Source organism: Strigops habroptila, chromosome 11, assembly GCF_004027225.2.
Source record: "Strigops habroptila isolate Jane chromosome 11, bStrHab1.2.pri, whole genome shotgun sequence".
Taxonomy (NCBI): domain Eukaryota; kingdom Metazoa; phylum Chordata; class Aves; order Psittaciformes; family Psittacidae; genus Strigops; species Strigops habroptila.
In genome coordinates, this window is record NC_046360.1 from 37,880,715 (window position 1) to 38,024,030 (window position 143,316).

Here is a 143,316-nt window from a genome sequence, read left to right on the forward strand (position 1 = left end):
GGTCCCACAGGCTTGCAGGGTCAGGATGGAAGCACATGCTAAAACCATGGCCACCCATGGCTGTGATAGCAGCGATGTCTCCTCCCTCCCGGGCTCGGTCCCTGCCCCAGCGCTCTCAAAGGTATGAGCAGCTTCACTAAAATCCTGGGTTTGGATGGATCAGGGGCTCCTACAGCACTGGGCACTGCAGCAAACCCACTCCCAGCCCTCTCTGCAGTCACAGCTGGGGGAAAAAGGTAGGATTTAACTGGCTGCTGCTCTTGGGCATCATGCAGATGCTTCTTGTTTGAGCTGGGGACACTTCAGGACCAGCATCACATTCAATGGGCTTATAAAAGCATGGGAACCAGGTCTCAATGCAGGCTGAGCTCGCCTGGTGCTCCAGGCTCCAGCTCTGACTCCTGTTCGGTGGGGGAAGCACTTGGGCCAGGGAATGGGGTTTTGTTTCCTCTTCTATTTGTTTTGAAAGTTAGCTATATAATTATATATATAATCAGCTATAACTAATGTGTTTTTAAAGTCAGCTATAATTTAAAAAAGCAAAGCAAGCCTCTGTTCAGAAAACATAACTTTATTATTAGTTGCAATATACATTGTATTCCTTTAAGAATCCTAAACTTGTATATGTTTTTTTTTCCCATTGAAAATACATGTGTATGTATATATGTTTTTATATATGTATATATATATAAATGTAATTTATTGAACTGGAACACGATGGGACAAGAGAGACAAGCTCAGAAATCACTTGGCAAAGTAAATGCCATCTCCGTGGGTCTGTGCTGGCAGTGTGCTAAGGTGAGTGGTATAAAAAGAACAGGCTAAATAGAAAGAGTGATGGGTTTGGGCAGTGGGGAAGGGTCCCAGTGCTACAGAGGTGATATGTACAGTAGTTGCTATTGCTCAGTCGTGTGTGCCACCTCTTCTCAAAGGCAGGCGGGGCTCTGCACAGCATCATTCATAAGGCCGGCTGTGCTCCCTGCAGATGGTCCCTGCCCTTGAGAACAGTGAGCACAGTTCCCTTGGCAGCAGCTCTGCTCTGTACTAATCTGGTCAGAGAAGGAAGAATCCCTCCGGGACATGGGGAAACCAAAGAGGGTCAATATAAAGTGGCTTATAGGCAGGGGAAGGGGTCAGCAACAGCAGTGAGAGCTACCTCTGGGTAGGTTTCCCTGTGCTAACGTCCTCAGAAGATAACCCTTAGCTGAGGGTGGCAATAGCCGCTGCTGTGCCACGGCTTGGGGCTTATTTGGACTTTTCCTTGCTGTTCTTTCAGCTTTTTGCTTGTTAGCCCAGTTTCCAAACGGCTTCCCCCGGCCACACGCCACAGCTGAGCTCAGCTGGACAGAGGGACAAGTCTTCCCCACATCAATCTAATCAGTTTCCTTCTATTTCTCTTTTATGTCTCTGAGCTGCGGATGTTTCTTGGGTGAAAGGACATGTTTTAGCAAAGGCACTGACCACCGGCTTCCCTCTGCCTGAAGCCAGGTTGGAGGGAGCACACAGGCTCTGACCTTCCTACTGGAGGGTCGCTTCCCTCCCCCCTAACAAAGTGCTTGTCAGCATGGAAGGGATGTGGAGGATGTGGGCATTGATTTACTCCTCCCGACATCCTCTGGAAAAGTGCTTTCAGGAATCCCATCCTCATCTTGCTGCTACCCCCGCAGCGTCTGTCACCGCTGGATCACACCTACTTGGTTCCCTTTCCAGCTGAAGGAGCAGGTGAGGTTTATCACCACTACAGCGTTCCTCTTCCTGCCATCTTTCCCCAGCAGCATCTGGCAAGGAGGGATCTTGCCCAGGGAAAAAAGGTGCAACAAGCCAGGCTGCTGGAGGATGCAGAGCAGGGGACCTGCATCACCTCCTGCCCGGAGCGAGTGTCACCAGTGGCTAGCAGGGGTTGGTGAGAGCAGCTGATTGCACTGGAATCATATTTGAATCAAAAGCTGGTGTTTCTGGGGGAATTACAGCTCATTTCTCTCTTTAGAGACAAGAAAATACAAGTGGGAAAGTGCCTGGATCAACCTCTATGAAGAACTTCCCTGTCGTGGTGCCCCTTAGGGCAATTCCAAGGACATAACCTGCATCCACACATTCTTCGTCCACCCACAATGCTGGGAACGAGTCCTGATTCTGGCTATTATTGCCCAGAGGTCCCTTTCCTGACTCTATACAGAACTGGTTTCAAAGGGATAAAAGGTGGGCAATGCCCTGTGACTGTTGCAGGTGGCATCCAGTCCCAGGGATGCAGCCTGGGACACGCTGATGGATCCAGGCTGCCAGGGAAGGCAATGAGGGGCTGCTTTGTCACTGGGGAGATGCCCCACTCTCATAGTGCAACACTCACAGGCATTTTCTTCTTGCAGAATTGGAGGGAGAGGCACAGGTTAAACCCCTTCCCTTTGGCTGGTGCCAAGAAGTGTATTCATAGTTAGGGCCATCACCCTGGACAAACTGACCCACATGGCCACGCTGTGATCACTGCGCAGCTTTTGCTGTATCAGTACGATGCCTCTGCTCCATAAAGAGCCTGAAGTCTTTCCTTTCACCCTGCTGTGACCACAAACCCAGGCAGCTTTAGGATTTGGCTTCTCTGCACCCCTGGACCAGTCCACAAGCTCCTTTCTGGCAGCTCATACACTGATGCCCCCAGTGCAGCAAGGCAGATGTTGGATGGATGGTTGCACCCTATGCTCTGCCTCCAGCTCCCCACCTTGCCTGAAGGGGTGAGCTCGGCCCCTCTGCTCAGCGATCTGCCCCAGAGGGGGTTGTGCTGCTCAGGAGGAGATGGGGATGAGCTTGGATGGGATCTCTGCTCCTGCTGTGGAGCTCCTGCTCAACCGGTGGACCATGAGGACACCCACTGCTAATCCCTACCCACCAGATGCTCTGCACTTCTCTCCAGCATTATTTTCAGGACATTTTCCAACTGATGAAGGAAAACAACAGATTATGACTGTAAAGTTATGGTGAAAGGATTGGATCCTGGTAGGACAACATTATTCCTTGCCAAGAGAAAGAACAATTAACTCCTTCTTTAGACTCTCCTCTCATTCCTTCCCAGCTCCCAGTTCTATATACATCATATATTATATTACTCTATTCTCTTATAACTTTGACTTTGCTCTTTCAGCTTCAGTAGCGCAAGTGATTAATTCCAAAAGAAAAGAAGGGGGGGGGGGGAATAAGGGAGAAAAAGCAGCCCCATGAAATATTTACAGAATAGTTCATTGTGCAGAGGAGACGAGGTTTGGCATGGGGGAAAGCCTGCGTTTTGAGTGTGCCAAGTGGGGTTGATCCCACATTCCTCCTCTCCCCTCTGGGATCCTGCTCTGACGATTAAAACTAAAGAGCTGTTCAATGCCTTTCCCCAGTGCAAACTCGCAGAGGACGTGCAGGGCAGTGGGGAGGCTGCCTTTGGGCTCCCCCTGGCCTGGGCTCCTGGTAAAGGCAGCATCCAAAGGGATCTAACCTTGGAAAGCAGCCTTCCACCTTTGGGGAGCCGTCAGCTCCGCCTCAGCCTCTCCTCGTGACCCAGCACCTTGGGTGCTGCTCTCCTCTCAAGGACCATGGCTTTTAAGGTACTGGATGGTGGGGATGGGGAAGGGACTGTATGCACCTGGAATCAAACCATGAAGTGGAAGATAGTGACTTCTTTAACATACCAAAAGTTATTGCAGTATAAATACACCCCTGTCACCCAGCGAAAGCAGAGAAGGGGAAGCGGTGGGGGAAGGTTGGTGGGTGAGGAGCATTTCAGTGGAGACACCGAACCTGGGAAGCTCCGAGGGCTGCTCCCACAGCATCCATTCCCCTCCAGATTAGGGCCGTGGCCATTTACATCAGCAAATGATGCCCCACCCGGTGCCTCTCCCCCCACCCTCCCTTAGCTGTGCATGATAAAACATCCCAAGAGTCCCTCCAATGTAGGTCTTCTGAAGAGAGACTTCTATTAAGGAAAGCATCTACTCCCAGAAAACCTCAGCGAGAGCTGCAAACCCAACTGCTCTTAGGCCTGGCTGGCTTCCCCAGCGGCCGAGACCTTCTGGCCAATCCATGTTAGTATTTCTGTGAAGACAGAGGTAGAGACCTCGGGCAGCTCTTTGTGGAGGGCATGGTAGGCTTCCTCATAGACCTGCAAGCAGGGAGAGAGCGGAGATTAGCACAGGCAAAAGTCATCTGCATGAACAAACCAGCCTTGGGTCCTCTCTCGTCAGCACCCACAGGTCCAACATGTCCTGCCCACACCTCGTCAGGGTTTTCTCCCAGATGGGGCAGGTTATGGAATCAAGAGATGCTGCTGGTGGTGCTGGCCCTCCACAAGCACGAAAGCATTAGCATTGCAGCTCAATATCTGTGCGTTACCCAGCACTCTGCTGCCCGTTAGCTGCATGTCCCAGCCCCATCTATTTCTTGCTGCTTATCCCACTAAGGAGGAGGAAATACTTATCGTGCCCTTGGATTTAAAGGACAATGGGGGATGTTCCCATCATGCCTTGTGCGATTTTACTCTTTTCATGTCCAGGCTGTCCAGTTATTTTTCCAATGACAAAAGCTTTCCTCTGGTCTCCCTGTCTCTCTTTCAGGCTCATTCATGTGCTAACAATTGGTTAATCAGCTGTGGCTCTCTTGAGCAGATGTGAAGTGCCTTTTGTTGTGCTGGCTTTGGAAGGGCCCCTGTACCTTTACACGCTGGAGCACAAGGTAAGGTTGCTGCTCACACAGTTGGCATTGTTCAGAAGAGCTTTTGGGGTCAGCACTTTACCTGCCTGTGAGCTTGGCTCTATTTGTACACCAAGACGCCTCATGTCCAAGGCACGCAGCCACCGCTGGGTCAGGTCTTGGGATCACAAAGCCCACAGCCTGGCTGTGGCTGGTGGAAGGTGCCCAGGAAGGGCTGCATTTGGGCTCACCAGTGCATCAGCCCTGCTTTGCCTCCAGGCTCCCTGCCCCTCACTGTCGTGAGGCTCAGGCCAACACTGGTGTGACAGTACCCTAAAAACCAAGACATCCAGCTGACCTTGAGCGTTTTGTCCTGACTTTGCACTGTTTCCATCAGGAAATAGGACCCTTTGATGTCGCAGAGCTTGTCAGAAGAGCCGTGTAGCACCAGGATGGGCAAAGTCAGCTTGGGCAGAGCTCGCTCAATTCTGGCAATGGCATTCATCAGCTGGATGACAAAGGAGACCTTCATGCCACCGTGGTAGACCAAGGGATCAGATGTGTAGGACTCCATCTGGCAGGGACAAAAAGGTAAGTCGAGGTTAGCAATATTTCATGCAGAGAAGACAAAGCCTGGCGGTGAGGAGGCTCTTCCCTGCGCTTGGAGAGGCATTTCCTGCTCTGTCAGGACATCCTGCCGCCAGAGACAAGGTTGAGGTCTTACTGTGGCTACCCAGAACTGCTCAGACAACCTTGCTTCCTCCTTGCTGCATGTTTCTCTCTTCCATCACCGGAAAATACTCAAGCCAAAGCCCATTCTACAGGCAAACAACCAGTGTCAAACACAGACTGTTCCCATGGGGCCACCTGCCATGTCCTTCTGTCACTCAAACATGACATCTTTTCTGCAGAGGGTTCTTCAGACTGTGGTACTTGATAAACTGATGTTCTCCAGGTCCTCATCCTCTCTGCTGAGGGCTCGGATGTTCTTTTACCTGCCCTCTCTGGGGACCAAGACTGTGACTGCACCTACAGACAACTGACACATCTGACTGCAAAGGACTCTTGTGCTGAGGGGTCCTCTCTGGGTACCAAGGCAGGCAGTGATGGTATGAGGCGGTGGGCAATAAAAGCAGCCCACAAGGGGCTCACCCGTCCTGCGAGGGGATGAACCGCGCAGGAGCGGGCGCTGCAGGAACAGGCAGTTCCGCCGCAGGCAGAGCCACAGTAAATATTTGTACACTGCTCGGGGCCGGCCCACACAGGCGCTGCCACCCGCGGCTGCCAGCACGCTCCGTGCGGGGCTGGCGCTGGCACAGCCTCCGCGCTCTCCCAGCCCTGGCAGATGTGTATGGAAATGCTGGTTATTTATAGGCGAGCCGGAGCCGTCTCCTCCCTCCCCGCAGCACACTGAGGCTCTCTTGCTGTGTGTGCCTGCCCCAATGGGACCATGGGAGGGAGGTGACCCATGAGGCCACCCCAGGGACATGCAGCCAGGCGTAGGCACAGACATAGACATGCACAGTGAGGCTTGTCTGGTCCCACCGAGAAGCCAGAAAGCCTTTGGTGTGGATTCTGCATCCATCTCCTTGTGAGATAAGTGTCAGGGTGGCAGAAGGACATGCAGTGACAGTGACAGGACAAGGAGGAATGGCTTTAATGACAAATACTTTTGTGTAGATGATGGGAGGGGGAAAAATAATAATTCAATGTCAACCCAGGTGGATCAGGACTGCTGGGGAGTATCCTGTTCCCAGTGGATGAACAGGAATTGTTGTCAGTATTGATGTGCACGGGGCGAGCGCAAAGCAACAGCTTGCTGGGGGAAGAAGGAACGATAGGGAATGGATTTTATATCCTGCAAGCTATGAACTGCAGTGAAGGCTCTGCAGGGGTTATCACAACAGCTTCTCTTTCTGTAATGCTAAGACAGAAGCAACCATCAGGGCTCTTGCTGCATTACATTCTCCTCCTTAGGGTCTGCATCTTCCCTTTGCATTTTGCAGAGCAATAAACTCATTATCAGGTAATTGCAGCCTGCATCCTAAGGGGTTCCCGCCCCTGTGGTGTTCTTCCTCCTTGGAATAACAGGACTGGGGTTTAAAGGTTGCTTCTTGCTCGCTTTGTGTCTCTTAATACAGCAAGCAGATCAAACAAACATCTCTATAGCATCTCATGCTTCAGTCCCTACACCCTGAGGACAGCCTGCTGGGAACAGAAATTCATCAGGAAATTCTTGGATGATGTCCCAAAAAATATTTCTAGAGAATAGAAAGTTGGTCTGGCAGGAGAATGTGTTTGACACATAAATAATGGATGTTTCCAGCACATTGTGTGCCTTGAAGCTGTGCGTCTTGAGTCCAGAAGGAGGGTGGAGTGTGTGTTGGAGGCAGCCAGAGGACCGAGACGCTGTGTTGCCCTCAGCAATACCTGGAGCCCCAAATCCTTGTGTTTGAAGGTGGTCAGGGCAGCGCTTTACATTGCAACCCAAGCTGCTGTCAGCTGTGTGTGCACTTGTAGGTGTGGAGGTAGCACAGCAGGGAGGGTTTGTTGTCTCATTTTGAAGGCTGCTCTGTTATAAGCAGACTCTAATGAAGCAGACCTATGGTTTTATCCACTGCAAAAGGCTTTCCCTTGCTGTGTGGGAAGGGCAGAGGAAAAACAATGCTCAAAGGAAGCTCTTGAGACTTGGAGCATCACAGAGCAGAGGAAGCAGCAGCAAATATTTAGGTAGGAAGACAACACAATAGCATGTATTATAAACTGTCCAGTGGTTGCTGTGGTGATTCCTAACATCACCCCAACATGTCCTAGTTCCTGGAAGAGTTGGGTTTTGCCGCTGCAGTGAGTGGCGGTGGTGCTGCAGCAGAGACAAACTTGGTTCCTATGTGCTTTAAACCACAACCATAGCGCTGGTCTCTGTCATGCCTTGTACCCAGAGCGGGTGCAAGGCAAACTGAAGGGTAGAACAGCCGAATCCCACAGCTTTCTCCTGTGTGTAGTCAGTTCCACTGACTTCAGAGATGTTTTACCTTGCTCCTTGCTGCACCAGCATAGATCTTGCTCTCATAAATTAGTAAAACACTTGTTGGTTTGGGGCGGTTTTGGACAAGATACCGACCATGCAGTGACTTTCAATGGCATTAAGGGTCTCACCTCCTTCTTGTTCCGGGAAATTGCATTTGGATCTATCGATCCCAGAGACAGGTTTGGGAGAACCAAGTTGAGCACTTTCGCTGCAAAAACCTGTGGGAGAGGAAAGCAAAGCAGTTAAAGGGCTTGTTAGAGCAAGAGAGGTAACAGAAAGGGTGAAGCCCTGGGCTGATGGGAACCTGCACAGAGGTGAAATAGCTGGGAAATGTCGACTGACGCTGGAGAAAGCTCTGCCCTATATTTAAAACATTTACCTTAAAGAGAAGGTGGTCTGAAATGCCCTCAGCCTCCATCCACATGCAACATCACAACTTGCCTTTTTCTCCTTCTCAAGTTAGCTTCTAAAAGGCCTCAGTTAAGCACTTTGATGGGAAAAAGCCATTTCCAGCTCTTGGAAGGGCTGGGGTTTGTTGTTTTACTGCCCTTTCCTTGCTGCCCCAGCTCTGATTTCAGTGCATGAGTGATGCTTGGTGTGATTTGCAGTAGTTGCCCAGGCTGCGGTCTTCTTGATAAGCATATTCACTGGGGAGCTTGTAAATAACCAACAGCAAAATGTGCCTGCATTGGCTAAGGAAATCCAGGGCTCGCTTGTCTCCTGGGAACGCAACAGAAGTGTTCAGCAGGCTGGGAACCACTGGCGGAAGAAAGGATAAGGCCTTTTGTTTCGATAGCACTACAAGCATGTTGTTACCAGGTTCTGCTCTGATCTTTGAATGCTGTCTTTAATTAAGTGATCAGCACTTAAGTCACAAAATACACCGTTAGTGTTTGTTGGTCTGTTTTATGGCCCTTCCCGTTCCCAGCTACCACTTGCAGGGAGGCTGTCACGTGTGGTCTCTGTTTCCACCGATGTGCAATCACTTCTGGAGCAGTCCCTGACATTTCAGATCACAGATGATACATGACAGAGTAATTATGATATTAGAGGAATAAAGCAAGGTTGAAGTCAAAGTCATCAGGGAGTGAAAAGCAATAAAGACTCACAGGGAGGTTTGGAAACACGTGCCCCTTGGCTGGAAGTAGAGCTTAAAGATGATTTCATGATTTTTTTGTGTTAGTTTAACTATATGGTACATTATTCACAGTGTAGACACTTCTGAATGGAGTAATCCCTGTTCCTTCCACACCTCAATGAGAAAGGGGGAAGGCAGGAAGATCTCTCTCCACTGGATTTGCAACTGGATGTTTCTATGCAGGCACAGGGCACTGATGAAATTGTGTTTCTGCAAAGAGCAGAATTTGATTTTCCTGCACATAGTCTGGGCTGGTCGGGCAGAGGGAAGGTATTTCTCAGGCAGACTGAAGGATTCAGTGTGCAATCAGGCTGCTGTTATTGTTGCCTTGAGCCCTCATTTGTTTAGGCCAAGGTAAATTCTTGCTCAGCTGGAAACTTCCCCAGCAAAGGAATGAATGCAATGGTCCTTGGGAAATGGCCCAGGGCCGAGCAGTCGTACCAGTTCCAAGGGAAAACCAGGGCCTTTGTGCCTCAGAGGAACAAATGCCAACGAAACGGGGTTTGGCTTTCAGAGGAAGAAACAGCACACAAGTGTTTTCAGCTGAGCTTTATGGGAAAATGGGGCTTACACAGGAATACTCTGCCTGTTTCATGCCTTCCTTTTGCAAATACCTTTGCAACTCCGGGACTGATTTAAACTAAATTTGACACCGCAGAGGTATTATAAAGAAGAATTAATTTTTAATCACTTTTGAGGTGCAGCAACAGATTTAAAATTGAAAGCAGCTCAGTGTGACTTGTATTACTGCGTGTGAGAGACTGTCTAGGAAAGAGACCGTACAAACACCTCAGAAATACTTCAGTTAAAGACTGGGATTTCCTACACTGACATAAAGCAACAATCTGGTGCAGATCTGCATGAAACCAGGCTACAGTAATACCAGTTCCCAGAGAACTGGTGAGTCCTTCTTTCAGAAAGGGGTTAGCATCTTCCTCTAGAAGAAGGAAAATCTTTCCCTATTTCCCTTGCCTGGACCAGAAACAGAAGGTGAACAATGTCGCTCAGATTCATATCCTGCTTTTTTGTTCTTGTTATTTATTCTTTTTCCCATTCCAACGTAAGGAATAACAGGGGCACTTATGACACCCTTATGCTGGGTCAGGTATAGCCTCCCCTGTGAAGACTCAGCTCCCAGCCTCCTAAAATCCCCCGCTGGTGCTCTGACTCCTAGTTAAATAAGTTTTCTGGGACTGGATGACTTCAGGATTCACTTTTCCCCTCTGAAAAGTAGGTGGGACTGAGGGGGAGGCACTCAGAAGGGAAGTATTGATCAGCATCCAGGTGGTGCAGATCTCATCAGGGTTTTCCATTTTAAGGCTTGGGGTCTTAACACCTTTCCTTCAGTGGAGGAGGGATGTGACTCAAAAGCACCTTTTGGTGCTTGTAATGATTTGTGAGGTCAGTCGATGGCTCTGGCTACAGCAGAAGGTGTGACAGGATTATACTGAGGCAATCTGTTTCCTTTCTCTCCAAAGGAACAAAAAAGCAGGAGAAATAGTTTAGAAGTAGATTAAAACAAGAAGAGTCTAGGGAGAAAGGATGAAGGAATTAGTCCTGTGGGAATGAGATGGTCTGGAGTCCTATGGGAATGAGATGGTCTGTCCTTCCTGCTGGCTTAGCTGGTCCTTCCCTTTGCTTCCAGCTCCTTTTATGAATGTTGTTTATCCTTTTAAAATTCCAGAAGTGAGGGGAGAGCAGAGGGTCAGCTCCCTGCAGAGCCTCCCTGGGGAAGGACAAACTGGGCAGTGCAAGTCTGCATCAGCAATAGCTCTGGGATGCAGGTGTGAATGGGAAGAGGGGAGGAAAGCCTAAATGCAAACTGAAGGAGATGGTCTGCGCAAGAAACAGCTGGGGTACCAAGCCTAATGGGATGCTGCTGGAGCAGAGACGCCTTAGCTGGAAGCCTCCTTTGAGGCTCAAGAAGGATTCCTGGGACCAAGAGCTTTAGTTTTGTTTAGAAACTGGTCATCCCCCAAACACCAAAAATAACCCTGGCCTGACTTAGCCAGCAGCCTGTGTTGCAACTGTACCAGACTCTGCATGAGTCAGGAAGAAAGCCGTAGGAGAGGAAGGGAAAGGATGGCACCGTGTGGGCTGCCGCAGGGTGTGGTGAAGAAAGCACAGGCTGCTACCACCCTCTGAGGCAGCATCCTTACCCCACTCTCTTTTAAATAAGTTGTTCTTATTTCTGTAGGGGTTCAGGATTCACTTCCCCTCTGAGAAGTAAGTGGGACTGTGGGGGAAGCGCGCTGAAGTACTGACTGGCATCCAGGAGGAGCAGATCTTTGGCATTTTAAGGCTAGAGGTCTCAATGTGTTCCCTCCAGTGAAAGAGCGAGGTGACTATGTGCAACATGGGTTTGCTCTTACCTTGATGGGAGTGGCGACTTCTGGGCTGGCTACCACTAAAGGGGAGATTAACAGCATGCCTGAAAACTCACTGGGTCTCTCGCTGGCTGTCAGGATGGAGATGGCTCCCCCCTGCAATGCAAAGTAACAGCCCACAGCTCAGCACAGGTGTCAACATCTCCTTTGTACAGTAATCCTGTTACTGGAAGGGGTTTAGTCCAAACAAGCAAATTATTTCTGCGCCAATGAGAGTGCATTGTGGTCAGTGAGGAAGGCTACAGGAGTAGAGGCACTGGAGTCTCTGGGTTTTGTGGGGAAGAAGAGACCTGGTTTCTGTTCCCACGCTGTTCCCTCCCATCACACTGAACTCAACTCTCCTTGCACTGTCTGTCAGCTCCATGGGATGCCTTGTGTCCTCCTGAGTTAAAAGGGCTAAGAAGAAATGTCTGAAGTGGTCACTCAGGTGAGACTTGAAAAATAAGTTGAGGCTCTATCAGTGTGACTGGTAGACTGGTGTTGCATTGGGATGATGCCGTGGAGCTGGGCTCACGCCGTGCTTGTGGCTCTGGTAACCTGGGCAACAGCAAAGCTACCCCAAAATCCTCATTAATTACTGTTAGTTCAATGTTCTCCTCAGCGTCTCCAGCCCCACAGCACTGTGACCAGTGAGCACCGAGCCCTGGTTCAGAGCTGAACACCGGCCAGGCTGAGCCCTCCTGCACGAGGACAGGGCTGATGGGGATGGACGGGACCTGGCTGGCTTCCTCAGGAAAGTTTGCAGAGGATTAGTTGCCAAGGGGAATATTTGGTGAACTTCCACACTGCTGGAGAACCCAGGGCTTGTTAACTGGAGTGGCAGCACGAAGCATCCCAGAGACCTCTCTGGGAAATTAGCTCCTTGTTAGAGCGGCTTTGGAGCCCAGCGAGCACCTCGGAGCATGCCGTGCCTTCTTATGCAAGAACACTTGTTTATCTGAGCATGGGCTGAATCCCAAAGTACTTATGCATTTTCTTCTCCTTTGGGAAGGCAGGGAGAGCAGATCAATGACATCAGTGGGAATACTGCTAGCTTGAATAAAGGGATTTGGCCCGTGCTGTCAGAACCAGACTTCAGATCTGTTCACCAAATCAGCGCCTTTGTTTTTGCAGCCCTAATCCCTCGTACATTTTCCTCTTAGGTTGTTGAATAGAATGAGGCTACAGGGTATTTTCGTGTTTCATCCCTTAGCTGCTCACAGAGCTTTGGAAGGCTTAACCTCCTGGTTATTGGGTAAAATGAAAGGAGAAGCCTAATGCTGCAGGGATGTGGTGGGACTTACTGTGTACCCCGTGTGAATGAAGGGTCCTATTAAAAAATAGGCCCATTGTTGCAAATGGCACTAATTAGGGCCATGATCCAAGTAGAAAAGTTAAGGATTGACTATACTGCAGATGGATCTCATGGGGTAAGGCAAGCTGGCAAAACAGGCAGTGAATGAAGCGGAAGGGAAGGTCGCTTGTGGCTTTGTTTTTCCTGCTGTGGGCTGAGTTATTTATTTCCTGCCATCCACAAGAATACCCCTGTGCTATGGCACGTGTCCTGGTGCTGCAGAAGGGGTAGGGGATGGTGCTTACCATGGAGTGCCCCAGGATGAGAATGGGCAGCTCGGGGTGCTCTTTCTTCATGAGATCAATGTGCTGTAAGCTGTCCCTGATGAAGACGTGGAAATCGGAGACAACCATACGATCGCCCTCGCTCTGCCCATGGCCAACTGTAGGGAAAAAGCAGAACATGCATCTAAGTCACTCGAAGCAGTGGTTGCAATCAGGAAAAGTTTTAACAGAAACATGCCTTTTGGACTGTTACTGTCCTTACTTGACCTTCTCCTGCAGTCATCGCTCAACAGAAAGAGTGCTGCAGGAGTACAAAGGAAGCTGCACAGAGCTGTTTAAAAAGCACCATCCTGGCCACGGTCTGATTAAAAGAAATCTTAGATTTCCATGTGTTTCTACCTGCTCTTCCAAACTAAGAGCACAGATCTAATCTCTTGCAGCCATCAGCATCAGGGTGAGGAGAGCAGAGGGGTTGTGTTGCCTCACTGTAGAGATGGTGGGTCATTGCACCCTGGGAAATAAGGTTTTTCCCAGGGATCATATCTGCTGAGCTCTGAGGACTCACTATACAGCAATAACTGCTGTGTAGAGTCTTAGCAAGACACAGGAAAATTCCAAAGACTACATATGGTGCTTATAAACTTAATGGGCCATGGACACAGCCTTTTCCAGTGCCTAGATGTGCACAGGCTTTGCTGAGTCCTGCCTTTTCTCCCAATACCCTGGAGCAGTGGGTGGGCTGGAAACCTTCCCTGCTAGGAGGTGAAGTGCTCTCAGCAGAGGACAAGAGATGGAGGTTGCAGCAGCCTCCAACAGTGGGCAAGTACCAAGTGGCACGCTCCTCCTAAACAAGTGGTAAGGCAAACTAGGCTGCACCTGGGCACTGTCAGCTCGTTCTGTATCTGGGAATTGTCTGATCTGTATCTGTTCAAAGGGAAGGGAAAGACTAAAACGGGAGCTGGTGAGTTGCTATGGGAACAGTGGCAGCCCTGGCAGAGCAGGAGCCAGCATCGCCACCAACACAGTCCCAGGCAATTTTGAGCTTGCAAAGGCTTGAAATTGATAACCACCCTGGGGAAGCAATTTGCATGTTCACCTGGCCACACACACATGTTGTTATCTAGCACAAACAGGATTCTTCCTTAAAAACAGTCTCCTTACTTGTTGCTGGTCCATGCAGGTTGTTAAGGAAAACTGAACGGGAAAACACGTCCCATCCATATGGGATAGGGCTAAGGGAGTCTCAGATTATCTCCCTGCTGCTGTGTGTCTCCCTAGGCCTTCTCCAGCGGGCATTTAGGCATACTTAAAGGCACAAAGGTACAATGACTTATTGAAGGATGTGAAGTGCCTGATAATTGTTCTCATGCTGGATGTTACCCCCCCTAGTGAGCAGCAAAGAAAAGAATCGCCCACCCAGCCTAAAAGGTACAGATCTGCTGGCAATAGTCAGAAGAAACCAGTGTCTAAACTTGATTTTCCTGTAAGCCAGCCAAAGAAAAGCACCCTGCAAATTAGGCAGAACTTCCAATAAAAAGCTGGACTAAAGACACTCCATCTAAGAAACACTGAGCCGCAGACTTGTTCTTCTTTTGTCCTCTTTTGTCCTGCCAGGTGCTCTCCAGAGCTGGGAACACTGCAATCAGCCACGCTAGCTGCCAGGTAAACCCAGAGATGTCATGCTGGTCTATTATAAATGTCATCGTACTGGTTCTGCTTTCCATGAACATGCTCCAATCCCTGCCAAAATCTGAACCAGCGAGTGGATCTGCCATGGCTCAGTGACCAGAAGCAAATCAAAGAGCCAATTCAGATGCAAACAGTCTAAGAAGTGAAGCCATGTGTGTGGCTAGTGGGTCTTAAATTTAAACTGCTTTTTATTACAGATGGAAAGCGAGCCTGCTCCAACTTTTATTCTGTCCAGTCCACCCATTTTGTGGACCTTAAATGTGTTATCTCCCTATTATTTAAATCTCAAATTTAGCAGGTTAATATGAGTTAAAGAGCCCAGAGAGAGGAACATTTCTCTTAGCAGAGCTTTGCACTTCCAATTCTTTTTCTCCAGTGCTGCTTGCACTTGCTTCTAGTCTCTCTTTCTCTCCAGTGTCTGTGTGAGACAGCTGAGCAAGCAGAAATAGCAAACCAGGTCTGCATATGGGCCATGACTCCCTGCTGTGGAGCTGTGAGGCTCTGCTCTATTTCTGGATGAGACAGAAGCAGCTCTGGGAAGCCTCCTTGGTCCTCAGCATGGAGCAAATCCCCTGCTCTTACCACATACCAATGACACTGCTCGTAACAGCCAGAGTTAGGACTGTGGAAGCCACGAAATACCTGTGCAATAGCTGTGACAAGCATCTCACTGGATTTCTGCAGGGTTTAGGGGTTTTTATTAGTAACTTAATGAACCCACCTTTTGACCCTGCTTTTAACTATTAAATCACTGTTGCCCACCCAGATGGCCCAGAGCAATGGTGGAGGAGCAGTTTGTCTGCATGTATGGTAAAGGAAGTCCCTGCATGTCTTTGCTGTGATACTATCCCAGTCCCTTGCACAAGGTTAGCTGGCTGGCACTGCTGGGTTGTGTTCTTTTATTTTACTATTTTTCTCTCTTCTCCTCCAAGAAACCGGAATTACTCCACCAGAGAATGAGTTTATTGCAAGTTTGGATCTCCCAGCTGAGAAAGCTTCAGGGTGAGGAACTAAGATGTCTTCTATTAGAGGAAAGATGTGCACAACCAAACATCAATACAGTTGAGAATATTGACATGTTTTTCTCTTTTGCCTTCAGAGGTATTAAGAATGAAAGGTCAGGTTCAGCCTTGATGTAAAGCTATTTGCTTTGGGTTTTGCTGGGAATTAATCTGATATACTGCTTCCACACTACCAGTGGTGAGACAGTGGGTTCAAGAGGAGTGGAACTGCCTGCACCCAGGAACTGGAACTAGCCACATCCAAAGGAGACAAGAGAAGTGTTGTGAGAGTCACAGCTCTATGAGTTCCTCATCACAACACTTCCCCTGGGGCCCCTGATTTCAACATGACAATGTGAGGTCATAACCATGAGATGTTCCTATGTGAAGCGCTGCGGTTGCCAGCGCACATCCACATGGCACACTTGGTTTCCTGTCTACGTGGCTTCACACCCAGCTTGCAGTTAGTTAAGGGGTGTCTCAAGGCATTATAGCTGATGCCTGTATTTATGAGATCTACTTGAACTTGTCTGAGCAAGGGCTGCTGGGTTTTTGCATCATACAGCACCCAGCACCACAGGGCATCATCACAGACCTTGATCCAAGGTCCTGCAAGCTCTAGGAGTAATAACGATCTCATCCCAGGCTGTAAGGCAGTGTAGTTTTGCAGAGGAGGTGATGGGAGAAAGCACAGAGATGCAGAATGTGGGTGAGACAATACACAAGGCACTAATAATGGGTTTATCCAGCAAATGTTGTGTGAAGCTTTGATTTTCTGCTTGGGTGTTTTTTTTAAGGTTTAATGAAAAAAAATATTAACAAACTAGTAAACACTTTGAATTGTCGTAACAGTTCACTACTGCAACAACTCTGCTTGTTTGGTAATGAGTCAAGTACACATCCTTTTCATCAAGTGAGCAAAGCTCATTAATTAAACATACTGGATTGCAAAGCTCTCAATGTTTAATTGCTTGTTTAACAAGCAGTACATCTAATCCACCATTCAGACATACAAACAACTAAAACAACAGGAAGAAGCTTCAAAACAGGACAGACAACATCTGGAAAAGTCAACAGCCTGTGCCTGCATTGTCAGTAACATGTAAAGCAAACGTTCCACTCAGAACAAATACACACAGCAAGCACCTCTGAGTTCATCCTGCAGATTCCTACTCAACAAAGCGGCTTCCTTGCCCTGAGAACAGATTTATCACAACAAGGGAGCCCGATCTGGTTTTATTTTCCCTATCTTTTTCCATTCCCAACCAAATCAAGTTTGATGCATGGAGGCGTTCAGCAGTGCCTGCCCCCCGCTATGTAAGTACTCTTTGTTTTGCATGGAGGTGGAGAGCAAAGACAAGACAGAGACACCTGAGTGAGGAGAAGCAGGACAAGCTGTCCCAGGATTTGCCATGCTGCCTCGGCTACAGTCCAGCTGCCACCCAGCTCAGCTGCTGTGCTGCAGTGTGCTTTGTAGCTAAACCCTGGAGGTGAGCTTTCCAGCGTTCATTTGAACCAGCCTTCGCTCCGCACCATCTGTCTTATCCTCCCTGACAGCTCTGGTTTCCACAAGAAGAAAAAGCAGTGCTTTGGCTGGAAGGGAGCAAGTCCATTGTCCGAACCATCAGGAGGCAGGACCATGGGGCACAGTGTGGAGTAAACCTGCTCTGCAGCATTGACAAGCTTTACACTGTCAATATTTGGTAAAAGCCAGTGAAAGAATTTGGGCTAAGGCTTTTCCAGGACTACTTCCACATCAGATTTAGGGACTAAAAGGAGAGGGTTCCCTCTCACCACTGCTTCCATCTTTATGTTCCTCAAGGATCTGAAAACACATGCTTATCCTTAGTAACTTTTGACCACTCTTCTCCACCTGGGTAGTCCTCAGTATCCCTTCCTTCACACCACCTGTAGAGATACGGGGAGTACACTGGGTTTTCCATGACAATCGGCACATTATAAAACCACTAGATATGGTACCCAATAGAAGTATATATCCACCTTTGGTGTTCTATCTATGCAGCATGTAGCTAAGAATTACAGATGGATTCTGCTTCTCTCTTACCAAAGGGGAGTCATGTCCTGAGCACACAAGTCCGTCAGCTTCCCTCTTCCTTCCCAAGCTTAGGGAAATCATTTTTCTTTTGGCATTTGCTGGATAGTTTTTATTCACTTGCCTCACACAAAGGGTGCAGCAAACTGAAAGCTGCCTCCTCCCACATCGGAGACACATTTGCAGAGCTCAGATATTTTTAGCATAGTGCACACACAGAGTTATATTGTTTGTGGTCTTGGTTAAGAAAAAAAGGAACAGGCAATTTTCTACACTAAAATTCTTTGTGCCTTCCTGCTGGGAGCAGGGAACTGGTCAGCTTGCTGAAGCCATTGGAAATCTTTTCTGTACTCCAGAGATGACAAACAAAACGACCTGGTACATGTCAGAGCAGGGGCTGAGTCTGTCCAACAAGGCAAACTGTTGCTGTCAATGTTAGCAGTCAATTCATCCCTAATGGGCACAAGCACGGTTCCTTTGGCTTTAGAAGACTCGCCCGTTCCTTATGCTGTTGCTGAATTTGGCTCTGATTTGCAGTTCCTTAAAAGTCTTCCTGGAACATCATGTTGCTCATGAAAACATGCTGAAAAACCCCATCTGAGTGTGTTGCAAAATAATTCTTCATCGGCTGCCTTTACAAACAGCAGCCACTGTGGCCAGGCTAGGAATGTAAATGTCTCCTGGGACATCATGTAATGAAAGGGGACAAAACAGTGTGAAAACCTGCACATACCACAGTCACTTCCCATGCTGCCTGTAGCTTTGCCATCCCTATCACAAACACAGCATGCTGCTGTGGCATGGCTGGTAGAAGCTAAGCCCCATGACAGAGGAATATGGAGCCCAGTTCCTTTTCCACAAAGTTCAAACACAACTGTATTCTTTTTTCCTCAGCCCCTTCTGCTGATGCCACCTTCCAAACCAGCCCTCAAGAATATTAAAGGAAAGAGAGCTGAAGGGAATGTCCTTCTCTGCCAGGCTGCTGGGATCAGGGGTTTGAAAACACTGCACAAAGCTGGCATAGATGGTTGAGAAGCTGTTGAGTTCCTCTGCAAAAGACTTTCATTTGGTGATGGGTTAAATGATTCCTATCTAATCTCTTTTCCCATGGGTTGAAAACCACAGTATAAATGTAAGATATATAATCAGTGAGGCACAACTTACAGTGCCTCTAAGGAGTCTTATGATCTGGCACTAAGTGATTTTATTTAAGGCCCTAGAATAATTTTTCACTGTTATTCTTGCAGAGTTGCGCTGAGATTTTGCCCTCTTTCACGAGGAGCAGATAATTTTGTGCAGTATCATTGAGGTGACTTCATTTAGCATCAGAGTTGGTCTTCAAAGACTTCCTCTGCCATGACACAGAACCAGCATCAGTGCTCAGATACTGCAGAAAAAGTTGCATGGACTTTGCTGGAATTAATCCAGGGTCTCCCTAGCTCACTTGACCTACACGTTGCTGATCTTTTAAGAACAGAGAAGAGCTTCTTTTCTGCTCTCCACATATAACTTAAGATACCACTAGTGGTAGCCAGAGTTTCACTGGAGGAGGAGAGCAGCCAAGGACAATCTCCCTGCTATTTTAATTTAGCATTAAAATCATATATAATTTTCTTATCTTGTTTTAGTACCATAAAATCCTCCCCAAAAAGGTGCAAACTTTATTTTTTCCGAGATGAAAACAAGGCTGAAAGTCCACATGCGTTAACTTGCTGATCCAAGTTCCAGCTTTAAAACAACTGAGGCACCAACTCGAGATGTCAGAGTTTTCCATGAAAAAGCCAGCACTGGAGCGGAACTGCACAATCCCCTTCCCTGCCCATTGATTCCAAAGCACGACTGGCATGTGGGTTGGCTCTCCAACACGCACATGCTATTAAGTCCTAAATGACAGCTTGTTTAACTAGAAAACATTTCCATTTTTTCCTTCACAAAGGCCATTCATTTTGTGCTCTTCTATTTGCTTAAAGACGGTTTCATTTGCCCTGCCTGAGAGTTTGCACAACCCGCCTGATTGTTCCCCTCCAAAGAGAGCTGCAAGTTAATGACCCACCTCTTGATCCCTGAGCAGGAGCCTTGCCCAGCACTCTGCTGCGTCGCAAGCGAGCTCCTCGCATTGCAAACTCCATACGTGTGCCTTGAGTATGTTCATGCTCGAGAAAACAATCAAATCAATTCATCTCAGGGAAGACAGTCCTAATTCTTCCCTGCTAACAGTAGATTAAGCATCAAGAAGAAAAGAAGATGAAAGCTAGCTCATGTAAGAACTCCCTCCACGCTGCTGACGAATGTCTTGGGGGACAGGCACAACTTCCTTTCAAGCTATCTTCAAAAGGTTCCCCTCCATGCAGACCACCCATTGGGAACTCACATCAATAACAAACACAAAAAAAGAATTTAGAAGACCCATTTTTCACCCAATTTATTTACATGTTAAAATAAACACAAGTTCCCGTATGGAGCAAGGGCTCCCACTGGGTTCTGTTTAGTCTGTGAGATTCTTGGCACTGGAGTACAGCATTTCTCTATTCCAAAGCAATCTTGGCACGGATTTTTTTCTGTTATATATTTTTTCAGCAACTGGCAAATGAATAACAATAATCATAATGTTTCCATAAAGAGGGAATCACGGTCTAAGGCACCGGCAAGGTGTTGGACCAATTAATCCTCTGAAAGCTCATTAGCAAACCAGAGCTCTCAAAGTCCTGCATTCAAGATCAGTTCTCCCCATGGGTTGCACTTCCAGTTCTCAATCAGCCTGTCCAAAGAGAGCTTCCCCACAGAGCTAAAGAGATTTTTGCTCTTTGCTTCCCTTCTTCACATCACCACATGGCAGTGCCACCCTCATTAGACCGGATTTGTCCCTGTTCCTGACAAGACATGAAGGAAACACAGCTCTTCAGAGCCGATAGCTTTGTATACCCACTTTGCACAAGCTCAGTGGGTGAGTGGCAGGTGGATTACTTGAAATAAGGGTAGGCTTATTTTCCTTACCTCCGCACAGAGCAGTAGCTCCCTCAAACCCTGCCAGACCTGACCAGGAGCAACATAATTAAGAAGAACTCTTCTGATTAAGCAGGTCTGGCAGGGAGCATTCCTGGGTGGAACAACCCTGCTCGGCATGCCAGAGCAGAGGCCCACGGCTGCCAGTTGGCTCATGGCTGGGTGGTATTTAGATGGTGCACGGGGAAAGTCACGGGGAAAGGAGCACGGCAGAAAATAGTTCCACTGAATTGGTCTTGCAGCAAAGCTTTGTCCTTTCTCGACAGAGATTGATTTCAGTGTTATTGTTTCAGCTGCTTTTTGGCACTTGATCCCCTTTTCGCTGTAACTCTCCTCCCTGCAACTCTGAAATCCTCGCCACATATATATCTCCCAAATGAGCCTGGATCAAACAGGCAGGTTGTTGCTTTCTGTGCTCTATTACTCACTTCAAACCATGGCTGGTTGACAGTAGACAATGAGTACTAGCTGGCAGGTCTGCACTTCAGTGAACAACACACAGGTACAAGTGTTGAGCTGTTGAAGGTTACGGACCTGTATGTTGCTTTTGGGCTATGCAAGCTACTTGACACTCAGTCAGAGAGGGCGTATTGGCAGCTCAGAGAAAGCTCTCTTCAAAATCTGGGCAGGATAAGTGCAAAGCTCATGAAAAGGCACAGGACTGTAACCAAAATAGCAGGCTGGGTCACACAGTCACATTTCAGAAAAGCCCTAAACCCCCTTTCCCTTCCACAGACCTGAGCATGAACTTGGCACCACTGTGGACCAGGCTGCCTATTCTTTAGCATCAGACAAACTGCCAGGGTCTCCTGGCATGCTTTGTCTTAGATAAATTCAGAACCAGAAAATCAGTGCAGTGTAGAGGACGTCAATGCTAAGGGATCTGGGCTGAGAGCATCAGTCTTTGTACCATCTACAATTCAGCACTTTCCTTTTTTACTTCATTTTTGAAGCTAAACAAGGATTCTCAAATTGGAGAGTACTGCCAAGCCCGGAATAAATCCCAGCATTAGAGATGCTGTGGGTATAACAGCCTTCCCCAGGAACTGAATCTGCAGACAGGATCTTCAGAGAAATTAACCCCCAAGAGCACAGGACGGGCTCTGGGGCATTGGTTATAATGCCCTGGGATATCTCACCTGTGATTAAAAGAGGTTATTCCCATTCATGGGACTACTGATGGAGGGTGGATTAAAGCACAGGCGTAGCTGGCAGAGAATAACTTTACTGCATTGTTTGTGAAATGGTCAAGTTTCCAGGTGCAATCCTGAATACAAATTCAGTCAAAGAATATGGAACTACCAAACTAGTCAACCAGCACGCAATTATGGGACATACGACTGTTTTCCATGCACGGTCCATTCCTTAGCAGTTCTGAGAGCAAATGCTTAGCATTTGGGCATAAGAAAACACTATACAGCTGCAATTTAACCCTTCTTATTTTTCTGCCCCATCCCTTGAAATACTGGTGAGATATTTTACTCTAAGCTGCTCTCTTCACTGGCTCAATCTCCCTCGCAGCCTGTGAAGAGCCATTTGCAGGAAGTTTTGCATTCTTGGAGCTCAGAGCTTCTCATCTGCAAGCTCTCTGGAAGTGGGTTGATACCACAACTGGATTTTGCCATGAGTGACCGGAGGCACAGTGAGGTGTTTTTCCAGAATGAAAAACACCTGAATGAATGAAGCTGTTGCAAAGCCAAGCAGGGATTTCCAAACACCTTCTTGCACAATCTGCTACTGCAATACAGCAAACCAGCTCCCTGACTGCCAGAATGCACAGATGACTTCAAAGTGGGCTCCACACACACCTTCAGGTAAGACTTCTTCCAGATGGCCTTAGGTTTTGTGAGATCTTTTGCAGTCCTCATTTTGTTATTATAAAGAAAGGAGATGTTCAAGGCTGAAAGGAATGTTATTGCGATGCTGGAAAATCTCATCTGGGTTGGAAAGCGAACCAGAGGCCAACCAGATGTTCTGCTTTACTAAAGGGCTTGGAAACGAAGAGGATCACACTGCCAGAGATTAATGAAGATTCATTTCTTAAAATTCTGGAATCATTTTCCCAGATCACCAGCCGTGACTCTCATAGTTCCCTGTACACCCCTTTGTCAGCTAAAATGATCCTTTCTTCTCTAAAAGAACGCTCCAAGGCATGTCAGCTTCTCACTAAAACAGGAAAAACAACCTTAACACCCATGAGTCAAATCCTGGCCCCACTGAAGTTAGTGACATTTAGCTACCACCTTCAGAGGGTGCAAGCATGTATTCTGTGTGTAGAGGCACAGAGCTCAAGTAACTGAGAGATAACACCCCAAACCACCTAAGAATCATATTATAAACATGGTTTTAAATAAAAGGCATTCTGACATTAAAGAGAAGCTGCAGTGTGCACACACTGGCACCATCCCTGAAGGAGCAAGAAGCAAATATGTCTGGCACATATAAGACCAGCCTGATGCCTCAAAGGGGAAGGAGAGGCAGAACGAGGGAAGGTCCGGGGGCTACATGGTACATAAGTGAGCAGAAATACACTGGGACAGAAAGTGAGAGGTTTCTAAGAGTCAGAGGATCAGGAGCCTGGAAGAGCCTGCTCCACCAGAACAGTGCTTGGAGCAACCAAACTGGCTTAAAACCTGAGCTTTGGCCATGTGTGAACGACGGAGGGATGCTACAGGTAGATAGATACAGATAGAAAGCCTAGATAATGCAGGGAGTGTCTTCCTGTCTGTGCTGCTAATAAGAGTATGTTTTAATAAGCAAATCAATGTCCTGTTTCGCATTCAAAATGAATGTGCAATAGGAGGAACATGATTAACTGAAAACCCCAGACACTGTAACCAAATATGTTTCTCTGCAACACTCAGACTGATTAAAGAGGGAAGAATCCAAGTATGTGAGTCAAAAAAGGATTAATTTCCCCCTCATTCATTGTTTATTTTGCTTTAAGGGCTGGTTGCTGCAATATTCAATGTCTTGTTTGCAGGGAACATTTTGGGTTTTAGAAAGTCTCTGCATCTTTTGTAGTTAAGAAAGACGTTTATTAGTTTTAGGACTTGTGAGACAGTTCATTAAAAGCCTCATGGTCTGTAACAGACAGAGCTACTCCCAGGGAAATCACCAGGGCTAGTTATTGATGGAGAAAATCCACCAGTTTGAACCAGGCATACCAGCTCTGTAACAACACACCATGCTTTATGAATGAGCAAACAAACAAACACCGAATATTAGAACTCCAAAGTATAAGAAGCAGCACACAGGCTGCTTCTGCATCCCTGGCTCCTAGCCTTAACCTGATCTGAGAGCACGGGACCCAAAAGGACCATGCTCTGTGGGGGGCTGATGCATGGCTGTCGGATGCTTGGACCCTGTACTAGCTCATGGCATTTTACACTGTGCTAACCACCACGGTGCAGTACTTCTGCCTGGGGCAGGCCCAGGGAATCTGTTCATTTCACCTTTAGTGAAAAACAGAATGAGACTGCCATGGTTTTGATCCAAACACACTAACGCGTACAGCCTAAGTGAGCTCCCCATGCCTTCAGACTCATGTTATAAGGAAAATCAATTCTCTCATTTGAAGTTTGGAAAAGTTTTGCTTCCTTTAGTGAATGATTTCTCATGATACTGCAGCCGTTAGTTCAGCAAGAACAACTTTATTCAGTAGTTTTCAATGTAGGTAGGGCACAAAGTGCAGTAAGAATGAAGATGAAATAGCAGTTTTAGGACATTTATCAACTGGTTATACATTTTACTTTGTAAAGCTGCCTGTCCTTTGCCTTTGTTCAGTGCAAATACAAGCTCACTTTAAGTACTGCCCTCCTTAGTAGGGCTGTTCCTCCAGATTACTTCTGAACTAGACACTAACCTGGGATGGACTGTGCCCCTTTGATGCCAGGTCTCAATGTAAAAAGGTCCTGAAGGAAACGAGACTATGTTTTAATTCAACTGGAGCTATATACACAAAAGTTCTGTGCTCTTCAAATGGTGTTTAGTGACTTGGAGCAGTCATTTTTAACTCAATAGAGTGACAAACTCCACATCGCTATGAAGATACATTTATAGGTGAGGAATCATCAGTAATTAGCTTCTAAAACAACCTCCTCCAAATTAGGCACATCTGAGAAGCAAACAATAGCAAAGCTCGTCACATTCATGAGGTGCTGTTGCTAAGGAAAAACTGTTCCTGTGAAGGTGAAAATAAACACGCTTCCTTTTTTTCCTTGTGCAAAGACATCAAAAAGCATTTCCCTGAAGAGGAAGCAGCTCTTAACTGTAGATACCATTAAAGTCTCCTTTTAAGAGGGTCATTTTTTCACCCATTTCAAACCTTTCTGTTCTTTAATTCTGGAAGCAACATCCCAAATACCAGCAGCTAGGATGAGCTTTAGTTCATGAAGAATAACTGAGGCTGGGAGGGACCTATGGAGATTATCTAGTTCAAGTCCCTACTCGGAGCGTTTCCCATTCAATTGGGTTGTTCAGGGCCTTGAGCTGAGCTTTAAAGATCTCCAAGGCTAGAGATTTCCCAACCTATCTGCGTCCTGCTCCAGCATTTCACTGCCCTCATGGTGACAACATTTTTCCTTGTACGTAATTGGGATTTCTCATGCTGTGACTTGTGTCATTGCCTCTCATCCCGTCACCATGCACCTCCAAGAGAGTCTGGCTTTGCTGTCTCCACACCCTCCCACTGGAGACTTGTAGACAGCAATAAGATCCCCTCTTACCCTTCTCTTCTAAGGCTAAATAAACCCAGTTTTATCAGCCTCTCCTTGTACATCTTGTTCTCCAGTACCCTAATTGTTTTGACAGCCTTCCTATGGCCTTGCTCAAGTATGTCAATGTTTTCCTTTTACTGGGGAGAAAATTGGACCCAGTGATTCAGATGTGGTCTCAGAAATGCTGAATGGAAAAGAACAATCACTTCTCCTGAGTTGCTGGCTATAATCTTTCCAGTACAGCTCAGTATGTGGTGGCTTTCTTCACCAAAAGGTCACACTGTTGACCCATGTTCAACTTGTCTGCAAGGATGGCCAGGTCCTTTTCTGCACAGCTACTTTCTGTTCATTCAGTGGCCGAGCTTTAATGCTGGATGGGGTTACTCCACCCCAACTGCAGAGCTTCACAAGTGTCTTCATTAAAACTTCATGAGGTCTCTGCCGCTCCATTTCTTCAGCCTGTCAAGGTCTCTGTGAATAGCAGCCTTCCAGCATATGCTCACTTTCCACAGCCTGGTACCCCTGTAGACTGGTTGAAAGTGCTCTCCATCCCACCAGCCACACTGCTAATTGTAAAGGTCCACTGATAGTATATGCAGCATCTGTTTATCAATTTTCCTTTGAAGAATACAGATTCTTCTGATGCTTCTTGAGGCCAAAGCCCTTGCTGATATGAGCTAATGTCCTGCCATGGAAGTCAGTGAAGGAAATGACCCCTGGAGCAAAGTTTGAAGCAAGTTTGGTGTCTGTCCAGTAGCCCCAGATAACAGATGTAGCTGGCAACATGAAATCATCTGTTCTCTCGGTCTTAGCTCTTTAACAACCATCTGGTCCTTGTCCTTTTACTCTCAACCATCTTGCATGCAGACATCTGCCCGCAGCTAGCAAAGCTGGTTGTGGGACAGCAAGTAAGCTGTTGAAAACATTACATAAGATTGCCAACCCCCTTCACTAATAGGAAACGCTGTTATGAGTTACATGCCTGAGCTTGTTTTCTGACATGGTGACAGAGTTGCCCTGGATTTACCTGAGCAGCTGTGGAAGCAGAATTGACCCTGATGTGGGGATTCATTTATATCTGTACAGACTGAGGACAGGTGACAATTGAACAGATCTTTGAGACTAAAGCAGCAAAACTATGAACAAAATGAGCTTTGTTCAGTCAAGGCTATTTCCTCTTTAGTGTCTCGTACTCACCAAAGCACTTTGTCCTGGTTATCAGGACTACTCATCCAAAATTCCTATCATTTAGTCCCAACATTTAGTGGCCCATTCCTCTTTACCACAGAGGGCATCTCTGGTCTGAGAGGCGGAGTCATGGAAGGGAAGCCAGAAGGACTCAATTCTCATAGGAAGAAGGAAGCCTTCTAAGTTCCCCAAATGAATGACATGTTTTTCCTCTGTCATGCAGTCTCTCTGTTAACAGTTAGCAGTGACAGGTTGAGGAGCACAGCCTGGAAAGTAGCCAGTGCTGACAGCTCCAGGCTCAAAGTGGCTGCGCTCAAAAGGGAGCACTCTGTTCCTCCTACCACTGTGTCCCCTCTCACTGGGGCCCGTTGTTACAGCCTCACGCCTCCTTGTGTGAAGGCCAACAGCGAGGCTTTGTTCAAGAAGCAGCTGCTGAGGAGATGTACTATCTCATGGAATGACCCACTGACATTTCTCCCTCTGCTCATTTGTAAGCAGTGAATAATTAGGAGCACCAGGGCGGGTTGCACGGACCCTTTCTTTCGGAGTAAAGAGCCAGCTCCTCAGATCCCAGTGCGCCCCAAAAGGGATTCCCTCCTCGAGTGGGCTTGCAGCAAACCAGGAGAGCTGGCTCTGCAGCACCCTCTTCTCATCACCTGGTGGAGCAAGGAAAGAGGACGGCTCATGGCAGAAGATGGATGGGGCAAGATGGGAGTAAAGGGTGTCCCAGCCCACACCTCTGCTGCACAAAGAGCAAGCTCAGCTCAGTCAGGAACTGAGCCAAATATCCTGTTTGACTGGATGATCTGTTGTTGTTTATTCAATAACCTATTGTTATAGGGTGGATCTACAGCACTGAGGAAATGGTTGAGCTGTTGCAAGGAGCAGAGGAACTGAGGGAACTGAGGAACTATAACCATTCTTTGGCAATACTTACTGCAGTCCAGCATTACCATCCAGTGATGTCCACACGCAGGGGCAGTGATGAAAGAGCATCTGAATTGCCTTCCCCCCCATCCAAACAATGCCTGCGTCCAGGATCCAGCTCTGGGTTATAGCACAGAACTGACCTGCCTGTCTTGTATCACTGATGATACCACAATTAAATCTGACTTAAAACCAAATAATTGGCCAGATAAACAAATAGATTGCTTTGAGCAGCCCGGCTTGGTTTGGCATGTTTTCATAGAATGCATTAGGTGACACTACATGTCTGATTTTAGGCATTCTTGTCTCTATGTGTCTCTGCTAAAAGTGTATCCACTCCTCACAATTTCCCACCCCCCTTACCTAAAACATAGGTACAGGACTATGTTTCCCCACTTTTGGATCAGTGTGGCTCCAGTATTACTCATGGGAAGTGCATGAAACAAAGAAGCCTTATCCCCTGAGTGGAATAGAGAGGAAATGCTTCTGAGTATCCCCTGCACCTTTCCTAATGCAAATGCTTTAAGCACAACACTCCACTGCAGCTTATGTGTGCACTGTCAGAGCCACCAGCCGTGTGTAGCCTCACTGCCTCTTTATTTTTAGTCTGCTGTGGTCTAGCTGCTTCCTGGCTCCATGGCGCTGTTTCATCTGCAAACTAAATAAAAGCCACACTTGCATTTCCAAGTCCCAGCTTGTGGCTTCCCCTAGAGCGCGAGACTCGGTAGGTATTTGCTTTTATGATTCACCTCGTGTTTTCTCGCTGTTGTGTAGCTGCTCTCCTCAAACAGAAGCAATGTTTACTGCCCTGGAAGATGCCATGTGGTGCAGGCAGAGATTTGGGACTGTGTGATCCCAGTGTGAATGGGGGGTGAGTGCTAAAGTGGCAGACTCAAAGCTGAGATGACTGAGCAGGACTGGGCTGCACAAGCCTGTAATGAGCTTCTCAAAAATAACAGTAAGAGAGTGCACACCTCTGTTTAACAAAACCCAGCACCAAGTACTTACATTTGGAGCACAGGATGCTCCCCTTGGGCTACCCTGTATCCTAGGGACATTTCAGCATCATTGTGTGGTAAGCACACAAACTGTGGCTCCTCTGGGTGATACCATCTCACAACCACCAACAGAGCCCAACTCGATACAGCAATGTGGGATGAAGCAAAGAGAAAATACACTATCCAGTTAAAAGAGTGTGTTCAAGAGCTTGTCCAATGCATGTGGAAAGTTGCATCTTCACAGTATGAATCATTTTGCCTATAATGTCAAAGAGGCTCAAGCTGAAGGACCAGTTTTCCTTAGCAAGCTGTCACTGCTGCTCTGAGGTCCTCTGCTACAAGACCAGTCGTCACTCCCAATTCTACTTGAGTTAATCTTGTTTTTTGCTCTTCACATTCATAATTCACATCTGTGTTGGGAGAAGCACATGCTGTAGCCCCACTTTACATGAGAATCCTCACAACTGGAACAGAGTTAGAAAAGGGTGGCAGAAGTAAGATTACTTATTAGCAATTTGGTTTATAGGAGGACTTTGGTCTGGGTTCTTACAGTTTTCTCACTACCTAAGGGATGACAGGGTGTACCACGGTATCTGAACTCTCACCCTGTAATTATGCACTGTGGTTTCACCTCCTGAGTGCCCTGCACATCCTGAGCATTCCTCACCGCTGCCCTGGAAGGCAGATAAGCCTGACTGTACCCATCGTTCAACATCTGGAGAGGGGAAGGCCAGGGTGAGCTAGGCTGGCTTGGGACCGCACCGAATACGGAGTCAAAACAGGGATAAATCTGCACTGGTGGTGCTCTGCAGCTAAAAGGAACCTGTAACAGATGCTTTCAAGAGAGAACATGAAAGATGGGGCAGAATAGCATGGCTCTTCTCTGGTATATCCCTCAGTTTCCGTCTCTGCCCACACACCACGCAGCCCACACCAGCGCCTGCTTTTGACATCTTCCCCTGGGCTAAAAGGGGATAATGGATGAATTCCAGACAGGGCTCATGGGTCCATACGACACTTAACATGGATCAAGGGTCAAAGAACCATTTAAGTGTTCCCTTATATTCCTGTTGGTTTTGCTCTGTCATGAGCTTTCAGTCTAGCAGTTTTTGGAGCTATATGCACAAAGATTTATGTCCATACACTTGTATCACAGTGAGACAGATTAATCATCCCTTAGCAGCTCTCTCTCCACTCCAAATGAAATATCATAACAGACTGAAAGACAGACAAGATAATGTGAAGAACAAAAGGGCTCATTTCCCCATAGGGAATGTACTTGCAAAGTTTAATCTGAAGCTCTAAAGAACTTCCTTCTGTGCTTGGCAATTCTAACGAACTATCAGTGGCAAATGCCCTCGCAGCAGTCCTCCTCTGACAAACAGGAACAGGCCAGGAGTCTGTAGGTTGGAACCGTTAGTAAAAACATTAAAAGAAGGGAAGAGTTTTCCTGACTCTTGAAGAGTGGGGTTTTGTGCAGAGGAAATACAGAGCGAGCAAGGGGAACTCAACCTGACAACAGGGTTCCTCTTGCCCCTTGCAGTCACCACTCCAGTCTGGGAACTATAACAGCATTCCTACCCCCCACAACACTAGTGTGTGGGAAACACTCTGGTTTGGCACAGCTGCAGATCTCTCTGCCTGCCAGCCATGGTACCCTGCCGCGGGAGCTCTGCCTGCAGCATGCGGTAGCTTCAGGACCTGTATATATGCATGGGGCTGGGCAGCACTTTGAATTTCTCCTGGAGAACAACTTCCATCACTTCAGAAAGAGCCCAGAAGACAATGCACCAATACAGGTACACAGCTAGTGCTGTATTCTCTTTCCTAGCCAAGGAGAGCATCTGTCTAAGGATGAGCACAGCAATAGCAGTCCGGCTACTGGTATGGCTCAGGTAGTGCAACTTTGTGCGCAAGCAAATCTCAGTTCTGTGTGGGGTTCGTCCTGCTGCGGAGGCATGAATGAGGACAGGATCCATTGGGAGAACAGTCATTTTACACTCCTGCAAATGCTAACGTGTCCATACCCGTGGTTACTTCCAGCAGTGCTATGGAAGACTCTATTTCCCAGCAATGTTCATGTATTATGCTGAAGACCAGGAGCCCTTCTCTGGCACAGAATAAATAAAACTGCTCACAACCCCTTGTAAGCCTCCTGTAAGAGGAATGCAGACAGGCAGTGCCATTCTTTCCTATGTCTCTACAGAAAAGCAGTTTAAACTTTTCCTGCTCTAGCAAGGTAGACTCAATCGGAGCAAGCAGAAAGAGAACAGATTGCTGTGGGTAAGCGGTCCCACACCCAGCCCCGCTAACAGTCACCAGCAGCTGCCCTGCAAACCAGCTCCAGACAACGCTTGCCAAGGCTTTCCTGACTCCATCCCTGGAGATGGCCCCGAAGCTTTCCTGATCACATTATCGGGGAGCAGTGCTCTCCAGGAACATTCCCTCGTGCTGGTGTGCATGAGCTGTCACTTCTCTCTCACAGCGCAACCCTATTCTTGCTCTTATTAATGCTGACATCCTTCTCAGTCATTTCCCCCCTCCCAGTTTGATCATGTTTAGTCCTTTTTAACCTTTCTGTGTAGATCAATCCTCCCCAGCGCTATGAATAAATAAAAGCCTTCTGTTCTCATCAACAAAATGGTCTTTTAACAGTTGCAAGAACAACACAGCAATCACTTGGAAAAAGACCCAAACCAAAACCAGCTAATACTTGATGCATTTGAAACATCTCTGCTCCAGCTATTTTCTGCTTTTTGGAAGTAAGCATTTTGTTAAATAGGGAAAACAGTGAGAAAATTAATAGGGAGCACAAGCAGCAGTAGGTATCTGAGAGGGACCTGCAAACCCATCAGAAATGCTCACCACACACAAAGTGGCAGCAGGGCTGAAAAAGAAAGCTGAACTTCAGTTAGAAACGTCTAAAGTGTATGAATAAGCTGTTAGAGCTGCAACCTTTCCCTCTGCTTTGATCTGAGGTTACACATAACTTGAGAGTGGGGAATTCAACGGCTTCAAAGAGGGTCAGAGAGTTGGAGGTCTCTGGGTGCCAGAACAGGTAAAGGGTTTATTCCGCCTGGAGAGAGAGGGAGGTTAGGAGGGGCTGTCCTCAAGGAAACCCAAGGGCTAGAAACTGCTGCCAGGCTAGGTATATGTATTTCACCTTCCTCATCTTCATATAAGACAGCCACATTACCCTTAGCTTCCATTTTTGTGGCACTTGCATCTCAGAAATGTTTTTGTAACTGCTATTAGTTGACATGTACTTTTGAAGGTGAAATTGTGGTTGTTCTGGGCTCTGGCCATGGAATGCAACCATAGAGAATAAGATCTCAGCAAATGAGATGTTATAGGAAGAGAGATGAGGATAGCTGGAACATCATGTGCTTTACCAACTGAAAATGCTTGGTATGAGAAAACAAAGCCACATTCTCTACTCTCATTTTCCTTGGCTCTCAGCTTTACAGATCCCTAAAAATACTGCATTATAACTAAAGGAGCTGCAATCTGCCTGCGACTGACTGAAGAATTACAATATCACTCCAGTTTGATGAATCTCCCACGGGTATTCCTTCTAAGAGGGCTTTCCTAAATTGATTGCCAATAAGCAAATGTATTTGTCTGCCTCTTTTCCCCATCATCAGAATGCTGCCATAATAAAATGATAGTAATATAGAAAGGAAATTGAAAAAGTGAGATGTCATTTCAGAATACCTAAAGCTTGCAGAAATGCACAGCAAAGTCAGCCCAGCAGCAGGAACTCTGCCTTCATGGAGCTGCATGCCAAGTAAACCCAGAAATGTTACCTGGGTACTAAAAGCATCACATAAGAGACAACAGGAAAAATGCTGTATTGCAAAGAAATACCATTTTTCTCTTTCATGGGACTGATATAAACCAAAGCAATTTAATAATATTAGATGTAAGGGCTAAGAGGTCTTCTGGAATTAAATTTTCACTACAGCAGTGGAAAATGTCTAATACATATCTAGGAGGTGCAGCGATCTGGGGATTACTATGAAATACCCCAAAGATTAAATGTACAAATCCTGATGTGCAGAGAACTGAGCCAGCGACACCTTATGTGGAGCAATATTAAGACACAAATTTGGGTGAATGCTAATTACTCTGTGAAGTGCCAACCTTTGTGCTGCAGCTTGGCATAGCAGGAAACGGTGGTGCAGAGCCCTGGGCAGGGTTTAGACACAGTGCACCTACAGACTCAGTAATATAAATGGAAATGATTTTTCCTTCTTTTGACTGAAAGATAGACACAATATAAATCAGTCTAGTCACGCATACTACAGCCCTAGTAACTTCCCAACTCATTTAGGAAATCACGCTAGCCATGCCGTGGAACTGCATTCATAATCTCCTGGATAATGTGCCTCTATTAGGAATTTTATCCATGAGAATACTAGAATCAGAACAAATGGCCAGGTCAGGAAACCTATGCCAAGCTCACAAGACTACGAGCTACTCTAAGAGATGAGGAACACAAAGCAATTATTTTGCTAACACAATCAAATAATTGATATCACCCAAAGATATCCAAAGGATGGGACGCAAAGGGGGAGCAAGAGATTTGGAATAGGGAAAATGGTGGAGGAAAGCTATAAACTTCCCAGCCTTATCTAAGCAAATTTGGCAGTGGAGATGTTTATGTCCTTAGCACTTGATGGCATCCAGCTCAGGCTGTAACTGTATTCCATCAAAGTTTATCCTCACCTCTTTAGGTGCAAAGATGATTTAACATATCTAAAATATGCTAGTTGTCTTTCTAGCTCATAGTGAATCTAGGCTCAGGTAAATTAGCTCTTTATGTAAAACAACTGTGTTTCCATTGTTCTGCTTTTGGGTTCCTCTTTACACTCTTCCCATCGCTGACAAAGAAAACCAAACTGAATTTGCAACCCAAACTAGGTTTCAGTGGGAGAAGGAAGTTGTTAACTGGCCTGAGCAACCAGATTTGTACTAAGTGAACTAATTAATCCAGCAACATCAGTCTATAGAAACATAACCATGAAACATTTATGCTTCTCTAGTCAAAAAGATATTCAAGGAAAAAGAGAGCAACAAATTGTCTCATTATACAGTACAAGACATGCCTGACAGGAACCTTCACCCCAAAGGCCCTTCTCCATCAACAGAAGAGGCATTCTCTGTATCAGATCCATGCAATAAATACAATGTTTTATCATTCCTTCTAGGTTTGTTGCTTCAAATATTGTCATTTTTACTCTACTTAAAACTTTCATCCCTCCATCCTCTAAGGGAATGAGGGACTAAGGCACAACATTAAGCATGCACAGCGAGCAACTGCATTCTCTTGGAGGCCCACGGTGGCTCTGAAAACATTGCTTGTGTGTCCTGGAGTTCAGTAACTATTTCTATATATTGTCTCTGGTCTACTAACATCATCTCCTTTCTCATGAACTTTATGCCACACAAACTTAAGTGAATTTTTCCCTATCTGGGAACTTCTCTTGCAGAAAAGATGCAGCAATTCATAGAATCCCAGACTGGTTTGTGTTGGAAGGGACCTTGAAGCTCATCCAGTCCCAACCCCCTGCCACGGGCAGGGACACCTTCCACTAGAGCAGGTTGTTCTGAGCCCCTGTGTCCAACCTGGCCTTGAACACTGCCAGGGATGGGGCAGCCACAGCTTCTCTGGGCACCCTGTGCCAGCGCCTCAGCACCCTCACAGGGAAGAGCTTCTGCCTCAGAGCTCATCTCAGTCTCCCCTCTTACCAGTTATCTTTCAGTTTCTTATCACAGCCTTGACTGCACTCAAGCTGCTTTCTTGCCAGAGCTGAGGTGTCTATAGCCAGCTCTGGTGCCAATGCTGGACTGTGGAGATGTGTCTAAAGAGAGGTCTGTCATGTCTCCACTCCTCTCTGTGTCCCAAGGGTGCAGCTGTCTGGTTGTCTCGGTGTGCATATATATATATATATATGTACATATGAAAACTATGCTGTCAGCCTCCCCTCTGGGATCATTTAGGACATCAACCATGAATCCAGCAGAAATGGCTCCTAGTCCTACTTCCACAGTGGACAACACCTCTTCACCCCTCAAGGGATAGGTGAAAGAGAAATAATCATGTATAGAGAGGTTAAAATAGCACCATCAGTAATGTCAAGGACAAGGCTGAGGAAAACTCAAGGTAAACAGGAATAGCTTTTCACAGATTCAATATCCAGCACTTTACAAAGCAACAGACAATCCCTTTCTCATTTATGCCTAGCTGTAAATATTTCATTGACTCTTCTCTCACTGCTGAGTAGCTTTAATGGCATTTACTTCAGTAAAGTCCTGGGCTGCTGTAAATCAAGGACTGTTTTAGGCTACTCACCATGGTCATGGGCAAAAACAAACAAGTTAAGTCCTGTCAGCTTCTGAGCCAAGTCATCATAGCGGCCGCAGTGCTCCCCAGCGCCATGAGCGATGAACACGAGGGCCCTAAATGGAGCATTAAGGTATAAATCATTAACTTGGCAATCAACCCACAAAGGCTTCAGAGCTGCAAGTAAAACCAGCACATTTAATCCAGCAACAGCATTTCAGACATCGGCAAACACAAGGCAAGTATATAATGGCTGAGGTGGGTTTGAACAGAGGGGGAAACGATTGACATCCTGATCTACCATCGACCTGGTCTTCACTAGGTGGTAGAAGGACAGACCACTTGGAAGCCAGCTCCTCATGGGACAGTCAGGCTTTTTCCTATTTGTCTGCCACCATGGTCTGCTGCACGCTGAAGATGCAGATGGGCATCAGCATCAGTCCTTGAGCTGGATAACTCCATCCTGGGCTTAAGGTGTCTACACTGCTCCTACAGTGTAAGGATGGCCATTGATTTATTTTGGGATTGGTATTTCTCTGTGGTTTCACATACAAATACTGTCCTTAACTTCATAACTTGCAATGATGTCTGATGTTACAGGGCACTCTAAACAATGGCATTTCAACTAAAGCAGAGAGAACTTTGGTTGGAGTTTGGAATTTAATCTTCTGACCCCAATTCTGGTGATTTTACCATTCCAGTTACTGCCCCAAAGCACTTGATTCCCTTTGATGATTAAAGTGACTCTTGCATAGCCACCGTATGACTACAGACAGGGATCACACAAACAGTCTCATAGACACTTCCTTTTGACAAACACACAAATACTTATGTTTGAGCCTTCAAAGATTCAGCTTTACCAATGATACTTTACTTTTACTGGAATGGCATAAAGTGTGAGTGACTGAAGTTGAAGGAACTTTCCCAGTGTTTTTCCTGGGCAATGTTTGTCTAGAATTAGACCAGCAGAAGTAGCAATGAAATTATAGAAGTTTGCTGAATTCCACAGGTGACTATTTAAAATCCAGCTTTAGCAACAGAAACATGATTTGTTTGTTTAAAAATACCATCTGTCACTGCAACATCAGGAGCCACAAAACAGTTTGAAGGCTACAAGTTAGACATTTTCAGTACATTAACAGTGAAATACTAAATGAACTGACAACATAAAATAATGGCAGCAGTCTACAGCTAGTGAATTCCTCAACTTTATTGTGACTGAGGTTTTGAACACCTTCTTAGACAGTGTATTCACTGCAATAAACCGCTTTGATCTTAATATATTTAAACTTAAAGAAGGTGTTGGATGATGAAGAAAGTCCTGCTCTAGCTCTTTGATTAGCACCTGCTTCAAAATATTTGCTCAGGCTAGACAACTTGAAAGAGTAGCCATCAGAACCAGAAGGATTTTACAGAGCACACTGCAAACACAAAAGCAGCCCTGCGAAGATGCTCTGGTATCTGTCTAATACTAATTAGCAAGGGTGAGGTTAGGTCATGTAGCACATTGAACTTGCTGTGCCTTACAAATGTTCTGTAGTATCACTGAGGGTTTCAAAAGAGCCAGTGTGGAACAGTCAGTTCTTCCTGTGCCATCTTCCCTCGTCGATAGATCTGTCAAGTTACCAGTGCACGTGCCAGACAGGCTGATTTTCAGAGTGCAGCACCTATTATTATAGCTCCAAATACTGAAGAAATGGAGACACTGCTCCTTCCACAGTGGAGAATATGAACTTTCTGCAGCAGAAGCATTATGGCTTGAAGTGTCCCACTTCTCTCAGATGCAGGCAGCCCTGCAGAGACACCGCAGCTGGTGCTGGAAGGGACAGCCATTATCCTATGCACACCCCTGAAAACCAGAGGCAACATCCAAGTGCTTCTGCCTTCACCTACATGTAGTTGTCTTGAACCTCAGCCCTTGTCCTGGGTCACCTAAAGAGACATCACAGGCCCCCAGTGTGGGGCTGGCAGATGTGCCAGGCATTCAGAAACACAGCAGCCAGGCTGTTAAACTAAGGCAGGAACTAAGGCAATGTGCGATAAAGCTCCTGTGCGCCCATCACGTTGATATCCAACAGACTCAGCCAGGCGCAGTCTCTCTGTCGTATAGATCCCATTACCTGGCTCTTGACAGCTTCCCTGCTCAGTGTCTTACTGAAGCCCATGGTCACTCTTCAGAGGACCCACATTTTTTTCTGCTGACTAGGCACGGAGATTAAGGTGCAGCTTGGCTGACTGAATACAGCCCTTTATTTCTCAGAGAAACATTATTTGAATGTATGCACTGAAATGCATCAAGTGAACGAAACCTAAAGGGAAGCTGGCAAAGAGATCTCTGCCAGGAAATTCTTGCTGTTATTTCATCCCCTCTGACAGCAGAGCCCTGATTTTGCTTTCTTCCCACTGCTGCAGCACCACAACTTTGCCTGACAGCATCCTGCTAGATGCTCAGACCCCTCATCTTACTGGGAAACCAGTGAGAACAGAAACAACCTCAATGCTTCAGAGGGGTAAGGTGTTCCTTCAGCCTCTCCTCTTGTCTAGCACAACAGTTGCAGGTGTCACAGAACTCAGCCTTTGGACACCACAGGGAAGAGACTTGGGTTATTATTTGCCTGCAAAGCACTTGAATAAGATTCCTGGGACTGCTTGTGCCTTAAGAGCCCCAATGTCAGTATTTGTCAAGAAGATTTAGATGCTTCTGGAAGTTTTGCCCTATCAATAGTCACAACCAAGGAGTAAAATCTCCAAACTGTTATGCTGCAACAGAAGTAGCTCGTTTTGTTGTTCAGTAAAAACATCTACACAACTCTTCAGCTCCAGCTTTCAGGTCTGAGCACAGGGGCCATGCATTAAACACAAAAGCTTGAAAAATTGAAATGAGCGTGAGTAGCATCTGAGCAAGGATTGAAGGATTCGGTTCTTTCACCTGATCTCCATTTTCAGTTACAAAACAAGTTTGGATTTGGCAAATAATACCTGAAGGCAGTATAACAAATACAGGGTTCATCAGATTCTCACTAGCAAGTTGGCACGAAAACGCAAGGAGCGATGAGATGACTGACAGCAGTTCTTCACTGTATGTAAACATATTTGCAGACATCCCCCTTCTCTCAAATGGCAGCCTGCTCCTTCCTACCACAATGGCTGGAATAGCAGAGTATCAGAGTCTGCTTTCAACGAAGTCATGTGAAATTAATCCAGAATCCTTGCAGGCTTTAGGATGCTGCAGGACTGCAGTGCCTCTGTGTGTGACCTCGGTGGGAATTTTGCTTCAACAAGGTTTGGGTATTGGCCGTGTAGCAAAAGGATCCTGGGGAGAAATTTCTTCACCTCCAGCTCTTGCAATTGCACTGGTGAAATCCTTGGAAAGGGGTCCATCTCCAGTAGAAAGCATCACACAGAGCCCTCAAAGCTTTCTGGTACAGACTGACCTGTGCTTGAATCTGAACTAACGCCAGTCTCTCCAACCACACACCGGGAAACGTGATGTATCTTTGGAAGCTTCAGCTGGCTTTAGCTGGTGGAACCGTAATTGCTGAACATCTCAATATAGCATTGCTCTGGCATCTGCTCAAGGAAGCACTTAATCACACCACAGCACGATTTCCGCACACTCGGCAGGTGTGTCTCCGCACAAAGCCAAGGTGTGAGCTGAGCATGAGTAAGCATCCATGTGCTTGCTCCCACCTAACTAGTGCAACAACAATTGCGGCTATTAAAGGAAACCAGTTTATGGACTGCTGTTTACAAAAGCAACAGGCAGTTTTCACACATCCTGCCCTTCCCATAGCCACCTCCTCCTCCTCCCTCCCCACCACAGGTTTCTGCCTCCAGGTACTGCTCAGCTTGGGAAACCAATGCTGTTACTTATTACAAGAAGACAGGGCAATATTTGTCTTTACTGTTCAAATCAACTTCTGGCTGTGTCTACTTATCTCCCATTAGGAGGTGATGGTATATAGAATCATAGAATCAGAATGGTTTGTGTTGGAACGGACCTTAAAGCTCATCCAGCTTGCCAGAAGCACAGTTCAGGACTTGGGTCCTGCTGGGCATAAGGCCCATGTTCTTGCTTTATTTTCAACAAAAATCATGCTAAAACTGACCTAGATGAGGAAGTTTGGGAGGAGGATGATATGATTTCAGCATCTTGTTGTGTGTCTTCTGGGGATCAAGCCACTTCTGTGGGACCCCACGCATGGTCTTTTATTGCCAGAAAATAAGCCAAAACACTGGGACTAGACTGAAGAACTGAAGACAACCTTCCAATGGCTGCATGTACAAAATATGCAGTCTTTTCCACCCCATTCAAAAGCAACCCTCTTCAGAAATATATTTAAGTACTTGCTTAACCTCAGGAAACTTTCTTCCACTCATGAAAGTGAGTAGGACTTACAAAGTACAAGAAGAAAGTTAAAAAAGGATTTATAAATGCTGTCCTGAGTAAGGACTGATTTAATCACACATGGAAACAATTTCCTGAATCAAGCCCTTGCAACTGAAGATAATACCATGTTATTCTATGTAAGACAACTATGCTTTTCATTTGGTGTTATGTATGTTGTTACCAGAACCAGATCAGCTCTAACAAAGAACATCTGACTTAAGCAGATTTTAATACTTGACACTAAATTCCTAAAGTAACTGGCAGCAAAGCTCCAGGATAGTGAAGTGGCCAGAAAAATGAGTGCCCCAGTGAAATTTAGTACCACATTTTGATGTGCTGTTTGAGCTGATGCATCAGTTCCTTTGTAGCCAGCATCAGCCTGAGTCTTAGAGCCACAGTGAACAATTAACCTTTATTTATCAGAAACATTTCACTGGTGCCATATTTGGACAAGCAACTGGATAGTTGCTCACAGCCCTTTTTAACTTGTTAAAAATGTCATGCCATGTATGTATATTTTGCTTTCAAAGTATATTGTAATGGAAAATCAATCAAAGATATGCATTCATGTGCCAGTTGAGTTAGTGTCCTCACTGCTGGTGATTAGTTATCTTTCACATAACAAGATTATGCATTAAGCAGCTTGTAATGTTGTTGAGCTTCAATTGTCATTCCCATTTTCTGCCCTTGGTATTTGGTTAAGGATCATATTTTTCATAAAAAATAAATTAAAGAAAAAATCCAGCTAATAATTTCCATAAAGAAGGTAAAAAAGAATGAATTGTTTTGTTCACTCCTGGTGACCATTTCTCTGGATGGCTTTTGAGCCTCTTGCTTTGGGTGTAAAACCTAAAGATTAGAAGAGGGATGTCTCCATATCTGCTTTTTGAGTCAGCTTTTGCATGTTTTTTTTTTTCCCCTGAGGTGATTTGTGACCCAAAGCCAACCGAACAAAACCTGGGCACGGGCAGGGGTTACAAACAGCTATAGCAATTTCTCTCTTGTTGTGTGTGCTCCTGACCTATGCAGTGAGCCACGAGTTCAGCCTGGTGACTCCGGTTAGACAGGAATATTTATGGTGAGTCAGGTGTGTCCCTTCGTGCCGTCCTTCTGTCTCCAGGAAACATGTTATGTCCCTCTGACCGTGCAAAAGGCAATGACTTTGCTCCCAATTCCAAGCCATGTTTCAAGGAGGCTTTGCTTGTTCTCCTGCTCAGTTTTTTTGGAGAAATGCATTCTTAGCCTCTGCTCTACCGGCCCATGGCTTAGCCATTTCGGTCCATGATCTGGCTAACTGCCTGTTTAAAAGGTCTACTGTCAGCTTAAGCAGCATCCTGCTGTCTAACACCATAAAGACTTCTGGCTCAGCCTTAGAATCTGTGCTTGCTTCTGTAAGCAACCCTCTTGCAACACGTCTGCAAGCCTGGTCCCATCATACACCTCAAAATCACACTTCCTCTTCAGCACAGAATTAGGAGGACACTTGAGAACTGCCATGGCCTCAGGAGGAGTAGCACGGGTAAGTTATTCAACAACACCAGGTAGTGTAGGCACCATAAATCAGTGGGGCAGGGACAGAACTGGTAATACAGATATATTTCAAAACAAAAAGTTCAACAGGATCTAGCTAGAGCCAGCACAAAACAATGTGGAGAAACAGCTTACGCTGATTTATTGTGGCTCTTTGGAAAGCAAGCCCTCACTGAGAATAACTCATGAGTGGTCTAATACAGGGAAAAGAGATGAAGGAAACTTCAGGTGGGGGTGGGAGGGAAGGAATTATTGGAACCTTGCAACCGCATAGCTCTGGACAAATCTCTGCAGGGTTAACAGTTGAGACCAGCTGTATTTTGTTTCAAGGAAGCTTTGAAGTAGTATTTTAGGGGACACAAGGCTGAGATCAGAGGTGAAATGCATGGTGTGTAGCTTAAAATTCATGGGCCAGATCTTCCCATCTCTTTCTAGTTTAAAACTGAGGAGGAGGGATTCTAGGGTTACACGGGCTGCCTTGGGGAGACACTCCTCCACTTTGATATAAGAGATGGGATTTTCCTTGGCAGAACTGACTGCCAGAGCTGCTGCTCTGCAAGGCAGACAAGCACTCTGGAGACACAGGCAGTTCAGGGTTTGCCGCTGTGATTTCCTCTTGCTGCTGCCCTATTACAGAGCACAGGAATCCTTGAAAGAATTGTGACTTCTGTTTCCAAAGAGGCAAGGTTAAGGCATTGCTGCACACACAGGACTGAGGAAGGGATGACTTAGAGGGAACCCAGGCAGAACTGGCTGGAAGTAAGGCTGGAACTGGACATCCAAGTCCTGTTCTCTGCTCTGCTTCAGCCCTTCCTCAGTACAAGTGCTATAAAAGATATAAACCAGAGGTCACATCTCCCAAGGGGAGCTACAAGGATGAAAGTACAAGGCATTCTTTCTAAGAAAACTGTGCAAAGCTGTCTATTTAAGCAGAAGACATCAGCTGCAAAATTCAAGTCTATCGGAAATCACAGCCAACATTTTTAGGTTAGCTTTAAGCTGTGGAAGAAGAATGCTCAGAGAAGCAATTGGGGGTGTTAGTTGATGAGAAGTTCAACATGACCCAGCAGTGCATGCTTGCAGCCCAGAAACCATCCGTGCAACCAAAGTACTGTGGTCAGGCATTATTGCCTTATGTGGGCAAATCTTCACTCGGTGGGAAAAGAGCAGTGAATAAGTAAGGAGCAAGAAAGGGGGTGACACTTTACCTGGTCTCTGAACTCAGGATAGTATGAGATTATTACTTTTTAATAAAGCACCGAGTGTGCAATTCCCAATCGTATGGCAGTGGTTTAAAACAAAACATAAAACTTCAATTCCCTGGAATACTTGGACCTGATGATAGCACTGTTTGGAACCAGGCAATTTCACCTATAATGTGGAGCTCTTGATTACTTCCTGCACTGAGTCAATTACCCCTCCTCGCTTTTACCAGCCTGAGCCAATTTTGTCTGTGTTGGCAGAGATCTTAATTGCCCATCCTTAACAAACTGAGGAACTCAAGAGAAGTTCAGATGTCACAGATAACATTAGCTGATCTTTTTCTGCGTGATTTTCCAAAAGCCAGGGTGGAATTATCCCAGAAACTCAGAGACAGAACCGCAAGGATTGATTTCTTAATCATAAAGCACTTACGTATATTTTAACATATTTGAGATTAAGCACATTAGTTTCTAATGAATAATCCTATCTTGGCACATCCCAGAGCTGCACTTCCACCCTGCCCAGCTATGAGAGGAGTCTTTGCAGCGAGAGGCTTTACTGGCTCTGTCAAAATCAATATCAGCAGCTACTCCTCTGGGAAATCAGTAATGTCACTGGCAAAGCGTTTGCCAAGGCTTTGAGCGTGTTCCAATTAATTTAATATTCCACGTTTGCTGTAGACCTGAGGTGGGAGAGAAAGTTGAATGTAAGCAGTTAAACATGAGACACAGGGATCCTGCTAAGACGGTGATGGCTGCAACATGTGCTTTAAAGGCTGAAATGTTTATTCATGTTTTGAAGCAAAGTAACTTTGAACCGAGGCTGATGTGCAATGGTTTACCTACAGGTTACTTACTTAGAAGTTAACAAATACATACAGACTTCAGCATACAGCTGCCAAATGCAGGTTTGTGTTATTTCTTGGCCACTCTGAGCTAATCTGGCTCTCCAAAGACTTCAGCTACGGCAGGAACATTCCTAAAATGTTCCTTCATTTCCAACAGCAAGGCAGCTTCACCTATGGCAGCAGGAGCTGTGACACTAATGTGAATAAGAAACTCATTGCCATGAGTTTTTACCGTTTTGCCGGTTTGCTCTCAAAAAGGATTAGATGTAATTGCTTTATACTCCAAAAGGTGAATGGGACCTGACCAACTTGGGTTGCAACTATTAAAATAAAGATGAGTGGTAACAATAAAATAAAAGAGTACTTAGTTCGATAAATTCTTGGCCGCAATCATTTTAGGTACAGGCAAAGAAAGCTAAAGGCATGTGGGATGCCTTTTCTGCAGAAAAGCTTAAAATAGAAAAGGAAATCAATACTCATTTACAGTATCTGGCAGTCACTGAACCAAAACATACATGTACACCTACAGCAGAGCAGAAATAACAACATTTATTTAAACCACAAGCTGTTATTCTGCTGCAGGAATGCTGTGTTTTATGTGGAGCACTTCACCAGAAACTGAGGAGAACCACATATTTCTGACCCTTTTTGAAGAGCCTCAGCAATATCAAGAGCAAATACTTTCAATACCACCGTTATTAACCCTGCCACTGCCAGGCAAGCTCCGACTCCTCCGACTGCAGAGCTAGAGGTGTTGTCTGAGCCAGCAGCAGGGAAGAGGTTTTGTCTTTCCTCCCAAGTTTCTCTTCTGCCAACTTACAAGACACCATTTGTTGGGTCACATGAGGGGTGCATCTGTCACAGCCTGCAACAGGAATGGGACGAGCTTCATCAGCACAACATCAGGGCCGCTCATGGCATCGGAGACACAGAGCTCCCAGATGGAGGTTGAACCATTGCATATGCCCAAGAGCTGGTGGGTGCACAAGGCAGCAGAGGTTTGACTGATGCTTGCAGAGCACCAGTCTTGAGCAGGAGCATGCTGGAAAGTGCCCTGGGCTTAGCAAAATCTAAACAAGCCTTGATGCTACATTCAGCTGTGCTGAGGGATCTGACCATCTCTCCTAATGCAACAGAACACACACAGCAGGAATCAAACCTTTGATGGTCAGAATCTTTAAATGATGCTTCAAAGGAGAGATGTGCATTTATGTGTAAGAATGAGACTATGTTTCATAGAATCCCAGCCTGGTTTGAGTTGGAAGGGATCTTAAAGCTCATCCAGTTCCAACCCCCTGCCACAGGCAGGGACACCTTCCACTAGAGCAGGTTGCTCCAAGCCCTGTCCAATCTGTTCTTGATGCTGCCAGGGATGAGGCACTGAGGTTTAGAGGAAGGTTTTGAAGAAGGAGTAGTCTTTAACAAATCAACATTTACTGAAAGTGAAATGAAAGATAAACAAAGTGCTGGTCATGTTTCTTCCCATTCCCCAGCTCTGAGAAATGTGACCAGTAAATAAACCACATAAATAACAACAGCTGGCTTTTGTACAACACCCCTCATCCACAAACCCAGAATGCTTTACAAAGGTGCATCTAGGCTTGTTGTAGAGTCACAGAACGCAGTGATGAGTGGGAGCTCAAGACGTCCTCTGATCTATTACCCTGTTGCAAGCAAGGATCAACCCTTCCTCCCACTGCCACATGAACTGAAGCAGAAGAGGTAAAACACCTTACCCATGGCCACGCAGCATGCCATAGGCAAGGATGGACACCCAGCGTGAGGCAAAACCTGATCCTACAGCACTCAGTGGGGGTTTAACAACAGTCAAATCACCACCATGTGTTCTGAGCCCCAGTCCTGTGCTGCACACATGGGGCCACAGAGAACCTGGAAAGAAAAAGCCCATTTTTAAAAAGCTTTGTGTCCTCATGACCCTGTGGGCAGCCAATAACATCAGAGAGATGATCTGTGCCTCTTCAAGGCAACTGGGTTGAGATGCTTGGTGCTTCCTCGCTAAACTCATTTGCGGAGGGCCGGAGGATGACTGAATGCTGATCACTCCAATATCCTTTTAATAAAAGGAGATTATGAATGCTGCTCAGAATACAGGTTTTAATACTCCAAATACTGTAGACAAGGGCTGCCGCGAAATTGAAAAACATGAAGAAAAAGCTCAACCATTAAGTCAGCTGGATGTTATCTCTTCAGCAATTTAATTACTTGCTGCTTCCCCATCACTCCTCATGCCTTGAGCCCAGCGAATTGTGCCACTGCAGAGTTCTGGAAGTTGACAGTTGGATTTGAAACCTCCCTGAGAGAGTTTTGAGAAATTAAAGTTAAAAAAAAAGAAGTGTTGGAGAATTATAAAAAGAAGCTCCCGTTGCCAGCTGGTGAACCAGCTAACCTGCTGCACCGCCGGCAGGCGGAACCGGCTCGCGGCTCTAAAAAAAGGGCCAAGATTTAAGCTTTATTCCCTCGCTCTGCAAGCTTCAAGCTTGATCAAGGCAGAAAGAAAACATACAGAACAAGCCCTTTTTATCACAGGTCAGAGAGACAGCTGGCAAACAGCAGTGCTCTTTCTTGCCTACCAAATCTATAGCAGTTTGTGCATTTTCTCCTTACCCATCTATACACAACACTGGAGCAAACGATTACTGTGCTGTTACCTCTGAATGTTTGGCTTTAGCCCAGTTGTCAATATTCTGTTTCCTTTTTTCCCCCTCTGTTTTCTTTCCTTTAACAGATTGCTGCTGAGACCATTCACTTGTAGCTGAACAGCAGAGAACAACTACATTTTTAGTTTAGCTTTTAGTTTCAAACATCAAGCGCTCTTCAGCCACCAAAACCTCAAGGAATAACTCACTTTCTCTGATGACTTTCATCTAGAGACTCCAGACCAGTTTATATCACTCGCCTGGACGGTTGCGCATAATTTTAGGTGAGGAAACAGAAGCACGGAGAAGTTAAAGGTCTGATTCTTTAAATCACCGGTCATTGAGTCACTGCCCAATGACTGTCTTGACCATGTGTTTTGCCTGTTCTCTGCTCCTCACTGACTTCTTTATTCTGTTTTCTGACACCACATTTTCTATGTTTAGTAAGATGGCTTTGCCATCCCTTCTTATGGGAGCATTCAGAGGCTCCCATCATTGAAACAGAAAGGAAGATATCTCCTGGCTGAAGAGCAAGTGTCTGTTATGCAGAAGGGGAGTCTCCTTCATTCTAGTGGAAGTACTCATGAAGTTTGGTGTTACTTGAGGTCTTTGGATGTTGAAAATGGCTACATGGCCGCTACCACAAAAGTAATGAATCCCTTTGGACACAAACATACTGCATCCATCTAGGAGAAACAAACACATCCCCAAGTAGAGCACACTCAAGACCCATCCCCTCTCCTGCCCAATGAGGCTGGTCAAGCACTGACATGCCTTCCTGACACCACCCCCAACTTGACCCCACCAAGGTCTGGTTGCTTTAGATGATGTTTATGGCCGGGACTAGCCCAAGGCTCGTATTTGGGATTGCTGGACCAGTATTTCTCTTCCAGTTAACATAGGTGAAATGTTACTGGCCTGCAAGAAGAAACCTTAGGAGAGATACAGTTTTAATGATGTCCAAAACCTTTACTTGGTGCTGCTAATTTCCTTCCCATAGGATAATAAAACTGACACAGCATCAGAATGTCTGTACTGGAAGAGTAGAGGGCAGGGATTTTTGGGTACAGTTAAGGATATAACTGGGGTGTGATGAGGTAAAGGACCTGCCTAAGTGTACCTTAAGGACTCTCCTGGGCAGGATGCAACACTATCTCCTTGGATACTTAGGAGAATCAGCCATTTGCTATCAGAGTTGTGTCACATTTCTTGGATAAGGGACAACAGGAGGTTTAAAACACTGATGGCTTCCATTCAAGTGGAAGCACATTAGGACAATGGCATGCCTGAACCTGGGGAAGGCAGCTCAGCCAAATGTGTCTGCAGGGACAGCTCTTAGAACAATGCAATTTCCCTAGAAGAACAACGAGATCAGATGCTTGCCCTGGCTCTGAACAGCACAAAGCCACAGCAGCTTGAAGGGAACTTGCAAGGAAACACACGTCAACTCCTCTGCAACAGGCATCTAGAAAAAATGCCCTCTTCTAGCCCATACAGCTCTACCAGCCAACTCTTGTTGTAGATGCATTCATGGTGCTCTAAAAGAGCTGCTGTGTGTTCCCAAGGAATGTTCAGAAGTGCTGAAGAGATTGAGGCAAGGAGCTGTGTGCAGCTGGTTTTATTATTTTGACTAGACCTGCACAGTTCTTGTCCTATTGAAGTGACGTGCTCTTGCATCTGGAACCTGATAAGGTTGATCAGTTCGTCTGCTTCAGCTCTTGTGTCACCGTCAACAACTAACTGGTTCAGAGTGCTCCCAGTTTGAGGAGCCGAAGAAAACTTAAGTGCCAGAATCTGAGAGGAGAGCAGTGCTCAAGATAAAGAGACCTGGAGGGACAGGCAGGACTCTAACTGCTGAGTGTTCAGCCTGGGGATCCATCAGAGCCATGGTGCAAAGCCAGCACTGATCTCACACTTGTAATCCCATCAAAAGCAAATAAACTATTTCCATGAGAGAAGCAAGGTTTGCTTCGCCTTCAGTCTGTGGCAGAAACAGGCCCAGAAACTGAGTTTTCCAACACAATTGCACGACCATTTTTCTTTTTTCTTCCTATTTCTACCTCTGATATTCACTGTGTTGGACAGCAACATTTCCAGGAGTTCATCAAGTGACACGCTGAGAACCAACACTGATTTCAACTCCTGCTGCCTCAGGACCAGGATGAAATTTTACTGCTTTTGAGATTCACAACTCCTAAAGTCACCTTGTTCCAACACACCAATGTCACTAAGTTGTGCACTGTGCTCAGAAGCTGATCCTAACAAGGCAATGAGTAAAAGGGACCGTTTAATTACAAGTGCCCTTTGTTATCTGCCTTTTTCCTTGGGTTCTGGGGAATAAAAGGCAGATTTGCTTCTGTTGAACATTCCTGTGGGGACTGAAAAAAAATAATCCTACTGAAAAAGCCTGTTGGAAGTACCTACAGCAAGAACCAAAGCTGCTCTCCTGCCTGTCAGAGCTCCTCTTATGTGAAGCTGGTTTGCTAATTTGCCCATCCTCTGGAAATGCATAAGAAACCACAAAAGGATGCCCCATTCACAGTGAACAAGGCGGTCACATGGAGCAAAGAGAACAAGGCGTTACAGGAACACATACATGCTGATGAATAGAAGAGGGGCTTTAGAAACTCAGGCAATAGCAATACAAGCAAAGCCTGGGGTGTCAGACTGACAATGATCATTGTTTTTTCCCCTTTGCACTGTGTACGATGTGATCAGACACACAGAGGGAGCTGGATTCATCCTACCACAAACTGTGCTGACATAAGTCACTTCCCACCACACAGATCTCTGCTCTTGGGCGTTAGTTTGGTGTTGACCTCATTAGCGCAAGCAAAAGTGTTCTTCAAGAGTGACACTGGGTTAGAAACTCCTTTAAGTATTTCCAGAGACGAACATCACACAGTATAATTAAAGACATTATAATTAGTGGCTTGATTCCCTTTGCTTTGACTTAGCTTTGGTTCATTTATTTATTTATTTCTTCATTTTGGAAGGGGCTGAAAGTCGAATTCAACTTTGTCATCTGCTCACGCTGGGAGCTATGCTGTTCTCCTGGAACTGCCACGGAAATGCTAACAACGAGGTGCCAGAATCAGCAAGCAATATCCACGATTTAAGGGCCAGTTCAAACATAAAGGCAGTTTGCATTTCTGCACCACAGGCACTTCTGCAAAGTCCTTGGGGGAGAAGGAAATATGTTTTCTCCTTCTTGGCTTGGCCTTTCGTTGCTAACAAGTCAGAATGAATGACAGGCGTTTTCAAAGAGTAAACCAAATGTTAAAAGTAAATAGAAAAGCTTTTTGTTCAGTGAATGTTGTATTTTTAATCACACTTGTCAGGTGTAGAACAGAGAGAACTCCTCCAAAGCCACTGTTTACTCACACAATTGCAACTCTGTTCACTTAAACCATGCTCACGATGTCTGAAGTTGAGCCAACACATTTATTGTACATTAATGATTAACCAGGAACACATGTGTGACCCACATGTGTCTTGGCAGCTACTTTAGGCAGACCACTCCAGTTCCAATCATCTAACTACACCTAGAGACCACCGCATGGAGACATGCAAGCATCATGCTAACCAGCCTGGTAATGATTTCTGTGGGATGAACAAGGAAGCTCAGATACAAGGATGTCTGGAACCCACATCTTCAAAAGCATCCTCTAACTACAAGTGTCTCAAGCCTCAAGTGGGTTGAGAGAGTGGCTGATCTACAGAGAGAGAGTTGAGCATCACTTTAGCTGAAGTCAATGGTGGCTGCAGGCTATTAGCACCTTTGGAATAAACTACTCTGGGTCAATAAATCTCACAGGGTTTATCTGAGGTCAAGCAGAGGGGCTGAAAGTGCCCCAGAACAAACAGTTTGTGCTTATTTAGGCAGCGCCAGGAACAGCTGAAGCATCCAGAAAAGGCTATGGGGCTACAGAACAGAGGAAAAGAAGGTCATCTCTGAACTTCTCCAGGCCCTTGAATGGCCTCAAAGGAAATGTCTAGACTTCTCCTCCCAACTTTCCTTCCCTTTCCTCATCCCACCTCTATTCTTAGCAGCTTTGTCTGAGAGCTGGAAATAGGACACGGTTTCTTAATTCCTCACCTCCCATTACCTCATATTTTGAGTCAGACCACTCAGGGTGGTGGCAGAGGTTTTAATCTTGCATGGAGCTGTTGTTCTTGTTTACACAAAGACTGCTTTCCCATGTTTAGCCATGTCCTTGGCTACCGGGACATGCTGTAGGCATGAGATCAGCCTGATTTGGTACCAAAGATTTACTTCCTCTTACAACATTACAGGGTCCTGAAAACGCCCTGCCTTGCCCACATCTTCAGCTCTGCACTCCCTAGTGAGCACTCAGTGTCAGTTACCTGTTTTGACACTTCAGAAGTCCTGCTGTTGGCACAATACACGAAAACAACACTAGAACACACTGCTCTTCCTTCTCTGCTGCATTCAACAGGACCACTGAATTACATCTCAAGATGAAACTGGCTCAACAAGTCGGGCAGCTTGCAGGGCTGCTGGCCAGGGGAGTCTCACCTGCATTGCTGGCAGCAGACAGCAATAGAAGATACCCAGTCCCCAGCTCTGCTGTTGGGAGTCAGTTCCCACTGGGAAAACAAGTGGAAAACACTGTCACCCTCCTTCCTTAGTCCCATTACTACCTACTCTATCTACCCCATCTAATCATCATGACATCTGAGTGCCTTTGTGTGTGAGCTTCCTGTGAAGTAATCACCTAAATCCTCCTTGGAAACAAAGCGGACCCTGCTGAGGAACTCACAATAGGTGCCTTTCACTCGCAGGACAACCTTGGCCTCGGTGGCACTTACAACAAAGCTTCCATATGTGCACCAGCATGGGCTGATCAGTCAGATCAACCCCACACAGCATCTGAGCCTGGATATTTGTGAGCATGGAGCAAAAGAGCCTCACAACATTTCCCCATCTTCCTGAGCAGTTATTTAGAAAAAGTAAAACTAGAAAGTCGCCAGCACGTACAGCCTTTACCCACCCTTGTGGGTCTGGTGCCACAGCCTTCACCCACCCCTGTGGGTCTGTTTGGGGAGATAAAAGAGAAGCCCCAGCTCCAAGGGGTGATGTCTGCCAGTCGGCCCCACACTCAGAGCCTCCCCAGCCATTGTTTGCTCTTCAACCCCAGGTCAGGGATACTTCTTAATTTTTCCTTTGGCAGATATCCCGCTTTTCCCCCTCCCTGGGGCAGGGATCAGGGATGATATGTTCTATTCTAACAGGAGACAAGTCAACGATAACCTTTGGGCACCTGCAGTGAAGAGGTATTTCTGTGCCCTAGCTGGGATTAGATACAGAATGGATCAATGAAAGATCCCACTGTTTGACTGTTATAGCATCATTCATTAGAGCTGAGATTTGAACCTGAATCAACAATTGAGTTAGAAGATTGAAAGAATTGCTTTCAGTATTTGAAATAAATTGTAACAGGCCTGTAAAGTCCCCTGAGGTGTCTCTCTTTCTCTCCCTATACATATATAGATCACTCTTGCCGCACATTTCAAATGAGGCGAAAGTTGCTGAGCTCCTGCATCCAAAGCAGGAAAAACTGAGCTGCTTATGAAAAGCGAGAGGGGAAGAAAGAGAAAAATGTATTTTGGGTTTGCCTATCAAAGCACTTCAAGAACATTCCTGACTGTAGGATCCAGACACTAACTTGTTATTCAGGCACTTTTCATCTCTCTCATGCATTACAATGCAAAAAGAGCTAATAATAAACAGTCTGCCCCTCCTATACACAAACATGCAAACACACACACTTAGGATCCACTTGTAAATGAGCAGCACCGAGCCCATGCACTGTTGTCACAAAACCAGGGTGAGCTCACTCCCAACTAACTGCTTGGTGCACAGAGCACCCATATTTACTCACAGGACATAGACACCAAGTGTTAACTCTCAGCTCTCTCTCATCCTTTCATTTCTGGATCAAAGACTCATCCATTCATACTGATTTGTTAAGAAATTAAATGTGAAAGAAGAAAGCAATTCCGCAACTGGGCAAGGAACCGTTGTGGGCAGTTAGTGATTAATTAGCATTATAATGCCAGGCAGCCTGGTTTCCCTGCAGAACCTTGGTTTGATAGTTCTTTTTTTAGTACCATAGAGGAAATCTCTGAGTTGGCACAAGACCATGTAAAGCATCAGTGCCAAAACCTTTCCTCCTTGTTTCTGAAAGGCAGGGAGTAGAGGCAGCTATAAAATGCCTGGGGACCTAAACCAAGACCCATGTCCTACAGCCCAACCAGCGCAATGGAGCAGTAATGGGGTAGCTGCACTGTCCTCCCCATGGGGATGGGTACTTTGGTGCTTGCCCACCTCCCAGCTCCATGTTAGTCCCACTGCCCCTTAGTTTGGCAGGCATAAAACCCAAGACCACCTAACTTGGAGCCATATCCATCTCTTGGCACAGTTGAGGCTGATTTAGACACAGGATGATATCTAACCTGTTGGGTGGTCAAGGAAAAAATTTAACTCCCTACTACAGCTTGAATAACTTTTTCCTGTGACTGTTTCCTAGCACTATAAAATCAACACAGCTCTTCCTGTTGGCTTGCAGAAAAAGAAAACAATAAAACAGTATCCAGATTTTTATGAAGTAGCTCCCTACATAACTACTGGTAGCATAAATACATGCCAAGCCAGCAGATACTGGGAGAAAGAAGAAAGATCATAACTACGGGAGGAACAGAGGTGACTGTCTGCAGCAGATCATAACGAGCACACAATCAGCATAGAGAAATTTCTCTAATAGTGTTGTCATTTAAATAATCCCTTTACTGTAATAGCTTTCTATCCTGTTCCTTCTCTGTGATTATTACTGAGGTCAGTTTTGAAATCAGAGTTGCCAGTGTAAGAGCTCCCTGAATCATTTACTAACTATAAATAATTAAACCCCAAACCAAACAACAGCCAAAATCAATGCAGTCAACCCGTATTCTGCCTGTTGCCCTGAGATTTCAGCTAATGCTGTTGAACTGAAGTCAGGTGCTGATGTGTAATGTGTTGACACTGAGAAAATCAGAAAGAGGAGACATCCACCCCTGAGCCTGCACCCCATCCCTCCCGGATTGCCTGTGCCATTAGTTTGAAGACAGTTTATTGCTGAAAGGCATCAGCCACCTGCGTGTGGCACTCGGCAGCACACTGAGCTGGCAGCCAAGGCAGCTGGGCTTGAAGTGACAGTAACTCCATGGTTGACATCTGTAAGGCTGACTCGAGTGAGCAGAGGTTTGGAGAAGACAGTCTTTACAGTAGGGGCTCTCGCAGATGAGAGAAATCTCTTGGTGGCTTCGTAAAGCTCTGTGCACACAGCCCTGCACCGCCAGTCGAGCTATAAATAATAACTACACCGACGGAGTCTTATTTACTGATAGTAAAGGACATTTGTTTAGAAGTGCTCACCTGGGAGTTGCTGCTGGCTTCCAATACCTGCAGAAGAGATGCTGCCCATCAGCGTTGACGATGTGGGGCAGGTCCTTGTACGGGATGTTTTGAGGACTCCGCTTTGGCGAACTTTCCTCTGGCATTCTGGCAGAGTGACCTGCACGGTGTTGGAAGAGACAAGACATACTTTAAACCAGGTGAAGGGAAGGAAGAGCCGATGGGCTTGGCAGCCACAGACATTGAAAGTCAGCCAGCAAGGCAAGCACCGCTGATGGGAGTCTCCCTCCAAAACCCCAGCCAAAAAGCCCCCAGCCAAAAAGCCCCCAAAATTTTACTGCTTTGAAATAGCAATGTAGCGTTTTGTGTCCAGAAAAGGCTCACATTTTGGAAGGAGGGCGTTGGAGTGGGGGGAAGGAGGGACGATCAATCCACCATCTCTACTTCATTAGAGCTTTCTCTCCCCCACTTCTCCCATCTGTGTTTATTTTGCATCATTTTGTGAAACTGCTCCTAAAAAGAATATTTTAGCTGCAATCAAGTGCAGATTGTGCAGCAGCAGCCACAGAGCTGAAAAGACAGCTGCATAAAAGATTTATCTCTGCCTCAACATCTCCAAAGCCCAGCGGCGGGTACGCAGCAGAGGCATCTGCCACCGTGTCATCATTAAGATCTTCCCTGACATCTCCGACAGGAAGGTGGCGGCTGTGGGGAGCGCAGCGTTTCCAGCAGGATTCGCGACAAACCTGTTTTCATCCTGTGCGAGGGTTTGCATTCTAGTGAGGAGCCGGCATCGCAAGTCAGATGCAAGCACAGCAGAAGCCTTTTCGCATCTCGCTACGGAGACGCGCTCGCACTCCGCCAGCCGCGCAGAGCCCGCGGGTCGGTCCCGGGTGGGTGCTCGGGGTCGGTCCCTCCCGGGCGGCTCCGGGGCTGCCCGCGGCTCCTCTCCCCGCTCTTTGGGATGCCGCTCGGGTAATTCACCCCTTCGTGTTCATCACTTTTTTTTCCCTCTCTTTTTTTTTCCTCTCTTCTCCACCAAATCGCGTGCGGGGGCTGGAGTGGCGGTGGTGGGAGGGGAGGTTGGGAAGGGTGGGAGAGAGGGAGGGCGGAGTGGGGAAGCTGCAGTCCACTAACCAGAAGCTGCTGCCCGCCCATCAAAGGCACCTTGAGCACACGCAGCGGAGCCGCTCACAAAGTTCCTGCCGCTGCAGGTTGTTTGCAACTTTTACTTCCTTCCTGCCACTTACAGTTCGGAGGCCGCGGCGACGGGGGAAGGCCGGGGAGGGAGGGGGAGACCTGTTTTCTCAACGCGATCCCCGCTGCGAAGCCATCTCGCGTGTGAGCGACTGCCCCGGCACCGCGCTGCCGGGCGGGGAGGGAGGGAGGGGACGAGGAGGAGGAGGAAGAGGAGGAGGGATCCAGGCATCGACGCGATCGCAGGTCGCCAGCCCCGCACACGCATCCTCCCGCCGCGGCGAGGCGGGTCCCCCCTGCGGGGCTGGGACCGGAGCGGGGCGGCTCCACCGCCCGGTGCGCACCGGCTGCTCCCGGAGGGATGACGGAGGGATGGAGGATGAAGGATGAGCGGGCGGTGCCGCCGCTGCCCCTCGGCCGCAGCGGAGCAGCCCTGCGGAGCCCCCCGGAGCCGTCCCCATCCCCATGGCAGCGGCGGTGCGGGGCTGCCCGGCCACGGGGGAGTCCTCACCGGCCTCTGTCCGCCCCCCGCTGCCTTCCCGTGGCAGCCGCGGAGCCGCCCCCAGCCAAGCCCGAATCGCTCCTGCCGGGGGAGCGGGGCTGGGGCGGGCACGAGTGACCCCCGGAGCGGGGACGGCTTCTGTGGGCTGAATTCAGAGAGGGGACGGCCAAACCTTCCGGGCTTCCGCAGCCCGGACGCCTCTTTGTGGCTCCAAACCCCGCTGCCTGCATTTAGACACGCAGCTCTCAGACTCTGAAGCCACACCAGGAAAGATTAAGCCAGGCAGATAGTTCCGAGGAGCCCCCAAGACCTTAACTCTGCACCCTCCTTCATGGGAAAGGCAATTTATAAACACAGTATATAATTTGTACACCCCTAATCTAATACTGCACCTCATCACCATAGATATGTGCACCACATAGGCTGCCACTGTGTAATTTGAGGTCTGTTTGGTGGTACATGATACTCGCTCATAAAAATTGTCACAGCAAGGTTCCTCAGAGCTAAAATAGCTCCAAGCCCTAAGGCATCTCAACACTGGGTTATGTCACTTCATACCAGTAAGAGCTTAGCATTTATTGAGCACTTGTAAACTGTTTATTTTAAAGGCACCGATTCAGACCTTTTACATTTCACCAGGATAATATTATAAATGTCAATTTTTACATAACAACATCTCCTTAGAGGTCTTGGGCCTTTTTAAGAAGGGGCAGCTATTAACAATATTGTTTTAAAGCCAGGCAATTGCTCACTGAGTTCAATTCTGGGAACAAAGGCTGAGAAAAGGCAAGAAGTATATCACTAATAATACCAATAAATGCAAAACCTCAGAGATAATCCATATAAAAAGGAAATCAAACCCAGATTTTTTCCTCTTGGGATTCTGCTCACCAGTGTCATTTATATGAAATGCCCTGGGGAGGGGGTTAGTTACAAACAGTAAAAGCAAAATTACATATTCTGTAACCACTATTATTTGAAAAAAAACCCAAACCCAACATTTATGGTTGTTTATAATGAGTGAGATTGGGGTCAGATGGGGTCTTCACCAGAGCCCTGGGAGCTGTACGTGGAGGTGTACGATTTGCTACCAGGCCAGCTACTGTCTACACGCAGTGAGTGTAATTAAAGAGCTATCACTAGCCAATTCCAGGGTTGGAAGAAGCAAGGGCACATATATTTATTTAAAGGATACAGATCAGATAATAACAGGATTAGGAAGAAAAGGAAGAAGGGAAGAAGCCTCTTCCCCTGCTCACAGTTTATCTGCCAGGAGCACTTCACTGCTTCCCTACAGCCATCCATGAATCCCTGAAACCTGATGCCAGGAGCAGGCTCCTCTCCCGCTGCGGTGCTGGGAATATCAGAGTTCCCAGGGCCACAGGGAGGTGGGGGGAGACCAGGAAAAATCTCTTCCTAACGTTTGGGATAAAAATAGCATCTCAAAGAAAATGACCTTTGCTGGGACACGAGGGCGAGATCCTGTCTTGGAGAGCCTGCCCTGGTCAGCCCAGATATACAACTCCCTTGATACCCTGCTAACCTCTGTGTAGCTAATATTGGTGGCAGCAGGACTGTGGTCCAGCCTGTGGCTCAGATTCTCACCATTGCACAGGAGTGGGGGATCAAACAACCTCTCCTTCCTGTCTCTCCAGCTTCCCTGAGACCCCAGGAATGTGAGGAAATTCCTTCTCATAGGCAGCACACCCTTCCTCGTGATTCCATGGTAAAAATGAATGAGAAGTGACTGCTGAGTAGCTACCTTATTATTGTATGGAGTTTGAGGCATGAATGAGAAGCCACCTGAGAAAAGTGGATTGGGGCTGAAGAATTCACCTAGCTGATATGCAAACAATACACCAGGCTTTAGCAGAGCAATTACTGCAAACTAGCTCCCCAGGAGCAATCAAAGGGGTGTCTCAGCATGCAGTATTTATGAGACTGTAACATCTTCTCTTGTGTTGGTGGAGTGAAATACAGTTTGGAAATACACTTTAAGCTAAATCAACATCTTAATAAAAACCAGAATTAGACTTGGTGAATCTTTACACTGACTCAGTAATTGCTTAAGCCTGCTAGGGAAAGAGGTTTGCTTTATTAAAGGCTGAGCCCTGCTTAGTCTGAGCGCCTCCATTGACACCCGAAGTATCCACAGGAGTATAGAGAAAGGGATTACACTCTCAAATAAGGCAAATTTTAGGGAAAAAATAAATTCCTGGAAGGACAGAGAAAATGCATAGAATGAAAACGTGTAATCACAGCAAGGGAAGAGAGGGAATGGGCTAGAGAAAAGGGAGAGAGTAGGATGGATGGGAGACAGCAGAGCGGGCTGGCGTGATTCTGATGGTGGGGTAAGGAATGGGATAGGATTTTCTTTGTTATTAGGTTTTCATTCACAAAATGAATTTTTAATGGATCATATCCTGTTGGCATACAAAGATAAACAGACTGCCTGAAATCCCTCTGCTCTGGCTGATGATGCCACGCAAGTTTAAACTGCAAAGGAGGATTTTGGTTTGAGAAGTGGGTTGGATGGGGTGTGGGCACTAAACCACTTGGGATTCTGCTCACCAGGACCACAAAGAGAACTTCTGCTGACAAGGAGGAGGAAAAGAAATAGCAGAGGAGGAGGATACAATAATAAATCCTCTCCGAGGTGTGTGGCTATGGAAGAATCTGCTACAACAGAAAAAGCTGGCAGTTACAGTAGTCAGGGAGCAGCTGGAGAGAGCAACTGACAGCGCAAGAGGGAGCACATGGGAAACAATGGGAGATGAAGCATGAAGAGGAAGAATTAAAATCAAGTGGAAAGCAAAGCAGCCAATGCCACTGAAGCTGTCAGTTTAGAGTCATTGTTTTGGATTTGCCCTTCTCTTTGGCTACTGTATTTGTTTATTTATTTATCCCCAGCCAGAATCAAATCATTCAGCTTCACTTATTTGTGTAATCTGCCTTTGCTGTTGGTATTCCCGAATAAGACATGCACAGGGATAAGACAGGAGTGGGGGCTGGGATGAACAGCTTTTATTTTCCTGTAAAATACCTATTTAATGTCCTGCAGCCAAAAAACTAAACTCAGTGTCAGGCAAACCTGATTGAGGAAGAAAATGTTAAAGGGCAGTATCTTGTTGATCAGGTTAAGCTTAACAATATAAAGAGAAATTATAACTACTTGGCGTTAGTCTGCAATTCTGCAGGCTCATGCACCTCTTCACAACTGACTGCCAAGTGAAACGGAGAAAGGATAAAAGGTTAGCACAGGGGTACTTGAGCACCACAGAAACTGTGCGCAGGTTTCCACTGACTTCTTGCCCATCAGTCAATCCACTTCCCCTAATGATTTGGAATAGGATTATTAGATTAAGCTACAAGTGGTTTAATACCCCTAGATGCAAACTGCAGGCAGGTAGTAAAGTGTTTTTACCATGTAAATAATTAGTGGTAAATATAGCCCTAATTTTTTTGAAGGTAATAAGAATTCTGCAAGTCATGCTGTCATTAGAAGTCCCTCACAAAGCTGTGACTGCAAACAGTAGCTGTATGAGTAAAGTGATTAGTATCTTGCCTGTGTTCCTTATTTGACAGGACCAAAAATACACACTTAAAAATACACTCCTTGAATATAGGTTGCAGTCCTTTAAACTGCTGTATAGAAGATGATCCATCCTACATAGCTGCTAATTTGAGAGCTGCTTGGTTTTCACTACAGAAGCAATACATGTTTTGTTTAGAGGTTCATTTGTGCGTTTTAACTAAAAACCCCACAAGAATATTAATGCCTGATTTTGAGGCACTCTTAGTATGAAATATGTAAAAAGCATCCTCCAAAGGTGGGGAATCAAAATAAAAGGTGGAAATTCTGCCCTAGCTTTGTGTGCATTGCAGGTCTCTTGCACTAGAGGGCACAGCCCCAGCACAGCCCATCCCTGCCAAATTCCCTTCCTCCGGGATTGTTATTAATTTTTAGCCATTTTCCCCTTTATCACGATAAGGTTTTCTTTAAACACTCGTCCCTTTTTATCTCTGCAGCCCAGTATTGGTTTCTAAATAAAAATTTCCTGTGCTGGAATATAATTAGTCCAATTTTCCCTCTGGATTCACTCACATCACGAGAATAAACTTCAGTGGTTTATACCCTGGACAGGCATATGGCTGCAGCACTTGAAGGGAAATCCTGTCCTTGTCACTGTGAGGACAGACAGATAATGAGTCTGTTATGGGATGCCATTTCCTATTTTACTTCTGTATGACTGCGTGTAACCGTATGACTCTTCACAAAATGTTGGTCACCTCAGTAAAAACAGAGTTTTGATGGCAGAAAATATAATTAAAAGGCTTCTTAAAGGACAAGGTTCTAAGCTTTGAATTTTAATATGCATAAAAATCAGAATAAGACGACATTATAAATTCTCTCCCCATGGAATTATGGTCTCAATTATGAGAAGTACCTGACCATTCCTTTTCTCGTTTCTATTACTAAGAATGACTGCATAATCTACTTTACAAACCCAGCATCATTGTATCAGGACTAGATAATACAGCCAAAAGATAAGAGCTATTCCGTCATGGTTAGAGTTGTGCATTATTTTGGTGGCCAAACTGGAAGCATTGACTGGAGAAGAGTTATTATTGTGCCGCCTGGTTTTCTTGCTGCTCTGCAATCGACAAAGCATCATTTATCATCCTTTGCATTCCAATTTTTCTTTGCATGTTTTCCAGCTCATCATAACATAATTATGTTCCTGTTTCTTCCAGCCAGGGGCTGATACTTTCTTTTACTAAGACAACAGCTGCACTGCTCAACCTTGATGAATCCCCATAAGGGTAAAATGTGTCTGTGGTGCTTGTTTCTGCCTTGGCAACCCAAATGTTCAAGCTCTTTTTTTCATGACAAATGCTGTTCTAAAATGCACCCAACCCTGATGCTTTCACAGTGTTTCTCAAAACGAGGGTTTATGTTGTAATTTAGACTTGAAATATTAAACATCCTAGCTGCTTTGTAATTTTAAAGGCTTCTTCTGTCACATTTCTTTTTATATCGTGTAGAGGTTCATAAACGCTGAGATGGAATTTTAGAGGCCACAGTTACTGATGTGCAATTTATTTTTTGAATGAAATTGATTTTATGTGTGAAAGTCAGCCCAGTCTGGAAGCCCTGAAAGCCATCTTAAGGGAGCTTTCATTGCACAGGTGAATCATTTCCTTACTCAGCCTCAGTTGGTTCAGCCGCAATGCAACGCAAAGGTAATTATACCAACCTCATCTATGCATTAACTGCTTGTGGTGGAAAATGCTGTAAAAGACACACAGTATTTTTATTATTACTTACTGGGATATTTTATTTAACGCTGATTTCAACATCAGATTTCGAAGTACTTTGGAAAGGAAAGTTAAATTTTTATTTCAGATGGGGAAATCAGGGCAGAAAAAGGTAGGGCTCAATGCAGGAGGCAAGCTGAGGGCAGAATCCATTCCTAATGCTCCTGATCTTGTTTACCCAATTATACCATTACTAACTCTCATCTCATTTGGAAATCTATCATCAGAGCACTGCAAACAATTGAAGCAGTAACTTTTCCAGTTGTTAAAGATTACCCAGATTTGCAAGTATAGGGAATATTGTGTCCTGGGCAAAACCACAGCCCAGGTAACTACATTCTTCAGAGCAAAATTTTCCCAACAATTTTGCTTTCTATCCTGGATGTTGTTCCTGCTGCCACCATCATTTCAAGATTGGTTGTGTCTATATATAAAAATCACAGTAATTCTGTAAACGGAGGCAAGGGTTTTAGCTCACATGATCAGTCCTATTTACGTTTATACAAGCCATGAGCTAAGGATGCTTTGGGATACTTGAGCATGACCTTCTGGTTGTGTCCACCACACTGGTTACTGATGGTATTGCCTGGAAGACTCAGGTGTTGATGGAAACTATACCTGCCCAGCCAGGGCTAACTTCATCTTCTATCCATGAATGGAGAGTATAACTCTGCTGCTGCTAGAAAATGTAGCAGGCTCATTGGTTTGAATACACAATGAATGCACGGCCCATCGGAAGAGCTTGTCTTGTGCCATTTGTTCCTTATAACCCCGTGGCAAATTCTGGCAGATTCTGCTCAGATGTATTTTAGCTTTTTTCTCATGTATCTTTGGTTTCTTCTCTCGGTCCGCTCACACATGTTCAGTGCTAGATGTGCATTTTCTCTCTGATTCATGTACAGTAATTACTTCCTAACATCTGCCTAACAGATTCTGTAAGAAAAGTAACTCTGCAAATATTAAGGAAAAAAGAATTAATGTATGAAATCTTTGAAATCTCTATTACCGGGTTTGTTATCCACAGCTGACTGGATTCATTCCCAGCCAGGAAGCTGGTTCAGCAAAACAGCTGCATTAGTTATTTAACTAGAGGCCTGATTCTGCTCTTGCTCACACTGATGTAAAGCAGGAGCAGTACCAGAGGAAATAAAGAATATCCCTAGTGCAAAATGCATGTTGGAGAAAAAGTAAGTGTTATGGTAGGGAACAACAAGAGAATTCTAGCAGATGTTCTGCCATCCTGGAATAGTTGTTAGGCAGTGGCTTAATGTCTTACAGAAACCTTATGCCAATACATGCTCCTGGGAGTGTACTCCTGTATATATATATTGTGGTGGCACCAAGTGCCCAACAAAATTAAGGCTCATTTGTGCTCAGTGTTGCACCTTAATGCCATGAATTCACATGTGACCTACTTTGAATTAAGCACCACGTTCATTACTGTTTGCATGATTGTTCCCTCTCAGTTATTTAATTTTTACAATATTTGCTACAATTTCCTTTATCCCTTCTGGTGCAGGAAAGCACTCACTGCTTTCCTCCTAGGCTGAATTAATGCTTGTAATAATTAACCTAGAAGTATACTTTGAGAAAAGGGATGTGAAATGAGGAGCACTGCAGTGAGAAAGAGGGCAAAACATCCAAAGGCAAAGTATTTCCTATGTAAGAGGGCAATGCTATATCTCAGGACAACAAAGGATTGTTACCAGAGCCTCATGTGCTTTGGAGATGGACATCTTCAATCCTCAAGGCCATTAGCACCCTTTGTGTTTGATCTTATGGTGAGTTAGCAGCATGTGCTGTTAGTAACATCAAAAGTTATGGTGTCTGAGAGTTCACCCCCAACCCTCATCCTGTTCCTCTGACACAAGATATCTATTATATCTTGGCTACAGTCGTGGGTTCTCTTGAAGTGAAGGTATCTGTGGTTTGGTTTGGGATTTGAAGTCACGAGCATCTGCAGTTGCTGTGGGCTCGTAACGTCAGGCCAGGTTCCTGTTACAGACTCATCAGTGGGGCTTCCTGAACTCCTGCACGTAGGAACCTCCCAGTTCACAATACTATGCTTTGATACCAGCATATGTTTATTATTTTTACTTGCTGACTTTTCCTAGTACATTCCTGAATTTTCTCTGGAGTTACAGTAACCTTTCAAATGGTTAAATGGTTTAAATGGGATGGAGTTACAGCAGCATCCATGCTTTGGTTTAAAACAAGGATAAACTCTTAGGCTTTGATTTTTGGGGCTCATTCTGAAATGAGGCAGAGATGAAACCAATCCCACAAGGTCTGCATGAGTCCAAAACTTCCCTCTGCAGCCCAGTTCAGACACATATCCCAGACTGAACCCACAGTATAGCCTTCTGCCATAGAATCATCATCATAGAATCACAGCATGGTTTGTGTTGGAAGGGACTTTAAAGCTCATCCAGTTCCAACCCCCTGCCATAGGCAGGGACACCTTCCACTAGACCAGATTGCTCCAAGCCCCGTCCAACCCAGCCTTGAATACTTCCAGCCACAACTTCTCTGGGCAACCTGTTCCAGTGTCTCCCCACCCTCACCATGGCTCATCTGCCTCCAACTCTGCCCCGAGTTTCAAATCTCTTCAGCAACATGTTCTGCAACAAAAAAGGATTTCTGGGGCAACTTCAGGAGGATGAGAACGATATCCTGGTGCTGCTTTGTGAGCTCGATGGATTCATTCAGCACAGCACCCCTTGGCCATTCATATCTCTCTGATGATCAAATATATTTTTAATTATCAATATGATATTATTTTTTTTTTCACTAGACAATACCCAACTGTATTGAAAGAGCCATTGGGATTGAGCCAGAGAATTTGGCAGCAAGATATGGAACATTTGGGCTTTCAACGCTTAGGAACATATGGAAAGAGGTTTGGAAGGTTGCCACATGGGGTGGAACTTGGAAGATGCTGCATTTCATCTTTTTTTTGTGGACAGAAGTAGAAGAAATTTTATCTTTTTGGGGGGATCCTCATTCCTGTTCATTTTCTATGATGCTGCTCTGGAATAAACCACTCTGCAAGGTTTGAGCAAAATCAGCTGCATGCTTATGGGCAACTAATTCATGAGATCCCTTGCATGTGAACTCACAAAGCTACAGTCCGGTGACTCAGATCGTTGGCTGAAAGAGGATATCTGCTGCCCGGCCTGAGTCAGGATGTGCACCACTTACTGAGGTCTTTCAGGGTAAGGTCCTGCTCAGTGGTCCATCCTTCCTGCTCCCACTGTGACCATCTACCTCCCTACCACCTTGACAGCCATGGGTGGGTAGACAGTTCAGGTTGTCTGTCTGTCTCTGGTACACAGTTTCCCCACGTGGTTTGGAGCTCCAGCACTACACTACAAATGCCAGTCATGTTTGGGGTAACATCTCCATTGATGAGCCACCATCAGCTCAATGCTCAGGACTGGGCACATATGGACCAACATCATCAAACCACTTTGGGGACAGATGCCTCATGCCCATGATGGGATAAGCCCGTGTCTCTCAGAATTACTGCCCCTGTTTGCCAGAAAAACAATGCATAGTTTGCTTCATATTTGGTAATTCATTCACCATAACCACTGCATACAAAAGGGGTTTTCAACACATTTTTTGAGGCCTAGTTGTGTGCGAGGCTGGGGGGGCTGCAGCAAATGCAGAATTTATTGGAATACACAGACATGGATACCCTTCTGCATGTGTACAATTGGCACACAGGCCCTGCAGCTTGGTGAATACTAATTAATCTCTCTGACTGGTAGGAAAACGTCGTCATCCTGATTTAGCAGTGAGGAACAAAGACCAAAGAGAGTGGCAGGGTTTTGTACTGAGTGACAGACAAAGTCACAGCAGCCAGATTTACTGTCATCTTTGGTGTCCTGAATAGTAAATCATCCAAGTTTGCCAAAGTTGCCTCTGAATAGCAGGATGGGGGCACTCTGGGGCTTCTCCCTCAACCCCTGCCCCAGTAGCTCAGTTTGGGGCTGGCTGCAGCTCTCGTCCCACCCCAGTGCTCAGGTTCCTTCCCTCCAGAAGCAGTGAGAGCCATGGGAGGAGATGTGTGTCAGCTCTGCCTCCAGCAGGGAGCTGGAAACCAGCCCGGGGCTGCATTCACTTCTGGGAATTGAGAAGCACTCTCAGACCCTGCATTTTGGTTATAGCCTGAGTGTTTCTTGCCACAAATTCATTGTGGCTTTTTGTCTTGTGCTTTCATGTGACAGTTTGTTTCAACACATGCGGCCAAATAATGGCGAGACAGGGCAAGTTCCTGTTATTTCTTTGCTAACAGCAGGCCAGGGGTCAGCAAGGTATCTCTAGGTAAGGAAAGGGGTAAGGGAAGGCTAAGAAGATGACATCCAGGAACAGGAATTGGGCAGGGAGGAACTGGTGACCAGAGTGGAGGAAAGAGCATCTCCTCCAAAGGCATTCAAAGACCTGTGGCAATAGCTCTTGACGACTGACTTCCATCTGAGGCAGGAAGGGAAAAGAAAATGGGCAAATTCCAAATCATTTGAATGGGATTTGTTTTAGAATGAAATATCTGCCTTTCTGAATGAAGCCTGGAAAAAGACCAGGTGAGTTTCAAGCATTTTTTAAGCTTTATATCCTGTGGCTGCAGCATCTCTGAGCCAGCTAAAATCTGATTTAGAACGTTTCTGATATTTTCCCTCTTCTCACAACACATATTGTGAGAAACAGTTGTTTCTGCTTTCTGTGAGCATAATGGCCCCAAGTTCCACAAGCGAGTATGCACTTCACTCCCTGAGTTTCAGTTTTGGTGCTCATTTAGAAATCTTTTTGACCCTAACACAGTTATATCCATAATTTTCTTAGAGAGATTAAAACCCACTAAAACTAATGTACAGAACAACCTCTCCATAAACCCCATCAGTTACATGCTTCTTTGCATTTTCATTCCCATCTCTACTGATCTAAAAGGAATAAAAGTGCTCTTCTATCAGCCCATTCCTTCTGTGCGAGTAACTGGCAGCTACCCCAGGTCTTCCTTCACACAATTACAGTTTCATTTCCAGAGAAAAAACCTGATGGATGTTGAGCTCCTGGATTGTGGCACCACTGCAAAAACATCAGGTTTCTCTTTATACCAAAGGGCCAGCAGTACATCCTTAATCAGGCTGTCTGTTCATTGGAAATCAGTGCATATTTTGCCTAAAAGCATCTGGCAGTGCAGAATAACTCAGTAATAACTGATTATCAGGGGATCAGGAGGCAAACACCAGCAGAAAGGCTGTAGGTGAAGTTAGAAACACTGGTGAATAGTTGACTTTGGGGGCTTTCTTTTGCCTTTTTTTCTTTACTTTAAGACCACCTGAATTCGATGGAGGCTCTGTCATGTAAAAGATGGAAAGAATGACAAATTAAGCTACATCTAGCTCCTAATGCGTGAAGCTGCAATTTGCATACATCACGGCAGCTGCTGAGCCGGTCCTTATTACCTCCGCTGGAGTGTTAATTTAGCCCCAACTTTCTCATTTATTGAAATGAAAAACAGCGGGTGGCTGGCACGCCCTGATGGTTGTCAGGAAACCTGGGAACCCTCTTGACAGAACCAGAAAGAGATTTCAATTCCAAGGGACTGCAGGGGAGCTGCCTCCTGGATTGGTGGCCACAGGCGAGTGTGAGATTGCTCTTAGTCTGCTCCGAAGGGCAACACCTACCCTAAGAAACAATGTTATATTGGACTGACATAAGAGAATAGATAATGGGCTTAAACTGGAAATCTCTGTTTCTGTTTTTTCTCTCCCCATGTATCGAAACTGGCACTATATATACAGACAACATAAGAGGGACGTGGAGCTGCTTGACCAAGTCTGAGGAGGCCACGGAGGTGCTGCAAGAGCTGGAGCAGCTCTGCTCCGGAGACAGGCTGAGAGAGCTGGGCTGGTTCAGCCTCATTCCCTCTCCAGGAAGAATAAAAACTTTGGAAACTGGTCTGACTTCTTCCTAAAAAGAGGATGTTTTTCCAAGAGGTGAATCCCTGGATTCAGCTGGGATTTAGAACGGGAAGTCTTTGTTCACGCAGTGCCAGAATGTACTGTGTGACTGGTGCAATGCAAACCTTGTTCTAAAACATTAAATTCCACACATATTTCTCAAACACGGATATATTTGCACCGAATTTGTCTCTTCTGTCTCCAACACCTACTTCTTATCGTTGTTTTAAAATACACTGTGCTAAAAGATCACCCATTTGTTGTATTCGCACAGATATTCTTCCATTTGCCATTAACGATGTTCAGCAGAAACTTTTGTCTTCGCCCACTCCTCCGCCATTCATTTTTATAATTAAGATCCCCATGACAACAGATGATATCAGAATGAAGGATTACGACTTAATTACATGGAGAAGGTGAAAACTGGCTTGGTCTACAGCAGAGAAAGCTTTTAACTCTAGCAATCGTGGGCCTGATTCATCGCTGCGTTACTCCATTTGTGTGACTACGAAGAGACTGCCCAGCAGTCACCCCATTGCAGGACGGGGTGTCCTGGGTAATTCAGTGCAGTGCAAGAGGAATATTCAGAATTTCATAAGCAATAAGTAGGAATTTGCCTTAAAAACATCAGTTCATGTTTTTGTGAAGCGGGCTCATTATAGAAATCAGCACCCATAAAAGAAACATGATTATTATGATGATAGTGGAGTGGTTTCATATAAATAAAATTCATTGCATAAACACTCCATGTTAACCATCATCCTACTGTAAATTGTTCCACATAGCAGGAGAACAAGGCAATTTAGGGGATATGGTCTGGTTTTGTCACAGCTGTGGCATTTCATCAGTCCACAGTTCCATCTTGGCTCCTGTGAAAGCTGTCCTATCAGATTGGATACTTTTATTTCTAAAATTAAGCTGAACTTTTAATAAGAACAATCTGGGAGTTTAGGCAATATATATCTCTGTAATCTAATCTATTGAATTCTCTGACATGAGTAAACTTTAATCACTTTGATTTTTTCCTAGTTTTGTTCACAAATGGTATGAAATATGCTTTGTAAAATAGTTTTCTTCTGAATTTCCCCCGTAAAAACAACAAACTGCTATTAACAGCTGAATATTCCTGAACACTCCGTCTACGGCTTTTGGAAAAGCTCTGTAATAAAACCATCAGACTAAAACCCTAGATAAGCAAATACATTTCTCTTTCAATTTTCTCAGAAGCTATTATGATTGATCAATCAATTAGTAGAGTGAATAAATAAATTAATGCCATTTAAAAAAGAACATTCTGATAACCCCTTAATGTCTTTCTCAACTAAAAACATTGGGTCAATATTAATCAATTTTATAACCCTAAATTTTGCTTAATCTTTTTTCCATCTTTGCTTAACCATATGGAGATATAAACAGTGTATTATGGCCCTCTTGATTCCCCTTTAATTTGCAGAGTACAAGATCCACAGCTGAAGTAAATCAGTGCTGCCCCACTACTCTGGGTCAATTTAGTGGATCTGTTTCTGATTTACACCAACACAAACAAGAAGATAGGCCTTAAAATATGCAGACAGCACATTTGCTCAGGAATCCTTATTTTATTCACAACTTAAGCTCTTAGTGATATAGCAAGGGCAGAAGAGAGAAAGTTTAGGGGAAATTCCTCTCAGCTGTGGAGGCAGTGGCCTTGATTTTGAGAGTGACTTGGATAGGGCCAACTAGCAACAGCATCTCCTCTTGTTTGTTGTGTCCTTATGTACCCCTGAGCATGACATTAAAGCAGCTCCTCGTCCCAGGCAGGAGCCCAGCACTGGCTATTTATAGGACTGGCACCCTGTTGCTTACCAGCAGCTCTGTGCTGCTGTGTGAGGTCCCTGTTTCTCTCTCCCACACAGTCTCACAGGTATCTGCTGCTCCCGGCGTCAGAAAGGTACATTTAAACCCCCACTCAGAGCAGGAGAGAGAAGGGAATTTGGTGCTGAGACGGATGGGAATGGCTGCTTTGGGGTGCTGGGTGCGTGGGACGTTTGTGGGCAGGAGTGCTTGAGTGTATGTCTTGGTTAACACTTACAGTCCCTGAGGAGGGGGCTATGTAGGGTCAGCAGCTACATGGGGAGGAGGTGGTAGGATCCATTGCTGGTGTCAAAATTGGAGCCCTCTCAGTTCCTTACAATACCTCCTCCTCACAGGAGGAAATGTAAGAGGTTAATTACAAAGTTAGGATGGGAACCCCAAACAATGTCAAACTTGGGGTCTATCTGCAGCTATATGGGGTTTGCCAGCATTGTAGAAAAAGGATCAGCCTGTGGGTGCAGGAATCTCAGTGTCTGAAGTCTGCACAGCGGGGGCTTTGCACACTCCACAAGCCTCCAAACATCTAGACTTGCTTTTGGTAAGGAAGCTTGGAGAAACTGGGGCTTTAAGCAACTTGCTCTAGTGGAAGGTGTCCCTGCCCATGGCAGGGAATTGGACCTGGATGAGCTTTAAGGTCCCTTCCAGCCCAAACTAGTCTGATTCTATGATCCTTCCATCAAGATATCTATATGTGCCTGGCACCATCAATAGCCTGAACATTTTTAATATGAGGCTTCAGTGGAGATTGAAGATTTAGTAGGTATTGAATATGTCTGTCAGTGCAGCAGCATTTTGGAGGTGGTGCTGTGTTCTTGCCACAGGTTGCTATGAGTTTTCTTTTCTGTGGTTATGGATGTACCCAGATATTTGCTTGGCAGTGATTGAAATCAAAACTAGAGAATTTAATGGGAAGGCTGGATTTGAACAGTAACTACTGAAATGATGACATCAAGTTATCAGGGTTTACAACTTGCGGCTTATTTTAATTTCACTGCTGAGTGACAGGCATATTGAGACTTTTACATACCAGCATTTGCTCAACAAATGGATCTATACCTCAGGGCTTTATGTAAATATTAGCAATTAGAGTTCACATTCTTTTCTGTTGAAAAATACAAAAAAAAAAAAAAAAAAAGAGTGCCTAGTTTCCACCAAATCATTAAATTAAGTTTCTTTTGATTGTGATAGTCCCATTTACAATCTGTGATAAAATTTTTCCAGAAAGTGAGCCTTTCCTACACTCACCAGTACATTGAGATAAATGTAATAAGAGAAACCTCCAAGACCTTTGCCAGGCTACTTAAAGAGCTGCTGAAATACATTTTAGAATTACATTTTGCTTCTGCTGGCATCTGTCATTGGGTATGTAAAAAACTTGTGCATCCTCCTTCTGTGAATGAGTACTTTGCCATTTCAATTAGGTTTGATATGCAAGAAAAACGATCTGCACATGTGAACTGTAAAAGAACTGGGCTCTGTAGACACATATTTAGCTTCTATTCTTCTCATGCAATTAATGCACATAATTGGCTCAGACTGGGGTTTGTTTGTAGGCATTTGTTTGGGAGCAGAGCCACATCCATTTTCCACTTACATCGTGGGATTCTTTTGAGTGACTTCAGTGAGCTTTGAATCAGAGGAAGATTAAGGTTGGGTGAAGGCATATTTGAAAGGATGGCCCACGGGGTCTTTCATTTTCAGCTGCTTTGATTTTTTTCATGAATCTATAACAGTTTAAAGAAGAAAAAATCTTGGTACTTGCTGAGATAGGATCAATATTAATCCAATCCCACATCTAGGCCTCTGTCTTGGCAGTAAACGGAACTCAAACTGTCAAATCTTTCCAGAATCATAAACTACCCAAAGGCTTTGAAAACTGATCAAAGCATCTCCAGGCCTCCGATGGTCAAACATGCTCCCAAACACAGTTTCTGCAGCTCTGCAGGCTGCTTAGAAATCTCCCTGTCAGGTGTCAACCTTCTCCCAGCCCCAAAAGCTGTGTGACGTCCCATTTTATTTTTATTTTAAATGAAGAGCAACGAAATGAGAAAGAAAATGAATAAGCCACTGCAGGAAGGACAGGCTGGGTCTGCAGCAGTCTGAGTGGAGATGTCTGCAGGCAGTGGGATGCTTCCAGCAGCAGGGATGCAGTGATATACACAGGGGAACACAGCACTGCCACAACTATCTACATTCACAGCAGCAGCCTGTAGGTCAGCAGCCTGTCTTTCTGCACTGAGAGCCTCCTTTTACAATTCATGGACTGCAACTGGCTAAGAAAGCTCCCATGAGGATGCCCAGCAGCACATGTCCCAGCAGGAGCTGGTCCATGCTTGGGTATCATGAGACCTCTCAAGCTGCTTTGATTCAGGCTTCTCAGTATCAGATAACATGTGAAAATAAACAAGGTGCCACAGGGATTGGGGGAGAAAGAGTTAAAATCTCTCTCAGTATGCCTGCATACTTAATCTTATGCAGGCAAATGACGTAATTTGATCTGAAGTGTTCACAGTTTCAAAACCTCAAAATTCCTCCTTCCCTGCCAGCAGAAAAATAATTGAGACCTTCTGAAATGTACCTGTGATGGGGCCGATCCTGGGAGATTGATAGGGCTGAGCAAGGAGAGTTCTTTCTCCGACTTTAATGGGAAAGAGATCATGTCACTTGGCAAACCTTCTAAAACTGCCTGAGCAATGTAAAGCTGAAGTTTTACCTTTAGAAGTGATGCAGACACTTCAGTTCCTAAATTGCACAGTGAGCACAAGTAGGACTTGGACTTTTAACTCAATTAGGTGCCTTTGAAAACCTGAACATTCTAAATCTCTAAGTAACCAGCAACTGACAGAATATGGAAAACCTCAGAAAAGGTACCCTGCCTGCTGGTAGTTATGGTGATACTTGAGGCACATCCAAAGGCTAATGTCTAATAGTCACAGAGAACCATTTATTAGAGGCACTTACCTGTGTGCCTTCTCCAACCATATAAATGTAGATTTCCTAAAAGGAATTGGATTTTCTCCCATTTGATGTTCTGCCACAAGTTTGTGTATTGGATGAATGGATGAAATTAGTTCAGGAAATAATACCTAAATCAAAGCAAAAGAATAAGACTTCCCTGAAACTGTGAGTGACCTTTCCAGCACAGAGCTCTGCCACAGACTAGAAATGCTTCCCAGTCTGACCATCGATAAGAGTTCTTTGAATTTGCTTTTTCAGCCAGTTATCAACTTAGGTTGATTTAGTCGGTTGATTTCATCACAATTTGTAATGATATCCTGTAGGACCATGTCAGTAATTTCACTCAAGACAAAGTATCTAATTTATCCCCTATTATCCCTGAAAAAATGAAGACAATTAGATTGGATTGACACAATTTGTTCTTGGTAAATATGTGCTATAGCTGCTTTTATCACCTTATTACCCTCTAAATTCTTATAATCCAATCATGTAGTAATTTTTTCAGGCACCTTTACAAGTATCAGAATTAAGGGAATAGTTCCCATTATCCTAGAGATATAGGAACATCTATAATTCCCTGGAAACATCTTTCTATATCTTACTCTTATTATATCTTTTCCCTATATCAAGATGAGCATTATGACTTGCCCTTCTCGAGCACTGCAGGATCTTTTGCACAGTTTAAAATCTTGATCTTAAATGCCAGCACAGCCTTCATCATTAAACCCTGAGATTATAACGTTATTATCATCTGGGTACTGATTCCTGCCTCGCTGTGACTGTCAGCCAAATGTCATAATGCATACAATTAACAGATTTGCTTCTCGGCTTGCTGATAACAAGGGAAGCACAAATAATTCATAGGCAGAGGCACGGGCTCTTTGATGTGCCTGAACTCCGAACCTTTCAGCACCTGAAGGGAGGCAGGCTGAGCACAGGGCAGCCTCATTAAGGCAAAGAAGGGGGGAAAGGAAAGCAGAAGAGGAAAAGGAGGCTGCAGGAGGTGCCCCCCCACCCCCATGCTGGGTGCTGTGACCTCTTCTGGGCCAGGTCCTGCTGTTCCCACCCTCCCACCACGGCCGGGAAAGAGGAGATTCCTTGGGACTGGGGAAAGGACAGGAAAAATCTGTACCCCAGACAAAAATACAGACAAAATAACGTCTCTAATTACAAGGTAGCTTTTTTTTTTCCAGAGGTTAAGGGAAGTTCCTGACGAGATCCTTCCATCTGGTTTACAGTCCCTTTGTGCTGGGGCAGTTCAAAGAGGCTGCAGTGTAACTGAGAATTGGGGACAGCATTTATTTATAGTGCGATAGCCTCATAAAAGCCATAGAGCTGAGCTCACAGCAGTGTGCTTATTTATGTTTTGAGCTGCTCATGCAGCACCCTACTGCCTTGCAAAACGTGTGCTGTAGCTCCTGCATAAAACTACATGTGACTCTTCATAAGGTTCATGACACAAAGGCAAGGAAAAGTGAAATTAGACTAACAAACCAGCTGATATAAAAATTGAAGTAGGAGCAGAACTGGAGGAAAATGAATAGCCCAGCTCTGAAATAAAGTAACAGCAAATGAAGATTTGCACCTGAATTCATTTTTCACAATAGAAGAAAAGAATATCTAAACCCTCTGAATAAGGCAGTAACTCTGATTTCAGTTCCTGGTGACATTACAAAGGATTTGAGCCTTGCAGTAGAGATTTTATAATGACAACCCAGCCCCTGGCACAATCCCAGTATAGTGTCTCACTGCAAATTATATTTGTATCACATTTATCCTTTCTTTTAATATCAATGTACCATCTTTTTGCCTCTGTAACCCAGAGGGGAAAGCAAAGCAGTACCATTTCATTATTACCCTTTAATAGTCTTTCCAGTGATATAAAGGAGAATATTAATATCCTTCCAATGACCTCACCTAAACACTGCTAAAAGCCAAGGGGGAATGACAAGTTTGTAGCTAATGCACAGGGATGAATTTCTGAAGTTAATGAAAGGATCTCACCCTTGGGTTTTAAGCCTGTTTTCTTTTTAACCTTTTAGCTTCAGTTTCCTCAGCTGTAGGTTGGAGAAAGTAGAATTACATACGAGTCAACAGCATGATTTTATTGAGTATGGCTCAGCCAGGAGCTTGGTGTGCTGGCAAAGCAAGGAGAGGAAAAAGGCACATCCTTATGAGGAAAGGCAAATAATAGTGTCTTTTTAACAGTGTAAGGTGCCCAGGCTCTGCCTGTAGCTCTGGCTGGGGAAGCAAAGTTGCTCTGCAGAGCTCGATGAGGTGGGGGAAGAGGAGTTGGAGGATTGTAGGTGATCCTGACTGCAAGGTGGGGACCTCTTGCACAATTCAGTCCAAGGGTGAGGTGATGGTTGGAGCAGACCCACTAGCTCTGTGGACTGAGGAGACCATCCCACACTGGGTGCAGATGGGCAGTACCCTTCATCATGGGTAGTGGGTGTTATCCATCAGTAGTGCAGTAACAGCATGAGCTACGTTGTGCTTTAAGATTTCTATTGCTAAGGTCTTAATGATGAAAGAGCAGAAAACGGCTTGTGAGCATGTTGTGCCAGATATGCTAATCACTGGGAAATGAACACATAAAATTCACAAATCTGATGAACGGAGTAATCAAGGACAAAGTGTTGCTCTTAAGAAAGCAAAATTAACAGTGAAAGAAAACTTAAAGGTGACCAGCAAAGGAAGTGAAATCATAACTCAGTTCTATATGCTGCTTCTTCCTGATCTGTACAAAAGTCTGGGGAAGATGATGATGATTAATCATCTCACTTGTTCTTCACATTAAAAATGCACATTTTGTCCATTCTGGAAAAGATGGAGGATGTGTGAAGCTCTGACATCACAAAAGAGAAAGGAGAGAAGCTGATCGTTTTGGTTGACCCTGGTTAGTCAGATTGCTGAGCAGGATTGGGGTCTGGTTGCTGGTTATTAACACTTTCATCCAGTTGAGAGTGGGCAACCTGCTTAAAGACACTTTGGCTCATCTCCTTTAAGACGTGTGTGTTTTTAATACATGATCTTTGAGATACAGGGTGGTTCCTTTACCAAAATGCAGTGAAGAAGAACTGTTAGAGGGTGATAAAATAGCACAAGGGCAAAACAATAAACTGGCCATTTAATTATCATGTAGGATTAAAAAGAAGAACACTTTCTACCTCATAAAAGACTTCTACTGTCTGTACAGACTGCTCCAGAGGCAGTCGATTCAGGATTAAGACCTACATTTTCTTGAATGCAGTATTTCATTTCAATGGAGCCAGGAAAAAAAAGAAATCTAGGTTTTGAAATACCATCACTTTATTTTTTGTACTGAACTTACTGTCTTTGATTTTTAAAAGTACCATAAGAAGAGCTCAGAGCTTGGCACACATTCAGGCTATGAATTTCATGTTTTGTCTTCCAAATCCATTTATAACCCAGATTCACTTCTCAGATTTGTTGCTTGTAGTTCCAGATTCGGAATATGGAAAGAATTGATAAAATCAAGGCAATGCTGTTCTTCAGGCATGCCTGGCTTTTAATTTAGCACTGAAAGTTTCAAAGAATTTCATACACTCATTTTTTATGTTGATACATATTTCTTTAATGAAACTCTGACTACTCTTGGTGCTTCCAGGATTTGAGAAAACCAGTTCAATCTGCCATACAAGACCCTAATCCCACAAGAATTTAAGCTGTGAGGAATGTTACGCATTTGAATAGTCTTATTAAGCAACTTCTAGCATGTTTACAATGTGTTTTAAACATGGTTATGCCACAGCTTAAGGACTTAGTTGTGTATTGGTGATTCATGACATGAGTCAAGAGAAGTCTAATTTTCTTTAAATAATCATAAATCTTGGAGGTGTGTGCTATTGAATAGTGAAGCGTTGATTTTGTCCCGTAGATCTTATTTTGTCCCGTAGATCTTCAGCCTGAGACTACAAGTTTACATACTTTTAATGCATTACGGATTTATATCAGATGGTCGCCCTATAGAATGACCATCTTTAGATATTAACACAATATTCACTTGCCCAATAATTTGTTCTTATTGGACAATTGTGCTTCTGCCTCTAGGAACATTCCTGATGAAGACCTTGAATTCGGAGATTTAAAACTAGGAAGTTTGGGGATCAACCATGGATCATAAGGCTGAGGAGAAAAGAAAGCAGTGCCACAGCTTGACTTTGTTGGAACAAGTAAAGAGAATGAAAGAATCAGCAGAGATAATTGATGTTGTCCTAGTTGCAGAAGGTGAGAAATTCCCCTGCCATAAGGTGGTGCTGGCTGCCTTCAGTCCCTATTTCAAAGCCATGTTTACCTGTGGCTTGGTTGAATGCACTCAAAGGGAAGTGGTGCTATATGACATCTCAGCAGAGAGCGTGGCCGTGCTCCTCACGTACATGTACAGCGCAGAGCTGCACCTCACCAACCACAACGTGCAGACTGTTGCGCTTGCTGCTTATTTCATGCAGATGGAAGATGTTTTCAGTATGTGTCAGAAGTACATGATGGACCATATGGACACTTCCAACTGTGTGGGCATCTACTACTTTGCAAGCCACATTGGGGCAGAAGATTTATCTGATCAAGCAAGGAAATATTTGTATCAGCATTTTGCTGAGGTGAGCCTACAGGAAGAAATATTAGAGATTGAATTCCAGCAGCTGTTGACTCTCATAAAATCAGATGATCTGAATATTTCCAGGGAGGAGAACATTCTGGACCTTGTCATTCGATGGGTCAAACACAGCAGAAAATCACGTGAAGAGCACCTCATTGAGCTCCTGAAGCAAGTGAGACTGGTACTTGTCAGCCCCTCCTTTCTGCTGGAAGCCCGCAAAAGGAACACAATGATCCTGTGCAATTCAGAATGCAATGACATGTTTGAGGAAGCACTGAAAGCCATCAAACTATCCAGCCACCCTTCTCTTAGCCTGCGCTATGGCATGGAGACTACTGATGTCTTACTCTGCATCGGCAACAATTCTCTCGGCATTAGGTCAAGACATGGTAGTTACGCAGATGCCAGTTTTTGCTACGCTCCTGCGACAAAAAAGACTTACTTCATCTCCTCCCCAAAGTACGGAGAGGGTTTAGGATGTGTTTGCACTGGTGTCGTGACTGAGAAAAATGATATTATTGTGGCAGGCGAGGCAAGCGCTGTCAAAAGGTCCAGACAAAAGACCAGGAACATCGAAATTTATAGGTGTGTACCCTGAGTCAGAAATTCCCACATTACTTAAACATTTTAAATCCAAATAATGTTTCTGGGAACAAAAAAGACCATTAGACAAAACATTCTTTACTTGAAAGTTTTCCCAGAGATTTCAATTAATCAATTTGTCACAATTTATCTTCATAGTACTGAATTATAAACATACAACCAAATCTTGATGCCTTTTCTCCTGAAAGAAGCAGGATTTGCTCTAGTGGCATCTCTGTGTAAGTGAGCTTGATTAGATCCTACATCAGTGTATGTGGATTTCCTATTGTCCTTATGGAAATCTCAACGTTTTCCTGGGATACTCTTTTCTAGGTCATTATGAGGGGGAAATGAGTCAAGTAATGGCCCAAGGAGTTCAGTAAGACAGAGAGAACACACTTCTCTGTTGATGATTGATAGTACTTCAGAGAGTAAAGGAGAGTGACTGATAGCTCTAAACCCTCGTTCTGGTTTTATTCATGTCTTTTTCAGATGCACACATTTTAAAGAAAACTAGATGTTTTCGGGATTAAAGATAAAAGTAAGAAATGGTGACTGCATTTGCAAATACAGATCCCTAAATTTAAGGAAGTAAATCCACACTGAGGCAGATGAAGTGGCCTTATTTTCAGCAGTGCTGAGTTCTTGCTCCTCTCACTAAGTTCAGTCAAAACTGTGACTGAGCAGCACATGCAGAAATATGGGACTTCTTGCCTTAATGGGGACCAAATATCTTTGAAAGGATGCCTAGGACTGCACATGCTAAAAATGCTTGATCTTACAAACATTGGGCTCAACTTCATAACTTCTCTGTGAAGGAGAAAGATCCTCCTATCATTGCACCATTGTGTGAATAAACATCGATGATCAAGGGGGTAATGTTTCAGAACAAGCTGATGGGACCTCAGTGAACCAGGGCATTTACAGCTTTGGGTTTTCCTGCAGATACCACCAGCGAGGCAACCAGTTTTGGCACAGCCTGTGCACCACTGAGCTCCGTGAACTCTACGCATTGGGCAGTATCCATAATGATCTCTATGTAATAGGAGGGCAAATGAAAGTGAAAAATCAGTATCTGGTCACAAACAGTGTGGAAAAGTATTCCATGGAGCAAGGCACCTGGAGAACCACAGCACCTCTTCCTGTACCGTTAGCCTGCCATATGGTGGTGACGGTGAAGAATAAGCTCTATGTGCTGGGTGGATGGACGCCACAGGTTAAGAAATGTGCCAGTTACTTTATTTTGTTTGTGCACTAACAAACTCTGCTGTGTAATTTTATGGTGCTTCTTGCATAGGAAACAGCAGAAGAATATTGCTCACATGCATGGAACCATAGAATCCCAGACTGGTTTGTGTTGGACCTTAACGCTCATCCAGTTCCAACCTCCTGCCATGGGCAGGGACACCTTCCACTAGAGCAGGTTGCTCAAAAGCCCCATTCCTCTGCTTAAACATCTTTTGTAGGAAAAGCAAACAGGATGAATAATGTCCATCATGTGCCATCCTCACTGTAAATGCCAGCTTCAGGAAGAGCTGTGCTTTCACAGAGATGTGCACAATGAGCAAGAATTTAAAATACATCTCCTGTGTCAACATGGGTTCCAGCCTTTCCCTTCCATGTATACCATTCTCTTAATGCGTTTAGGTGTCAGTAAATAATGGTATTTAAGTCATACAGGGGCCCCTAACTGAGCTCTGTCTCAGGAAGTGTGAACACAGGTAAATTCTAGGGACAGATCTGTATATGAAATTTAAAGTTCAGCTCAATTCCTCAGGAAGCTTTCTTGGGTAACTAACATTCATTTATTTGATTTTCATTATATTGTATTCTCTGGAACACAAATTCCTGTAATCGATCCATTTATTTGTTTCAGTTGCATTGCTTGGCCATGTACAGTTATAACAGGAATTTTCAACAGTTCCACAGACACCAGGTTCGGTAGTGCGGGGAATACAGAGACCTATGCTACAAGGAACATGGATGTCAGGAGCAGTACTTGCTCTCTCCAGTTGCTTCCAGTGCAAATGATCTTAATTTTAAGAGTGTAGCCCATTCTTATCTACTGCTCAGTGCAATTTAAATTTGAGCAGTCAAGATAAAGCCCCTCATTTACTTGACAATGAAGAAGAGCATCTGTAATCCTATTGCCAACAGCAACATGTTCAGACTGTCATCACATCTCATTGGTTTGTGTTCTCTTGAAATGAATTGCTGTTTAAAGTATTGAAAAGTGAGAAGCATTGAGCAAAGATTTCCACCTCTTTGGATGTTTTGAGTGCAGGACTTCCCAAAGGAGACAACAGGAACATCAGAGAGTATTTCTGATACTGAAAAACCTGAGCAAGGATACCTCACTATTTAAAGGATGAAAATAGGAAAACACTTCATGTAGAAACAACCTGTGAAAAAACTTGAACTGAAAGACACGTCATATAACAAAGATGGATGTTGAAGTCAGACAATTAGCGTTGTCTTGCTTAATAGCTCTCTGGACAGATTGTAAGGGGGGAAAATGGCTTAGAATTCAGAATATTGAGCCAAGAATGGTTTTAAAAAACAATACAGGCATCTTGAAAACACCTGAAGGGGATACCTGCCATCCAGTGCTATCTGAAACAATACATGGAGTCTGAGTTTATGTATAAATAGGTTTGAGATGAGCAGATTAACAGTAATAAATTAAACCCATATCTTTGTAAGATTAGGGTGTACCTGAAAAGATCAGAACAAAATAGCTAAAGCTCTCCAAAAACATGCTTTAGGACCAGCACTGCAGAGTGCTGAGTTCTTCTCGTACCATCTATCTCCTTCACTCACCTGCCAGATGCAATGACTGTAGAGCTGGGGCTACCACAGCTGCACTATGAAAGCAGACTGGTTCCTCGAGCCAGGAGCTGTTCCTGTGCTCAAGCACTGAATGTTCTGTCAATCCTGAACAAATACTAACGACACAGCATTGATGGAGTGCCCTAAATGTGTGTGTCCATTACAGGACAGAGATAAATACATGTTCCCATCCCACTCCGGCTTTGTAATTGGAACAAGACAAGGCAAAGTCAAGTCAGGACATCAAATGACAGCTTAGGAGGGCAAGGGCTTGACTCCCAGCAGCATTGCTCTGGCTCAGCATTGGTCCAGCCTCACTGGTGCCAATGGAGTTAAAAACCATAGTGACTCCAGCCTTGGCAGATGGGGCTCTTAAAATTGGCCCTTGAGACAGAGAGAAGGGCTGCTGGATGTTATATTTTCTGTACATAAAGAGCGAAGGGTGTGATCTGAGGTGAACATTACCACAAAAATGAGGTAGGTTGTGAATTTACATCATGTCAAATGGTGCCTGCTCCTAGGTATATGCTTACCTTGTGTTGAAAATACACAGCTCACTCCTCTTTCAGTGAATAAATTAGTGTTTCACGCTTAGCACAGAGAAACAGCATGCCCCTGGGCACTTACAGGGAGTAACCAAAGGACTAAATATTTACTTTCTAGTTTGCCTTCTACTATCTTGCCCATGACATTAGTGTTGGGAAGGTCTTTTTGGAAAGAATAATAACTAAGAAAGCAAGAACACATGTAACACCATCAGAAGCAAGCAAAGTAGTTCTCTCCTCCTCACTCTCTCTACCTGAAACCTTTCATCCCAAAACATGTCAGGATCCTCCCCCCACAGCCTACTGCTTACATTCAAGTGTGTCGATCCTAGAAAATATAATCTGAGTTCCCTGAATCATACAAGACAAGCAGATAAAGGGGAAGAAGATTAGAGAGAACAAGAGGAGTAGGAGTATTAAAAGACTATTATGGCAGCACAGATTAGTGGGGGGGGGGGGTAGGAACTTATTATAAAAACTATTGAAGTTACAGCAGTCGAACAACATTACTCTGGTTAGGCTGACTAAATAAACACACAAGTGACTTGAGAATAAATTATGTATATGTACAGGCCTGAGAAATGCCAGCAAAGTACCTCAGTGAGAATCACAGTACGGTCTGAGTTACAGTGGGTATAGATTTCAACCTTTAGCAGGAAGAAAGATGCCAATAGACTGGGTTTCCCTCTGTTATTAGGACTTTAACAGCAGCCTTGTGAAAAAAGTATGTTCAACCAGAGGCAGAACCCATGGATAGGTTCATGGAGGGCCCATGAATATTGTCATTACCCAAATCCCCAGCTTTATTGCTGCAGGATGCAGATGTCCTCTTATTCACTTGCCTTCCACAGTGCTCTCCCAACCACAAGTCATGGGTGCTGTTAAACCCCAGGGAGCATGAATCACTTTGCGGCTATAATTGATGTGTTTATGTTATTTATCTGCCGAGCTGTCTACTGTGATTAATTGCATGAAGGCATGTGCAGAGGGCTCCAAATGTTGTATTATTACATGGCTGTCATATTTCATACAGATGGATCTGCCTGACGATGAGCCGGATCGATTAAGTAACAGAATGTTTCGGTACGACCCAGGCCAGGACAAATGGACAGAAAGAGCACCGATGAAGTACTCCAAATACTGCTTCAGTGCAGCCGTAGTCAACAGTGAGATTTATGTCTTGGGTAAGAGGAAACAGATTTTGAACAGATAGTACCTAACTTGTTCTTCTTTACAGCAATTTGCCTCTGCGAAGTGAAATATCTCACCCTGTGCTAAATACTGTAGGACAAAGTATATTGGGCTAAAAGGACAGCGTTTTTTCTCAAGTTATTTTCCCCCCTCAACACTTCTCCTTTCCCTAATATACGTAGATTAAAGTAAGGGAAAGTTTAGTGTTCTGGGTTAATAGACTTTGCTCTTTAAACCACTTTTTCTTGGAGTATATAGATAACAATGAATTTTGAAAGGTGAGTAGAGAAGCCTTGGTAGTGCCATTTCACAGGTTAGCAGTGAAAAGCGAAGGAACATACCCAGCATAGAATCATAGAATTCCAGACTGGTTTGGGTTGAAGGGATCTTAAAGCTCATCCAGTTCCAACCCCCTGCCACGGGCAGGGACACCTTCCACTAGAGCAGGTTGCTCCAAGCCCTGTCCAACCTGGCCTTGAACACTGCCAGCATCATAAAAAGGAAGATGGAAAAGAGAATTCAGATATCCCAGTCAAAACCAACATTATTTGTGGATTCTGATAAAATTCAATGAATTATCTCTTCCTTCACCTTATTGCAGTACATTAAAAAAAAAAATAAATATTTCATTTTGTCATTTTTTGATTGACTATTTCCAATTTTTTGTTTCAAAACAGTATTTTGACTGGAAGTTTTAAGACTTGTGTGAGTCTTGTTTCCTTAGGAAATCAAGTAATAGTAGAACTAATTTTTAATTGAAAGACAAACCTGACACTGAGCCAAAACTGATTTGTCAACAAATTCTACCTGTGAATATGCTGCTTCAAATCCACCTTTAACAGTGCGGGTGGAAATGAAGATTTATCTGCAGCCTCTACGGGCATCTTGCAGACTGCACCCATCTAAGAAGATCCAGATCTGCTGGGAGCAGAGGAAGGAGAAGGGAGGGAGGCAAGGTGAAAACAGGTAAATGTAAGATATGTTCTGTATGCCATGACCAAACCCTGCTTCCAAGGAATAAAAACATGAAATAAAGAAATACATAGCTCTGGCTTGGTACGTAAAGATGCTGCAGAAAGATGAGACTTCTTTCAAGCAGCTCTCGAAAACAAAGTCCTTAAATGAAGTTTGTCAGTTCTTTCAGGCAGGATCTTCGCTTTCCTGTACACTTCATACAGGTGTCAGCACATTCAGGATTAGATGGGATTCCGGAGCATAAATGAAAAATCACTGCAGAGAAAGTTCATCCTCTCTAATGTCTCTGAATGTGATTTCTGCCATAAATATGAAGCAAAAGGCAAAGCACTAGCTTTGAATAAGATGCAGTAGCAGACTGATATACAAGTTTAAATTTTGCTCTCATCCATATAGGTGTAAATCTGTAGTAACTAGTCTGCTGATCTCAATTGTCAGAGATTGTTGTGCCAGACGAGTTTTGTTCTAACCCAGAATGATTCTTAGCCTTTGAAGTGTTAATTTCTGAAAAGTCCTGTTGGCACAGAACAGAGAGAACACAGTCACTGTCCAAAATCCCTTCCCAGCCTAATTGCCAGCTCCAGCATGTAAAGCCCTCATCATTTCAGTGGAATTATTCTAGAGTCACTCTGATGGAGGAAAAACCATCATAAATAAATAAAATAGAGAAATACTATAGAGGTTTTGGCCTGAGTAATAGCATTGTTCAGGAACCTGTACCATGGGTCTGACTCAGCAATCCTGCAATGTAATTGTCTGTCATGTAATGTTCCTAGAAATTCTTATGCTATTTATACAGTGTACATAATCCTCATAAAGTAAATGAACAGCATTTCCTAAGGCTCAAAATCCTTTCTCCTATTCATCCCATTTGATGGTCTTAGCTCTTTCTCCCCATATTTTCCCAGGAACATAACTATATAGGTTGGAAAGCCCAAGAAAGAGCGGTATTGTGTTCTTAATGACAGGGGCAATTGAGACACTTTTGGAAGCAAACCAGATGGGAGGGCTCTATTTAAGGTCACACATTTTAATCTCTTGCTTAAAAAAATACCCTTTCCAGCTCAGTCTTTGAAAACTCCCTATAGCCAATGTACAAACTGGGAAAATTTATCCACATAAATCAGCTTGAATGCCATATTCATTAGCTTCTGTTAAAGCATGCTGAAATGCAGGTCACTGGTAAAAACTGTTGTATCACCATGACAGCTTTACCCATGTGCTGTTTTTATGTTATATAATTCCTGCTTTATAAATAAGAACATATAGAAGGACGTTAATGAGAAATCCTAATGGGGAGATTTAGGAACAAGGAATTTTTGTTGATCTTCCTCAGCATGGCATCTCACCTCTTACAACTTTTTGTTTTCCCTCCTGAGTTCTTGCTGAGAGCTTCTTTTAAAAGTTTAAGCAGTTAAATGAGGTTCAACTGAATCCTGAATGTTTCAATCATAAAATATCTATTTGAATATGTACTTTGGGGTCTCTCTGCAAAGGAAAGTGTGTGTAGGAAGGGCTGGAAGGAGACATTTCACTTTCCTGTTTAAGTATTAACTGTGCGTTTGAATAACACCTTCTTCTAAAATAAACAAACACATCTATTTATAAATATACTTCGGAGTTCTGACAAGTAGCAGCTCATGGGCCTGATTCTGCTCTAGTACACCTGTGCAACAGATTCCCTAGTGCCTGTGTGCAGGGAGGAGCAGAAAAGGCAAAAATCTCATGTGATAGATAAGATCAGAAATGCTTTCTACTGATTTAGAGATTATCAAAGGAAATGAGAACAAGGCACTAGAGGACAAAAGGAGCGGGAACTGAAGCAGTGACCATGTTTAGGAAGACAATCATTTGTGTTTTCAGCCCTGCTGCTAATCAGTCTATTGCCCTCATGCCTTCTACAAGCTGCATTACCTCATCTGCTGGGCTCTGTATTAGTAAAGAATGACAGTGCTTCTCGGTTTCACCCTTGGAAGTGCCTGCCAGGGCTAGCTTTATGGCTCCCTTCTTTCCCCAGACACCAGCCCAGCTTTGCATGGAATGAGAGCACAGCATCAGTGCTGAGCCTCTCAGGTTGAGTGCTGCTGAAGAGTAAAGAAGGGAAACGTTATGTGAGAGATTAGCGCTATTAAATCCATTGTGCGTCCCAGAGATCAATTTAATAGTGAATTATTCTATGGGAAGCAAAGCTTAGATTTCACTTGCTTATTGGGGAATTACTGCTGATTTTTGTCCCCCACCCTTTTCCCAGGTTCTTTTGATAAAAATTCAAAGAGGCAATAAGAAGAATACATGTTGCTGGGTTTTGTGCTCTGAGGACTTAATGACATGATAAAAAATTATAGTGTCAGTGCCCTGAGGGCACTAACAGGTCTTGAGCATCCTGAACAGCATCACCTGGGGCCTCCACCCACAGGCTCTGCCCATAGGCCCAGGAGCATCATTTAAACACAGGCTTGGGGGCTATCAGCCCTTTCTCATCACCTTGCCTTTGCCTGAGAATTGTGGGTAGGACCTTCTGCAATTGCCTGCCTCTGGATCTGTGGCGCTGAGCCCTGATGGTGAGTTCACTACCTGGGTCACTTTCCCTTTGGAAGCAGCTTTGCTCTTGTTGCTTCCCAATATACTGCACTGGCTGAGAGGCTGTAGCTCATGTCAAATTTCAGGTGTCTGTTGGTGAGGGGAACCAAATTCAGTGGTGTGAAGTCTGGTTTCGGAGCTTCCCACCACCCTGCTCCACTCAGTGGAGTACAAAACCTCTTTTCAGTCCTGTCTGAACCACCAGCTACCTTGTAGGTGTCATTTTGATCAGCCCTCCTGCTCATGCAATGAGCAATCTAGACTTAGATCTGTATGCCTATCGGGGGGGGTGTGGGAATTGTCCATGTGGGACTCAGCTGGCTGGCAAATTTAGCTGCAGAAGAGCTCGGTGTGGAGGAGACTTGGAAGTGCAATTGCTCTGTGTTACTGCCTGCTTCAACAAGTATCAGTGATGTAGGCGAAGTTGCTGGGTTCATAGAATCCCAGAATGGTTTGGATTGAGACCTTAAAGTTTATCTAGTTGCAACTCCCCTGTCACGGGCAGGGGCACACATAGGTTGGAATGTTCCTTTTCTCTTTAAATGTAACTGTATATCAATCTCACTCCTATAGAAATACACAGCTAAATCTAAGGCATTTATTTTCTTTGCACCTGCTGAACTAATTATTACCAGTGACTCTTTACCACTTTACTGCTGTTCCCCCTCAAGCGCTGGGAGGCTGTTCTGTTATTAGAACTCATGTAACTCAAATTGCATTCAGTCTTCTCTGATGAGTGTGGGGTGAGGGAGAGGCAGCTGACCTCACCAAAGTGATCTGCTTTGCCTTCAGCCAGCTATGAGCAGCGTGTGGGTATAGCAGGGCACAGAACCCTTCCTCACTGGGATTCTGGACACATACTAATTGCATCACCTGTCCTGCTCTGCCTTCTTGCTGCAAAGGCTTGTCTTCTCTATCCTGATTTCTTAATAAAGATCATATATTTTATTTATATATTTATTTTACTAACAGAGCTTCATGTTAAATTTAAAGTCCATTAGCACCACTGCGTGCAGAGTGCCCTTGAAAGTATGTTTGATTGCAGAATCATCCAGGCGTGATATGAAAAGCTCTCAAGCATTAATGGCTTTGTGAGTACGAAGGTGGCTTCACTGGTTTTTTTTAGTGCTTCAGTGGCATCTGAAACAAATCCCAGGGAAAGTGCATTGTGTAAAAAGCCTAATGTGTTGAAAGGGTGTATTTGTAATGGGAGGGGGGAAGGCTGAGTTAGGGGGTTAAATCCTCTGGTGTAATCAATGTGCAAATGACAGGAATGTCTAAAACTCCCAGTGAGAAATCCATCTTCCCCTGCTCTAAGGACTTGTAATTGGGCTTTTTGCAGAGAACTAAGCCAGGTGGTGCTGAATTCACCTGCTCGGTGAGATAGGGGAGCATGGCTTAATGAAGGACCCTCCCCAGATTCCATCACAGAATGCGCAGGGGAGTAGCTATTGCTGCCCTTCAGATACCTGTCAGGGCTCCTGGGAGGCTGTGACACAGCATTTGTGCTTTAATGATGCCATCCATAGCTTTGGAGGGTTTAAGGAACTATCCCAAGTACAGGTCCACATGCTGCAGGAGGGCTGCTTGGCATGAGAGTCTTCCCCAAATGGTCCAAAGTTGGTAAAGAGGGCAGAGCTCTTCACTGCACTCTGCCTTAGCATCTTAAATGTCATCTCCTTTTTATGTAAGGTCTCTTTTAGGAGCAGAGCATGAACTCAGTTGTTCAGTTGCTCTCTGCTCAGAGAACATGAAATAAAGACAATCCTCATGGTCTGTACTGTAATTCCACATGTCTCCCCTTGCACTCCTAATGGTTTTGGAGATGTGAATGGAACAGCCAGTGGAACAGGATGATCTGGAGTCATGAGGGATGCAGCACAAAGCAGCTAGAATTGTCTGACACAGCAAGTTTCTTTTTATCTGCCAACTTGAAGCCTCACGTGGTATTTACACTGTACATGATGGATGGTGTTGTTAATGTGAGATGCCTCTGCTTGGTTGCAGATGTGAATTGATTTAAAGCTGAGATTTATTTTTTTCTTCCTGATTTGTGTATTCAGTTCTTTGGGAAAAGGCCTGAGACATCAGCCTCCATAGGGGAATAAAAGTTGTCTCACAGCAGTATTTCTCAACTACTGCAGCTGGGAACATAGTGAAGCAGAGTCTAATATCCTCAGATTCCTTTGTTAGCAATATTTCAGAGCTAGCATTGCTTTGGAAGAGGAGATTGAAATTCTTCATTTCTTATTTTTCAGAAGAGTGGTTTTCTAACCTTGAAAATGAGACTTTACTCCCCTCTGATTTTCCTTCTTACTTTCTATTGGCTGAGAACTTGGCTTTGCCCCTGTTGTAAAGTGAACATGAAATTGGATTTATCTGAAACAACTGCTGAGGGTGTAAAGAAAATGGAGATATCTTGTAGCTTCAGGTCTGTCTGTGGTCATGACTGGATTAAAGGAGGTTGCATTTAAGTTGCTTAAACTATCCAGTGAATATGTCACAAATACTTTGAAATGTGGCAGCTCTTGAACTTGTCAGAAGATGCTTCAATAGGTCATGAAAAAGTTACTTCTCAACTTCTTTCTTTTCATACAGTAAAAGTGCTTGGGGATGGGGGGCAAATCCCTGGATTGGCAGCTGAATGTCTCCATGAACTGGCAATTGGGAATTTATTGCACAAAGTCACTGCCTGTGCTGTATTAGTTTTGTACCTGATTATTTCTATTCTTTCTGAAGTTACCATACCCTGTAGTAATTCAATTTAGAAACAGGCAATAAAAATACACTAAGAAAGAAACAGCGATTATGGCTCTGGAAGAGTTCAGGGGCATTTTGTCCACTTGAAATATTGAGGCAATCAGCAAAGCTATTTCTGTTTGACTCTGACATGCCAAATGCATTCCCTAACTGGTACCATTAATTCCTCTGACTGAACAAGATGCTTTCTCAGTCTTCATACAGAAATTTTTCTTATGGGTGAGTGCATGTTCATAGTGGTGTACAGCAACACCTGGGCTAATGTAAAATAGGCTGGCTTGATAACCAGCAGCAGCCTCCTTTTGGTACCACAGAACTGCCTTCTGAACAGATGAAACTTGTCTGTGGGGAGCTTTAGTATTATTGGTTCCCAGTTAAAACCACCTTGTTGAAACCTTTCTACATTACACTGCACTGTGTAGAGTGCCCACACCCTGGTAGCAAACTGTCTTGCCTGCTGTACTCTGTGATTTTACCAAAGGATGCTGTAGAATCAGAAAGGTTGTGATAAGAAATGAATAGCCTTATCATTAAAAAACTTTGATTAGCCCTTTAAAATTTTCTTGATAAATTTAGGGTAATTTAAGGACAGTGTCCTGTCCTTAAAGTGGCACCTCTCTTACAAGTCATGAAGGAGTGATGGAGAATGTTGCATGGAAGAGGATAATGCTCCTGGCATAAAGAACAATACAATAGGTAAAAGTTTGAGTACAATAATAAGTCAAAAATCTGAATTTTATTCTTGTTTCTAAACAGCCCTAAGGAATAGCTTAGTGAGGCTCCACTGCAAGAAAGGCTCAGCATGGGGATGCATACAACTCCCTTTTGGACAAGGAAATGATTAGAAAAATTCCATGACCAAAATTACTGCTCACCTCAGCTCTCTGAGGAGAATCCAGCCTCTGAGGAGGAGCCCATCAGAGCAAATGCTGCTTAGTTGGGGGTGTTGAGCTAGTAATGAGAACTTGTCTAAGTACCCTGAGGGGAACCTAATACAAACTGTGAGGACCTTGCTGGTGGGTATTAGGGCAAGTAAAGATTTGCTGTGCATGGAAAAGGAGCTGAAAACCAAACCCTGTGAAAGTTTTCAAATACAAATATTGAGCTTAACCGAATGCTGCTAACTTCAATGAGAGGAAAGCTTCCTGCTGGTGATGATGGGCGCTGAATTTCCTTCTGGTTATTCTGCTCTGATGCAGGGATAACTTCTCTTATCTTTAACTGACTCTAAAATACAGACCAGGAATACAGTGGTAGCAAATCTGGAGCAATGTGGTCCCCATTTACATGTAGTCGCCTCTTGCAAATACCTCTGGAGAATGCAGAAAAGGTTGAAAAAACACAGCCCATGTTAAAAGGCAGATGTAAACCCATATGCAAATAAAACTTGGAGCACCAGGGGCTCATTTCTCTGATAGATCAGCATTAGGAGCAATAGATTTTAAAAGCAGCTGCACCAGCCTTGTAGAGGTTACGCTTGCAGCCCTTCCATTTGTTTATGCAAAGGCATAATTACATGCCATATAATGCATTTTGGATTTGCACAAGTGAGCAGTCCTACACGTGTATCTGGGAAGCAAGGCTCCACGTGGAAACTGCATATTGCAGTCATTTTGTGTTTGAAAGTGGTCACACACACACACACACACACATATGCACAAAAGAACTGCTTCAGCATGGCATCAGTGCTCATTACAGGATATTGTGTCCACTGGCACAGATGGGAAACCTGTGAGGGTACGTCAGCATGTTAATTCTTGAGAAGCAGGGGCTGTGATTTCCAAAGCTGGATTTGATCACAGGAAAGGATTTGGAAAGGCAGCATTCACACTGATTCCAGTGTTTGGTGTTTCTAGTGCACACTGAGACCTCAGGTATGTCTGCAGCCTGTTGCAGTGTGTCCCAGCAAATGAAAGCTGGGATCTGTTTTAATCCTGACTTTGAGCATCCTGATTAACCCTTCAGCAGCAGGGCTTCTCATAAGTAACTCAGCTGGCACTCCTGCATATTAGATGGGTTCATTTCTGGAAGTTGACTTCCCTTAAGAAGTGGGTGTCATCTTTTTCTTTTATTGAAGACAAGTAAGGAACAAATCCAAGGGATTGTTGGGTAACACATGGGGATCAAATCCACTATCAGTAACTAGAAAATAGGTTTTGATCTGTTGCAACTTAATGATAAAGTGATTCGTCCAGCACAGAGAACAAGTAATCATGACAATTTCTACCATATAGGCAGAGAACAAGACAAAATACCTTTGCCTTTTGAAGACATGCTGCTTGTCCTTCTTTTGATACAAGGCTTCAGAGAGGATCTTGCTTTGATGTCTGCAGATAATGTGCAGCAGCTTCTACTTTGAGTTTACTTTCTCACAAACTTCTGGAGCTGCAAAAGGCAAAAGGGAGGGAGGGAGATGAGGACCTGCACACAAAGCGATGCTGCCAGCAATGTCTTTTTCAGCAGAACTTGAGACTGCCTTATTTGACCTGGGTGTCTTTTGCAGGAGGAATTGGGTGCCTTGGTCATGACAGAGGACAGACACGGAAATGTCTTGATGCAGTGGAGATTTACAACCCTGATGGAGACTTCTGGAGGGATGGACCCCTGATGCCTTCTCCCCTCCTCTCCTTACGAACAAACTCCACCAGCGCCGGCTCCGTGGAAGGGAAACTCTACCTCTGTGGAGGATTTCATGGAGCAGGTACTAAGATAAGTCTGTTCTCTGTGTAGTTGAAATCAGTTTCACTATACACACACTGACATGATGACCAATCAACCCTGTCAGGTGGCACTGGCATGCCCTGGAACCACAGATCTGATTCAGCCTTTGGACTCCCAGCTCCCAATGTCAATATGAATCGTGTTCTGTTTGCCCTTTGTTTTTTTTCCTTAACAGAACATGAAAAATTAAGGATGTTTCTGATCTGCACTAAACCTCTACAGCCTTAGTAGAATTCTCCTGTATTTACACCCAGAGCTACTGAGATCAGGAGCTTACTGTGTTATGGACATTAAAGAACTTGGGTATATTTGTTGAAGACTAAGGTGTTATCCATCTGTCCTTAGCCAAGCTACCTGGCTTTGCATATTTACTTACATGCTTTTCTTAACCTGTGTTGAAAAAGCTTGTGTATTTAATGAGTACTCTGGGTAGGGAACTGAGACACAGAGAGACTAAAAATCCAGATCTGGTGAATTTAAGTAATCCTAGCCCTATGGCTACATTTCTTCTTTTAAGTCATCTTCTTTCAGGCTGTTCTTAGTTCTATCTAAATCTCCAGTTCCGCTAACCAGTATTTTTTTCTTCATAAATGCAAAGAGTCTCAAAACAGGCACACTTAAACTCTTCTGCTACACACAGCTGCCACCCCAATTTCCTTTCTAGGAGAAAGCAGCAATACAGATGCATTATCCACTGCTAATAAACATCACGTCAGGTTCGTTGTTACCTAGGAGTAGCCACTGGTATCACTGGGCGATGTGTCCTTTGCCTTACACTGATCCCAGTTGCACTGACTGGCTTGTATAACAAACTCTAAAGCTGCTTTTAGAATGATGATTTTCGTCTAGTTCAGAACTCATCTTCCCCCTCCCTTCCTGTGCTACTCTTTGAGGAAGCTGCTTCCTGAAAGCGTTTGCATGGCAGCTTTCTAACAAGCATGTTCTTCTGATGGAGCTTCTGTGACCTCAGAGCTATTATAGTTGTGACACATCACTGTGTTTCCATAGCAAACACTCTGCCATCATATTTTTCTCTTTCTCAGCAGCACTACAAAAAATGCTAAAGTTAGTGGGTACAAATCTCAACAGGCTGCCTAGGGCAGTGGTGCAGTCACCATCCCTGGAGGGATTTGAAAGATATGTAGATGGTGCTTAGGGAGATGGTTTAGTGGTGGACTTGTCAGTGCTGAGTTAATGGTTGCACTTGATGATCTTAAAGGTCTTTTCCAACCTAAACAATTCTATGATCATTTGCACTGGCAAATGAAGCAATTTCATTCAAGATGACTAACAGATTAATATGAGATTTTCTGCACAAAGTACCTTCAGAGCAATAAAAACGCACTCTGCAAAATCCCACCATGTGCTGTCACTGAGCCATGTCTGAAGAGTGGTAGTGGTGGGAGAGGTTGAAAGTCCCCCTCTGTATTTCAAGAGAGCCATCTCCTGTATGTTTATATAATGCCAGCTCAATGGGGTCCTCATTCCTGATGGTACTAGTGCAATCTATATAATTGTGTATAGAATTCCCCTGCACTAAAAGTGTTGTTTAGATTGGAAAACAAGAAGTCAAAGTTGGAAAATACCAGTTTTGTGGTTACCTGCGCAACCTGAATTCTGACCCCCCACATGTGCATTTTGTATACCAGTGAAGAAATAGTATGTGATCGTGTGGGTACACATTGTTATGATCTATTAACAAGGGAGCCAAAATAAGATTCTCACTGTCAACTGTAATAATTCAGCTGTATCCACATGTTTGAGGAGTTGAGAGGAAGCTGTGCCTTAATGGCAGGCTTGTTAATGTGACTTTCAAGTTATTAAAGGAAAAAGGCTTTCTAAATGTTTATAACAATAAATTTCTAGCTACCATCATCAAGAAGAAGATGGCTGGAGTCCATATGCTGAACGTGAAGTTCTCTAGCTGGCCTCTATTCCTGGCCCTGTCTTCTCTGCATGCTGGAAAGAGCTTTCACCTGATCTGTTCTTCAGGGGTGAAGGGTGGACTGAGAGAGGGTATTTATATTGTCATCAAGGCCAGGTTGGACGGGGCTTGGAGCAACCTGCTTTAGTGGAAGGTGTTCCTGCCTCTGGCAGGGGGGTGGGAACTGGATGAGCTTTAAGGTCCCTTCCAACCCAAACCAGTCTGGGATTTCTGTCATATGGGAACTTGGAGAGGGTGGCTTGACTCTGATCTTCCACAGCTACAGCTGCTCAGCAGCTTCAAGATATTCCTAGAACAGCATGTGCTGCTGCTTTAGTAGCAGATCAGGTTATTTTAGAATGTGCTTGTTTGGTTTTAGTCTTTTGGGTTTCTTGGCATGTCATTTCGGGTTTTGTGAGGGACACAAATAAGAGGATATTCCAATTTTACAAAACATTGTAATTTAGTTGTAACCAAGAGGATTTTTTGGAACAAGCCGGAGGCACAGCTGTAGCCTCTGGGGTTTCTGCCTGCTGAAGGGCTGCTGTAAGCATTGATGAATGAGTGCTTCTCAAAAAAAGAGAATAAGCCACAATCACTGCTGCAATGCACAGTCTTAGCCAATGTATGTAGGAGGCTGGCAGCAACTCCCTGTGTACTTTAGATCTGTCCCCAACTCAGAGCCTCAACTTGCCTTTGTATGTGCTTAAACCCACTCTTGATCCAGCAGCATGAAAGCTGACCTACTAAGGATGTTGTTACACCTTAATTTTACATGTGTGCCATGCTCTCTGTGCCTTTCTGCACAAGTATTGACCACAATGGGTAATTAGAGACCAGAGATGCTACACGTGAACACAAAGCTGAAAAGCAGTTGTCAACTGCTCAAAAGGCCTTAAATTTGGATGGATAGATGAGTACTGCTTGGCTACCTACTGAGTCCTATGTGACACTTGAAATCCTGTGATGGCAGGATTCCCACCCCATATATATTGCCTCTCACAAATCCTTGCCTGCTTTAAGGAGGACAAGTGGTGCAGCCCCAACAGCATCCGCAGGAGCAGCGGAAGAGAAACTGCAGCTACTTAAAGTCTCCAGAGGGAAGTCAGTTTGGCCAGCTGAGAGTAGTAATGTGGGGCACAGCCTCTCTAAAGAATGAGTGGGCTCCAAAGTGTGTCCAAGCTTCCTTTGAACTACAACGAATGCTGTTCAGTGTTGAGCTTTGTTGTTAAACACAGCTTGTAAGACTGCACCTGCTGAGGATTCCTCAAGCTAGAAGCTTGCTCAAAGCCTGGCCATAAAAGGGGAAAAGGGATTAATTCAGCTGGAGTTTAGACACTTATCTGGACTGCCTACACTAAGACCTTAGTGACCCGAGGCTTCCTGCAGCATATGGAGAAGCACAGACACTGCCAAAGGGGTATTCAGGTTCCCTGGTGTTTTACATCCTCTCTGAAAGACCAGAAGGCAATTTGGAACTCTGAGGACCTCCCTTGTATCTTAATGCTTTGTGTTTCCATCAGGAAATGGGGGATTTTAACCTGGCTTAGCTAAGGCAAATGCATCAGGAGCTCAGTGTCTATGGTTAGATGGTAGAAACCACTCTGAGACCTCTGTGTTGTATCACTAGCTGGGAAATGTTCTTATGATCACAATAAGTACCCAAAAAATAACTTCTGCTTGTTTTGAATTTGTTTCCTCAGCAAAACTTGCAGAACTTCATCTGTTCATCAGTAGTTTATATGAATTGGCTCATTTTCCACAAAACTATTATGGCAATAGGAACCATTAATCTGCTTGTCCCAGACAATCAGCTCCAGCTCTCTGTTCTAACCGTTAGAATACGGTGCTGTGTTTCCTGTTGTAACTATGGGTTTTAAACCAGCCGTTGCAGCCTGACTGTACAATGTTCTCTTGACATGGCTTATTTCCTTTCCCTTTACACAGAACTAACCCTGCCCCCTGCACAGGCTGACAGCTATTAATTAACACTGCCCTGTGCAAGGCAGAAGCAGCCTCATTAGTGTTCCTCCCTGAAGGAGGAGAGGAGCAGCTCTTCAGGTATGCAGCATCACACATGCTTGGAAAACGCCTGCCAGATTGAGTTCCCTTTCTTTTTGATTGCTTCTGGGATTATAAATATCTTTTTCTGGTGAAAATAATGAAGGCGAGGCTGTGTGCCTGTTTGCTGGGACTGTGTCTTCTGCTGTCAGCTTGTGGAGGCACGTGTTGGTTGACTTTGAGTTGTTGGTGCACAAATGCAGATCTTTTAGCCTGTTTCGGGGGGCTGAGGGTTGTAGCTTTATTTAGTTTCAGATTATAGATGTTGGTCCAGCTGTCTGTTTCACAGATTTGAATTAATAAATCCAAATCCAAAGTTGATTACAGGTCTTTTTAACTTGATGCATGCTGTCGTGTATCAGCAGTACTGTGACCAGCAGGACCAGGGCAGTGACCATCCCCCTGTGCTGGGCACTGGTGAGGCTGCACCTTGAATCCTGTGTCAGTTCTGTACCCTTCACTACAAGAGAGACATTGAGGTGCTGGAGCGGGGCCAGAGAAGGGCACCGGAGCTGGTGCAGGGCCTGGAGCACAAGTGTGATGAGGAACGGCTGATGGACCTGGGGGGGGTTAGTCTGGAGAAGAGAAGGCTCAAGGGGGGGACCTTATCACTCTCTACAACTGCCTGACAGGAGGCTGGAGCCAGGAGGGGGCTGGTCTCTGCTCCCGCCTCAATGCAAAATAGGAAATGTTTAACAGGTATGCAATTAGCAACACATATCACTTTAAGTCTTATGATTTTGTCAGCTAATGGCACTTGATGTAGAACTGTCTTTCTCTGAACTGGGAATTTTGCCATATCCCTCCAAATGTAGTTTGTAGCAGAGAAGATAAATGTACTGCTTCCCTACTGTATGTGTTGAGAAATTCTGTACTGTGTTTAGCAGCATGTGTGGGACCGGAGCTGCTTCACACAGTTCTGTTATTTACTTACTGACATCAAGCAGAACTTAATTTTTCATTTAAGGGGTGTTACAGTCAGAAGAATGGGAAAGGGAAGAAAAATTGATGAACTTGGCATGCAAGAATCTCCATTTTGTGTTTGCAGCTGATAGCCAAGATAGGGGAGAGTGACACTGGGTCCTATGAGCTGTGTGATTCCGATTCTACAGAAAAGATATTTATTTACCCTTTATTCATTTTCTCTTCTTCCTCATTTGCATAAACGTCCTCATTTCCATAAACTGCAATCCATACATTGTAATAGAGCAGCATTGCTTGCGGCAGTGCAGAACTCTGTAGTAATTACTGTATTCCAGCTGAGCTAATGAGTTTGTATCTCCACGCCATCCTCTCCTGACAGTGGACTAGCTTAATAGTTATTTATTTTGACTAATCTCCCATAAAGGCTGTTCCCCCTAGTCTCCTCCATTATGTGATTTAGATGGAGAATCATTCTAGTGCTTGTTTTTTTATTATAGTGGTTATGGAACATTACTGGAATCAAATTAAATTTAGACATATTAAGGAGTCTGGCACAGTAAATACTGCACTTGTGAAGTTTGGGGGTTGAAGGATTGGAACAAAACCTGTTTCTCCAGCACCTTCCCATGTTCCTAGCTAAATAAAGCAGAGGAGCAAACCCTGGGCTGCCTATCTACAGCACTGTTTGTTTTCTCTGTTAGCATTTACTGGGCAGCAGTGAATAATTAAAGTTCTCCTGCCCACAGTTGTTACCATTTGAATAAATACCGCCACCAATGAAAGGGTTCATGGACCCTGGGTTTAGCTCAGCATAGAAATCTGCCTGCAGTTGCCCGCTGTGCCGCAGGCTCTGCTGCATCTCCAGCCTCAAAAATGCTATCTGACCTTTTGCCTAATTCTCGTCCAGTGGGAGAGAGCAGAAGAGACCTTTCCAGCTCTATGCCTTCCCGGGAAGGGCAGCCCATTTACCCCTGCTCATTAGCCAGAAACTCACTGCTGGAGATAAGTGCAGTACAGGTCAGGCAGTTGCTGAGGAGCAGCATCTGCTCGCTTCAGATCCACATGCAACCTGCTATGTGACAGCACGTTATTAGCAATTCAGTCCTGCTCCTTACTAAGGCTCACAGTTTATAAAGGGTTAATGAATGATTAATAGATATTTTTATGCATTCTAATTAATTGTTGAAGAGGTCAGTAGGTTGTTTAGAAACATGGCTTGTAGCCATGTATGACATCTTCTATTGTGTTCATAACTGCCTGTCATGCACACAGTCTAAACATGCTTTAAATCCTCTATTAATAATGTATTAACCCATTGCAAGGCCTTCAGAAACAGTATCTCAGAATGGTCTGAGATTGGTCATTTTTATTCTGATCTTTTCAGTTCTTACTCATATGAATGGTGCGTTGACTTCAAGAGACTGATCCTGCTGCTGTGTCTGTGATCCTGCCACCACCTGCAGCACAAGCAGGGTCAGTGCTTGGAAAATTGCCTGAAAGACGCCCTCCCTATGAACAGGCAAAATCTGAGAAGATTTTAAAAGCTGGAGTAGCTGGATCAATCCCAAGAAAAACAGTTGAAGTAACTGAATTAGAAGTTCCTTCCTATAGAACATCCCATTCTTATATATATATATACACACATATATATAATTTAAATATACATCAATTTGTGAGTGAACGGGTGGATCATGAAACCATGCTCCTGAAGAATGGCACAGCAGCACAAGAGGATAGAGGTCCTGCCTAGGAGAGTGAATCTCTTACCTTACTCCACGCAGGTGCTCTGGAAACAGTAAGCAGCCACAGTTGTAAATTTGAGCCCCAATCTGCCTCCCAGCTTTTGCTGTGCCTGGGATATGCTGCCTTGACACTTAACATCATGAAGGCTGGCCAGCATGTTAAACAGTCAAGGCAGGTTCCCTCTCCTGTGTATTCTCTGCCTGCTTCTGCCCACAGGCACGGATGATGGATGTACTTGACCCCAAAGGGGTGCTTGCTGTGTTACTCCAGCAGGGCTGGTGGAGCGAGGGGGCAGCTCATACACACAAATGGGACTGAAGGCCATAGACTTGATGAACTTATTCTTTTTCCTCCTGCAAATGAGAAGCCAGGACATCTGGTGGTAATGATCTAAATGCGCTTTTATCCCATTGCAGCACAAACGTGAATTCCCAGGTCACCTAACTCCATATTGTGTAATTATGAAAGCAGCTATTAGTGGCGAGAAAGATAAGTAGCGGAGGCCAGTCCCATATGCTTAAAATCATTCTCCGGTATAGATAATGGCATGCAAAACCCAGTACAAACCAGCAGCAGGGGCTGAGCTACTTCAAGATAGCTCTAGGGTGGCCATTGGGTGACAAGAACTGGGGAAGCCAGTGAAAGAAACACCTGAATAAACATTTCAGGGACTGTTGGGGAACTGGCAAGCACCTTGTGATGTTCCAGTTCTTTTTTTCCATGGGAAAAGCAGAGCAGACAGTTGGCAGTTCAACCACTACAGGTTTGGTGTCTTGTTTTATAAACCGGTTGATGGTGAAAGAAGATAGAGCCAGATTTAACTCCAGTGAACTAAAATTCAGCATGCATTTTTTTGAATTCAATGCTCTGGGCACTAAACAGGCTATAGTAGAGTGGATTTATTTGTATTGGCTTACAAACATAATAGCTGCATGGTTAATAGTCTTGGACGACCTATAGATTTCCTACCTGTTAAGTATGTTGCTTAATTCTTTAATGTCTGCCCCCCTTTAACCCTCCCAACCCCAAACTAATAATTGTATCTGAATGTTTGGTTCCAAATAGAAAAGAGAAAACAAGGTCAAAAAAGCCCAAAAGTGGTAATAAATATTCCCATGGGAAGTTGTTCCTCCACCCACCGACCTCCAAATCACAAATGGAATGCAGCTAAAAAAACATAATGCCAAAAAAGTGGATCAAATATTTGTTGCCTGCAGTTGGAGCAGGGTCTTTCCAAGAATGGTTCACGCTGATTTATGGTCAATCCTGATTCAAATGACGGGAGAAAACTTGCAGCATGAAATGAAGTCTGGCCATATTTGGGGAGTGAATCATAAACCTTTTAGGGAAAACGGAGTTGTGTGTATGTGCAGGCAATCACTTAGTGCAAATCCATCATTTTGCTGGGTTTTTTCTGCACATTCGAGGAAAAATTTCATACAAAAAACTGTGGAAAAGTGTTTTGTTTACAGACCAGAATATAAAAGAGAATTTACAGATTAGGCTCATTTTGCTTTCAGCCTGCTATATACTTGCATACATGAAATAGAATTTTAGCATTTATAAATTAAACATTTTCAGGTGTAACTCCAGTTCTTTCACTGGGAAAAGATGGTTCGTAGGCTCAGTGTTAGCCTTCAGTCTTCACTTGTACATTGAAGCAGCATAACTATGCCAAAAGAGCTCTGACTTTCTTTTAACATACCACAATTTCTCATGGGGATAAATTTATGCTGGAATTCATGTTCTCTACACTGCTCTAGCCTTATCCCTTCCTGAATAAGAGTTAACCAGATTGTTAGAAACACTGTTTTACTGCTTGAAAAGGTTCTGCATTAGAGTTAGGTTTGTATTACCTGAATATTTCTAACATAAAGTGGTTTAACTCCCTTGCAGAAAAACATAGTGTGAAAGTTCCTTAAAACTTCTCATGGTTAAACAAGAAGGTGCAGGAAAATACCACCTCATTTTGTAGGGAAAAATGAAAGTCTTTGGAAAGGAGTGAAATCATTTCATTAGCTGAGGTGGTTGTCTGGCAAGCAATGCATAATAATGCTGTGTATGACAGGGAGTTCTAAGGGGTGGCTTTTTAAGCATGTAATCTGTGTAATACAGCCAGTTTCTTGTTGTAGATGTGGCATTATTCTCCTGTAAGCAAAACTGGCTGCTAAGATATTGCCTTAGAAAAAAATAAAGGCAATTAAATAGGTTGAACCAATGAGCCAGAATAGGGAATTATTTGTACCTTCCATCTTAAAACTGTTTATTGGGATTAAAGCCCAAATCCAACATTAAGGCCTGGAATCAAAGGTGGTGTTCTCTTTGAAAAATATCCTTTCTAATGTCCTAACCAAGAAGGGGAGGGAGAGAGAGGAGAAAGAAAAAGCTTCAGAATTGAGGTCTTTTGACTCATTTCCCTTTAAAAAAAGAAAAGGGGGATGTAATTGGGATGAATTTTTTTTCTGGAGGATGCCTATTTTGAGCAGTGCTTTTCCTTACATGAACTTTCTCATCCAAAGGGTGCTGCCTCCTTTCACATTCAACAAGATAAGACTAGAGAAATGATTGCTTCTCTTATTCCAACAACATCCTCTCATTATCTCCCAAGGGTTAGGAGCTAACTAGGGTTAGTTTCCATGTGCTGGGAAGCAGAATTTGTAGCATGGAACAAATGCAGTTACAACATTCCACAGAAAAGGGAAACGGGACATGAAAGGTTGTGAGCCACTAAGGTCAGGAAAAACACAGCAAGGCTTTAAGGAAGGGTTGCTGAACCTGCCTTTTGATGTTTTAATTATGATCTTTTCCTTGTCGAGTGTTGCAATCACCCACAGAATGTCTCTGTTCCAGCATTGGATTTTTTTTTTTTCCCCTCTGATTGTCTTGTTTTTGTTATCATCGGTGCCAAAGAAAATCCAGGCATAGAAATTCATTGCATAAAGGAGATGATCTGATAACCAATACAGGGACTGGAGCCTCCCATGTCACAGTTTAGGTCTATTTGTGTCTCTGTGTTTGCCTCTTAGGAAAAACCTGTTCACTTGTAGGGTCAAACAGAAATCAGCTCTCTGCTGGCACTGGCATGCGGTATTTGTCTGCAGTTTCAGTCAGACCTCCTCTCCTCACACATAACTGCGCTATTAGTAGTTTGTCATCTTCTCTCTTGGGTGGGTGCAGCCTTCCTATGTATTATTATCATTATTATCCTTTAATATCCAGGTTCCATAAGCAAGCCATCATGACTGTTGTTTCACTTTCTGTGAACAGCAGAAACAAATAGGACATGGACTGTTGAGATTAAGTTAAATCCTGAAATCGTGGAACCTAAACCACAACAGCACTGTCTTAGGGGTAGTAAGCCCCCAGGGTGGCTGTCCTCTGGAGGAGTGTGTGGTCTGTGGTTCCAACCTCAGAAACAATATATGCTGCTGGATGCTCTTCTGTATTTCATTCTTTTTCTTCTCTTCAATCCTTTGCTGCCTGTTTTGCAGGAGGGCAGTGTCCAAGCGAGATGCAGCCCATAGATATGAAGGATAGGCTTGGAGGTTGTTCTGGTTCGGTTTTTAAAGCAGCTTTCTAGAAAGGATAGCTGAATGGGAACCTGTAAGGTTCAGCCTATCACCAGTCTTGTGATATCACTGGATTCATAAAACAGTGCTGAGTATTCAATGTTTCTTGTGATGATGGTTCTTATCCTGCTACCTGTGAAGTGTCAGGGCTTTGGAAATCTCCAAGACCTGGCTTTCAACACATCTGTCCAGAAATTCATCAGAAGGAGGCTGACAGCAAAGCATGTGCTTGTCCTCAGCTCAAAGTAAGAAAAGCTTAGACTAAGGTTACTTGCTGTGAGAAAGCAGCTTTAAGATTAAAAGGGAGCAGAAGTGAAAGGCACTCTTGGACACCTTATATTTTTAGGAGAAAACTTGGCTTGAGAAAACAATTTAGGAGAAAACAAATGCCGGAGAGTTCAGGACTTTAGTTAGCAAAGAAAGATTTTGTGTTCTTGTGAGTTTAATATAGCGCTGCTGGTTGACAGCTATAGCTCTGCTGCATGGTGGTTCTTTCTTTTTTTTTTTGTTAGTCTCGGTAAAATGATGCTTGTCTTGAGATTGGCTGTGATTTAATGGCATTCTTTTAACCTGACTCTTCATGACAAATTCCTCAGCACTTCAGTTAAAAGACATTTGAAGCCCTGGAGGTTTCCTTCTGTCTTTATTTCTCCCCCAAATCACAGGATGTCCAGACTTTGCACGCAAGCCATAATATTGGAGTGCTTCCAGCAGTCTGAGGACTGTGTTTTACTTGGGGCAATGAAAAGGCAACACGCTGCATATAGGCATACTCATTAACAATAGGCAATACTCTGTCTAGAAGATGGGCTTTTGACAACTGATTGCACAATGAAATGCCACCTGCATACTTGTACCAGGACAGAGCACCTGATGCTTTTGTCCCTGCAGCTGCACCTGGAGCCAGAGTGTGAGGACTGAATACACTGTGCAGATCTCCATCTGCACTGTTTCATTCCCTGTATGTTGACAACTCACATGCTCTTCGAACAGTGTAGCTGTTACTATCACAGAAATTACCTTTTCATTGCCACCTTACAGAGCAGTCGTCATCATAACTGCACAAACCTTTTTGGTCCAGTTTGACTTGACTCCTGATTTCTGCTGTTGTTGCTTCTGTTTTTCAGCTCGTCATGAAGTTATCACCAAAGAGATCCTCGAGCTGGATCCATGGGAGAACCAGTGGAATGTCATGGCCATCAATGTCCTCATGCATGACAGCTATGATGTTTGCCTTGTGGCAAGGCTGAACCCACGGGATCTTATTCCTCCTCCTGCAGATTTAGTGGACCAGTAAAGTTCAGTGGCTCTCTGCTTCCAGGTTCTGTAGAAACTGAAGGATTTGGAGAGAAAAATGCTGCGCTGGCTGTGGGTGACAGCCGAGTCCCATGGAGAGGAGCTGGTGACACACGCTTAAGGACCCAATTGCCTTTGAGCTGCACTTCTCAGATGATGCACAATTTACTAGTTCTGCTACTCTGGACAAGTTGTAGCAAGCATGGACTTCAGTGGTACTAATCAGTGACCAGTTTGTAAGGTCTTAACCACTCTGGTTGCTCAACACAGTGATACGCATAAGATCAAGGAGGCAAACTCTGCTTTTAAATGTTTTTAAGCATAATCAGTAGAAAGTTCTTCCAATTAACAATCCAATGTTGGAAACTCTTTAACTATTGTTGCTACTGCAAAGTAAGGGGAATCTTGTTCTAATTTCTCTATGGACCTCTCAACACAGCTGGAAGCAAAGCTCTTGAGTTCCAACCCTAACTATTCTATGATTCTAAGTGTTTCCTTGTGAAACCCCAATTCTACTGATTTTGCTTCTTTCACTTTTTTTGTTTTAAGGCAGAATATTTTAAAAGCTTGTTTTTGTCTTCAGTCTCTGCTCTGTGGCCTGTTCCTGACAACTCAAATCCTCCTGCAGTTTAGAGCCTGAGTTAACCAACTGGATTTCGCTCTCTGAAAGACTGGCTACTTGGAATAGCTCAGGGGGAGAAGGGAGCCTTTTACAGGCTTCCATCAGTCATATTTGAACACATATGTGGAACACAGCTGAGACTCCTCTATTAAATGTTTATTCCAGTAGTGAGCTGGCTGTTTCTTTCCCACTTCATATGTTTTGCTTTTTAGACTGATCTTTAATGAGCTGGATGGAAGGAAAGGATGTATTCTGAAATGTCTGTCTTGATAACAGAGGAGAGTGATTGCATATGGTTTATACACTGGCCTTGCTTGAGCTGTGGTGGGCAGCAACAGATTTTTCTTCGTGCACCGAGCATTGTGCTTCCTGCTGCCCACAGGTTTTAATGGTTACCAAGGAATCTGCTATGTCCATGCCTCTCTGTTCCTGCCCAAGTCCAAATATGCAGCACTATATGTCAAGCAGGGAGTTGTTTTCTTCTGGACTAAATATCTAGAACAGGGGCACTAATTTGGTAGTTTTGTGGGGGCCCCAATGTAGTTTGTGGTTTACCCTTGGGGTGACTACAATTTCTAAAGCAATAGTTGGGAATGAAAGCTTGCCTGAGGAAGAAGCAGAAAGCGTGCTTATTGAGAGGTATAGAGCTCAGCCAAAATCCTCCTGAGAGTACATGAATACTGTATGTCTGATATATCCATGGGTAGTCTCACATTGCTGGGAAAGTCCTTATGAGTCTTAATTTCTTCTATTACAAATACTGATGCTAAAGAAAAACATTATGGAATAGGCATTCAGTATCACTGAAATAATAGTTAACTTCAACCCCTTTCTGTCTGAGCAGTAGTTAGCTGAGCGTTTAATCAAGGCTGTCTTTATCATCCACAATTCTAGAATGCAAACAAAGCACAGACTATTTAACCAAATGTGGGGAATATTAAGCAAAGGCAGACACTTCAGTTTCACTCGATATGTTGAAGTACATCATTAGTTGCCAAATGTGAAGAAAAATGTTGGAGAGGTAGATGGCCACGTGACACACAGGAGTAAAGCAAGAAATTAAATGCTATAAAAAGCTAATTGAAGCTTTTCATTTTATTCCCAGCTAATGTTTTATTTTAAAGTTGTTCATGTATGACTGATTTCATAAGGATCCCTGTAGAGCTCGCATGTCTGTTTTCATACATGTGGTCATAGGAAGTGCCCACATATGTAAACCATCAGGTGTCTGACTACCCACCCTCATGTACCACTGCTGCGATTGCCTGTGGCTCAGCCCCTGCCTGTGCTAGGCAAACACACACCCATACAGTTCATGGGGCAGTCTCTGTATCATGTTCCAGCTCTGCCATGCTGCTCAGGAAGCCTTGATTTGCCAACAGAAAGTTGCCTTGGTGCACACAGAGTTGCCACACGTCCACCAGCACTCCCAAATATGCTACAGGTAAGAGGCTGAGGGAGCATCAAAACTGAAAGAGTGGCAATGGGTAGGAGAGGTGCTCTCAGAATGTCACAACATGCAGCAGAGGCAACGCGAGGTGGAATGATCCTCCCCATCTCTTCTTTGAAATGTGTGATAAGGTGCTCGATCACCTGAAAAGCAATGACAACAAATGCTAGAATGATTATTTTAATACATATTAAAATATATTCATGAAGTCCCATGTTGTTTTTCTGCTGATCTGGATGACAATGACATTCTTCTAATAAGCTGTTCACCTAGTGATTGCTGTCTTCGCTACAGTGATGGTCTTTTCCCAGGCTGCTCTCCTCATGGATTATGTAGTTCCTGTGAAAATGTGTTTCATGAATCACAGTGCTTTGAACCACCAGGGCAGAATTTCAGTTACTCTTCTGCAAATTTCTGTGGCTCTTCCTACAGCTTCTTAGTGGACTCCAGCTTCGGCTTCAAAGCAAAGCTATTTCACCCCCAGTTGTGCTCAGCTGGAACTAGTCCATTTGCAATTCACTATCATTTGACGTGTCGAGGTTGAAAGCAAAGGAAATATTGGAAAATGGGTAAAATATACATAGAATGTACATGGAAGCACACTCTCCTTCCCTTCTTGGTGAATGTCTCCTCTGTGTTCACCGCCCTGCCTGCCTGTCTGATGGAATGATTTACTAATGACCTTTGATTGCAGCCACAGCAAAGGCCATGCCAGAGCAGAGAGAAGCAGCATGGAGCAGAGCTGTGGCTCCAGACAGCCTGGCCTGCCCTACCATAAGAGATTACCTTCAAATGAAATGCATGTAAGTGTTCCAGGATGTACGCTCTGTGTGTTCTATATACATGTGTATAGCATTATTTTTAGAAGTTCTTTACTGACAGTAGTAAGATTTCATTTTTTTTTAAACATATACCTGGTAACTCTGCTTTCTGCGTAACTCACTGAAGTACTTCAAAACGTGTTAGTCTTTAAATATATGGAACTATTCCAGGCTTCAAGTCAAAAAGAACTTTAAATTCCTTGCTGAGCTAAGGAAAAACTGGGGAAATAATCTAGATCTCACTTATGTCTCCTTCCTCCTACAACTTTTTGCTGGCTGTAGTGATCCCCTCAGAAGCTCAGAGCTCTCTTGGAAGCTTTGTGCAAGCCTGTTCTGTTTCTCTTCCCCTAACCCTGTTTCTGTCCCAGCCCACTTGTCTAGCCTGCCCTCAAACTCCTTTTCATTTCTGCAGAAGATGGGAGCAGCAACTCTGTGCTCACCAGACTGCAGACTTAAGAAGCCTATCACTTCAGCAACAAATCAGCCTTGAAGAACAGACCATACCAGCTCCTTGGATCTGAGGTCACTCATCTTTGAGCAGGTTCTAGCCCCAGCCCAAGTTCTGTGGCTGTCTCCTTGCAAATAAAACCTTCCTGGTCCTCTGGCTACAGAGGTGTTGGAAGGCAGGCGACCTGCATTCTGCTTGGTCCTGCTGCTGTCTCACTGCGTGATGCTGGTGAGTTTGACATTAAATGCCTCACATACTGAGCGTGCCACAGCTGTAATGATTGCAGGCACAAGCCATCATCATTATCTCTAATTCCTGAACACTAGTTGCTACAAAACCTGTCTGAAGCACAGAGAGAGGTGTCTTCACTACTGCATTATAACTCATGTCTTGAAGCCAGATTTTCTCCTGCAGTCAGGCCAGAACCTGGTCTCTAATTTATCAGGTTTTAGGCTTTGGTAATTATTTTCCACTTTGTCCTATTCTAGTCATTCTTTATAAGAATGCAAGTGACTTCACCATCTCATCTAGAAATGCATTATACCAACTGGCCTCCCGAGGCTGCCGGCTTTTCATTACCAAGGTCAAAGTACAGCTCCTAAAGTGCCAGTCAGCTGCACTACTTTATTTTTCTCATTCAGCATCTTCATAGTACAGGAAATATATTTTATCCATACATACAGTAATGTGAGAGGAAACCACTTCCCACATACACAAATTCCTGACTCATTCCTTTCAAACGTGGCTGAAACAACTGCTGAATCTGACATAAAAAGCGCTGATACTCATTCAATAGGCTTTTCCAGCTTTCCAGTATGAGGAGGAGGATCACAGGGAGATGTCTTGTAGCAAGAACAGAGATTGGATTTGAATCACCAAGCAATGGGGATTATTTCCAGTTCAATTACTCTGATTGCTAGTCTTGGGCATCTAGTCCCTGTGCCTAGGTTTACCCATGTAAAATAGTCATAATAATCCATCTCTGCTCATGTTGTTGGTCTGACCCTGCTGTGGTTTTAGAGGGAGTGGCCCACAGGTGCCTGCAATGTCATGTTGAAATCTGGAGATCAAAAAGTGTTATACAGTGGTAGAATAACAAAAACATTGCACTGCTGTCATCCCCCTGATTTTTGGTAACACGGTTGTCCATAACATTCAGAAACTGAGCCTTCCAGAAACTGGGAGAGGTTGGATGTTTGCAGCTAGTAAGGATAGTTTGTTTACTCCCCCATAGAGAAGCAAAAAGAGATATCTAGTTGTGTAATATATTAAGCAGCAGTCGAAATGTTGGGTTATTGCATGTGCCTTCATAGCTAGTCGCACTTCTACGCAGGCAGAATTAATCTCAGCAAATTGAGAGGTCACTAATTGAGGCTAAATTTGAACAGCAGTAATTAGGAGAATGAGTGAACTGTATTTTTCTCAAAACAGATTTGATTTAATATATTATGCTGCTTGGATAGCCACAGTTGCTATGAAGTGAAAGAAGAGAAGGTGCTTTACAGAAGTGTAGTAGATTTACTGGGTAACTGAGAGCTGAATTTAGATGATCTACCACAGCTTTGATGGGGAAGCTTCAACACCCTGGGGATTCCCATAACGACTCTGTAACGCATTCAACCAGCCACTAAAGGCACTGTTGCATCCAAGACATCACCTACAGAATATGCATAAGAGGGTTGTAGGATCTCATTCAAGTGTAAACAATGTGCATCTATTTGCCGAGTTACTGAACTGATACTAGGGATTATGTTCCCTTCCCCACCACTGTGCATGAGTAAATAATCTGAGTTGAACTGACAAGTAATGTATCGTACTTACTGACAGGTAATTTATAATGCATAAGGCCTGAGATTCCAAAAATCATCGTTAAGGCAAGTTTTGCAGGGTAGAGAATGTTCGTTACTAAGCAGTGAGATACACTGGCATTCCCTGCAGTTAAAAAGCCCCAACAAAACAACTAAGTGAATGCATGCAGGGCAGCCACAGCTTCTCTGGGCAACCTGTGCCAGCGCCTTGCCACCCTCACAGGGAAGAATTTCCTTCTATCTAATAAGGCACATGCTGATACCAAAGCTATAGCCATACTGCAGTTGTGAGATGTGATATTTTAGCTGAATGGATGTACCCAAGCCAGATCTCTTGATTAGCAGTGAAGATTCCATACTCCAGGTGTCAGCTGCCCTAAGCAATTCAGTGTGAGCTCTAGCTGGCTTGGACAGCCCATGCTGAAGCCCAAGATGTTACATGCTCACTGCTCTCATTAATGATCAGTCTCTACTAAAGCTAAGCAAGGTATTCACTCGCATTGCAGGCAGAACTCCTACATGAGTTTGAAAAGGACTAAACCTGTAGTTTAGCTGCAGAACTTGACAAGTCTTTTGCAGCCAGATCATGTCATAGTCTCTGTTGTCATGAAGCTACAAAATTCCCTCTACTAGCACAGTACGAAGAGATGCAGAGAGAGAGGAAAAAGCACCTGCTGATGAGTGTGTGGTGTGTTGGTTGCTTGTGCCAGCACTGCCACTTGGAAATTCACTCATCCAACTGTGGGTTAATGCTTCAGCAGTCACCTCAGCTCTGAAGCTACCCTGCTGTAAAGCCTGCTCTTTGGAGTGCTCCAAGGGGACAACTAGTCAAAGACTATGCAAAGATCGGTAATTGCTGCAAAGCCCTGTTGTGAGTCATGCTTTAAGAGCTTACTGCTTGATGGCTTCTCATGCTCTTATATAAAATGCCAAATAGCGTATGAGCAGAACCATGGGATAGGAAGTGCACCCTCTTTCCTGTATTCATAGCTGATAAAACCTTCCTCAAGGTTTTTGTTCAGTACTTTTTGAACTGGATTAAGAATCCACCCCTGCTCAGCGCTGCAGCACGGAGCAGTCACCTGATGCACAAAATAAGAATTATCCTGCCAGGAAATTTGCTGTACTAATGCCGCTGTCCTAAGCAGCTCAGTCTTGAATCTGATTTCTTTGTTTGTGATTTCAGGCAAGCCGCTGTAACAGAAATGTTCACTAAAGACTGCTAAGCCTCTTGGCATGGCTCGCAAACCCCAGCGTGTTAACTGTTCTCCTGCTCTTCCCACTTGGCCAAGGTCCTGCTCGCTTGCATTTAAGGAGGACTTTAATTTGTTTGTACTACTGTGATATTGCACAGATCAGCTCGTAGTTACTGTTTTATTTTCCTAGCTGAGCTAGGCAAATATTATAAGGACTTATATGGGTTACTTTTATAAGGAAAGTAAATCTTTATAAGCAAAAATTCAAAGAGAAGCAGCAGCTCGCTTTTCTTGGACCCATCTGTGCTCTGTGTATCTAATCCTATTTCTGTTGTTATTGGATTTACTGGATACATTTTATACAGTGCATAGGAAGATCCATAGGGATGTGATCTACTCAGAGGATGTGCCCCAGTAGGATTTTTGGCCAATGATTGTAATAGGAGCAGGATCAAACCAAGCCTGCCATGCTGTTGGCATTTACAAAAGTATTGTCTGAGATCAAGAGACAAAGAGTAATCAAAAGTCGATTAAAAAGAAGTGGTATGCTATGAGAAATCTGTATCAGGTTTGGATTTAAACTGCAATTTCTAGTAGGAAAGAAAGTTATTGAGAAAACACTCCGTATGCCCAACCTGAATACAAGGCTGGAATTATACAGCTCCTGGAAGTCACTCTTTTTTCACTGAAAAATAGGGGTGGATCAATTCTAGAGAAGGAGCTGACTACTGCGAATAACAGTATAGAAATTGTAACATAAAACCTCCACAACGATCATGTGCTCTACTGAAATTGTGGTAGGTTTTTGAGGAGCGTTTGTTAAAAATTCTCCACCAACTTTCACATCAATAAAACAGTTGAGACAAAAGTGGAGTCAAAGAGCAGTGGAAATAGAGCTGCCTGGGGCCTGCCCACAGTCAGATGCAGGAGTGCTGGTCACCGGGTTAACAGCACACTGAAACCCTTTTGTAGTCCTGGAGAAGAAAATCCATTAGTAAAACCTACAGAGACATCTAGCTCCGTTTCCTGACATCTGCAGTTGTCTGTGTCCTCGGTTCAGCCATACAGTGGTGTGTGACGGAAATAAGTGAGCAGGATGAAAATGTTACAATAACCTTTAAAAATGGGAGCCTGGAAACACAATGCTGTTCTTAGTTGCAAAGTGTTTCTCGTGCAAGTGTCCCTGGGAGATGTTTTATAATAAAGTCTGAATGTAATACAACAAAAATCAAATCAAAGCTCATTCACTGTATACCAAACAGAGCAGCTCAGGTTTCAGCCTTGGTTTTAAAGCCAGGAACAGAATTTACTTGATGAATTTTTGCTGCTGCTCAGAATTCCAAAAAAAAGGAAAAAGGTAATTTACAAGAAGTTTGTAAAATGGAGAAGCTGATGTTGTCAAGAAATCAAAAGGGAAAGACTCGAAGAATTATTCAGCAAGCTGCAAATATCCACAAAATAAACAGAATTCAGTTCTATTCCAGGATCAAAAGCCTAATTTTACATGTACAGCATTTTCTTTTCAAGGATGCAAATGATAATTACTGCATGCAGAAATATTAATGTATTACATGCTTCATCTGCATGAAAAAGTTATGCTATTGCAAGCAAAGCTCAGCCCCTGCTTTGTGTGCACCACAACAGTATCCGTGCAGGTAGGGATGAAGAGTGCAGCTCTAGGTCAGGGTGTGCAGGAGATTACCCAAATTTCATACCCAAACACTGATTTGAAAACCCACAGCCCATGCAGATGCAGAAGTCCAATGTCCATGTTGTTAATATTTTGGTTACTGCCAGAACATTCCAGCTGGGCTACAAGGATCCGGCGTCATTGAAGATTTGATGGCTTGAAAACCAGGCAGCCGCCTCTTACTAGTACTTTTCCATCCCCAAGTATAGGTCCAATGTGGTTTTAGCATGAAAGATATTTCTGCTAATGACTCATAAAATTCTAGATTAATTTAATACTCTGCCAAAAGCTGTCTCCAAAGGTGTAAAGGCTCTCTTAGAAGGTTAATAGTGATGATTTCTAATCCTGGCCAACTTCCACATGGTGACTGTTAGGATCAAGCTGGCAGTGACTTTCATGTAAATGAGTCCATTATCAGAACTATATCTGTTTACCAGGCTGTAAGCGCTTAGGGGAAACTGGCATCAATACTTCCAAGACAAGCACCTTTTTCCTTAATGTTCCAAACAGTATTGTTTAGTTGGGGTTTTTTCCTCTAAACAATGGTTGCAGGTCAATAGTTTGATTAAAAAAACAGATGATGTAAGTGAAAGCTAGTTCTTAACCCCTATAAATATGAATGTGTTTGGGTTAGTTAGCTTTGGTGTAATTTTTTAGAGAATCCAGTTAAATAAGCCACAGTAAAACAAGTAGGGCATGAAAACCGACCATTCTAACAACACATTTTTTACATTACAAATGTGTTGAAGACTTCAAAAACCTTAAAAAAGGCAGGAAGAGAACATGTGGGAAGCTTTTAAATGTTAAACAGGGACTTTAACCTTGTATTAGCTGTGGGCCTTTCAGTCTTGCTGAAACATTCACCTGATGGTTCCTATTTGTAAGCTATCGGTTGAGAATCAGAAATTATCAGAGTTCTGTGGCCAGCAGAAGCCAACGCTGCCTCCCTCAGGGAAGGATGTAAAACCTCTTCACTCCTCTTGCACGTATTTCAACTGCTCATATTGCACGTACTGACAGCGGCAAGGATCTGCCTGACCTTGTTTGCTGATCTGCTTAATTTTATCATCATTCGTCTCCCTCATGGCAAGTTTTAGCAAACAGAAGGTAGCTTTATTAGAGAGCTTTATCTGAATCAACGATATCATCGCATACCTACATGTTACATTTTGTTTCTGCCTGAAACATTGAGGCTTCACTTGGTGATAGGGGATGAAATGCTGGTCCTATTGAAGTTTTGTTGTTGTTCCTTGACAAGATCAGCATTTAGCCACCGGCTCTTTGTGTCACACAAGTGCATGTTATATAGAAGGCCTGTCTTATCAGAGCCAGAAATCAGGATCCTGGTTATTGAGAAAGCACTGCTGTAACACTGCCAGCTAAGAGCACGGCTGATTAAACTTACAGTATTATACAGTATTTTAGATACCTTATTAAGTATTGCCATAAATGCACAGAGGAAAGTGATGTTCTAGGAGCGCCTGGGTGAACAAATTGGAGAAATAGGGGTGTGAGTCATAACAGTTCAGGATTCAAAACATTTCATGCAAAGCAGTACAAAGGCATTCAGTTAACCTCTCATGTCCTGATAATGATGTTGGAAATTCTTTACTGCATTGCAATATTGGACTTATGCCTGGTGGGGAAGATGAGCTTACTCCTTTTGATGTATCTAGGGCAATTCTATTTAATCAGTGGTTTGGGTATCTCATTTTTAGATATCTAAACTGGAAATCTTTTGCAAATAGCCACAGTTATGAAACATCCTATGATCTTCAGGATAGGAGAAAAGTTTGCACTTCTTACCCGTCTGGACTTCAGAGAGATGAATTTCATGCCTCTTAGAAACTGTAGGTTTCATCTCTTAGAATGCATTTCTTCAACTGGAAATCAGCTAGGCTACCTAGAAAACCCTTCCAGTGAAGAAACCTTTCCCTCATCCAGATCATTGATAAAGGTATTAAACAGAACTGGCCCAAATACTGAGCCCTGGGGAACACCACTTGTGACTAGCACACGGCTTCATGTTTCTCAGGCAAGCTGGGAGATCATCTTCTGAGTACAGACTACAAGGGAAACCTTAGCTCTGTTGAAACCAATGGGGTTTGGCTGTTGGCCTTAAAGGAGCTGGTAGTTAAGTCTCTTTTAGGTTAGCAGCATAGTAAAGTATTCGTTTTACAAATGTTGCCTACTCAGGATTCCCTGAAAGTCATTCTCACGTCCACACTCACCTGCCATTTGGGCCATGAGCTTCCATGCGTGACCTGAATTGTTTCACACATGCTACTGGCTCTAGAGCCCATCTACTTTACTGGGTAGATAAATCAGTAAAGACCTCTGACCAGCAACTGTCAAACAGCCTGAGAGACAGCATGGGGGTGGCAGGCAAAGGGGAGGTAAAGCATGTCGTGGTTCTGGTTGCTCCTTGGTACGCTCTGTCAGAGCACTGGAGATGCAGCTTCTGCATCTGAGCACAACTGCATGGCGCTCCTCACATGCTGATCTCTTTGGAGAGCCTCACTGAAGGGATCTCTCACCATACAGCTGTATTATGCAGAGAAAGAGATCAGTGATTTCCTGAAGCACCATGTGGGGCACTGGGATCTCTCTGCAGGAAGCTCCTTGCAGGACTGTGAACTGTATCTATATCACGTTTAGCACAAGAACTCGTCCTGAATGGGACCCTTGGGCACTGATGCACTAGAACAATTAAATAATGGTAGTAATAAAACTTCCTACACAGCCGTGTACATTTCATGCAAGCTGAGATGGCATCATAAGCAAAGCAGCTCTTCCACCTTGTGGTTAGGCAGAGTTTGTACACCAAAAATTACAGACTGCTATGAATACCGCTGTTAAACAGACCCAGCACGCAAAGGGCTATTGCTATCACAGGACCCCTCTTGCAGACCAATGCTACAAATATTAACTAGCCTTATTTTGTAAGCTGAATGTCTGTGTGTGTGTACACACTTCTACACGTGTGTGCAAACTAATAGATATGTATTGCTCTCTAGCGATCGCAGCCACAGATGCTATGAGACCTGGTGTAACAACAGTTTGAGTGTCACCTTTATCTCCTTGGTAAAAAAAGGCCTTTATTCAATGCAATATGTAAGCTTTGACACACCAATAATATGTCGTGGTGTGGGAACAAAGCGTAAGCATGTTCCAGATGTGGAAAATGCAATCTTTTCAAACAGAGATGGTAGCTAGTTTCTGTGAGCAATGCCGCTATAACTAAAAAGAACTATTTGATGGCAGTGAACAATCCATCTATGTTTCTCTCCCCATCTCTGCTCTCTATTTTATGCTTTTTAGCTCCGGCTATTGAAGCAATCATACAGTCTTTGTTGTCTGCATCAAGGTACAATTCAGCATGATTGGGTCCAGTGTCCGTAGTCAGTCTCCACAGAGCGAAGCCTGATTCCAAAAGCAGTAACTAAAAGTCAACTTTGAACTAAAGCAACAGAAGTATATTGAGATACATAATTTTTCAGTAAACGCTGAAGATTTGCACTATGTGAAACAGTGGAGCACATTGGCTGACAAACTTCAGAGCATCAGGGAATGTTAATGTCTTTAATGATTCTAAATTGTACTATTTCCAAAGCGGGATTAGTGTGGATATATAAGAGGCACTGATTTGGTTCAAAGATAAATAGCAAAACATGCAAAGGACAAGCTGTTTAACATCTACGTCTGCTTCTCAGACGTTGCTGTTCCCTAAAGAGCAGTTTATTGATTACATGCAATCCTCCTCACCATCATCATTCCAGTTGTACCAGCTGGCACCATTCTAAACCAAGTCCTCTTGAGCAGTAGGTACTTCCTAAACTCAGTGTAAAAATCACCTCTAGTGTATCAAACGCCTTTTTTCTCACTCAGTCAGCAATTGGCTGCCAAAATGGTTCCCCAAGACAAACTGTCAAAGTCAGGGAGTCACATCAGGACAGAATTTGACCCAGTGTCTCACACAGCTTTGCTGTAATAACTCCCCAGTATCTGTCTTCAGTTTCTTTTGTGCTTGTGTTCTGCAGTCACAGCTGATTATACAAAGGAGCTGAATTTAGCTCCTCCCTATGTATTTTTTTACTTCAGCTGGCAAAACAGGATTTTTTCACTGGAAGGTCCTAAGAAAGCTCACTTTCATCAAGTGTTTTTTCTACCTAGAATTTCGGTGGCAAATTTCAGCTGTAGGACTGTACCCTCTTTGCCCCAAGCGTGAAGTTGTTCAGACACAGAATGGACAAAATAAAGATGTAAGCAGAAACGAATGAGTTTTCAGCTTCCATGTCTAAGTAGACAATTCTATGTAATTCAAGGTTATCTTTTTGCAGTGGGAAAACAAATTATCTTATTTTTAAAACCAACAGGAACCTAAGCAGTGTGACAAGTGAGCCATGCAAAGAACGACAGTCTGTTCAATACCTTTACCTATTCTTATGGCACAGATAAAGGCTACTAGCACAAAACCCACGTGTGTCTATCCCACATAGCCAATTTTTAAGGACAGACTTATCACTGTGGAGGGGAGATAGACCAAGACCCTAGAAGACTGACATGATCTCTTTGTCAAAAGAGCAATTACAACAGGAACAGTAGACTGACAAGCTTCCCCTCAGACTCTTTCAAAAATGCCTGAGCTTGATTCAGAGACAACACCTTTGAGAAGACAACTTTAGTCTTGATGGGTGGAATTCATCTCTTCTAACATCAGATGTCTAAAATATAGGTAACTAATCTGAAGTGGTCCCCTTAGTTCCCACTATAATCGATAGAGATGGACTCCTCTGGAGGATGAGTCATCTAATCTGAAAACAGATGTGTAAAATAGGTAGAGTATTTCTCCAGAGGTGTCCACTTGTATCTCCACTGACCATGGAGAGTGTAGACAGACATCCAGACACCTCACTTCTAAAGGGCTAAAAGCCCTCAGATGAGCCATTTAGATAAGGATAAAGCCGTGTTACCCTTTCTACCTCTCACAATAGTTTGCCTTATTTTAATAAATTCTACAAATTCTGGCATTTCATTGCATGCTTCTACCCTCCACCCCCTGGATCACTGCTCTTGCTCCCTTGCCCAGCCTTCCACAAAACCACTGATAGTTCTTTCTTCTCCACCTATCAGCTCTGATAAGCACAGTGCCCACATTAGTAAGTCAAATCAGCTCTGCAGGACCACATGTCAGTAGGAAAGCAGCTGCTTTCTCTCTAATTAGAAATGGGTGGGTTAAAACCTGTTTTGGTAAAATAAGCTGCTTTGGACAAGAACTGACTAAAACATTCTCAGACCTGTTGGTCTATGTCTTCAAAAACTCCTGGAGGAGATGCATGGTTTTAGAATGCATTTCTAATTGGAATTAGGACTGGAATTAGGACTAGTTTTCTATGGACCAGGGGATTCCTGAGGTCCCTTCCAAGTTGGTATTCTAGAATTCTATCATTCTAGTCTTTTAATCTCAGAAAAGTAGGGATCAAATAATCCAGCAAAGCACCAGGAAAATAACAGGGAGATTTGGGGAAGCCATTATGGAGCCTGTACACTGATTCTAATTGCTTTATTAATTGCTTTTCTCTTTCCTCTAATTTCTGTTTACCTTCTATTGCAGACCGGTGATAACTCCCTCTATAAAGGGCTGGAAAGCCCCCAGGCCATTAGCGACTCGCAGAAGGAAACCCCTTCAGCAGTGAGTCAGCATAAGCACACATGACTTGCTGGTGCTCCCAGGTGATACAGTGATGTTCAGTGATACACGCTGCGGTACCATGACTTCTTTAACACGCAGGTCAGTGTTTCACCAATGTTTCCTACTTTGTTAGAAGCCCAGCTCGACCTGGGTGCATTAAACCTGGCTCAGGTGTGACTGTGTGACACTCCCGGCTGCATCCTGTGCGTGCAGGGAGTTTCTTCCTGCTGAGAAAGGTCCAAAACGTTCCACTATAAAAAACACAAATGCAGAAAATACATTTCAAAGCCTGTCAAAACCCCAAAGTCTGGATTTCCGGTTGGTGGTAACGCACACCTACACCTCGTTAACATCGGAGCCGAGACGGGCAAGACTACAACTCCCAGCAAGCTGCGCGCCACCTGCGGTCATCTGATTGGTTGCCCAGTCCAGAGGGGAGCCAATAAGCATCAGGTAAAGGTGCGGCGACTCCGGCAGCAGTGCATGATGGGAGTTGTATGCGCTCTGCAGTCGCGGCGACGGAGGGCGGCAGTTGCTGGGGGACGGCGCCTGCGCAGTGGCGGCGGCGGCGCGTGGCAGGAAGCGGAAGGGGGCGGCCGGGCCCGGTCCCTGACGTGTCCCTCCGAGGCCGGTGCCCGCGCTGCGCTCCCGTCCCGTGGCCGCCATGGGCAGTGAGTACCGGGGGCGGCTGCCGCGGGCGGGGAGGGGTAGGAGGGGACCGGGGGCTCCGCGGGGCCGCGGCTCGGCCACCGGCTGCGCCTTCACAGGCACCCTGGGACGGGCCCCCCCTCATGGGCCCGTTCCCCCCGCTCCCAGGGAGCCTCCTGAGGGGCCGCCGCTCAGCCCGAGGCCGCGGGCCCTCATTCCGGGCCCTGGGAGCCGCCCGCCGTTGTCGGCGCTCCCTCCGCGGCCAGCCCTGCGCGGGTCTCCCGTCTTCTGGGCTCGAGGCTCCCTCTGGGTGCTTAATTCATCTATTTTCATGGAAAGACCCCTTTCCGGCTATGGCAGATCGAGCTGGGAAGGGAGCTTGGCTCCGTGATGCCCGGTGACCGGCCTGCTCCGCCTGGCAGGCTCTTGGGGCCCGGCCATCCGGGGCTCGCCGTGCTGGTGCGGTACCGAGGCAGGGAGAGACGCGCTGTCCGGATGGGGATGGGTCACAACGCGTTCAATTGCATTGCCAGAGCAAACTAGAAACACCGAGTGCAGGCTACGGTAATCTGAGTGAATGGAAGGCTTCCAGTCTGCTGCCTTGAGGAAAAGCTGCTTGAAAAGTATCCTAGTCAGTCAGTACACTATTGTAGATGTAGAAGGGAATCATGATTTGCTTTAAATTTAAAACCACAATCCAGTGTAACTTTTCAGGCATTGAATCATTTTAAATTAAGTAAGTAAGTCTTATGGGCTGGTTTTAAAGCATTACAGAATTGTAGCTGGAGTTGCTGCCTTCCACAGAGAATCCCAGCGTGGTTTGGCTGGAAGGGACCTTAAAGCTCACCCAGTTCCAACCCCTGCCACGGGCAGGGACACCTTCCACTAGAGCAGGTTGCTCCAAGCCCCTGTGTCCAACCTGGCCTTGAACACTGCCAGGGATGGGGCAGCCACAGCTTCTCTGGGCACCCTGTGCCAGCGCCTCAGCACCCTCACAGGGAAGAGCTTCTGCCTCAGAGCTCATCTCAATCTCCCCTCTGGGAGGTTAAAGCCATTCCCCTTGTCCTGTCCCTACAGGCCCTTGTCCAAAGCCCCTCTCCAGGTTTCCTGTAGCCCCTTTAGGCACTGGAGCTGCTCTAAGGTCTCCCCTTCAGGAGCCTTCTCTTCTCCAGGCTGCCCCAGCCCAGCTCTCTCAGCCTGGCTCCAGAGCAGAGCTGCTCCAGCCCTCGCAGCAGCTCCGTGGCCTCCTCTGGCCTCGCTCCAGCAGCTCCACATCCCTCTTGTGCTGTTGCCCCAGAGCTGGATCAGGACTGCAGGGGGGGTCTCACAAGAGCAGGTGGAGGAGGGAAGTGGGAAGTCACCACTAGTTTCTGTTCTTCTGCATCATCTTACTCTTTTAGTTCAAATGAGTCCAAAATATGTGTGCAGAATATGTGCACATCGTAGATTTGTCTTGAGAAGTTTTGCATTAACTATTTGAAATTGTGTCTCTCTGCTCTCAGGAGAACTTGTGACTTTGCAGATACCCTCTTCTTTCATATGCTAATTCTAAGCCTGAGACTTCTCTGATCTAAGGATGTGTCCAGCTCACTAGGAGGAGATCGTTGTTCATTGTATCTGTGTGTTCACTTTGTCTTTTAACTTATTCCCATACAGTCAAATTTCTTGAAGTAATCAAGCCCTTCTGTGTTATCTTGCCTGAAATCCAAAAGCCAGAACGGAAGGTAGGGGAATAATATTTTCCTCATAACTTTGTATACGATAAAAGCTTTACACCTTAATTGGTATTTGTGGGATTTGCTTGGGTTTTTTTCCTGGGAGAATGGCAGTTTTAGGCACAATTGGTTTTTAGTGCAGTGCTTGTCTTGTACATCCTGTATTGGGGATATGATTGTACAAGAATCTATCTGCTGGTAAATGCAGTTGTGCAGATATGGTTATGCCTTAGCAGTGAGATGTTGGAAGCTGGACATACAGGGGTGTAAATGAGAGTAGTTTAAAATAGCATCTTGCTTCGTAAGTTCTAATCTAAGGCTATTTGCTAGGATAAGCTTCTCTGTATTATTTTTTTCCTCACCAGAAGCTCGCTCTTATGAAAATGTAGGACTCATTTCTGTGGAAGTACCAGAGTTACCTTCCATTGACATAAGCTTGTTTATCTGGATTAAAGTTTCAGTCAAGTTTTGTCATTTTCCTTGGCCTTGAATAGTATAAAAGGGATGAACAGTGAGTTATTTCCTTTAGGATGTTCTGTACTTTGTCTCTTCACAAGAAAAGCAAGTGGGCTTTAGCTGCAATGAAAGTTTGCCTGATTGACTAGATCTTATCTTGACAGCTTTAGCATCTTTGCTTGTTGGTTTTTCCCCTGTAGATTCAGTTTAAGGAAAAGGTGCTCTGGACAGCTATCACACTCTTCATCTTCTTAGTATGCTGCCAGGTATGTTTCCTTTTTGTGTTCTTAAGGAAGAGCTGAAATGTTTAAAGGATGTTATGAAGTCTCTAATTTAATCCTGTTTTCTTCTCTTGGTTGGAAATGCAGATTCCCTTGTTTGGTATCATGTCATCAGACTCAGCAGATCCATTCTACTGGATGAGAGTGATTTTGGCTTCAAATAGAGGTACGGTCAGTCTTTCTGGAGGGCATTTTTTTAGCTTGGATCAAAACATTTCTGGACTCGTTCCTACACTGCACTCATTTTAATGAAGATAAAGACTGAAGTAGAAAGAGAAAAGTCATCTTATATATTATGTAAAATTATAAAGCAGTGTAGCATTGGGAAGGCAGCAGCTTTATGGACAGAATGAGTTTATGGTTAGCTGTGTACAGTCCATTATATGTCCAGAAATCAAGGAGCATTTTGTAGGGAAGGGACAGTTCCTGATTACCTGCTTCGCTGCTGTTGCAATCTTCCATACATGTTTCAAGCCTTCTGATTTGTGTTTCAAACTCTATTATGTGTGTGTTGTGGTTTTCTGGGTCACATCTTTGAGTCTGTCTCGCAGAAGATTAAAATTCATGATGGTTTGTATAAATTTCAGAGGCTTCCTAATGCAGGTGTGAATTAAGAATGGTGGCAGTTCCCTGAATCCACTTTATCATTCTCTGTCACCTGGGCTATCTAGCAGTTTATACCATAAAGCATTTTTTGTGCGCTCTTGGAAAAAGTTTGGGTTTTCCTGTTTAAAATGACAAGTAATCAAGTGACTGATTGTCAGAGGCAGAAAGCAAATTCCTACCTTCTTTTTTGCAGAGTAAATCTGCTCCTGACAGCAAATGTCTTTTTCAGAGAACATAGTTTTTAAGGTACTGAGGAATAGTGCAGTACTCATCAGACTGACTTTTAACAAGCTTCTGTTACCATTGAAACCTTTAACATGAATGGAGATTTGGAGTTTTATACCTTCTCCATCATGATGTAAAAGGGTGAAAGAACCAAACTGTGAACTTCAAAGGTGCCTGGGTATGGTACCCCCCATGATTTTCTTTCACTGTTCTTCCTGTGTCTGGCAGGTACGTTGATGGAGCTGGGCATTTCACCCATTGTCACTTCTGGGCTCATCATGCAGCTCTTGGCAGGGGCTAAGATCATTGAAGTTGGTGACACCCCGAAGGACAGAGCCCTCTTCAACGGAGCGCAGAAACGTGAGTAATGGCTGGTGTTAAAGGCTGATGTTTTGATGTTTGATCTGTGCTCAGCTGATAAATGACTTTTAGTAAAATTTGAGTATTCTTTAGCTATTTGATGCTGTACCACACTACTCAAAAGAATCATGAATTGCTATGGTAATATCTTAACAGCCTCAGAGGTTTTCTTGTCTGAAGCAATCTTTGGTAACCAAACCCACTTGCTTCTAAGCGTATTTGTTTCTGCAGTGTCTTTGTGTATTTTCAGTGCCAGATTTCAGGCAAAAAACTTAACTTGCCCTTGAATTTAAACATCCTGTGACTTATGTATTCCTTCCCAACTTACTCCACAAAGAAGTGATTTATATTCTCTAATCACCTACTGACATAAATCCCCAGAACAAATACATACCTTTTGGTTTTTATTCTGCAGTGTTTGGAATGATCATTACCATCGGACAGTCTATTGTGTATGTAATGACTGGGATGTATGGAGACCCATCTGAAATGGGTGCTGGGATCTGCCTGCTTATCACAATTCAGGTAATTTCTAGTCCTCTCTAGTTGTCCTCCCTCTGAAAGGGTCAAAAATATCAGCCTCACGGGCTGTCTGTCCTGCATGCAGAGAAGAAAGATCAAAGTGTTCCTGCTTCCTCTTATGGATATCCTTATCTTTTAATACAAGTTATTAACAAAAACCAGAAAGGGACGGGACTAATGCTGTATTTCTCTTCTTTTACTGTAGCTTTTTGTTGCTGGATTGATAGTTCTGCTCCTGGATGAGCTCCTACAGAAAGGATATGGTCTTGGTTCTGGCATCTCTCTCTTCATTGCTACCAATATCTGTGAGACTATAGTGTGGAAAGCCTTCAGCCCCACCACGGTGAACACAGGGCGAGGTACATGGCACAGTGTTTTCTTTACAGAAATCTTGTACAATGGTAGTAAAAGTCTGAGAGCATGGTCAAGATGCAAGAGTTGGAGACATCCCACTCTGAATCCTGTAGTTCAGAAGATTGCCTTATGGGACAAAGCTCTGATGTGTGGAGATAGTCACAGCACACCTAACTTGGTTTTTCTTGTTCTTTCCAAGGCATGGAATTTGAGGGAGCCATCATTGCTCTGTTCCATCTTCTGGCTACTCGTACAGACAAAGTCAGAGCTCTTCGTGAGGCCTTTTACCGTCAGAACCTCCCCAACCTTATGAATCTGATTGCCACCATCTTTGTCTTTGCTATTGTAATTTATTTCCAGGTCAGTTGGAATAAAAAGGACTGTGAAGTTTGTATGTGTCTATGGAAGTAGATCTGCAGTCTGCTTCCTTGTACAAGAAATTATAGTTTCACTTTCTAGTGCCTTCAAAAGACTCATTTTTGTAGCTGCAACATGTGGATGTTCATTTAACATGAGCTTCTCTTAATGATTTCCGTGCTTACTGTAGCCACACAAAAGACTTGAGACCTACTGTGGTCTCTGAAAGAAAATAAACCCAAACCAACAAATAGATGAATGTACATATAATATTGCCTTGCCCAAACTTTGAGGTCTTTTAGCCTGCATGTCTCTTGCTGTTTCTTGCAGCAAGCTGCTGAAGAGTAAAGGAAGTTTTAATGTTTCTTTTCCTGGACACTATGTTCAGTCTTCATGTCATTTATGACCTGTGGTATCAGGTCATGTCCGGACATAACAGGGGAGTTTCTTTTGAAATCTTTTCAGGGCTTCAGAGTGGATCTTCCCATCAAATCTGCTCGCTACCGTGGCCAGTACAACACCTACCCCATCAAGCTGTTCTATACTTCCAACATTCCCATTATTCTTCAGTCTGCTCTGGTGTCCAACTTGTACGTCATCTCCCAGATGCTTTCTGCTCGCTTCAGTGGCAACTTACTGGTTAGCCTGCTGGGCACCTGGTCTGTGAGTATTCCATCTAATCTTGCATACAGCTTTATAAGAGCACCATTTAAAGGCATGGTTGAAGAGGTGGTCTCTCTAGATTTTAAGGCACATTTCTGCAGGTGATCATGTACGTTGAAACTCTGAAATCTGAGACCTGTTGTGATGCGTGTAGATATCAAGTCTCCTTTTATCTTGGGCTGTTCTTCGCTGTCTTGGGTATTTTTGCTGTTCATCATTGTATTCCATTTCCACTTTAGTAACTGCTTGTGACATTAAAGTTGAATCTTTGTGTGCTAATGTAGTGGTAATTACACGAGGTGACATAAGGTGATACAAACCCAAGCTTAGCTTAATGGCTAAGAAATACTAGGAAAGATGGTGACTGTTTGCTTCCTTCTTTTAGGACACGTCATCTGGAGGCCCTGCTCGTGCTTATCCAGTTGGTGGTCTTTGTTATTACCTGTCACCTCCAGAGTCCTTTTCTTCAGTGTTAGAAGACCCCGTACACGCAGTTGTCTATATTGTATTTATGCTGGGCTCCTGTGCTTTCTTCTCTAAGACATGGATTGAAGTCTCTGGCTCCTCTGCCAAAGATGTAAGTTTAAAATGGTAAATTGTGTAAGCTTACATGATGAAAACAAGTGGGCTCTTTCAGAAGAAATAAGACTGGAAGAATAAGACTTTCTTCTGAAATAGCTATTACACTATTAGCTATTCTTCTGAAATAGCTATTACACTGGTAATCTTCTTGGTAATATTTCTTGTTTGTACAAACAGTGACTGGGGTTTTTTTGTCTCTTTTGTAAGTGGGGAGGATGAGGGCAGAATGGGGGTAATATTTTCCTGTTTACTGCTTTTTGAAAACAACAAAACTCAAATAATTGCTTTCATTGGTATTAGAAAACTGAGCATTGCTGTGTAACATCTACCTAGTGCGAGGGCAGGCAAGGTAACAGGAAAGGTAGAAACTCTTTCAGCTCCAAATGACAGATGCACCATGTGCAAGGCAATTACCACTTAAGAACATGCAGGTAAAGCTTGAATTCCTGTGCCTGGCATAGAGAGTTCTTCACTTCTTTGGAGGGGAAGATTAATTAGAGGTTGTTACTTTTAACTTGAGAGTGTCGATAACAGAGAATCTAGTGCAGTGCACTGATGTACCTGAGCCTGGCTTCTCAAAATTCCCTTTTGCTACACAATACTTGTTATTCAGCGTCTATATCATTCTGAAATTGGGATTGGAAACAAAGATGGAAAATAGTTGTCATCATGGTATGTTTGTATTGTGTGGTTTTGGGTAGGAAGTCAAGTTTGGGAGCCATATGGAATGGATTCATCCATTCTTTAACAAACATGTAATAGTTGCACATTTACTGTAACAGCGTGAGCACTCTCTTGTTTTGGACTTGAGTGTAGTGCTTGTTGTCAGGCACGCAGGAGGCACTCGCAGCCATGTATAGCCAGATTTTCATTTCAGTGTAAACTATCATGCAGCTTTTAACACTTTAATGTACTTTCCTGATAGTAAAATTATTTTAAGTTCATGTAAACAAGGTCAGAAACAAAGATCATTACTTAAATGTTCACTATATAGTGGAAAACTTGTAGCTTCGTCATCTGAAAAGTGTTTTCTCAGTAGAGTAGGTTCTATGACAAGAACCTTCAGGATTTCCCCTGCTAAAGTTTGTTATCCTCAGTTGTTAGTAAAATGTTTGCAGGGCTCTGCTGTAACTCTGTACAACTGCAGAAATCCAATCTAATAATGATGTTCCAAGAAGAGATTCTTTCTAAGGCGTGTAGCTTCTATTTGAAACTGAAATGGAGTGAGCACTTCATAGGATGGTTTTGCTAACACAGTAACCCTGACCAGGAGAAGGGTAGGTGGCAAAACAGGAATTTCATGTGTATGAGAGCTTACCAATTTCCAGATCTTCATTTTCCTAACGGGACTAGATTTATCCAGAAAGCTTTGCATAATTGACAGTGTGGGAAAGTGCCTGTGACTGCAATCTGTCTGAAGTTAAAATACTGGATGTTTTAAACTCAGATGAACAATGTAAAAACCAAAACCCTCAAACAAAACAATACAAAAGTAAACCCCCCAAACCCACCACCGTTTACTGAAATGTCTTGCTTCTGTTTTCCTGCAGCACTAAGTTCTGTGGCCTTGGCAAATGATGCCAAACTGACTTGCTCCATTCCTTGATTCAATACAGGTCGCCAAACAGCTGAAAGAGCAGCAAATGGTAATGCGAGGCCACAGGGAAACTTCAATGGTACATGAACTAAACAGGTGAGCTACACGCTTCACAGCCTGCTTATGCAGAGTGGTGTTGGAGTGTCCTACTTCAGGCTGATGCACAAGGATTTCTTAATCATAGAACAGTCAGGGTTGGAAAGGACCTTAAGATCATCTAGTTTGTAATTTTTAATGTGGTGTTGTCTGGAGTGCTGTTTTTACACAGACTTTACCTAGTATATTAGCACTGTTGTGTGTTCCTTATCCTTGTTCTTGGGTAAGAGAAAGGCCACAAAGGCACTCCAAGGACTGGGCAGCTGTATGAGTAAAGGCTGAGAGAGCTGGGACTGTTCAGCCTGGAGAAAAGAAGGCTTAGGGGAGACCTTATCAACATGTTCCAGTATTTAAAGGGTGACTACAAAGATGGTGGAGACTCCCTTTTTACAAAGAGTCCCATGGAAAAGACGAGGGGTGATGGGCACAAGTTACTTCTGGGGGAATTCTGACTGGACACAAGAGGAAAATTTTTCACACTGAGAATGATCAGCCATTGGAATAATCTCCCCAGGGAAGTGGTGGACAGCCCAACACTGGACACTGTTAAGATTCAGCTGGCCAGGGTGCTGGGACATCTAGTCTAGGTCATGCTTTGCCTAAAAAGATGATCCTTTAGGTCCCTTCCGACCTGTGATTCTATGACTGTAGACCTATGGGAGAAGTGTTCTGCCATTGACATTTCCAGTAGTGTAGTTTTGTTCTTACTTCTTTTAACCACCTGGTTAGATATCTCTGTGGTGTTCTTCCTGGTCTCAGTGGGATTGTTTCTTAAACCCTGCCTGTGATGTAGGTAATTCTGTAGACCCTAATACCACTAATATATTTGTTAATATCCTGAGCAAGCACTAATGGCACCTCTTCTGTCCCCATTTTGTGTCTCCCAGGTACATCCCTACAGCTGCTGCGTTTGGTGGTCTCTGTATTGGTGCCCTGTCTGTGTTGGCAGACTTCCTGGGGGCGATTGGGTCTGGAACTGGAATTCTGCTGGCTGTCACTATCATTTACCAGTACTTTGAGATCTTTGTGAAGGAGCAGAGTGAAGTTGGCAGTATGGGAGCTCTGCTTTTCTAACCTCACGGACCCAGGCAAGGGGGGAGGAACCTTCTCAAACATAGCCAGTCAGGTGAAAAGAAGTACCACAAACTTGATAATGTCATTCTGTAGGAACACACGTTTTAATAATGTTTCCAAAGCACATTCCCTTATGTTCAACTTTTCTAGCATCCTGTTTGCATTTTATAAATCCATGAGGAAAAATGTGCAAAAAAAAATTTTTTTTAAAGAAACTTGTTTTTTAATGATGTGTCAGGAGAATCAGCTGCTCAATTGGGTTTAGTTCAGTGACTCTTGGGATTTTTTGAGCCCCTTTCAAATTTAGGATTCCCGAAGCCTTTCCAGGTTTTAATAATAAATGTTTGTTAAATGAATGTTTGGAAGGGATTTTTTTTCCAAGTAACTTGGTTTTGCAGCTCCATTGCAGCCGTGGTGAGGAAGAATCCCTCCCTCTAATGCTCAAGTTCCATGATTATGGTTGTAAGCACGGGCAGTGTTTCAGATGTTCAGTTTTGTGTTTGGGCTGGGGTTTTATTTTCAGTAGGGCAGATTTGGGAGGCAGTTGTTTCTTTTTACTAAATGATATCTCTAACTCCTAATGTTTTGTCTTGTAATAACTGTGCTAGACCCTGTCAGATGTGGGGTATTGGCTGGAGACTGTTGTCATGTGTTCTTTCCCACCACCCTCCTCTGTAAGCAGAAAACTCAGGTCAGCCTAGATCCTGCCAGAGCCTGTGCCTCAGAGTTGCAACTTTGAAACTTGGTCACACTGGCAGCTTTGTAAAACCTTCTCATTCATTTCACTGCCATCATTGGTAGCACTTCTGTTGCCAGAAGTGGAAAGTGTGGCTGCTTAGACACAGATCTGCTCGTGCTCTTTGCTGGAGCTAAGATTTTCTCGCGGTTAATAAATCCTGGTCTTGTAGCAATCGGGATGTTACTTGTCTGCTCATATGTAGTGAAGTTTGAGTCTGGTTACCACCAAGGAGTGAAAAGAATGTGTGTTACTTGTCTGTTTCTATGGATCTAGCTATGAGACCCACGTCAGATAACTTCTAGGTTGCTTGTATAGAAGGTTTTTCCATCCTGTAATCTCATTGACTTGAATGATGTACAGAAAATTACTTTCAGAAGGTATCAGGACTCCTTTTTTGAAGATCACACTTTGACATTGGAGAAGTTGCAGTAAAAGGCTCTAATGGACCAGAATAATACTTAATTTTCCATTTTAATTTCAATTGTCAGTACTAATCAGGTGCCTGGGACCAAATGCAAATATTGTGTATGAGTCTTGTAAATACTCAATCAGTATTGGACAACGTGGAAACCAGATTGAGGAGCTGTGATGTTGGAATGTTTCTCGACGCTGCATCCTCACGCCTGCTGTGCCCTTTGGCATGTTGGGCTGGCAGTATATGAGTTACTGTTTGTGCTTGGCGTGATGGGACTCTCTTATGTACACAAGGAGCAGAGAGGACATCCAGAAGCCCTGTTGATGCACTGAGCTCAAATACCAAATGCGTGAGAGATCAGCACATTTGGAATGTGATGCACCTATCATCAGTAAAAATGAAACTCTTGGGGTGAGGATCACGATTGGAAAGGAACAAAAATATTGGGATAAAGAAGGTGTGAAATACTACCAACCATTCACTGTTACTTCACACTAAGTTCAGTAATTTTTCTGCCTTTCATAAAGTACAAGTAACCCACAGCACAATTTTGATAGGGAATAAGGAACCGTTAAAAGTGACTTTCAAAGGTGAGGAAAGGAGCACAGTGTGGGGGTTCTGCTCGGGGGACGTCGGTGTCGCTGGTTTTCCAGGAAGCCCAATACAAATCTTGTCTTGAAATAAAAAGGACCTTGCTTTTGGGCCCGCAGCTCTGGCTGGGCTGGAGCTGGGCTTGTGTTTTTGATCACATCATCTGTTTGCCCCGGGTGCAGTTTAGACCATCGGCTCGTCAGGCTCTAAGCAGCACTTGTTCTATGCATCTGTGTTCTTGTTGTCTAGTGGTGAAATCTTTGTCTGTCCTCGAGCAGCTCTGTCCTCGAAGCAGGACCTGCTCACCATGCAGTGGATGTTCACAGAAAGAAATAATGCCGAAACAATCTGCTTTATAATGAAATAAAGTACCTCTTTGGAGCTAACCCGTGGCTTGTGATGCTTTCAATACCCTTACACCTCTAACACTTGTACAATAACCTCACCCTGTGAAAGTGATCCCTCTCAAAACAGCTGTTCAGAGTCTCAATGTAAAATAAAGACAAACTGTATTTGCTCCAAAGTCTCTCAGCAAGAGGTTGCCAAAATAACAGAACCTGACCCATTCCTCTGGGCTTTCCTGTGCCAGAGAGTTGCAATTCAAAGGGCACTGCACAAGTAAAGAGTGGGAGAGTGAAGTAATGATGCATCAGTTTAACATAAACTGTATTTCCATCGGGAATATGGTGCCAATCTTTTTGTAGCAGGATAGTAACAGGACATTAATTGAAACAGCAAAACTCAAAGCTGATGGTAATCCTCATAGCGTGAGGTTTTAAACTTGGAATAAGGAAAAATGTTATGTTCTTCCTGAATAGAAATACTGGATACAAGAAATCCAGCCACGATTTTGGTCGTGTATGAAGTTTTAAACAACAGCTCAATTCCTTCCTTGCTATTTTATTTCTCCCTGGGAAACTTCACTGTGGTTGCTATAGGAATATTTATGTCATCACACAAATGAGAAATAATTGAAGTCATTGGGGATGTGATGAGTTACCCCCAGGACAAGCAGGTGAAAACAACACCCAGCCTGAGATCCTTCTCCTGCTGGTGGTATTTTAAGTGCAAAATTCTTTGTGTAGCCTTTTCCTCTGCACTGCAGAGCTCATGTGAAAGCTTCTGCCAGAGCACCCGAGCACTGGGTCTGTGATTTTTGTCCCTGTCACCGTTATTCAGGAAGCCTTAAAAAAATCACAGACTCAGACTGGTTTGGGTTGAAGGGACCTTAAACCAACCCCTTGCCATGGGCAGGGACACCTTCCACTAGAGCAGGTTGCTCCATGCCCCGTCCAACCCAGCCTGCACTGTGAGCAGCAGGCTGTGATTTGTGGCAGGTTTCTCAGCCAGCTTTCACTAAAGGAAGCAGCCGAGTGGCTTCCTAACTGCTTTTCCTAATTCTCTCTTGCAGCAAGGAATAATGAGCTTTAGTTGGCCTCTGATTTTATCACGGCTTTGGGGAGTTTCTTGCGGGTTTTTGTAAGCTCTTTCCTTACGGAGGAGCTGTGACACAACCGACAGGTCCTCACTCAGCCCTCGCTGCCGGGAATGCTAAACCTGCTCCCCGAGGAGTGGTCGCATCCTTCCCAAAGACGCGATGGCTGCAGGGTGTTACCACGGGTGAGGATGAGCGCCTTCAGGAGGAGCATGCGGGGAGGGACACGGTGCCATCCCCGAAGTTCCGCTGTGCGTGTCCTGTGCCTGTCAGCCCCTGCTCCCCCGCTGCTGCTCTGCCAGCTTTGTGACACGGAGCCCGGCCACCGCCAGCTTCCTGCCCAAGAAGGTCGCGGTTTGAGCCGCGGCCAGCGGCGCTGCTGGCCCCTGCCCAGCTGCAGGTGTGCGCACAATGCCCGCTTGTGTAGGGGGTTTGGAACATCCCCCTCCGGCCCCCCCAACGGATGGGCACCGTGGGAGCCTTTGCCCGCCTGGTGGCAATGTTACGCTGCGATTCGAGGCACAGGGTCAAGGCAGTTTGGATCAGGGACGTGAGCATTAAATCTGTTCCAAATGTGGGCTCGCTCTTCTCCTTCGCTGTTACGCTGGTGGGGATCTTTTTACAGCGTAAAAAGTTGGGAACGGATTTTGACGGTATTTATTTGTGCTTCCTAGAACCGGGGCCAGGATTGGGGATGTTTTAAGCTGCGGCTGCCCCATCCCTGGCAGTGTTCAAGGTCAGGTTGGACACAGGGGCTTGAAGCAACCTGCTCTAGTGGAAGGTGTCCCTGCCCGTGGCAGGGGGCTGGAACTGGATGAGCTTTAAAGTCTATTCCAACCCAAACCAGTCTATGAAACGCTGAAAATCATCTTCTCATTTCAGAGTTTATCATATTTATATTTTCTAATATTTTTCAAGCATGTGAGGTGTCAGGGGCAGTTGCTGTTACAGCCCCTGAGTCTGCTGGGTATTGCTACACAATCTAAGCCTAGACTGAGACAGTCTGTGGGATTGGAAAGAAGACACAAAAAAAGGCATTTAAAACCAAAATCAATATTCTAAGCTGGGGACCTAATTAGTCAGCGAGACTGTAGCTGCTGTGTATCATATGCTACTGGATGGAGCTTCTGTGGGCCAGGTCCTAGCAATCCTCTGGCTATTGCTGATGTGGTGCCAGCCAAGCTGGCAGCGCTTGGCAGGAAGGAAATACCCGACACTTGGCACCTCCTTTGGCGCTTGTATCCGAGGGGCCAGCGGCTGAATGAGCACAGGCATGACACACTTTGTCATCGCCGAGCAGGCTGTCAAGGTCAGGGATGGGATGTCTGCTCTGAGATATTTCTTGCTGGAGAACAAGGACACCGGGCCAGTCAGTTTTCCAACAGTGTGAATACCTGAGAGCTTGAACCAGAGGGGAAAAAATAAAACAACAGAACGGGGTATACATTTTTCAAGAGCTGTTTCAGAGGGTTTTGTATTGCCTTGGAGAAAATCAGGGTATACGACACATATAAAACCCCGGATTCCCCTTACATATTAAGGCTAAAGCGGATGGTTCCAAATGGTGTGAGCACTGCTGGGGAATATTAGCTATCTGAAATCTGAGATGAGTCTTATCCACTTTAATCTTCAGAGTGTCTTTAGCCATTTGATGTTCCTACAGCTCTGATGTGTCTCTTCTGTATACCTGTGGTGTGACGCTTTATAAAAGCGAGCTGCAGCTCCAGACACAGGGGAGCAGGAGACATGAGCACAACACTTTGCAGGATTAACTTCACTATGGAGGTGTGAATTTTGGTTTTGTTTAAATAGCTTTATCTTTTGCTGCTGGATTCCCAAGGGCTGCAGAACTGTGCCCAATGCACCCAGAGCAAGGGCTCAATGTGAGCACAAATGCCATCACTTACACAATGATTTGGGATTGCAGAGATCAGCTGCAGAGAGTAATGGATGGGAAGCTGTGAAGGACCTGTGGGAAGGAGAAAGGCAGGAGCCAAGGCAGTGAGGAACTGGATCCCTGAGGAGCCAGACCATGGTACATGGTGTCTATGCTTATAATGAGCACATCCAAGAATGCTCTTGAGAAGATTTCCTTGTGAAGACAGCTGACAACAAATGGTGAGTGCCTTGTGCTGCTGGGGATGGTGGTCACTGCAAAGGGGGAGGTACCTGCTGGATCCCCCCAGAGTGAGGAAGCCCAGGGTACCTGTGTGCTACAGACATGGATGTGGTGTTTGACCTCAGCTCCCAGCATCACCCTGTGTTCCCTTTCCACTATCCAAAGTTTTCTTCGTGTTCTGCAGATGTAGAGACTTGTCAGACAGGGGAGTGTGTTTGCTAAATTCAGGCCTTTTTTAAGCTCTTTATCTCGTATGTTTGAGGATGGAGCTTGAACTGGTGACCTTTAAGTTATAAGAAGAGCATATTTTTAACCCGGTCCCTCTTGCTTTGAGTAACCCTTGGCAGGAGGAGAGGCTGGGGGCGTGTTAACTTCTTTAAGTAGGTAGGAAAGAGCTGCCTCCTACCTCAGTGCCTCCCATTTCTTAAGCAGTACTGGCTAGAGGAAGCAAGCCAGTATTGGGGATAAGGCTTATTTAATTCAATGGTGGAACACAGTAACACGAGCCAAGGGGTCTAACCCAACTTTCTGCAACTCAGGTGCGCTGATGTCAGTTTTACTTAGCTTTAAACACTTGCAGCTACCTTTCTGTGGTGGGCAAGTCGAAGTTTGCACGATCCTTTAAACTGGAATGATGACAGGGGTATCTCATGCATGAGAAGAGCTCTAGTTGTAGATGGGTTTCCATTTTTATGAAGTGGCTTCTCAGCTGTTACTTGGCTTGCAGGAGAGTGCCCATTTCCATGGGTACGGGCTGTAATTACAACAGGAGAGACGGTTTTGACTCCCAAAATTGTACAGTCTGACAGTGTGTGTTCCATGTCATCCCTGTACTGTGGGCTTCCTGTGTAACCTGTCCCACAAATGCATTGAGAAGACCCAACCAGGTCAAACTTGCCTGTGCTCAGCACAGCCCTGAAGCATGCACAGAGGTAGAGCCTGCAGCCTATAGCCCTGCTTTCAGGGTATTGCAGAGTCTGAAGGAGCTGAGCACAAGCACATTAGAGGTTAAAGACCTCACAAAGCCATCCCTTTCCCTGCCCACCAGCACTCACCCATGAGGCTGGTGCTTTCCTGCCCATGCAGGTGCTCCAAGCTGGCACTTCCCAGCGCAGAGCCCTTCCCAGCGGGTGCCTCTGCCATCTGGAATGACTCTGCTTTGTTCATTACCCAGCAGAGCCGCTACTGCAGCAGCGAAGCTCAGGTCTGACAGGGCAGGTTTGCCTTTCTCTTGTAAATCCTCTGGCAGGAGCCTGATGTGATTCTTGCCAAATGCCTCTGTAAGTGGTGGGAAAGACACAAGGGTTTCAGGACCGGGATGAATGCCCAGGGAGGCGGGCAGCAGAGGCCAGAGATGGCCTTTCTTCACTGTGTATCAGAGCTCTGTGCTCACACAGATGCCTGCTGGAAGGCACGAGAGCCTGATGCCCTTGGTTCCCATGTCAGATGGGGCACAGGAGCTTTGTGAGCTTGTCCATCGTGACCTTTAAAGGGCACAATTTGTTTTCATCTTACAACAGCAGTGAGACCACTTGATGTAAAACTGCTTTGCTTTATTTCTGTCTGAAAGGCTGAGTAATTCCAGATGCAGGGGGTTAATTTTCTCCCTTTCTCCTATGTATGTGTTCCATGGGTCTGTAATTCCTATTTGAGGACTGTTTACCTCCTGTCCCAGCAGGGTGGGATGGGGTACCCTGCTCTGGTTCTGGGTGAGGGAGGGTGGCTGCTGGTTCTGAAGACAAGTGATGATGTGTGTGGATACTCCTCATGAGATCCTGCCTTCTGGATTGGACAAAGCAAATTCATCCTCTGAAAAAATGTATCTGGAAGGACAGGACCTTTTAGGAATACACAGTTATCGGTGTCTCTAATCTTAGGTGCCTATCACCTGTATCCAAGTGGTTCAATATAGATGTCCAGAGAGGTCAGAGCCATTCAATAAAGCTGCTGCTATAGTTCTTTACATTAATACTGAGCTTGAGCACATCACTCCTGCAGTCAGTGGTCTGGAAAACCACGTGCAGCTCTCAGACCCAGAGAGCATTTGGGATAATAAGGGAAGGGACAGGCTGAAGCAGGCCTGGGGGTCCTGCCCATCACTGCTTGGGACCCACAAGATGTTTCTCTGGTGCTGGAGGATTGTCTTTGGCCCCAGTGGCAGCACTTGGCTTGCTGGTCCCCGCTATTTACCTAAATAGATTTTGGATTGTTGCAGCTCCCATTGTTTGTGATAAAGGGTTGGACAAAAGGTCCATTGATCGGGCGGTTCTTGCCATCCATCTCTGTCTGCCTCTCAAGACAGTTTGTGGTTGCAGTGAGGCTGGCACAATGTGTTGTGCTCACTGTAGAAGGAGGAAAGATGCTATAGCAGCAAGTACACACTTGCAGCTCCTTTTTCCTTCCTCACTGCATGAACATGCAAATTGCTGTGTATATATAGTGTGATGTGGATGGACCTGTCCCGTGCTCCTGGAGCCTGTGATGGCTCCTTTGCAGGGCGGGCACAGGCAGTGCCGGCCCTGCCACTGCTGCTCACCCACCTCCTGGCTCCTTCCTTCACCATCTCCTCTGTCACCTCTCGCCTGTGATCACTCCCGTTGGGCAGGGTTGAGCACGGGCCCCGCTGCGGCTCTTGCCAAGGCTCCTTCATCACTGATGTGCACGTTGGGAAGATCAAGGGGAGCTCTGACAATGAGGACATTGTACCTGGGGTTCTCCACCCTGGCTGGGAAGCAGCCTGCCTCCCTGTATCCCTGCTGCCTGGGTCTCCCTGTACCCCTGCTACCTACTGGTCAGCTGGATGCTGCAGGTCTGACACCGCAGACATGTGGATGAGGTGTTGGAGACAGGCTTCGGTGGGAGGGAAGTGCGGCAGCTCTTGGCTCGTAACACAATTGAGGGGAACAAAGCTCTCTGAGCAAACAATGTGATAAAAGGAAGTGCAGGAGTTGAGGTCCCCTGTGCACACTGGTTTGGAAAGCAAGTGGCTGTGGAGGGGTCTCTAATGCAAGTTGAATACATGATCTAATTCATAACTTGGAGTAAAACCCCTGCCTGGGGTTTTGGTGGATTTCTTCAAATGCTCAACACTCCTCTTTAATTCTTTTCTTTTACTGGCATCAGCTTCCTGGAAAGAGCGTTGCCAGGAGCCCGCTGCAGCCTCTCAGGGTTCCTTTCTTTCTTTTGCCTTCTCCACTTTGCCCTTGTAATCTTCCTCTGTCTCCTTCCCTTCTCTGTTCTCTTGTAATGCACAGCCTTCCCTCAAACAGCCCATCTCTCTTCTGCTTCTCCTCTTGCTTTCTCTGGGATTGCATCCACTATACAGAGGGTTTGTTCCTTCTCTGGCTGTGCTTTCTTTTGCATTTTGTTGGCATATTTCCATCTTCTTCTTCCCCATTCTCCAAATTTTCTTTCTTCTTCATCACACTTCTGGGGAATTATCTGTTCTTTTCTTCCTCTTACTTTGCTGACTTATCATCCTTCCTTGCAATGCCTGCCCCTTGCTCATCAGCCCCTTTCCTTCAGTCCCTTCTGCCATCTCCTTATCCCCCAGTGCTGTATGTCTGAAGGGAGATGGTCCAGCTCAGGGGACAGCAAGCTGCAGATTTGTGTTGCTCCATTGTAGACCCCCTCTGCTTGGGCTCCTCCTCAGCAGCAGCAGAGCACCAGGCTCTGCTTGATGGCTCAGTGACCTCCTACACCACTGGGTTGTGCTGGTGCCTTCTGGAGTCATCAGCGGAGGCTGGAGATGTTGGGTGATACTGTCTCCGCTTGCACAACCCCCAGCAGCCAGTGCAACAGTGAGGAATGGAGCTCGGGCACGCTCCTTTATCGGTTTAAACAGCATCATCCTGCAGAGATCATCCAGCTGAGGTGGAAGGTCAGGGTTTGGTGGCTGTTATCCTGGGAGACACTGGGCGACTGCACTGCAGATATGAGTCAAAGGATTCAGCTGATGCTCAGAGAGGTGCATGTGGGTGTTCTCTCAATAGGCAACTGAGGTCAACTGAAGTACTGTGGCCAGGCCAGAGGTGCTGCCCAGCAGAATGGGCAAATCTTGCTGAAGGTGGTCTTCATTCTTGTTGGAAGTGGGCGATGTTCCCATACAGCAGTGAGGATCCTGCACCATGGGTCAGTTGGGATCCAGCATCACGGCACTCACAGCCCCACACATCCTGGAGGCACTTGTCGTAGGATTGAGCCTGATGAAACCCCATTTCTGACAGTTCAAGTCCAGTCTCAGTGGTGCAGGAATACTCCTTTCTTTTTGGGGGGCTGTCTATTTTTCCAGACTTTCCCAGGTCATTCAGTGTTACTCTGCTCCATCGGACCATCACATCTCACCCAGAGATGGCAGCCTCTCGGTGGCAGATGGAGTAGCTGAAGCACTACTGCTAAAACTGTGAAATACTCTTTGTCAAAAATGAGTGTTGCAAAAAGTGCTGTGGTTCTTCTGACACCCCCAACCCCCCTTTTTTCCTGTAGGAATATTTCTGCTATTTTATGAGGGGTTTTTAATATCTTTCTTCCCAGACTTCTTATCCCAGCGCCGCTGCCTGCGGTCCCTGCGGGGCGAGTGGAGGAGAGCTGAGTGACAGGCTAATAACCTGCTCAGGCTCTCGCTCCAGCCCAGTGGCAGGTGTCCCAGAGTCCCTATTGAATGCCACCATCCAAAAAAACCCCCCGTATTATCAACAATCTTCCTTCAACAGTGATTTATTATTGCCATAATTTGCCTTGGTACAATGAGCTGCGGAGCGTATTTCTGCGCCCGGCTGACAGGTACTTGATGGCTCCAGGTTCCTGTTTTATTTAGTCTGGAGCCTAATATGATTTGGTTACCCTCGCCCCCTCCTTCCCGTCCCTCTCTCTCCCCACCCAACCTTTTCTCATTTGGTTTTGTTTCCTCGGAGTGTGTGTTTCACATAACCCTGGCCCGGCTGACAGCGCTTGTAAAAACCAGAAGTCGATCTCGCGGTGGCTTTTCACCATTAATCAAGCTGCCTGGAATTGGAAAGTAACACTGACAGGCTTTTATCTTGGTGAGAAGGAGGATGGCAGATGTATTTTATGGTGGATGAGCCTTCACGGCTTCTATTAGACTGGAACTTCAGTGGTACAAGGTGGTGGTTTGGGGGGGAGGAGGGGGAGGAGAAGCCAGGGAACAGCCTACAGATAAATAGATCCGTCAGTCAGGCGATGCGGAGGTCTCCAGGCGGGCAGGCATCGCGGGTGACAGAAAAGGCAATCAAAGACAAAGCAAATCAAAAGGTACATCTTATCAGCAGCAGCCCAGCTGGACCCGCGCCGCGCCGGGGCACGCCAAATTAATCGTGCTGTCGAGGCCAGAGAAATTGTCGCCGCTGAAGGTCCAAGTTCAGGCGAGCGGAGGTGGCCAACGCTGCCGGAACGAGTGCGGCTGGCCCGGCACCGCTCCCCCCTGCGCCGCGGGCTCCTGACAAGTGCATTCATCGTGCGATGATAGCTCAGCACCTATGATTGGTACCTTTAATAATATAGCCCTCGCTCAGCTGTCACCCTGAAAGCGCAATTTTTCCTCCCGCTTCCCCCGATGCAAAGATACATCTGTAATGAGAAGGGTGACGGGAAGTGGGAGCGCAGGGAGCCAGGGAAAGTTTGGAAGAACATTAATCAAAAAGTGAAGCTGGAGGTGATGCCGGCTCAGGAGGAGCCAGTGTTGGGATTGAAGCTCCTGTCGTGTTCCCTGGCCTGCAGGGATCCTCCGCCCACCCTGGGAGAGGAGCAGCTTTGAAAGCCACCATCCTCCTGCACGGCAAAGCTGGTCTTGATGGGAGGGACTGGAGAGAGTCACCCCGTGTGCAGAGAGTCCTCGGTGTAAACCAGCATGGCCCTGTGGTGTGCGAGGGGTTTGCACTGGACAGAGATCTGCTTTAGCCTCCGCAGCCTCAGGAAAGAAATATGTGGTCGTAAGTCATGTGAGTTTCCCTGCAGCGGGGACATACTTGTGTCCTGCTCTGTGTAATTGGGACTTCATCCAGAGAAATGGGAGATCCAGCCAGGCTCAATCCTTAACCTCGTCCTTAGTGTAGAAACTGACCCATTTCATAGAATCCCAGACTGGTTTGGCTGGAAGGGACCTTAAAGCTCATCTGGTTCCAACCCCCTGCCACGGGCAGGGACACCTTCCACTAGAGCAGGTTGCTCCAAGCCCCTGTGTCCAACCTGGCCTTGAACACTGCCAGGGATGGGGCAGCCACAGCTTCTCTGGGCACCCTGTGCCAGTGCCTCAGCACCCTCACAGGGAAGAGCTTCTGCCTCAGAGCTCATCTCAATCTCCCCTCTGGCAGGTTAAAGCCATTCCCCTTGTCCTGTCCCTACAGGCCCTTGTCGAAAGCCCCTCTCCAGGTTTCTTGTCGGCCTCTTTAGGTATTGCAAGACTGTTATAAGGTCTCCCCTGACCCTTCTCTTCTTTTCTCAGCACTGCATCACTGAGCCCAGGGCTATCCCAGGAGGTGCCTGAGGGTTCCCCTTGCACCCATCAGCCCAAGCAATCATGCAGGGGGGGTAGCTGGGAAGTTGGGGGGTATATTCCACCCTTGGCATGAAAGAGACACCGGCACGGGGCTGCCAGTGGGCTGGGGAGAGCAGTGGGCACATACCTCTGTGGGAGGCACGGAGCGGGCTGTGTTTGTGGTGCTTAAGGAACATGTCTAGTTTAATTTAAGGGATAAGCAGCAGCGTCCTCAGACGTGGTTCTCTCTCCTGTGGTTTTCAGCAGCTCTCCAGCCTGCCTGGCTCCGCTCTGCGGTTGTCAGTCCCTCCCTGGGATGAAGCCCTTGGGCTTGAATTCTTTGGCATTAGGATTTGGCAGTCGGTTCTCTCATTCTGCGTATTCACTCTCTTGTACCTACAACCGATTTGCAAATCTTCATCTGGTTTTGTTTTTATCCTAATAAGAGCAGGGATTATTGTCAGATCTGGATCAAGCAGGTTTGTCTGTAAGAGCTGGGGGTGCTGCTCTCTGCAGTCCATTGCCTCAGTCCCGGGGGATTGGAGGGAAAGTGGGGAGGGTCAGGCAGCATCTCTGAAAGCAGCAGTTTGTTCTAAGTGGTTTCCAAGTAAAAACTTGAGCTGTGATTACTTTTTGCCTTCTCCATGAGAGCAGATAAGTTCTGCAGGCAGCAATTGGCGGGTGTGTGAACCACATGGCTGGGATAAATGGTGGCAATAAGAGGTGGTGAAAACAGTCCCTGAGGAACACTTCCCTCATCCATACAGAAAAGTTGAACCCACAATGGGTGAGCACAGCTCCTGCGGGGAAGCAGAGCTCTGATCTTCATGCAGACCTCCTTAGCAAGGGGAAATGGGTCCTGGGCAGTTGGCTCAGTCTGTCCATCCAGGCGTGTCGGAAGATGCTGAAAGGATGAGCCTTTCACGTATCCTCTGCAAAGATGATGTTTTACTGGTGCTAAAATGAGGAAATAGTGCTTTTGCCTGGTAACATGTTCTGTGGTCTGCAGCTGGTGTCTCTGTGGCTTTCAGCTGTAAGAACAGGGACCTTTCATTGAGGTGATCCTGAAAACTAAACAACCAAAGGCTGAGCTTCACTGAGACTTGGGCTCCTCCTGATACCGAGGTGCTTTGGGAAAGCATGAACCCAACACTTACATCCCTGGATTTCCACTAGTGCTATCAACCTTAGCACATGAGCATCTGTATGTCTGAAGCTCGGGTTTGGCAGCGGTACTGTACAAAGTCCATCCTCACTGCAAAGATTCCAGCAGCCTCACTGCAGTCAGTGCAGGTTTGTAATGACTGACGTGGAGCCGGGGGCTCTGTTCATAATGTAAATCTGGTGAATTACAAACCAAAGCAGGTTTCAAAGTGCTTTCTTAGCATGTAGTTAATGTCTTGCTAACTCTAACTCTGAAGTATTGCACCAAATAACTAGACGCTGCCTGAAGTCTAACCAGGGAGGTTGTCACCTTGGGCAAGATGCATTTAAACGTGAGATGAGGTCATGTTTGCATCATATTTATGGTTATGGCAGAGCACAGATACGTTGCAGTGTTTTGATCGCTCTTGCAGATGGGATCAGATTGACCCTTAACTACGTTAAAGAAATGAGGTTACAAGCTGGCTGCTGTAGCACCATTCTACTAAGATGATTAGGAACAATTTGGTCCTGTCTGCAAACACCTTAATGAAATGAGAAAACTACTCAACATAGTTGAATTTGCAGCACAGAAATGACTCGCATTCCATGATGAGCCTATGGGTTTGCACCAGAAAACCTTCAGCAGCTCCTCTGGCTGTTGGCCAGCGGTGAGGGGCAGCGGCAGAGCAGGGGGCTGGTGCCTGGTTTGGGAATTGGGGCTGGGAGCACAGCAGCACCAGTGACAAGGGCAAGGGAGCAGCATTGGGTCCTCTCCTCTTTGGCGATCTTTGACACCCCAAAAAACCCAAGTGAAGGTTGTTGAAAACTTTGCTTGTAATAAAAATAAATTGGTTCCAAAATGTTATTGTTTAAAGGAAAAGGTCTGCTCTTCCCTGGCCTGCTTTATGCAAGCCTTCCCACTGAGTAAATTCTGTGCTGTGCCCTTGCCCGCTCCCAGGACACTGGTGCTGGATGTGCATAATTACAATATGTACATTGATGCAGGGACTCCAAAGCTGTTAATCAGCAGAGAAGATACAGGTGATGAGCTGAGAACCCAAAGGTGCATTTATACCCAGCTCCCAGAACTGGCACAGAGCAGGGCATGTGCGTTTGTTCCTTAAGGTATTGAGGTGTTTGGCAGGAAAAGCTCCTGTTTGTTTTGGGGCACTCAGACTGGATGAGAACAGCAGAGTTAGTTTAAAGCTCCTCTTGGTGGTGGCTCTTGATGGTAATGACCAGGGTATCCTCTGCCAAAAGAAGAAAAAAGCATTATCCTCTTCACCATTCCGGTGTGTTTCCCACCCTGAGGAACACGGATGTGTCCCATGCTCTGGTGTGCGCACAGGCATCTGCACAGGGGAAGTGTTTCACAAACAGTGAATGGCAAAAGCAGGAAGGGAATCACAAGGTTTTTCCATTGAGGGCGTCTGGACCAACTTTTAAGATGGGAAGTTTTAGGACATGGGTAGTCTTGACTCTTCTCAAAATCAGTGGTCCCGAGCTGGGCCAGTTTTCAGAGTATCTCCCATTTTTATGGTAAAGGTTAATTGTGTTTTAGATGCCTTTGGCCACAGGAACACTAAAGATGCGGCAGTTTCTAACCTCAGTATGTATAAAGGTGGGGAATCAACTTCCACACCGTGGCATCTGCAGAGGAGGCACGTAAAATAGATTTATGTGTGTCCACTGCCTCAGAGCAGGATCCGAGCATTGCACTGCTCCACATCGAAAGGAGATCACAGCTTATAATATTCAACTGGTTACTAACACCCCCCACCTAGCCCAGGTTTAATATTAGAACTATTTTTCACGTTGAAACCGAAATAGCACAAAATATGGGCTTGCTGTAATTGTTGTTAGATTATGTGTCACCCTGATAAGATGTAACAAATATTTTCCTACACAGGAGGGCCTGTTTCCCTGCGAGTAATGGATGGAGAAACTTCTCATAGTGGGTAGGCAATCGGTCGTAAAAACTTCACTGAGAAGATTAATGCATTAAGTGCAACCTTTGTGGAAAATAGGAAGAAAAGAATTAAAATAATAGTTTGTTCTTTTACGTTGAATATTAATAACCAAACTTATTTAGTGGGAACGTTCCTTGTGGCTTCCCCCTTCAAGGGGCAGCTTTGTGTCAGGTAGTATTTCTAGTTTTTATAAAGCTCCTCCAGCAGCAGTTGGTGGACTTGGTGCAATGAGTCTTTCAGCAGAACTATTTTTATCAGTAATATGAAGGACTATTTTCATGGGCAGAGCTCTGACACCCATAAGTCTGCTGGATGTCACTTAATAGGCCGGATAAACATAGCCTCGCCGTTTAGCGTGGAAGGATTTTCCCTTTGTACCACAGCTTTATGTCTTCCGTGGACACCTCCTGGCCATTAGAGACGTGGCATCCTTGGGAGAGCTCTCCAGACCGGGTGCACAGTCACAGACGTGACAGGGGCTTGTGTGCTGCTGTAGGAACGTTGCTGTGCAGAATGAAGCGAGGCGCCTCTCGTCATGAGCTGATTTGCACTCAGTGAACTCGAGTGCTGCTGCTTTCCCCCCATGTGTATTTTGAGATCCTGTTTCCTACCTAAAGCACGCTCTATATGTGTTGTCAGTCTCAGGTGACAGGTACCATCAGTCACAAAGTCACTCTGAAACCAGGGGCGGGTGGAACTGCTCATTTTCAGTGTCTGGTGCACTGTTCACCTCTTCCCCGGTCTTTGCTTGCTGGCTGAGGCTGGCAGCTGCCCAGCTTGAGTTGTCCAGAGCACCACTTGTTGTACTACTTGTGAGCACAGATCTTTCTACCCAGTTTCACAGAGCCTGTATTATAAAGAACATTTTGCAAGCAACGAACTAATTGGTTTGCTAAAGAATAGATAAATCTCTGCCCTCTCCTGGCAGTGGGAGCAGTAGTCTCAGGATGCCGGTATTCCGGAGGCACAACCCTTCACAGCCCTGGCAGGGCTCTTGCTGCTGTGTGAACAGCCAAATTTATCAGTAAAAAGCCAAAGCCATCAAACATTGAGTGGGACTTTGAACAGCTCTGGCCTTCAGGGTTATGTAGGGCTTATTCAAACTTCTAAATTGGTATTTCAGAAAACTCAAAGAAAAATGGTACTTAAATTCTGAAGTAACTACATTCATCATTGCCAAGATTGTTCAAACCCCGACAGACAAAAGAAGGTTCAATTTTGACCATGCAGCAGCTCAATTCACTGGGTCTCTCCATCGTGCCATAGCACTAAAATGGAACGTGCCATCCTGCCACAGTAAAAACAGGTTTTAGAGGCGCCGAGAGTGAGTCTGATGGAGAATTGCAATCTTTTGCCTTTGGAGTCAATAAGAGTCAATAAATCCATGCTTTACAAAACAAGGAAACATATTGTGAACAGGAGACTAAGTCACCCACACGCATGCAGAGCAGGATTCCATGATTAGTCTGCAAATTGTTCCTGATCCTGGGTGATGAAGAAAGTGGGGACAGAACACAGGAAACAAGGGAAAGCATTTCTTATCTAATCTGCTTTAAGAAAACCTAACGAAAGGTTAACTGAGCTGGAACTTTAAAAAGGTCCCATGCCTATTCCCTTCCTTGGCTGTAGATCTATTTTTGTGCGGCAGATCTATTTGGCTCTGTTAATTCCAACTTATTTCTTGAGCAGTCAGTGCCAGGCAGACACACACAGGCTCCCACTATTGTTGAAATATTTTATTATAAAGCACTTCAGACAAACCTTGATTCAAAAAAAAAAAGTTCTCATCTGTAAAAGGAAACTATTTTAAAACAACATTCATAAAGAAAATAGACTGTTCTTAAGCATCAGCTTCGGTTAGAGCTCTTCTGTAATGAAATCTAAAGACAAAACCGATGGGTCCAGAGCTATTCATTTCATATATACTTGTAAAAGGGAGACTAAGGTCAGGGATCAGGGAGCATCGTATTGTTGGTGAAATAGGAATACTTGATAGTTCTGGCCTAACAGAGTCCAACATTTAAATACCTTCCAGTCCCCAAAGAGACAAATCATTAACGTTTCTCATTTGATAACCAAGCCAGCCCTGGGTAAGGGTTAAAGCCACTTGAAAGCATCTAAGGTGATCAGCTCTTCATTTCATGTACTTCTCCTGTTGATCAGCCAAGATTTTTGCAGAGGATTTGGCATCATAGAACAGTTCATTTATTTCTTCAATATGCTCTTTCTCAATGCTGTCTTTCCCATTAATCTTGGCCAGCAGGTTAGCTGGGGTCAGGAGCTGCACAGCATACCTGTGACCAAACAGAGATGGAGGAATCAGCACAAATCAGCACTTCCCAGTGAACTGAGGGTATGAAGGGGTGGGAGATATGTCAGGAAAGACACAGCTCTATCAGCAGCAAGAACAGGCTGTGGGACCCTCCAGCAGAAGAAAGAGGAGGAATACTACTTCTCTTAATGTCAGCACTGTTCTTAATACACCCCATTACTGCAGGGGAGAGGTTTGTCTCCCTGCCAGGAGTGAGCTCTCCTGCAGTGTTTTTAGACCCAGCCACACTGTGCTCAACTCACCTTAAGGTTGTTTTGGTACCGATTTCCCCTAAGTGGTTTAGGGATTCTTCGCTAATATTAATTCCTTCTGTCTGAGCACGAAGTTTTATGATCTGTTGGGATGAAGGAGTAAGTGAGGTACCAGTGCAAACAATCAGCATGCTAAACCCCTTAGCTCAGGATGTGGAAACTGCCGACTTAGAGATGAGACATACTATAAAACAAGATGGTGTGGGGAGTTGTGCCAGTGTAACTTACCACTAAACTAGAATTTGTATGATTCTAAAGGTTTGAATAGGCAAATATAATGTTGAAAAACTGATGATCACAAAAGGTATGTGAAGTGACACTTGTGGACTACTAACCCTTCATAATTCTGCATGGATAGCAAAATGTATTGACTAATAGGAGCAGAATATGTGAACTAACACAAGAAAACAAAAGTGTGCAAGAGTAAGTGAGGCAGCTGGAGTCTATGGACGCCAGTTCCTGCATTCTGCAGTGCATCACTGCTGCTGTACAGCAGAGCCCTCCAGAAACCATACAGAAAGCTACACCCCTTCCTTAGCAGCTCACAACACGCTTCTTATTCAATTGACAAGAAGATAGTAAAATAAATCAAGAAGTTACTTTGTATGATTCACCTATTCCTGCAAGAAGAAAAAAAAAAATCACTAAGAAGAATCTAATCTTTCCAGAACAGTCTGAGGCTTGTACCAGTTTGAAGATCTTTACAAAGTTGGAGAGCAAGATATCACCAATAAGCCCGAGCATATATAAAGCTGTAACAAAAGTGGCACGAGTCTCTCGGCAGTCGGTATTACCAGCTGAGTGATAAGGGGCAGACTGGATAATGATGTTGTGTTGTAGTGCTGAGATAACTCTGGAACTGCAAGCCTCATATAATACAGGTATTTTTCACTTTGGCAGCTTTGTAAACAAGATATCAAGAAGCTCTCGTTTAAATTAAAGCCATAAAAATGCACTCAGGGAGTCCGGGCAAGGAACAGCGGGAAGCAGAGGGGCTTGAGATGGCAGGAAGTCGGGCTAAGATATTAATACTGAATATTGGCAATGCTGCTGCACTGTGCAATTTCAGGCTGAGGGGGTTTTTCTATCTTTTAGATCACCTAAACATAACCTTCCCTTCATTCAAATACTACTTTATTCTCTGCCTGCTAGAAACAAGGTATCTCGAACGCCACATCTTATTCTGCCTCACAAACAAACATCAGCAGTGAAAGCTTATTCCTAACATGAAATAGAAATAGGAGCAGAAATAGAATTATGGATGTCTTCATTTTTACACCCCTCCCAGCTGTATTTAGTTAGAAATGAAAATGAAGTGTAAGAGCTCCTCCTCTGCTCCCAAGTGGAAAAGTCATTCAAAAGCCTTAATTTAGGGGGAGATGAGATACCTGACTCTGGGAGCATGATTTATAGGATATAATGTCTGGACTCTTATTTTTACCTTTAGGAAATACTACTTGAAACACTTCCCTCACCCTGGGGAGGGTGGAAATCACAGTTACTAGCTCTTCTGAAAATCAGCAGTTCAGAAACTAGCTCTTTTATCAGCATTACTATCTATCTGCATGATACTACAGCACACTAGGCAAAAAGTAACTCCGAGTACATACTCCTCCTACCTTAACTCCACAAAATGCACAGAGAGAGTAGGGAAGTCAAGACAAGAGTCTTTAACATCCCCACACTGAGTGAAAATCACGCTGTAA

At 44.7% G+C, this 143,316-nt stretch overlaps 4 protein-coding genes across 8 annotated transcripts in view; 2 read left to right on the forward strand and 2 right to left on the reverse strand.

Moving 5' to 3' along the window:
- Window positions 1-553: 553 nt before the first annotated feature.
- MGLL (monoglyceride lipase) lies at window positions 554-89,367 on the reverse strand. Of its 5 annotated transcripts, XM_030500863.1 has the most exons (9): window positions 89,105-89,367; window positions 88,874-89,003; window positions 52,761-52,899; window positions 34,705-34,811; window positions 12,794-12,930; window positions 11,201-11,311; window positions 7,819-7,908; window positions 5,021-5,236; window positions 554-4,135 (listed from the first exon to the last, which is right to left on the reverse strand). In XM_030500863.1, exons 2-9 carry the CDS (start codon window positions 88,890-88,892, stop codon window positions 4,010-4,012), a joined length of 945 nt encoding a protein of 314 aa, XP_030356723.1. In that variant the 5' UTR covers window positions 88,893-89,003; window positions 89,105-89,367; the 3' UTR covers window positions 554-4,009. The 5 variants fall into 5 exon arrangements, with proteins under 5 accessions (XP_030356723.1, XP_030356727.1, XP_030356726.1 ...); XM_030500867.1 differs by lacking the exons at window positions 88,874-89,003; window positions 89,105-89,367 and adding an exon at window positions 53,990-54,097; XM_030500866.1 differs by lacking the exons at window positions 88,874-89,003; window positions 89,105-89,367 and adding an exon at window positions 53,877-53,963.
- KBTBD12 (kelch repeat and BTB domain containing 12) lies at window positions 74,657-101,645 on the forward strand. Its single transcript, XM_030500861.1, has 5 exons — window positions 74,657-75,741; window positions 76,684-76,954; window positions 80,146-80,296; window positions 89,122-89,319; window positions 100,688-101,645. Exons 1-5 carry the CDS (start codon window positions 74,672-74,674, stop codon window positions 100,855-100,857), a joined length of 1,860 nt encoding a protein of 619 aa, XP_030356721.1. The 5' UTR covers window positions 74,657-74,671; the 3' UTR covers window positions 100,858-101,645.
- Window positions 101,646-115,089: 13,444 nt separating this feature from the next.
- Window positions 115,090-125,026, forward strand: SEC61A1 (SEC61 translocon subunit alpha 1). Its single transcript, XM_030500860.1, has 12 exons — window positions 115,090-115,254; window positions 116,888-116,955; window positions 117,603-117,668; window positions 117,771-117,849; window positions 118,743-118,874; window positions 119,290-119,399; window positions 119,602-119,755; window positions 119,950-120,110; window positions 120,573-120,770; window positions 121,156-121,347; window positions 122,969-123,045; window positions 123,933-125,026. Exons 1-12 carry the CDS (start codon window positions 115,248-115,250, stop codon window positions 124,117-124,119), a joined length of 1,431 nt encoding a protein of 476 aa, XP_030356720.1. The 5' UTR covers window positions 115,090-115,247; the 3' UTR covers window positions 124,120-125,026.
- A 15,718-nt stretch (window positions 125,027-140,744) lies between these two features.
- RUVBL1 (RuvB like AAA ATPase 1) overlaps window positions 140,745-143,316 on the reverse strand; it is a 15,091-nt gene continuing 12,519 nt past the window's right edge. Inside the window, exons 10-11 of the mRNA XM_030501585.1 lie at window positions 141,602-141,693; window positions 140,745-141,321 (exon numbers count right to left, since the gene is read on the reverse strand). Coding sequence (XP_030357445.1) covers window positions 141,162-141,321; window positions 141,602-141,693 — 252 coding nt within the window. The 3' untranslated portion in view covers window positions 140,745-141,161. The remainder of the gene's footprint in view (window positions 141,322-141,601; window positions 141,694-143,316) is intronic.

What these genes read in the sequence shown, in the direction of transcription:
- KBTBD12 (XM_030500861.1), top strand. Translation starts at nt 74,672, where the DNA reads ATGGATCATAAGGCTGAGGAGAAAAGAAAGCAGTGCCACAGCTTGACT. An exon ending in TGGGTGGATGGACGCCACAG is followed by an intron (nt 76,955 to 80,145) that starts GTTAAGAAATGT and finishes TATTTCATACAG; the next exon opens with ATGGATCTGCCTGACGATGA. An exon ending in TGGAGGATTTCATGGAGCAG is followed by an intron (nt 89,320 to 100,687) that starts GTACTAAGATAA and finishes TCTGTTTTTCAG; the next exon opens with CTCGTCATGAAGTTATCACC.
- MGLL (XM_030500863.1), bottom strand. An exon ending in TCATCCTGGGGCACTCCATG is followed by an intron (nt 11,312 to 12,793) that starts GTAAGCACCATC and finishes TTTGCATTGCAG; the next exon opens with GGGGGAGCCATCTCCATCCT. An exon ending in GTCAGGACAAAACGCTCAAG is followed by an intron (nt 4,136 to 5,020) that starts GTCAGCTGGATG and finishes CCCTGCTTGCAG; the next exon opens with GTCTATGAGGAAGCCTACCA.
- SEC61A1 (XM_030500860.1), top strand. An exon ending in TCCAAAAGCCAGAACGGAAG is followed by an intron (nt 116,956 to 117,602) that starts GTAGGGGAATAA and finishes TTTCCCCTGTAG; the next exon opens with ATTCAGTTTAAGGAAAAGGT. An exon ending in ATGGTACATGAACTAAACAG is followed by an intron (nt 123,046 to 123,932) that starts GTGAGCTACACG and finishes TGTGTCTCCCAG; the next exon opens with GTACATCCCTACAGCTGCTG.